The 144179-nt window shown below is 41.1% G+C and overlaps 3 protein-coding genes and 3 pseudogenes across 4 annotated transcripts; 1 reads left to right on the top strand and 5 right to left on the bottom strand.

Moving 5' to 3' along the window:
• Positions 1-9588: 9588 nt before the first annotated feature.
• TPST1 (tyrosylprotein sulfotransferase 1) lies at positions 9589-70258 on the bottom strand. The gene is made up of 6 exons (XM_087815627.1): positions 70156-70258; positions 49673-50620; positions 29789-29987; positions 12870-12920; positions 12262-12308; positions 9589-10148 (listed from the first exon to the last, which is right to left on the bottom strand). The coding sequence occupies exons 2-5, from the start codon at positions 50515-50517 to the stop codon at positions 12291-12293; spliced, it is 1113 nt and encodes a 370-aa protein (XP_087671753.1). The 5' UTR covers positions 50518-50620; positions 70156-70258; the 3' UTR covers positions 9589-10148; positions 12262-12290.
• On the top strand, positions 10753-10831 carry LOC148093533 (small nucleolar RNA U3; annotated as a pseudogene).
• Positions 59972-60950, bottom strand: LOC107543682 (PCI domain-containing protein 2 pseudogene; annotated as a pseudogene).
• Positions 70259-103537: 33279 nt separating the features above from the next.
• Positions 103538-137029, bottom strand: CRCP (CGRP receptor component). Of its 2 annotated transcripts, XM_016221265.2 has the most exons (6): positions 136968-137029; positions 127212-127248; positions 124917-125015; positions 121636-121730; positions 115078-115135; positions 103538-106768 (listed from the first exon to the last, which is right to left on the bottom strand). In XM_016221265.2, exons 1-6 carry the CDS (start codon positions 136973-136975, stop codon positions 106619-106621), a joined length of 447 nt encoding a protein of 148 aa, XP_016076751.1. In that variant the 5' UTR covers positions 136976-137029; the 3' UTR covers positions 103538-106618. The 2 variants fall into 2 exon arrangements, with proteins under 2 accessions (XP_016076751.1, XP_016076752.1); XM_016221266.2 differs by lacking the exons at positions 121636-121730; positions 136968-137029 and having other exon boundaries at positions 127212-128157.
• LOC107543683 (alpha-adducin pseudogene) lies at positions 111191-113963 on the bottom strand (annotated as a pseudogene).
• Positions 130458-136395, bottom strand: LOC107543679 (short transmembrane mitochondrial protein 1). Its single transcript, XM_087815031.1, is given in 3 exon segments — positions 130458-130944; positions 130947-131031; positions 136363-136395. Coding segments are annotated over 3 exon segments (159 nt in total). The 3' UTR covers positions 130458-130903.
• Positions 137030-144179: the final 7150 nt, after the last annotated feature.

Consider the following 144179-nt stretch of genomic DNA (forward strand, 5'->3'; position numbering starts at 1 on the left):
ACGCGGAGGTGGGGGACACTCTCAGAACACAGGCAGTTAGTTATAGCCCCAGGATTAGTTTTCCAAGAGTCAACTGAGCAAATAGTTCTACAGGCATCAAGCCCTGAGATTCATAAACTGGATTCTATTTTCAATGCCCTCTCAAAGAAAAGAAGTTTTGAATGCTGAGAGATCTCCAAAGTACTGATTCAGCTACTAAATTTTCTCTCCTGATTCTAATATATTGAATAAATAATTTAGCAACAATAAAGGAAATGAAAGCAGGAACAAAAGCATGCATCTTCTTTTCCACATTACCTTCTTTTAGTTTTAATTTTATTTAAGTATTTTAGACATAAACAATTATAGGTATAATAAATTAAAACCCATGTACTCAGAAACTGGGGAGACTTCCAGTCAAGATGGCCAAGTAGGTAAATACTGTGTTCGCTTCCTGCCACAACCACATCAAATTACAATTAAACTACAGAACAACCATCTTTAAGAACCACCTGAATACTAGCTGATCAGAAATCCTGTAACTAAGGATATACACAAGAAGCTGCGTGGATACTGGTAGGAGGGGTGGAGATGCTGAAGGAGCTGGTCCCACACCCACGTGTGGTGATTAAAATTCAGGAGGGATATCTCAGTCTTGGAGGATCCCCCTGAGAAGCGAGAAGTCCTGGCCCCACACTGGGCTCCCCAGCCCAAGGTTCCAGTGCTGGGAATAGAAGTCTCCATAACTTCTGGCTGTGAGACCCAGCAGGGATTATGGTTGAGTGAGACAGAGCTGCTGGAGTCCCAGGCCTTCCTCTTAAAGGACCCAAGCACAGACTTACTCACTGATGGACTCACTTGATCTGAGCTCCAGCACTGGGGCAGCTCCTTGAAAAGCTCCAGAAACATATTGGAAGGAACTAAATTATCTGGCTTTGGGACAAGGATTGGAGGGGCAGCATTCTCCTAGAAAGAAGTGCTGGCAACTGACATTAGTCCTCTGCTGAGCCTTCCCCTCAGCCAGCCTGCAGGCTCAGGCAGGTGCAAAATCCGAGTCTCCGCCATCCTGGCTAACACTGTTTGCCTGACCCTGATGATTCCCTGAGACCCTTCTCCACCTAACTTGTGGGCTGACCCAAGCTACTTCTAGCAGCTATTGCATGCAATGGCCAGTCTCGGCTCACATTGTAGCCTTTCCTAAACATCTCTCAAAGGTTCACAAACAGGCAGTGTCTGGCCTCAGCATGCCCTGTATCTCTTGCTAAGCAGCCCCAAGCCTGGCACTAGTGGCAGCCAGCCTCAGTTTGGATCTTACTTACTTTCTCAGGTGCCTCCAAGCCCAGCACAGGAGAAAACAATCTGCAGATCACTTTGTAGCCCATTCCAAGAGGCCCCAGAACCAACACACCTGGTGGCCAGCTTCACATCACACCAGACCACCACCCAAACACCTCCACAAGCAACATACCCAAAGGATGGACTTGACAGGCACCAGAGCCCACTAAGTGGAATCCTTCTTCATGCGGTCAGCCCCTGCACAACCGCTCCTCCACTGTAGTCATGTCCAGTCAGCCTGACGGTCAATCCCTCCCAATGACATTCCACCAGCAATTGAAGCTCATCTAAAACAAGGAGGCACACACAAGGGACACAGCTGGAACATCTGGCTCAGGTGACCAGGGATATGTGCCACTGGGCCCCACAGGACACCTACTATAGAAGGCCATCCTATCAAGACTGGGAGACGTAGCAGGTATACCTAACACACAGAAACAAACACAGGGAATAAGCCAAAATGAGAAGACAAAAACACCTGCCCCAAATGAAAGAACAGAACAAAACTCCAGAAAAACCAAACAAAATGAAGACAAGCAATCTATTAGACACAGAGTTCAAAACACTGGTTATAAGGATGCTCAATGAATTTAGGGGAAGAGTAAATGAAGTCAGTGAGAATGTTAAGAAACAGAGAGGAAACATAAAGATGGAGATAGAAAACATAAAATAGAACCAGTCAGAAATGAAGGATACAATATCTAAAATGAGAATACATTAGAGGGAATCAACAGTAGGTTACGTGAAGCAGAAGATTGAATCTGCAATTTGTTATATATTTTTTTATTGATTTTTTAAGGACAGAAAGGAATGGAGAGAGAGAAACATCAATTTGTTGTTTTAATCATTTATGCATTCATGGGTCAGTTCTGGTCTGTGCCCTGACTGGGGATCAAACCCACAACCTTGGCATATCAGGGCAGCGCTCTAAACAACTGAGCTACCCGGCCAGGGCTTAATCAGCGATTTGGAAGACAAGGTGGTGGAAACACCCAATTGAACAGCAAAAAGAAAAAAGAATTTTAAAAAATGAGGATAGTTCAAGGGGCCTCTGGAACCACATCAAGCTCTTCTTGCCTGATAGCCTCCATTTCTCTGTGCAATAAAAAAGCCAAATTGCCGTTTGCCAGAAGGAGGGGGGATTTCCTGCAGTGAGGAGGGGTCTTGAAAAGAATGGTAACACTGGAAATGGAAAAGAGCTGACGTGGGGGTTGACTAGACTTACTGTGGTAATCATTTTGGAATACAGGCGTGTATCAAATCATTACGTTGTACACCTGAAACTGATATATGTCAATTACATCTCAATTTTTTTAAAGTAAAGAGAACTGACTAAAAACCCCCACATGGACGTATGCCCCAGTGGCACTGTGAGTTAATCATGCATTTATAGGGGTACCATTTCTTACAGTGGTGACACTCCCCCGGAGTTAGAGCAGATGGGCTCTCTCTGCCCAGCCTCGGAGGCCCCCCACTCTTTAATCACTGCTATTCTTTAGCCTGTCTGCTTGGTGAATGTGGCTGATGTCCAGGCTGGCTCTCTCGCCTACTTCCCACCCCCTTTAAGTGTGCCTCGCTGAGTGCTAGAAGCTTGTAATCTAGAGCTACTTTTCCCAGAGTGCTTCGTATCCTGGGTTCCACAGGTGACCCAACTTCCACCAAGTGGATCAATGCACTTGGAGTTGAAGGGGGAAAGTGGACATTGACTTGGAGGCCATGCTTCTCTTTCAGCTGGCAAGCTTGGGCGTAGAAGTGTTAAAACTTTTCCCCTTGCTATGACTATAGCAGAGGTCCCAGTGTTGACTTTTTACTTTCCTGGATGTCAAAAAAGCAGGGTGGGGGCATCCATTTTGCTGTTTATTAATCTCTGTAACATCTCCAAGGTCCAGTAAAATGCCTAACACATGATAGGAACTCAAATAAATGAATGCATGAAAGAAAACTGTATACTATGATCGCGTTCAAATAAGTACCTCTCTCCATAAATGTTTTTCTCTCTGTTACTAATATCAAAAAGGGGGGGAATTTCAGGAAGCATGCTTGGGCTGTGGGAACGGGCTTCCCTCAAGTTGTAAGAGGTCCAAGGGGTCTTATTCAGAGCAGAGCGTTAAGGGAGGGCTCTTTGGTTGGGGTGCACACTGGGAACCATGGGAATCTTTACTGTGCAAGAAGACATGGGCCCTGAAGTGCCCTCATCCCAAGTTCTTTACATGTGGGTTTTTGATGGATACTCTTTTGTTTTTTCAAATATGTCTTTACTGATTTCAGAGAGAGAAGGGGAGAGGGAGAGAGAGAGAGAGAAACATCAATGGGAGAGAGTCATTGATCGGCTGCCTCCTGCACACCCCCCGCTGGGGGTCTAGCCCTGACTGGGAATCAAACCTCGATCTCCTGGATCATAGGTTGGTTCTCAACTGCTTAGCCATGCTGGCCGGGCTGATGGATGCTGTTTTATATTTTCATTTATTATTTAATTATAATAAAAGTAACATGAAGTATAGGTGCAAAAATAACACACCTAGAATTCCATGAAAATAGTGTCTTATGAATCTGGTTTGGAGACCTATAGTTGTCTCATCTACTATCGCCTATTACTTTCTCACCCCTGTGTCTCCGAATGAGCTCTTCTCCCAGTCACCTCGGGAAGCATTGTAGTCACATCCCACTGGCGCAGGGGTGAGTATCGTGGAGCCACATCCCCAATTCTCCCTCCCACTTCATGCGCAGTTTGTGTGGCATTTCCACGAATCTATCGGCTCAGGTTTAGGCACTTCACAACTGAAATATCTATTAGCTCAATGTGATTCCAACAAGTGGAAAAGAAATGAGCTGAAAATATAAGTCCTTGCACACTGTCTCCTAATGGTCCTTTTCTCTGGGGCCCCCTTCACCATTCCACAGCCTGTCTCCCCACAGGCACCCCCACTGCTTAGAAACTGCCTTGGATTTGAGGCTGGGAGGGGCCTTCTTCTCTGAGGCAGTAAAGGGGTATTAGGGAAAAGCAACTTGCCTTTTGGGGGCTTCCCAACTCTGACATTTGTTCTGACGTTGAGAAATGCCAGTTGAGAGCCCTGTTGGTTGGCTAGGAACATTTCGTTGTACTGAAACATTAAGCATCCTGAGGCAATAGGAGATTAAAATAACCCTCAAGAGCCAACTTTTCCGCAAGGGGCCGGGTGGTATTTTCAGCTTAGTGGGCCATGTTTGTCTCTACTCAGTTTTGCTGCTGTTGAGGGAAAGCAGTGCAGAAAGACATAAATGATAGGTGTGGCCAGATTTAGTTCACTGGTTGTAGTTTGCCAATACCTGTATAAGAAATAAACCAGTCCTACCACTGTGATCTTTACAGATGTGTTCCACTAAATGACCTCATAGCTGGTACCCTGCTTCATTTCCGATTCAAGTCCCACTGATTCATTTGTAAAGAACAATTAATAGCCAAGTCTCTGGGTTATTAACATTACTAATTTTTCATCCAAATAATTGGTTAAAATAATGAGATTTATTAGACAATAAATGAACTGAAAGTTAATGTTAAATTTAACTAGATGTGTAGCCATGGGGAAGTCACAGCACTGCTCTGGCCCCCAGTTTGTTTGTTTTTTTTAAATCTGTAAGATTAGTTGGATTCAATCTCTTGATTTCTTTCGTAAACAAAAACCCTCATTGTTTTCTACTTTTTTTTTACAGAAGTAATTCATGTTGATTGTAGCACATCTAGAAAATAAGCAGAAAGAAGAAAACAAGAATCCCCACAACTCCACCATGAAGAAATAACACTGTTAACATTGTGGCATGTCCTTTCTTTTGTCTATCAATTTAGATATTCTATTTACTTTTCTATATATCCTTTAAGTCATAAAATGGAATCATAAAAACACCTTTGTGAGCTCAGATTTTTATTTACTATAACAAATACTTTTGGTGTTAAATACTTTTTCAATTTCATTTTTTAGCTGCATAGTATTGTACTATGGGAATGAACCATAATTCATTTAACCAATGCCCCCTTTTCCTAGATTGTTTCTAATCTTTTGTTTCTATAAACTACATTGCAATAGACAGCTTCGCAGAGAAAGCTTTGCACATGTTTGTAATATATTTCCTTACTGCTTTCAACATTAAACTTTTTCATGGGGTCAACAGTCATTCCATTTAAGGCCAGTAGAGGGCATTTTAGGCTTTTCTTCTCAGGGCAAGGCCATAAAGCCATTTCTACAGTATATAGCAACGAAAATAGTGGTTTTATCGTGAAAATGATTCAATTTGGGATCTTCAGTAATAATCAATAAACCCCAGAGGGAGACTCAAAGTAATTTATTTATATGTCTAACAAGACCACACACACACACTCAATACCCAATGAACTGCTTTGTTAGGACTTAAACTCCAAAAGAATAAAAATGATCTCTTTTGCACAATTCAGAATAGCTAAGGGAATGTTATGCCTTATGCAAAGCCCTAAAGTCCCTGCAGAGGACTGTGTTGAACAGTGACAAACAAGCAGGAAAGGGAACTCAATGCAAGAACACCGACCTTGCTAGAGCAAAGCCCAGAATCCGTAGCTCCCTGGAAATGTAGATTTGGGGCAACATTGAATGAAGTCTTGCTTAAACCATTACATGTCTGTCACCTTCCAGCCAGGTTTTATAGGTTTTATTAGCACTTGAAATAATAGCTGTATGTGCATTTTTCTTGATTTTCACCAAGACCACAAATTCCCAAGGGCCGTGATCTTCCTAGGCTTCTTGGCATCCCCACTTTTAATTACACCTAGCAGATTGCTAAGTACAAGGGAGGTGCTTAAATAGCTGTCACTTGATACTCATGACAGTTTTCTTTCTTTTTTTTAAATATATCTTTATTGATTTCAGAGAAAGGAAAGGAGAGAGAGAGAGAGAAACATCAGTGATGAGAGAGTCATTGATCGGCCGCCTCCTGCACGTCCCTGACCAGGAATCGAGCCCGCAACCCGGGCATGTGCCCTGACCGGGAACCGAACCCCAATCGCCTGGATCCTAGGTCAATGCTCAACCGCTGAGCCACGCCCGGCCGGGCAACAGTTTTCTATTCTAGTGTAAAGCACATGATTGTTGGGAGATGGTGATTATAAGTGAAGGCTCTGGAACCAGGTTGCTTGTACAGTGGTGCCTCGGTTTCGGTTAACGACCATTTCAGTTTAAGAGCCCCTTAAACCCGCAAGTAAATGCTTCGGTTTTCGAACCCACCTCCGAAGTGGAACCTGCCACGCGGCTTCCACTGAGGGCAAGATCCTGAGGCCCAGCTGTGGGCTGTGGATCCCTCGGTTTTCCAGCGTTTCAGAGCTTGAATGGTCCCCCAGAGCGGAGCACATTGGAAACCCGAGGCACCGCTGCATTTGTACTCTCACTCAGCCACTTACTAGCTGTACCAGGTGCTTTACCTCCCTGAGCCAATGTTTGTAAAACGTAGCTAGTAATAGAATCTACCTCAGGTGGTAATTATGAGAATTAAGTGAGTTTACACATGGAAAGAAGTTAACACAGGGCCTGGACCATGAGCAGCTCTTGATAAATGTTATCAGCATGATTACTTAAGTGGTTACTAAGATTTTTCCCCCTCATTTTAAAATTCTGTGATTCCTCCTTTCTCCAAGCTCCTCCCATAGCCACTGAAGACCCTGACTTCTCCCGGGCTCCTCAGGTTACCTGCTGGCTGTGGCCAGGGCTATGCTGCTTCCAGGAAGCTCTCCGATAGTCACAGGCCACACGTCCACCCTGGTCCCTCACCCAGGTTACCTTTTTAAATTTTACCCCAGCCATCTTTCATTTGCTCGACGGGAGTTCCATTTGATTCCATCAAATCACATTTCACAAATACGGTCATTTTCATAGAGGGGAGCTAAGATACCATGTGGAGCAGAAATGCTTTTCTTCACAGGCCTCAAAAGAAATAAAGCTTCTTGAGACAGGGAATGTCAGTAAGGATGGAGATTCCATAGCGTGTGCTTTTTTAAAAAAATTTATCTTTATTGTTGAAAATATTACAGGTGTCCCCTTTTCCCCCTGCCCTCACTCCCCGCCCCCAGGCCTTCACCACACTGCTGTCCGCGTCCGTGGGTCATGCATATATGCATGTAACCTCCCCCCCCCCCCCCCCCCCCCCCGCCCTAGTTGTGCAGTGGTTTCCTCTTTCCTGGGTCAGCCATTCTGTGCAGAGGTTCTGTCCCCTGCCTACTCCAATATACTCCCACCCACGCAAAGTGGACAGCTGTGGGGAATAAAAAATATATGTTCCTTAGGGGCAAGTACTGGAGTCAGGCTGGGTTAGTTCCTTTTAAAAAATTATAATTTTTTATTGTTGGCAGTATTACAGATGTCCCCCATTTCCCTCCTTTTTGCCCCCCTCCACCCAAGCCCCGCCCCACCCCAGGCCTTCCCCACACTATTGTCTGTGTCCTTGGCTATGCATATATGCATATATGTCCTTCGGCTAATCTCTTCCCGTCCCCTCCACCCCCTCCCCTCTGAGATCCCTCAGTCTGTTCCATGCTTCCATGCCTCTGGACCTGTTTTGTTCGTCAGTTTGTTTTATTAGATTCCACATATAAGTGAGATCATATGGTATTTGTCTTTCTCTAATTGGGTTATTTCACTTAGCATAATAGTCTCCAGGTCCATCCATGCTGTTGCAAAGGGTAAGAGTTCTTTCTTTGTTATAGCCGCACTGTGTAAATGTCCCACAGCTTTTTTATCCACTCATCTACTGATGGGCACTTGGGCTGTTTCCAGGTCTTAGCTATTGTAAATAAGGCTGCTATGAACACAGGGATGCATATATTCTTTCTGATTAGTGTTTCAGGATTCTTAGGATCTATTCCTAGAAGTGGGATCACTGGGTCAAATGGCAGTTCCATTTTTAATTTTTTGAGGAGCCTTCATACTGTTTTCCATAGTAGCTGCCCCAGTCTGCATTCCCATCAGCAGTGCACTAGGGCTCCCCTTTCTCCACACCCTCGCATGCGGTTTGTTGATTTGTTGATGGCAGCCATTCTCAGAGGTGATATCTCATTGTGGTTTTAATTTGCGTCTCTCTGATGATTAGCGTCTATCTGATGATTAGCGACTCTCTGATGATTAGCGATATTGAGAACTTTTTATGTCCTCTTTGGAAAAATGTCTATTCAGGTCTTTTGCCCATTTTTCAATTGGATTGTTTGTCTTTTCCCTCCCATTCTGATAGGCTCTAGAGGGGTATGTGACCTCTTCCTTACAAAGTTGGTGACATAAGACTAACATAGGAAATAAGCAAATAAAAAAGTCAAGCTAAAGCTGATTTTATTGCTATTTGGAGGTTGGAGCAGTTGAGTAACAAGGAATGGGACTTAGGACAGCTGAGGCCTCCATGACCTGGGATTTCCCAGGTAGCGAGGACAGGGGTTGGGTTTACAGACATTGGGAAAAAGCAGAAAATGAAGGGTATGTGAGGAGACAGGGAGGAAAGTATACTGTACACAGGGAGTAATGCGGCTCTGCTGTGGAGGCAGGATAGTTTAGACGTAACGTGTCAGCATTAGAGAATCAGAGAAGGCTTCCGAACAAAGGAGGGACAGGACATAGTGCTGAAGGAAGATCTGGTCTGGCAGAAGTGTGCATTTTAAATTGAATCAAGGATCTTGTGCCCTGGCCAGTTTGGTTCAGGGTTAGAGCATCAGCCCGAGGACCAAAGGGTCATGGGTTCCATTCCCAGTCAAGGGCATGTACCTCGTACCTCGGTTGCAGGTTCCCCGTCCCGGGCCGGTCACATGCGGGAGGCAGCCAAGCCATGTGTCTCTCTCACATTGATGTTCCTCTCTCTCTCCCCCTCTTCCCTCCCGTCTACTCTCTCTAGAAATCAATGGAGAAAATGTCCTCAGGGAAGGATTAACAAAACCCAACCAAACCTTGTCCAGTGCCTGGCACATAGAAGACACTCAGTAAGTGGGAATTCTTATTATCGGGTATTCAGTATTCTATAACAACGGCTTCTAGAAAACAGCTGCAATCAGTAACCTCTGTCCTTTAACATGGCATATGTAAGCATAAAACAGAATAGGATTCTGAGACAATGGATGGGAGCTTCTCTCAAATAAATTACAGCAAAGCTTCACCAAGAAATTATGATGCATAGAGGGGAATACAGCTAACTGAATATACTAGAGACACCTGAAGAAGCTTTGGTTTATCAGATCATCGTCTGGTAAGATCTTACTGCTTCTCTGTAATCACAGTAATGAAAACATGCAAACTCCCGGAATGCTTCACATGTAAAGCTTTTATTTTGAAAAATAAAATACAAAAGTCATTAAGTTGTAAATGTATACAGTAATCCCTCAACTTCTCAGAAACAATACAATGAATTATTTAAATAATTAAGATATTTAGTATTATCCACACCGATACATTTAAACAGGTACAAGTGTTCTACAAAACATTAGAACATGTACAGACGACCTAGTCCAAGATGAAACTGCCCAATTTTGCTTACAGAATCCCAATTTTAAACTCTCCCCTTGAAAACAAAGTTTGGAATCTGATAAGACAAGACAAGGACCAGCGCAGTTTTAACAGCAAGCACGCACCCCTTCTGGGCTCCGTATCTGCTGGGTTGTGCATGCAATTAGAACCAAGAGCGCTGTGCTCAGGAGACAGATTACTCAGGAAGGTCCAAATGTGTTCTGACATTCCGCCCGCTCAGTGGGAGGAGTCTGGCTAACGCACGGGAGATGCAGGCCACGGTACACACACTCCATGGATCTCAGCAGGTGACAGCCAGCCCTGGAAACATCCCTTCTGTTGAAAAGGCATCAGTCTTCCCTAGGGCAGACAGGAGGAATGCGGTTACTGGTGTGGAGTCACGGTTCCTTCTTCCCCTGCACCACCCGGCCTCCTGCCCATTGCGGTCTGGCATAAGCCAGGCAGGTGGACAGGGGGATTAACAACTATGAGAACAGCTGCCTCTGGACTACTGGAGAGGCACACTCTTCCTCAGGCTGGGATGCCTGAGATGCCTGCCAGTAGCTCTAATGTGCAAAGCAAGCAGATGGCAGCCAAAACAAGGGCCGCTCCTGCCCATTTCTAAATGACTGCAACTGTCATAGCTACTGCACCAATTGAAGCTACTGCGGGGGCACTGGTAGGGACATCAAATGTCCAGGGGTCCAACATGTTGACTCTTCTTTTGAGAAAGTGGATGCTGAGGTTCTTTAGAGGAAGCTTTAAATAACACAGTGACTGTCATTCAAATGCCAAAGGACCCAAAAGACAAGAAGACAGACTAGCATCTGTCCTGAGATGCTCTGCTGTCTTCCTAGCATGTGGGCACCTACAGGCTTCGATAAGCAAACAAGAGTGAAATGCTGCTGTGGAGCCAACCTGAAGGCTGGGATCAACTTGACACCGCATCTTACCTAGTAAAACAAAGACTATACTTTCAGGGATCATTTCTATAGTTTTTTACTAGAGAGGTTTGCCTGGACGTGTCTTGTAAAACAGCTGGTCAATAAATAAAGCCCTGTGTGTGTGTTTTGGGGAGGGGATTTATACATTTTCAAAGTATTTTGGACTAACAAAATTATCCAAGGCTAATAACTGCTGTTAGATATGCATACCCACAGAGTATAAGTCTGACATTTAGCATTGGCTCCTTAGCAAAAAGGCAACCAGAAGTCCTGAAACCTATTCATGTTATTGGCTCACTGCCATCTGTGATTTTGACGTGGCATAGCAGTGCTCGTATGCTTTTTCTATCTATGATCCACTAATACACAGCAAGTCATAAAAAAATCCTGTTCAAATAATTCAGTCTCAATTTTCTCATCAGTAGAATGGAATAATACCACCTACTCGCCAGAGTGGCTTGAAACTTGAATGAACTCATTCAAATACATATATATAAAACATATATTTATCACAGATGCTGTTATACATATATTATATGTCATATAATATATCATTTATATACTATTTATAAATTGCTTGTTATTTTATGCTTAGTATGGAGTATGCACTTAATACATGGTTACTATATAAAATTAAAATAGCAAGCAAAAATCAAATTTTCAAAAAGCTTTTCAAGTTCCAAATGATCTAAGGCATCTCCACATTATTCAGAGCAAAATAGGATCTTCAGAAAGTGTGGGAGAGGGATGTGACCTCTGAACAGGACACCAGGAGGTCTGGCTTCAGAAACCAGCTTTGCCACTAAGTAGCGGGTGTCCCTGGACATGGACTTGATGTTTACTCAAATCTTTTAAAGGGGGCTTATAAGGGATGGCTGGCCTAGCCCAAACTGTAGCCTTTAGTTACCAAGAGACAACGTAGGTTACTAACAAGACTCCTAATACATTAAAATCAGCAAGAGCAGGCTTGAAAAACAAACCAACCCCCCAAAATATTAGTGCAAAATTATGTGCCTGTCCAGCACACAGAGAAAGCAGCGCAGGGTGGTGGAAAAAGCACTGGTGTTCTTCAGCCCTGGGTTCCCCCACCTGGGATGTGGCCTTGACAAATCACCTACTCTCTCTAGGATCAGTTGCCTTATCAGCAAATAGATGATTGAGGCCTTATCAGCAAATAGATGATTGAGGTTGATGTTCTCCAGGTTTCTTTCAGCTAAAATATTTTATCATTTATCACATTGAAAACAACAACTAACTGTTATTTTGCTTACTATGTACCAGGCTTTTTGCAGACATTATTATGGTTAATTCTTACTACAACTCTCTCATTAATATCTGGTAATATCATTTTACAGATGAGGAACTAAGAAACAGAGGAGTTAAGTAATTTGCTCAATACCACTCAGAGCCAAGATTCCAACCCAGGCAGACGGACTCCAGAGCTGTGCTCTCCACCCTGGCCCCGCTGCCCTCCTGTGAGAGCCTAAGCAGGGAAACCCGAAGGCCAAGCAATGTTCCCCAACCCTCACCTCATGTATGTAAGAGGTTTCCGGCTCTGCTACTCCACTTGCTCAGTCTGTCAAAGAAAGCAAAAGATGTTTTAAAGTCCTCAAAGTTGGTCAGCAAAGAAGTGAATGCTCTGAGTTTTTTTAGATTAATTTTTTAAAAAGTAAAAGTTGTAAGTTTCAAACTCTCACCATCTTTCCCAATTTGGGGGACTCTGCAGTTGAGGGACAATGGCTGTGTATATTGTATTCACAAGTCTTCTAGGCACCAACTGAGAACAGTTAAAGGCCATGGATGTGTATGTAATAAGAACAAAGGGTAGCTGTACATTTTATTTCAAGGTACAGAATCAGAAGCCTGGGGCAGATACACAAGGCAGGCTCCTTATATGTGGAATACTGTGTGGGTTTGGAAGACCTCAAGCAGCCGGATTCTAGTTACTAATAAAGTATTTCTCTAGTTTGGGAAGACAATGAGCTCCCTAAAATTAAGACAGTATTAAATTATTGTTAAAACCAACAATGACCAGAGGCCAATCTTTCTACTACCAGCACATATTATCTCTAAAAAGATTACTTCAACGCTAAGAGCCCATCTATTACACATCAAGAGGAGAAAACAGAGACAGTACCTGAGGTTTTTCTTTAAGAAATTCAGGTAGCTGAAATTCTCCTTTATAGACCTGGAAAAACAAAGCCAGTATGAGTCTAAGCACACAGGCACTGTCATCATCACTCCCGAATGCCTGCGATGCCTGACGGTGTGGGCTGGGTGCCCGTTCCTGGCCAGTTTGAGAATGGGAGGGAAGCCTGTCAGTTCATGAGCAGCCAGGGCTGCAGGACTGAGTGAAATCCCCATTCGCCCTGATCCCACCTGCCCCACAAGTGCCTGAGTGCTTCCCAAGGGGGGCGGCCGGGAGAGGGCTCAGGGCATCACATGAAGAAGAAAAAACAGCAGCCCAGCAGTCCAAGTTCCATTGTTTTAGCTGAGAGAGCGAGCCCCAGGCCATCTCTCTCAAGCGACCAACACAGAATCCCCACAATTCAGGAACAGGCTCCTCCTGATTTCCTTTTCAAATCTCAAACCTTAAAACCCTGGATTTAGCCCAACCTTTCTTAATGTACCCAAGACTCCCATAATAATTTGAATATTAGATGATTCTTAAAATGATACTTTTAAACTCATAAAATCTTATAATTATTTTTTAAACCCCACACTAGTCACACAGCATTAAGAAGTTCTGTTATCTATTAATTTATTTATTTTATAAAATTAATTTATAATTTTAACAATTTATTCTTATTGATTTTAGAGAGAAAGAGAAACATCGATGTGAGAGGGAAGCATCGATTGGTTGCCTCCCGTACTCTCCCTGACTGGGGATTGAACCCGCAACCCAGGTATGTGTCCTAACCAGGAATTGAACCTGAAACCTTTTCTGTGCATGGGATGCTGCTCCAATCAACTAAGCCACCTGGCTAGGGCAATCTTATAATTAAAAATTTACTCTTTTCTATATGTAAAATTATGTTTCTAATGCCAGCAATTAGGAATTTTAAATAATACCATTTATAAAATAATATAAAAAACCCACACCAAATACCTGAGACTAAATCTAATAAAAGATGCATAAGACAGAAAACTATAAAACATTATTGAGAGAAATTAAAGACAAAATAAATAGAGATATACTACTTTCAGGGATTATAAGATTCAACATAGTAAAGGTGTCCATTCTGCTCAGAAGATTTCCAATCAAAATCCTAGCATGCTTTTTTCAGGAGGGTAAGGGGTAATTTGAAGCTGATTGTAGAAGTTATATGGAAATGGATAAGACCAAAACTAATCAAGGTAATCTTTTTTCTTTTTTTAAAAATATATATCTTTATTGATTTCAGAGAGAAGGAGGGAGAAATGAGAGAGACAGAAACATCAATGATGAGAGAGTCGTTGATTGGCTGCCTCCTGCACACCCCCTACTGGGGATGGAGCCGGCAACCCGGGCATGTGCCCTGACCCGGAATCAAACCACGATCTCCTGGATCCTAGGCCAGCGCTCAACCCGAGCCACACCCGGCGGGGCTAATCAAGGTAATCTTCAAAAGAAGAGCAAAGTGGGAGAGGACTTATTCCACCAGATATTAAGACATTATTATAGAGTTATAATTAAGCTGTATTATACAGGTATGTATGAAGACAGTAAAGTTTTGGGACTGTCAAAAAGAACACTTTCTACTGACAAAACAATTCCTATTTAGTGCAGGAAACCAAGTCCTGCATTGCTCACAAAAACAGCAAAGTTAGGAATGGAATTTCCTTTGGCGAAACGAACAGTGCTTCTGGAGATACTATTCCCTGGCACTAAGAACTGAGGGTTTTGCCTGACATCGATGGGCTAGGTATTCAGAATCCAAACCTTCCGACAGAACTCTCCCACCTCAAGCACCAAAGAAATGACAGAAAGACAAAAGTAGGCTTTTGATTTAGAGAGTGCACTGGAAATAAAAATAAAAAGAACAGCAGCTAAATTTTACTATTTTCTCTGCACCAGGTTAGTGTTAAGTAAGGGCTTCATATGTATTATCTCGTGGAGTCCCACAATCTCTGGAGGGAGGTGTTATCTTTTTAGAGAGAAAGGCACAGAGAAGTAATTTGTCCAATGTAGTGAAATGGGAAGCTACGAAGTACCATCCTCAGACTTCATTGCTCTGTTTAGACTGAAGTATGGAGGCTCCAGCAGTAATCCAGATGAGAAAGGATGGCAAGGAGGTGGCAGTGGAGGTGGCAAGTGGTAGGTTTGTGCATTTTTTTTGCTGATTACATCTAGATTTCCTAACAGATTGGATGTAGGGTGTGGCAGAGCAGAGGAGAGTCAAGGATGACTCCCAGGTTTTTGGCCTAAGCAACTACCAATTGGAAATATGAAGTTGGCATCAACTCAGTTGGGAAAGGTTCTGTGTGTAGCAGATTTTTGGAAGATCAGTAATTCGGTTTTGGATATGTAAGCTTGAGATGTCTGTTAGACAATGAATGAAAATGTCGAGTAGCCAGTTGGATATACAATTTTGGAGTTCCTGGAAGAGGTCTGGGCTAAGATATATAGATTTGAGAATCATCAGCTTAGAAACGGTAGGTGAAGCCTCGGTACCTGATGAGATAACCCAGGGAGTCCGGGTGGATGAGAAGAGCAGAGGACTTAAGGCTGAGATAGGGTCAGTCAAACGTTAAGAAGTCAGGGAGAAGAAGAACCAGCAGAGATGACTAAGAAGCTGCCGATGACAGAAAAGAAAAAAATGTTAAGAAGTGGTGTCCTAGAAGCCAAGTGAAGGAAACATCACGGAGAGGGTAATCAAGTGTATCAAAAGAGACTGGGAGAGAAAACAAAAACTGGCCACTGGATATAGTACTGTGAAGGTCACTGTGACCTTGACAAAGTAACTTAAGTGGCATGGTAGTTGTGGAATTCTGAATAGAGTGGATGTAAGACAACAGAGGGGAAGGAACTGGAGACAGGGAGTACAGAAAACTTGAATTTTGATGTAAAGGGCAGCAAATAAATGGAGTGGCAGTGGCAGGGCAACTGGGATCAAGAAGCGTGTGTGTGTGTGTGTGTGTGTGTGTGTGTGTGTATTCAGCTAAAAACAAACTAAGGACATATTTGTCTATCGATGGGAAAGATCCTGCTGGGGAGCAAAATCTGATGATGCAGGAGACATGGGGAGATGGGCTTGTGCACACATGGGAGGAAATACCTTCAGATCGGAGCATGGACGTTCACTTCTGTTACACAGACTTTCTATGAGGACAGCTGAGGGTATCAGGTCTGAAACACTTCCCTTCCTCTAGTCTCTCCAAAATCACACAATACTCTTTGGTTGAAGCCACATTCTGTAAATTTTCACTATAATTACAATATAAATATTTATATAAAATGACAGTATAAATATCAGATATTTACTTCTACACAACTTGTGTGTGTTTTAGCTGGAGTTAATAATTGCCTCATACATTTTTATAGTAATAGACTATTTCTTAGAGCAGTTTTAGGCTTATGGAAAAATCAAGCTGCAAGTAGAGTCCCCATACACTTTCTCCCCCTCTTCTACAGTTTCCCCTATCACTAACATCTTGCATTACTGTGGTACATACGTTACAATTAATGAATGGGTATTAGTACACTGTTATTAATAAAGTCTTAAGTTTGCCCTAGGGTTCACTATTTGTGTTGTACTTTCTATGGGTTTTGACACATGTATTCACCATTACAGTAGAATACAGGTTAGTTCCACTATCATAAAAATCTCCTGTGCACCATCACCTATTTATCTCCCCTTCCTCCAACCTTTTTACTGTCTCCATAGTTTTGCCTTTTTTAGAATCTCATAGAGTTGGAATCATACAGTGTGTAGTCTTTTCAGATCGGCTTTTTTCACTTAGCAATAGGCACTTAAGTTTCCCCACTGTCTTTTCGTGCTTTGATAACTCATTTCTTTTAATCACCGAATAATGTTCCATTGTCTGAATATACAGCAGTTTATGTATCCATTCACCTACTGAAGGAAATCTTGGCTGCTTACAAGCCTTAGTAATCATGAATAAAGCTGCTATAAACATTTGTGTACAGGTTTTGTGTGAACGTAAGTTTTCAATTCATTTGGGTAAATACCAAGGGGTGTGAGTGCTGGATTGTATAAGAGTATGTTTAGTTTTATAAAAAATCCTCCAAACTCGAGAGTATAATGCTAAGTGAAATAAGCCAGTCAGAGAAAGACAAGTACCACATGATCTCACTCATATGTGGAATATAATGAACAAAATAAATTGATGAACAAAACAGATTCAGAGAAGTAGAAGCATGGAACAACTGAGGGATCTCAGAGGGAAGGCGGGGGTCGGAGGGGGTGGGGGGAGAGATTAATCAGAGAACTTATATGCATATATGCATAACCCATGGTCACAGACAATAATGTGGTGAAGGCCTGGGGGGGGGGGGGGTCGAGTGTGGGGTGGAGGAGCTCAATGAGGAAAAAAGGGGGGATATCTGTAATATTTTCAATAATAAAGATAGATTTTTTTTTAATTAAAACAAAACAAACAAAAAACTCTCCAAGCTGTCTTCCAAGTATCATTCTGCAGTGCATGACAGTTCCCCCTGCTCCACATCCTGACAATAAGGTGGTGTCTGTGTTCTAAATTTTGGCCACTATAATAGGTGTATGGTGGTATCTCTTTGTTATTTTAATTTGCATTTTCCTAATGACATATGATTGAGCACTTTTTCATATGCTTAGTTGCCACTGGTATATTTTCTTTGGCAAGATGTCTGTTCAGATCTTTAGCCCATTTTTTAATTGGGTTGTTTCTTAATTTTGAGTTTTAAGAATTCTTTGCAAATTTTGAATGCCGGTCCTTTATCAGTTACGTATTTTGCACAGATTTTTCTCCCAGTCTGTGGCCTGTCTTTTCATTCTCTTAAAGTCTTTTACTTGGTTTGAAAGCTTCTCCTTTTTCTTTCTTTTATTAGTATTATCATAGTATATCTTTATTCATTCCTTTACTTTTTTCTAGAATGCTTTCATTTATTGATTTTTATTGATCTTAGAGAGGGGGAGAGAGAAAAACATCAATTGGTTGCGTCCCATACACACCCCAACTGAGAATCAAACCCACAACCCAGGCATGTGCCTCTCTCTCATGAAGATCCTTGTGAGCACATTGGGCCCACCCAGATAATGCTGGATAATTTCATTTTAAATTCCTTAATCACATCTGCAAAGTCCCCTCTGCCATATCACGTAACAAATTCACAGATTCCGGGGATTGGAACATGGAAATCTTTGGGGGGGGTGGGGTGGGCATACTCAGTCTGCCATGTGTAAGCAATAAATAACTAATGCATTATACTTAGAACCTTTACAGTTTACAAACAGGAGCATGGGGATGCACAAAGTGCTATAGAAATGAAAGTTGTATAGCCTTTACACACAAGCAGAAAGCTGTACATGTGCCTTTAAATTTTAAAACTGGGTTTTAGGGAGATGTTCTTATTCTGAGATGTGTGCTGAAGAAGCATCATATTTACAACTTGCAAATAATTCAATAGCAGCAGCAGCAAAACATCTGTGTATATGCTCATACAGAGAGACAGATGAACAGATGAGGCAAATATGGCAAAATTCCAACAGCTAATGAATTCTGTTAAAGGGATACAGATGGTCTTCAAATTTTTCTGTAAGTATGAAAAAGTTGGGAAAAATCAAGGAGATCCAAAAAAATTTTCAATACGACAATATATTAACTTTACAATGCTCATTGGAGTATAAGAACCGTATAATTTACAAATGGGCTAAAATTTAGGATTAAACTTAGGGGTTGGCAGCCTACTCTGTGAAAGGCCAGAGAGCAAGTATTTTAGGCTTTGTGGGCCCTACAGTCACTTTTTTTTTGTTCTGTTAATCCTCACCAGAGGATATTTTTTTTATTGATTTTTAGAGAGAGTAGTAGGATGGAGGTAGGGAGAGAAAGAGAGACTGAGAGACACATCAACACATAGACTGGTTGCCTCCCACACTCGCCCGAGGGGATCAAATCTGCAACCCAGGTATGTGCCCTTGACCAGGAAGGAAATCAAACCCTTGACCTTTTTGGTGTAAGAGCCAATGCTCCAGCCACTGAGCTACACCAGCCAGGGCCCTACAGTTGCTTTTCCAACTACACAATGCTGCTGTAGTACAAAAGCAGACATTGCAAAAAGTCGATAAATAAGCAGAGTATGTTCTAATAAAACTTTATTTCCAAAACAGGTGGCAGGCCAGATTTGGCCTCCAGGCTGTAAGTGCCAATCCTTGATCTAACTCAAAGCATTCTTTCAAAATAAAAAAATTTTAAACAATTTCCAGAAACATGTACTAATGATTATACTATGTGTTAAACACACACATATATATATATATATGTATATGTATATATATTTTTATGTGTGTGTGTATATGTATGTGTATATGTATATGTGTATATATATATATATATTTCAAAGGCTAAAAGATTAGTCTCACAACCCCTGGCTGTGAACTTGAATTTCACTGTAAACTCAAATCTAACTTACACCTCCCCCTTCCTTCTGTAAACTCACTGTAAACTCTGTAATATAATCCTCCCTTCCTTCCTCTTTCCAGTTGTACTCAAGTGAACAAAAATGGATTAATCATAATCCTTAGTTAATGACAAACTTTCATAACTGATTCATCTTTGGCCTGTTATTTATTTTGCAATGTAATTTGTTGTTTTTAATAATATATTAATCATTCCCCCTTAAGAAATTATGACTTGATAGTTTCACATCCTTTCTCTAGCAGAGAAAACAAACACCAGCTAGATATGGTAATACAGAAAGGAATCCAGATTTTGAAATTTACATCTTTGATCCCACTTGGCTCTTGTGGCCCCCTAGAGACTCATTATCTCTAAAACACAAATATGAGACAGCTGATAACATGTATGTTTACATTTTCTCATTTGTCTAAAAATATGTTGGCAGCTTTGCAGATCTCCAACTGAGTTCCTGGAGAGCTCAATAGTCTTGTGCTGTCCAGAAACAAATGGATAAATGTTACATGCCCTATATTAAGAAGAAAAAATATTAATTGGCTCAGAAGCATGATGGTCTACTGAAACAATGTTTTTAAGAAAATAAATGTTTCTGTGTGTTGCCTTTTGGGTGAAGTTGGACAAGACAGACTGGAATGTGAGTTGAACTGGGAATGTGTAGTAGCTGTGAACTAGAAACAGTTAACTGCAAATCTATCTTCACCATACTTCTTAAAGGAAGGGGCAGAGGATTAATCATCTTTGCATCTTGGATGTAGGAACGAGTAGAAAGTTAGCTGAAAAAAGAAAGAAATGCATGAGATCTTTCCATAATGATCTCCATTTTTACAGATTAAGGACTGAGAAGAGTATCTAAGGCGAATTTACAGGACACATTGAGCACAGAGAGGCAGAAAAAGTGACTCTGTTGGGACTTCCCTGATTTTGGAGCTGCTGAACCTTCAGGATTACATGTGACATTCCTTAATAGAACACTGTCCCTCATTCTTTTCAGTCCTCTTCTTGAAAATAAAATAAATCAATAATTTTAAATTATTTTTTATAAAAACATTATATAGCTTTAAAAAGTATTCTCTTTTGCTTAATTCTAAGTCAGAAAAGAACTACTGATGCCTATCAGACCTCCCCTTTCATCTAGAATGCACTAACAATTTTGTGGTTACTTAAAAATAACCAGAGATTCTCAAACTGGTTCTGAAACCCCTTTAGGGATTTCATAAAGTGAACACTAATTCTGTCTTTAGTGCCACAGTAGGGTTTTACAGAGACTATCTGACATGTGATATTGCAACAGACTGAATGAAGAGCAGGCATGTGAATGCATGTATCAAACTAGACAGCAAAGAGACTTTACAAAAATGTAAAACACTCTTTGGATTCTTTCTGTTATAGAAAGTAACTTTTCATGAAAATATGCTACATTCTGTTCATATACAATGGGCTTCTTATTATTTCTAAATTTATTTAAAATATTAAAAATTTTTCCAGTTTTAACTTTGAATACAGTAAACACTGATATAAATATAATGCATGTAAACGAAAGCTCTTTGGAGTCTTTGATAATTTTTAATAATTTTGGTCCTGATGCCAAAAAATTGGAGGACGACTAGACTAGACCATGCTTTCATCAGTGAAGAGTTAACATTTCCATCTTCATTACTCTTTTCTTTCTCTATAAAACAATTATTTCCCAGAGAATGCTAGAGGCTCCATAACAGATCTCAATATATACCATCAAGTTGCTGCTCAAAAGTACCCCAAACTGAAATGCAGAATTAAAAAAATTCTGAAATCTGTATCTTTTTTAACCCAATTTGGAAAAAATTAAAAAACAAAGTAGAAAATGCTCTGGGGGAGTAGTAATGTTATGACTGTGTTAAACAGAAACTCTAAGAAATAATTTATCAATTATGAGGTCACTGGTCACTGAGTTCTAGCTAATGGGAACTATCTTTCCTTACTATATCAACAATATTGCACTTATCATTGTATATTATTTTATAATTTAAGAGTTTAATTTAGATTATCTATAATAGTTAAAGAGTTACTTACAGGTCTCAATAAATATGTAAAGGAGTCATCTCTCAATCCAAATTATGAGGAAATCCACCTCAGTCCTGGCCAAATGCCAGCCTGGTACCAGGGACAGAGAAAATGAACATGCACCACTGATGTATCATCCATTTATTTCTGTGTTTTCAAAAGGGGCCTTTTATTGAGACCTGTAAGTGTGAACATAGGGGCCTTGCACATCAATATGTCTCTTCATTGTTGAGTGAGTGATTTAATTAAATTATTTGAACAATTCATCTTCTCTGTTTGCATGTCACGGCCTTGCTATGGCTCTCTCATGCCTAAGCTCTAAGTCCAAGGCTAGCTACCCAAGGCCTTTCTGACCTTTCGCCCCACCTGCCCTGCCCCGCTTTCTCGCCTACGACTTCCTGTCAGATCTCCAAACATTCCCAACAGAGCTTCACGCTCTCCTACCTTTTCATCAACTGTTCCCTTTAATTAAAATTCCCCTTCTGAACCTTCTCTTGTCTAGCAAACCCCTATTTAACTCTCAAAACTCAGCTAAAATATTAGCACTGCTGTGAAGTCCCAAAATGAATTAAAGTTTATCTCCCAGAGAATTTGGTTAACCTTTCACAGCACCAATCACTTTGGTTTTGGAATTATTTTTTTCCACGCCTCTCCCCCCAATGATACTAATGGTACCTTAGTAGTAAACACTATATTTCATTGCTCCTCCGCTCGTCTGAGGTGGGGCCCTAGTAGGTACTCAATAAGCTTCTGATGAATTAATTACTAGACTATTACACTGTAAAGAGTTAAGAGCCAAAGCTGTGCAGCCAGAAAGGTTTGCGGTAGAAAACCAGCTTCGCCACTGATGACATGGGTGACCGTGGCCAGGTTATGTCATCAGGCTGAACCCCAGCGTCCTTCTTTATAGAACGAGGCGATACTCACAGACTGACTGTGAGAACAAATATGTAAATGCAGACAAGGCACTAACCATCGCTGTTCCTGGCACATCCAAGGTGGCCAATCAATCATAGCTACCATTATCATCTCCCCAGGATGAGGGCCCGGTAACACTGACTAATCTCTGTGTCTTCAATTATTAGTTTCGGGTGGTTTGTGATTACAAAGCAGTAAAGCAGTTTGCTTAATTTATCACTTAACTGAGAATTCTTGTCTCCCGGACCTCATACCCTCGCTGACTAAAGAAGTTGAGAAACTAATTTTCAAGTGTTTACTTAGTCCATTAAACAGTAATGTTCATTAAATCACATTTGTTTCCCCCATACATTCATATTTTACTGCAGATTCAAAAGACATATATAAAAATAACAATAGTGAAGGTCACTAAAACTTACAGAACAAACTCTACACTAATGAGTAGTTTGTATAAACTACTGAGACCTAAGAGACTGATACAGAACACCCCCCAAGAATAGCACATTCTTCTCAAGAGCACATGGAACATTTTCCAGCACAGAGCATATATTAGGCCATAAAATAATTTTCAGTACATTTTAAATAATTTAAACCACACAAAGTAGCTTCTCCAACCACAACAGGATAAAACTAGAAATTAATAACAGAAGGAAAACTGGATAATTTTCAAATATGTGAAAATTAAACAACACACTCTTAACCAAAGAAGAAACCACTAGGGAAATTAGAAAATACTTTGAGATGAATGAAAAAAACCCCACAATGTACCAAAACATATAAGATGCAGCAAAAGCCATATAAGAGGGAAATTTACCTGTATGTTTCAATATTAAAAATGAAAGATCTAAAATGTAACACCTTGCCCGGCAGGAGTGGCTCAATGTTTGAGCATCAACCTAGGATCCAGGAGATCATGGTTCAGTTCCCACTCAGGGCACATGCCCGGGCTGCGGGCTTGATTCCCAGCAGGAGGCAGCCGATCAATGACTCTCTCATCATTGATGTTCCTATCTTTCTCTCTCCCTCTCCATTCTTCTCTCTGAAATCAATAAAGACATATTTTAAATCATCATAATAATAAAAATAAATAAATAAAACATAACACCTTGGCCCTAGACGGTTTTGCTCAGTGGTTAGAGCATCGGCCTGTGGACTGAAGGGTCCCAGGTTTGATTCCAGCCAAGGGCACGAACCTCAGTTGCAGGCTCGATCCCCGGCCCTGGTCAGGCCATGTGTGGGAGGCAACCAATTGATGTCTCTCTCTCACATTGATGTTTCTCTCTCTCTCTCTCTCTCTCCCTCCCTCCCTTCCACTCTCCCTGAAAAGCAATGGAAAAAATATCCTCCGGTGAGGTTTAAAATAAATAATAAAAACAATAACAAACAATAAAACATAACACCTTGAGGAACTGGGAAAAGCACAGAAAACTATACACAAAGACAGCAGAAGAAAGGAGATAATAAAGATTAGAGCAGAAATTAATGAATAGAAAATAGAAAAAATAGAATCAACAAAACTAAAATAGGTTATCTAGGGTGATAAGGAAACTTGACACACCATTTGCTAGATTACCTTTTAAATTCCTGTGATGATGATTCCTGTTTCGTTTATATTGGTTATTTTTACATGTTGTTTGTCTTTACCAGTTTTGCCTGAGGTTTGTAAAGTTTTTTTAGATTTTGTTGTTGTTGTTGTTATTGGTCCTATATTTCCTTATTGAAGTGTTCAGATGTTTTATCTGAAGTTGAAATTATGTCAATGTTTGCTCCAAATATTTTAAGGACTCTGCTCCTCCTATCTGCTCATTGTCAGAGACCATGCAAATGCAGATGAGCACAGCCTTATCCAATCCCCACTATGCGTTCCTACCATCTAGCTTCTGCCTATCAGGGAACAAGTTTGGGCAATAAGTTCAATTTTGGACATTGTTTGAGGTCCTCATGAACAGCCAGGTGGAGATATACAGAAAGCAGTTGGAAATTATGAGCCTGGGGCTCAGGAAAGAGAACCACTGAGAGAGAAAGATTTATGATCATCAGCAAATAGGTTGTAATCAAGCTGAGAAGATCAGCTTGACTGAGGAGACTATGAATCCACTGAAATTGTGTGTAAAATTTCATGTATATATGTGTGTGTGTATTTCTGAGGTGGAGATCCACAGGTTTCATTGGACTCTCAAATAGGTCTGTAGCCTAAAAATATGAAAAACCTAAGGGGGAGGGAGAAAGCTAAAGATGCAGCCTACAGGGCACTATTTACTGAAATGTGCTACAATTCGAGACCATGGTGGGAAAGAGCATGGAATGTGTTAGCATTTCATTTCCAACTTACCATCTGAGTCACAGTAACCATGAAGCACATGATTTTACTCAGAGCTGGGCAATACGTTCCCAAAATATGCTGACTTAGACACCAATACTTCTAGACTACCCAGAACTGTACAAAAACCAGCATGTATAGGCCTGGGACTTTGGACTCTATATTCCCAGTCAAAAAATGAATTTATTCCCACTCCAGCCCATAAATAAAGGGAACAATCTCCTCAGCTACCTTCTTTCTCTGGAGCCTGTCTCATGTCACACCTGACAATTGAAGATCACTTTTTAAGCATTACTTTATGAAACTTCATGATCAACAATGCTATATAGTTTAGCATCTGAGTTTTTACACGCAAAAAAAGCTTTGAAAACACACAGGGTTTGGAATGCAAGAAGGGCTATGAAATCCAAACCCACAAAACAAGAATGTCAGCTTGTATGCATTATCACAAAGTGCTCAAAAATGCAATTATGGTTCACACTTTATCTCTTTTCCCCTCAAAATTATTTGTCACTTTATAGATAGATGGAGTTGAGAAGAGGGGAAGGTTTTTCTTTCCAGTGTGCATTTGGAAACCCTTTCAAAAGCTACAGATGTGTATGAAACAAATTCCTAGTCACATGGATTCAAGCCACAGCATTCTTCCCAAACTACCACTCAAGCAAGCCAAGAATAATCTAGCCAGCCAACTTGAATGTAGGAAAGCTATAATGTCTATTGCCTGGGAAACCTCTAAATATCACTTGTACATGCACCTTGGTTTATAAAAACCATTTCAGTATTGTATAAAGGAAAAAAGCTATGAATTACCAATTACCAAGAGATTGTCAAGCACTATGATAATGGATGCTAGACTGATGTGTAATTCATATTTAACAGAATGTAGTTCGCAAAACTTTAGCACATGTAAAATTTTTTTAAAACTTAAGATACAGTTCATAAAAGAATATATACATATAGGTAAAACTAGAAAGTGTTCAATTACATTAATCAATGATACCTATTAAAATTAGCAAAAATCTAAAATAAAATCAGCTATATTATGCAGTTAATTCAAACGATTTAAAAAATTTATCAACATATATCAAACACCTTAAAAATATTAAGTACTTTGACCTGGTTTATAAAATTCCAGGTCTAACTTTCACTGGTCTAACCTTAAAAAATAAAACCAAAACAACTAAAATGTAGTATGTGGAAAGATGTTCATTGTAGCACAATTTGTCAAAGAGAAATTGTAAATAACAAAAGAAAAATGGTAAAATGAATTATAGAACACATACCAGGGAAACATTTTATTTGCTCATTCATTCACTGTATTTCTAAAGGACTTAAGACAACTCATGCAATGATATATTACATAACCATGAAAATTTATGTTTAAAAAGCATGTGTACAATGGGAAAGTGCTCATAAATATTAAGAGGAAAGGCTTGGATACAAAATCACATGTGTGTAAAGGTAAGGTTGTAAAATATGTAATCTTATCTTTCTTTAACAACATGTAGAAAAGGGAAACCATCAAAATATTTAAAATAGTATGTGTATGGTCCTAGCCAGTTTTGCTCAGTGGTTAGAGCATCAGCCTTGGACTGAAGGGTCCTGGGTTTGATTCCAGCTAAGGGCATGTATCTTGGTTGCAGGCTCAATCCCCAGCCCCGGTCAGTGAGCGAGTGGGAGGCAAACAATTGATGTGTCTCTCTCATATCGATGTTTCTCTCCCCTCCCCCCACCCCACTCTCTCTGAAAAGCAATGGAAAAAATATCCTTGGGTGAAGATTAAAAAAGAAATGGTACATGTATGAGTGGTAATATGGTGGGAGAGTAAGAAGCCAGGAAAATTCCTGCACAAATAGAATGGAGAAACTGAGGCAAGAAAATTAAACAAGGCCAAACAGTTTGGGCAGCTTGCAGCCAGCTTGTTAATCCCAAGATTGTGTTAATGGTTAATACCTCTTTCCTTCCTAACCAGAAAATACATAGCTTAAATCACCCTGGTTTGGGAAAATAGAGAACAAAGACCTAATTAATGCCATTTTTGCCAGCTAAACCCAAGAGCAAATATCACTTAGGGGATGTTAGGGCAGGAAGAGGGGAAGAGGAAAAAAGGGAGAATTTATCTCATCATCAACTGAACAAAGAGGTCAGCAGTCTTGGGACTTGCCAAGATAAAATCACAAGATATTCTCATAAATTCTGGGAAAAGCCACAATGAAGTAAAAGGAGGACCTTGAAATCTAGCCTGTTGCCCAAGATATTCAGCAGAGGAACCTTGAAACCTGTAGACAAAAAAGTATAAAACCCCTAAACCTCCACCAGGCAGGGTGCTCGGACCAGCTGGGCTGCTCACCTATGCTTTATGCCAAGTGTATTTTAAAAATTTGCTTACCTTGCTTCCTTAATAAATTTACTTGCTCTGTTACAATGCTGCTATCGTTTGTCTGAAATCTTTCTTACCAGATTGACAAGAGCCGAGGAAGGGACAGCCCTCCCCCTCCAACTCAGGGGGCTGTCCAGTAATAGTAACATTATAGGTGAATTTTATTCTCTTATATTTCATAAGTTTTATACACTGAGCTTATATTTTTATAATAAAATGTTCATATATATAAAAATTATAAAACAAAAAAAGAGCCCTGGCTGATGTGGCTTGGTGGTAAGAGCATTGAACCGAGCACTGTAGGGTCTCAAGTTCAATTCCCAGTCAAGGGCATGTACCTGGGTTGCAGGTTCAGTCCTCAGCCCCAGTTGGAGCATGTATAGTAGGCAACAAATCGATATGTCTCTTTCACATCCCCCCTCCCCTCTCTCTCTCTCTCTCTCTCATTTGCTCTCCTCCTCCCTCCCTTCCACTCTCTCTAAAAAATATCCTCAGGTGAGGATTAATAACAACAACAACAACAAAAGACAAAGATTATTTTAAAAATAAAAAGTTTGCCTTTCTATATGATGGTTTACAAGAAGATAGCTCTTCCTACATAGCCACATTGAAAAAGGAAAGTGAAAATGATGCCTAAGAGAAAAAAATCCAAACTGGAAATTAACCTCATAAAATAGAAATTTGTTTATCAATTAAAGGTATCAAAAGAAAGACAGAATAAAGAGATGATATATTATAAGGTTGTTGGGAGGGGAGATCATTGACATAAACAAGAGAATGCCAGAGACAGGCAAGGAATTTTAATCTTGAAATCAAATAACCTATCAGTGAATTTACGGTAACATGGTTTTCTTGTTTAAATTGTAGTTTCCAATACACCTAGAGACAGAAAGTAGAACTGTGGTGAATGGGTAATGAGTATGAAGTTTCAGCTTAGAATGATGAAAAAAGTTCTGGAGATGAATGGTGGTGACAGTTGTACAACATTGCAAATGTACTTAATACCACTGAACTATATACACGTATAATGTTAAATGGTAAATTTTATGTTATGTGCAGTATTGTGATTTATAAGACATATGTGTGCATATATATATCATTCAGATGACCAAAATGTATTTCTCATATATATTTGGCCCTCGTCTACAGTTCCTGGCTTACAGCTCCCCAATTTCTTGGAATATCCTAAGTGCTGAGAGCAACAATGGTGTCTCTTGTTATGTTAATGAGGTGACTTTTGCACACAACCCCAGGGTAGGGGCTGGTTGTCAGTGGAAACCAACCATGTGTTTTGAGTTTTGGAACTTTCAATCACACCCCAATTTCCAGGGAGGGGAGAAGGGTTTGAGGTTGAATCCATCACCATTGGCCAAACACCTAGTCAATTATGACTATGTAATGAAACCTCCATTAAAAACCCAAAAGGACAGCTCTTAGACTTTTTCTGGAGAGTTTCCACCTATGGGAATCAGAATGCTACCATGTGCTGGGCTTCAACTCAATGAGGATAGAAGCTCCTTTATTCAGGACCCCACCCTATGTACCTTTTCACCTAACTATTGATTCCTACCCTTTAATGCCTTTAGTAATAAATCCATAATCTAAGTGAGTAAACAGGTTTTCTTGAGTTTTGTGAGCCATTCTAGCAAATTAATTGAACCCAAGGAGGAGGGTCATGGGAACCTCTGATTTGCAGCTGTTCAGAACAACCTGGGCTTGCAACTGGTATCTGAAGTGGAGGGTGATCTTGTGGAAATGAGCCGTTTACCTGTGGAATCTGATTCTACCTCTGGGCAGATGGTGCCAGAAGTTAACTGCATTCTCAGACACCAGCTTGGTGCTGTGGGGAAGCCTCTACGTACAAGTTGGACTTTGGTCTGAGAACCCTTTCATTATGTATATTTTACCACAATTTTTTTTTTAACAATATATCTTTATTGATTTCAGAGAGAGGAAGGGAGAGGGAGATAGAGCAATAGAAACATCAATGATGAGAGAGTCATTATTGATCAGCTGCCTCCTGCACACCCCCTGCTGGGGATCGAGCCTGAAACCCAGGCATGTGCCCTGACTGGAATTGAACCATGATCTCTTAGATCCTAGGTCAATGCTCAACCGCTGAGCCACATCTGGCCGGGCTACCACAATTTTTGAAAAAGAATACAGTTAGATCTGATTTGAAGTAGATTCAACTGGTGAGGTGTATATTCAAATTAGCGCTCCGAGTTCTCAGCTTTTCTGAAACATTTCATAAAGATGTGAGCACAACTTATTAAAAGGAAAAGCTATAATTACACTTTACTAGCAGCTTTTTCTTAGAGGGTAAATTATTGCATCTGTTTAATAATTCTTCTAATGTAGCCAATGTTTAGTTTTCAAATATTAAGAAATCATGCTTCATCTAAACAAAGGTTTAAAAGTAAAGTAGTCATTAGATTCAAAGAAACTAGAATTGAGATTGCTAGGAATTCTGGTATTTACGCAAATTTGTGGTAAATCAGCTATGAGTATAAATCTCAACAGTAAGCACCATTCCTAGAAACTATACAAAATATATTTAAAAATTGTCCCCATAGTTCTGGGAAGAGCCTCAGTTTTCCTTAATATATGCAGTGGAAGACATATGATGATAAAGCATTCTACAAACAGAACTTTTCTAATTTAAAATAATATTCTGATCATAAAAAAAATCAAGAAACAAAATAAAAAAATTAAAAAATAACTTTTCAGGATTCAAATTCCATATCCAGTTTTCTCAATTCACTTTAAAAACCTCACTCACCCTTCTAGTGTTTTCAAGGATTTTGGGATCGGGTTTTCCGTAGTTGGGTGGATTGGCATATGGGTCATATCCGAGTTTGGCAAGCATGGGTGCGATCACTGCCATGTCTTGTAAAACATCTGGAGGTATTTTCCCAACCCATTTTGATAGAGCTGCCATATTGACTGGTTTGATGACTTGGTCTGTTGATCTCTCCACTCTGAAAACAATATAATATGAATAAATACTTATTTAGAATATCAAAAAATAGTGTTAAAAGACCACTGAAAATTATTTTTTGATAACTTTAAAAATTATAAGTGTCTCCATTACAAAGCAGGCACTGATCAGGCTTAATACTATTTACTAGATATTTTTTTAATGTTCTAAATTTGACAGTAATTATTGGAAACCTCAGATTTCTAGAAATAGGAAAAAGGGTCAGCCAATACCATCTGCACAAAACGTGCTGACATTTTAATTACATCATTCAGAAAAAAATATGGCTACTTAGAAAACCAGCTAGTCAACTTATTTGAAATGCATCAAAAATAAGTAAGATGCACTGATGAATGACTAGTGGACAGATATGTGATAAAGCAAATACAATAAATCTTAATTGTATAAGATAATGAGTGTAATTCTTTCCATTCTTTGTACATTTGAAATATTTCATAATAAAATACTGGCAGGAAACCAGCAAACCATGATCCATTAAGAATGCAAAATATTCATTTGTTCTATCTTTCTGTTGACTTCCTGAAGAACTCTACTTTCTAAGGAAGAAAAAGAAGTGCTGTTTACATTTATGACTTTCAATATTACAGAATAAATATGTTCTACTTTTTAACCTAGAAATTCACTTTAAGCTTATAGTGATTATATTCACTATATTTGACTAAATAGCTCATAATCTTAGGAAAAACATAACATAAAATGACACCTAGATACAAATTGGTTCTGAATTAGCAGATTTTGGCCAAATGACTATAAAACAAAAGTGCTTAAGAGAATTTTATATCATAATACATAAGTCATTCAAACAGTCTTCTAATAATGGTAAAAACCCTTTTTCTTTAAGTATATGACCTCTCACTTCAGATCATCACTATCTGATGAGAAATCCCTCAAAGGGGATTCCCTGCCTAAAACAACAGACAAGAGAAAATGGAATTGTTCTTCCCTGGAATTCTGTGAGGCCACTAGCTCCAGGTTTCCTTCCTGCCTCAATAGGTACATTCTTTTTTCCTCTCTTAAAAATTTCCCCCGGACTCCTCTTAACCCTCTGCTTTCTTCACTCTACACATTTTCCCTGGATGACTTCATCGCTAATGACCTTTGCTTGACTTTCTTTACCTGTGAAAAAACGTCCTGGCTTGTCCAAGACAGGTCCAGTTTATACCTACTGCCCAGCTTAAATTATTAATAGCACATCTCACTCACTCTCATAACTGTTCATTTGTATGATAAATTATATAGTCATGCTACTCACATACTCTCACATGCCATGAAACTAAGGTGGTCCAAAACTGGACCCATCATCTTCTGCTCAAAATCTACTCCTTTTCATGTACATCTTATCTTGATAAATGGCACAGCACCTATCGACAAGGCAAAGCCAGGATCTGGGATGGACAGGGAGAAACTAAGACCAGTTCAACAGACTTTATCTTTGAGTAGAACAATCTCTCCTCCATTCTTACTGCTACTACCTTCATTCATGTCACCATCATTTCTTACCTGGACTACTACAAAAGCCTCCTAATTTTTCTGCATTTAAATAGTTGGCTCTCAGGCCCAACTATCTATCATTCCACCAGAGTATAAGAAGGGTCTGTGTCTTATTAATCTCACTATTACCAGCACCTAGCAGAACATAAAATAGATACTCAAAAAAATGTTGATTAAATAACTAAAAACTTTTCATGAAATAAAAACCCTACAAATTTAGTTGCACAAATATGCTCAAGAAAAGTCAAGGATCATATCTTTATAAGGAGACCAACTGTCACAAGATGAAATAACTAGGCAACATCACGGTGCACACTGCATGGCATTTACTGTGGCTGCATTAGGAATGTTAGAGAATGTGAGAGCTGTGTCTGCAGACGGGGATAAACATCTCCAGAATTTAAAAAGGTTTACAGTACACACAGAATAACATTTTCTGTTCATTCTATATCAGGTATTTTGCATATGATATCTCATTTCATCCTTAAAACAACCTCAAGAGAAAGATATTATCAGTCCCCATTTTTTTTTTTTAAAATATATCTTTATTGATTTCAGAGACAGGAAAGGAGAGGGAGAGAGAGAGAGGTAGAAACATCAATGATGAGAGAGTCATTGATCGAGCCCGCAACCCGGGCATGTGCCCTGACCAGGAAGGGAATCGAACCCCGATCGCCTGGATCCCAGGTCGACGCTCAACCGCTGAGCCACGCCCAGCCGGGCATCAGTCCCCATTTTTCAAATGAGAAGGTATCACACAGCCTGGAAATAATGAGGTTAGAATTTGAACCCATGTCTGTCTAACTCCAAAGTTCCCATTTTTCCTCCAGTTTCTCTCTACTGCCATCCTATTGATTATCTTAATTTTTACATTCTAGGCCTCCCTGAAAACCTTGGTCTTTTGCCCTGTGGAGAGTGAGCAAGTTGGTCTGCCACAATGGCAAAAACATACAGATGTTCTATCCATATAATACGTATATATAGTGCTGTGCTGGTAATGTTTAACAACCTGCTCTCCAGGGAAGAAAAGGCCAGGATTTGTTGCATCTACTGATGTCCATAGTGCAAAAACTCCCACCATGGCTGATTTCAAGCTACCAACATGAAGTCACCAACTGCAGAGTTGGGAAGAGATGTGCAAAATGAACTTTCTGCAGCTGGGGCAGGCTAGCTCCAGCAGACCACTGGATATCTACAGGGCCACAGTCTCTTATTCCAAATTTTGAAACCCATAAAACTCTAAAAACTAAACATATTCATGTAACTCATTTAGCAGCAAAACATGACCTGAACTTATCAGAATCCAAGTGTAGTCTTTGTTCTACTTGGTATAAACAGTCATACTCTTTGATGAGGAAATATTAATGTGTTTGATTACAGAGTGTTGATCCAGAACCAACAGAAGATGTTGCCTAATGTGTTATGCACATCACATGACCTTTCTAAAATCCAAAACTTTCTGAATTCTGAAACACATGTGTGTTAAGCACTGGAGTCACATATAAGGTCTTATATGTCATGATTGGGAAGTTGGATTTATCTTGACACTGCTGGGGAGTGACAGAAGGGTTTTAATTATAAGGGTGATATGATCAGAATATCATTATCAGCATTCAATGCTAATAACTATGGGAGGAGTCCACTGAAAGATGGGACAGCCAGGGTAAGAAAAAACAGTAGATGTTCAATTATATATTGGAAGTGTTGAGAAATTATTAAAGTTTCAACTAGAGCAAATAAGATGGAGATAGAAAGAAGGAAATCTCTATAGTTTGTGGGGTTTTTTAAAAAGAGACATTTATAAGGCTTAGTGGCCAATTTGATATGTGTGGAGAAGGGAAAGGAGTCTAGATGAATTCATATTTGACCTGAAGGACTGAATGGATGGCGTTATCATTCATTATAATAGAGAGCATAGAGGAAAAACATAATGTTGTTGCTTTGCTTTGTTTCAGGTGTAGGGAACAAAGAAAAAGGTAAACTGATGGTCAGAAAGTTACCAAAGGTCTAAAGAAAAATTAGAGACTGGAGTGTAGTATGTGCTCAGTAAACAATAGCTATTATTATTTTTTCATCCAGATTACAGCACTGGTTCATAAGTGAAAGCCACTATTTACCATAAGGATTGAAGAAATGACTTAAAGATAAAGTCCAACCATCTCTTGTCTGAAAGGGTTAGAACTCTAAAATGAAAGAATTTGGAAAGGCTTTTGTTATATAACCACTGAGTCACAGGATCCACTAGCAGCAAATGCAGTTACTATGGGCTCCTTAGGGGAACAACTTGGAAAAGCCTACTGCATGTCAGTCAGGTACTTCTCTTTAAGATAGGCGTAATGGCATTTTATATTTATTGAGCATAAAATTCAAATTAAACATTTTTTTAATACCCACTATGTGTCAGATATTGAAGATGCAAAGATGACTGACTAGGCCACAGCCCTCCTCTCAAGAAGCTCAGAGTCCAGTAAGATAGATAAAATATATATGTGATTAATATACAGCGTGATGAATGTAATGACAAAGGTTAGAAACCAAATTATGAGAATGCAGGTGACAGAACTAGGCTAATTCTTCTCCTGGGCAGGGACACATGAGTCAGGGCAAATTACCAAGAAGCTAAGGCAAGAGTTAGCAATCTGTGGGTCACAGGCCAGATATCGTCCCACTGCCTGTTTTTGTCTGGCCTTTGAGCTAAGAATAGCTTTTACATTTTTAGTTTTCTAAAAAAAAACCAAAAGAATAATATTTTATAACACACCAAAATCATATGACATCAAACTTCAATATCATAAAATTTTATTGGAACACAGCCACGTTCATTTGTTTACATACTGTCTATGGCTACTCTTATTGACAATGACAGAGTTGAAGAGTTGAGATAAAGACCAGATGGTTCCCCAAACCTAAAAGTTTTACTATGTAGCCTTTCACAGGGAAAAAAAAAAAAAATTGTCAACCTAGATCTAAGACTATATCTTAAGGGAATGTAGGATCTGGTGAAGAGGGGAAGGGTCTCAGCTGACCTCCTTCCTCTCAGAAGGGCCAAATCAACTTTCACACGCACGAGAGAACCTGGTACGTTTAGAGAAGGGTATGTGCAGGCAAAAAGGATGTACTGAGGCTATCTGGGTGGGGAGGGGAGGGGGGAGTGTTTGCTTTGCATGTATCAGGTTCAAGAGAGACATCTGTTGATCTATAAGGATGCATAAGTAAAATAAAAATGAAATAGAAAATAAAAAGCAATCCTCCAGGTCACTGTCTATTGGTGAGCCACACAAATTTTCCACTCTTAAACTCTTAAGAGTTGCTTCTTAGTTCCAAGTCAGCTCTTTGGGCTCCCCTTTCCCCTTTCCCATGGGTTCTAGTTATTCAGTTTGCCTTTTTCTAAGAGGTAGAAGGTGTCGTAGGGATAATGCAGACCTGGACGTTGGTAGCTTTGTGATCTAAGAAAACTGATTCTCAGAAACCGGGGATAATGACCACCAACAGGCAGAGACAAACTGGCCCAAATCTGGTCTGCTGCCTGATTTGTAAGTTAAGATTTACTGGAACACAGCCAACCCCGCTTGTTTCTGCACTGTCTACGGCTGCTTTAGTTCTGCAACGTCAGAGCTGCACAGTTACGACAGAAATCATAAAGCCAAAAATATCTGGCCCTTTACAGAAAAAGTTCCCCATTCTCTGTTCAAAAGTGATTATAGAAAAATGAGCCTGTTCCAGAAAGCCTGATTTTCTTTTTTAGAAAACAACCTGCAGGCTGGATGGGAGCTCATCAAATCTCTCTTACTCCTTTGGTCTTTCCAGAAATTAACCAACACTTAGGTCTGAAGTGTGCTAGGGTATAAACTAGTTACCATTCTAGTATCTTCAAGTCTCCCTGGGACCTTAAAATATGACAGATTGGTATATTTCAGAACCTACAACCCAGGCACAGCACTGCAGGCAAGATACCTGTGAATCTGTAGGTTCTCCCCCAGTTGCAAGTGTCCAGGTTTCCTTCCCACTGTAGATTCCTAGTAGAAGGTTCTCCTCCTCAGAGAATGGGGACAATGCCACGGCCCTGAAAGACTGAGGTGAACACAATCCTCCCAGACACTCATTTTAAAAGCATGGATCTTCCATGAGTCTTAGTCAAACACTACACCAGGCCAGCTGCCAAACACAGGTGTGAATTACAATACACAGCAGCTACAGGAAACCAAATCCTCAGGACTAAAGCACCAGAACTGGGACGGACATGCAAAAAGGAATGTGTACAAGAGGACATATATGGTTAAGTTTTTTACAGTAAAACTAAAGATGAAATACCACTAAAAGTCATGTTTTCAAAGATTACTTCACTTCTAGAAAATGCGCAGTTGTGTCTTGTGAAAAAGGATCTAAGAATGTGCACAAGACAGAAATCTAATTTTGTAAAAATGTGTCATATATGCATGCTATATATATGCATAGAACCATACCAACATGCTAACAATGAGAGTGATATGACTAAGTGTGGTTTTTATTTTCTAAGAGTCACTCAGAAGTCTCATAACTTATCTGAAGCTCAACATAGTCCAAACTGAACTCCTGATCTTACCCCCCAAATCTACTATTTCCGTAGCCCTTCCTATCTCGGTTGAAAGCAACTTCATTCTTCTGGCTGTGCAGAAAAAAAAAAAATAAAGTCGGAACTGTCTTTTGACTACTCTCTTTCTGTCATACCTCACATAAAATCCATAAAAAATCTTATCAACTATACCTCAAAATATATCCAAATATTATCACTTCTCATTAACTCCACCGCCATTCCCCAGTCCAAGCCAACATGATCTCTTGCCTGAATTTCTACAATATTCTTATAATAGTCTCCCTCCTTCTTCCTTGACATCCTGTGGTCTACTCTCAGTATATAAGCCAGATAAGAGCCTTTAAAACCACAAGTCAGATCATGTCACTCCTCTGCTCAAAATCCTACAAAGCCTCCCAGGTATTTCAAGTCTAAGTCCTGAAAATGAGAGGGAACCTGAGAAACCACAGAATAGTTTTTTAATCTCACCAAATCATCCCTTGAAAACAAAGAAACCAGGCAGCAAAACTAAAAACCCATGAACAACATTTAAAACAAAACTTTGTGACAAAGTAGCCCCTCAAACCCTAAAATTCAAGCGGGTAGAGACAAGCAACACAACCATGACACCTGCATAGAATGGCTGTGTGGGAAGAGGAGAAGCAGCAGGGCTTTGGAAAGACAGCTGTGCCCTGAAAGTCACAGCAGACCTGTCCTGAGAACTGGGAGTGGTTTCACCCAAACCAAAAGATGAGTGTGAGGGGCCCTTGGTAAAGTCTGAAAGGGGTCAGGGAAGGCTGGGAAACATGAACTCCTGAAACCAACCAGTCAAAGCTACTTTCTGAGACAGGGCACCACACTTTGTAGAAACTTCTTGGTGTAAAATCAGAATAGGGACAGAGACAAAGGAGTGAGAAAGTTCAGATACAATTGAGGAAGGGATATATAGAGCAAGGAAATTTCAGAAAGCAAGCCACCATATTATTTAATACTTTACAAAAAAAACAGAAAAGGGAGAGCTGCGAAATTAATAAAAATATCCTGAACCATTCTTCCTTCTAAATGTTCAAGAAAACTATTTTCATCCACAAATAAGCAACAAAAAGTAAAGGTCAAATCTCATATACAAAGTTATTATAAGAAAAAAAGAGTCCCCGGAACCATTAGTCATCAGCTGTCCACTGTGACCTGCCTAAAATAAAACAGGAACCAAGTCACTCCTGCCTTCAGGGGAAAATCCAAATTCCAAGCAGGACATGGAGACCCCTGAGGACCTGGCCCCTGCTTAACACTTCGGCCTCACTCTAACACCAGTCAGCAGTGTTCCCACAGGAGCATGCCCTCTGAAATTTGTATCCTAAAATTTTGAAAAAAGAAAAACGGAGGGAGGGAGGGAGGGAGGGAGGGAGGGAGGGAGGGAGGGAGGGAGGGAGGGAGGGAGGGAGGGAAAGAGAGAGAGAAAGAGAGAAAGGGAGAAGGAGAGGGAAGGAGGGAGGGAGGGAGAGAGAGGGGGAGAGAAAGAAAAGAAAAGAGAAGAGAAGAGAAGAGAAGAGAAGAGAAGAGAAGAGAAGAGAAGAGAAGAGAAGAGAAGAGAAGAGAAGAGAAGAGAAGAGAAGAGAAGAGAGAGAAGAGAAAAAAGAAAAAAAGAAAAGAAAAGAAAAGAAAAGGAAAGGAAAAGAAAAAAGAAAAGGGGGAAGGAAGGAAGGAAGGAAGGAAGGAAGGAAGGAAGGAAGGAAGGAAGGAAGGAAGGAAGGAAGGAAGGGAGGGAGGGAGGGAGGGAGGGAGGGAGGGAGGGAGGGAGGGAGGGAGGGGGGGGAGGGAGGGAGGGTCGGTCCTGGCCGGGTAGCTCAGTTGGTTAGGGTGTTGTCCCCAGACGTCAAGGTTTTGAGTTTGATCCCCAGTCAGGGCGCATACAAGAATCAACCAATGAATGCATCAGTAAGTGGAACAACAAATAGATGTCCCTCCCTCCCTCCCTCCCTTTCTCTCTCTCTCTCTCCCCCCTCACCCCCTTCCTCTGTCTCTATAAATCAATTACAACAAACTTATATAAAAAATGAATAAAACAAAACAAAAGAGGGAACAAGAAGAATAACACTCCTATGGGTAAGGAAAGCAGCCAAAAACCCATGCCCACAAAAAATATTAAAATTGTAACTTACTACTTTAAAACAAGCTAAAAGATATTAAGAAAATGATACAAGACATGAAAGAAGAACATAAGGCATAATTATAAAAACTCAGAAATGAAGTAATAGAACTCAAGAAAAAATTAGAAATAAAAGAAAAAAATAAATCATTTCAGAAATGAAGAATAAATTTGAAGAAAAGAGTTAATAAATATAACATACTCTTAAAAGAAATTAAAAATGGAATAATGTCTCCCAAGATTTAAATCTTTTCTAATGTAAAATAAGTGGAAATAGAAGAAACATTTTAAAAATAAAAAGTAAATAAAGAGATAAAATGGATTCAAGTCAAAGTGACCAAATATTAAAGAAAGGCCAGGAAACAAAAAACAAAACAAAACAAACTCAAAAAAAAAAAAAAAAAAAAAGCATATGAACAATAGGGGTGTTTCAAGACGGATAAAAATCAAAGTTAGGGAACAGAGGAGGGCCCAGAAACCAAATTCAAAGAAAACAGTCTTCTAAAAAACTGTTTAGGTATATACTGACAGAGTACATGATCTACCTGGGACTGTCTGCTTTATAATGACCAACATCAAGACATATTCCAGTAAAATGATGGGACCTTAAAGAGGAAAAAGTCCTTTGAGCATCTAGGCAAAACGAGCAGGCGACTTATAGGAGAAAATAAACAAGCAAATGAAAAATAAAAATCAGAACTAGATTATCAGACTTTTCAACATCAACACATTTTGCCAAAAGAAAATGGAACAATCTATTTAATATACATATAGAAGAAAACTGAGCCAAAAAATGTATGTCTAGTAACACTGACTTTAAGGTGTAAAGGGCACAGAGCAAAATTTAGAAAGCAGGGGATACTGTTTCCACAGACACTTTCTGAAGAATCTCCTAGCGTGCAAGTCAGCAAACGTTCTGTAAAAGACTAGACAGCAAATATCTTAGGCTTTCAGGCCACAGTCTCCTTCATTTTCACAAGTTTAAAAATTTGTAAAAACCATTCCCGGCTCGCAGGCCATACAAAAACAGATGGCAAGCCATAGTTTGCTAATCCCTGTACTAGAAAGTGAGCTACAGACATCCAGAAGAATGAGGGGGCACTGGAAAAGGACTGGGGCATCCTGGCCAGATAGCGGTCTTGAAATACCGTATTTCACTAAGGGAAACTAAGGCACGTTGAAGAGATGACTGGTCCCTGAGCTGAGCTGAGCCTATAACATCTTGTTACAGCAGGTAGTAAGGAAATTATCAGACCCTACTATGGTCATGGCAAAAGTATGCAGCAGCCAATTTGAAGAATCTTCCAGTGGCCAGAAATGGGGAAATTTGAATTTCAATAAAAATAACAACAGACTGAAATCATCAGATTGGTCTCTTGGAAGATATGATAAGGAACCAGCTCATTATTTTGAAAACTACCAAATAAAGAATCAGAATCAAGTATTTATCATCCCTTTTTCCTGTGTGAATTGCAAATCTGGGTGACCGAATAGTAGATGCAGGGATGTACCGCTTTATAAAAGTTTTCCAACTAAAATATATATAAAGGAAACCAGAATAGAATATCTAAATTCTGTAAGAGGCAACTAACTGATGAAGCCAGGCACTGAGGGTGCCTACTAAAATCACAAAAGGAAAGAAAAGTACACATAACGGGCAGCCTTGCCAAGTCAGATCTTGGGTCTGATTAATCCTCCAGATTCTGCTGCCAATTTGCATGAAGTGCAGAATTCAGAAGAATATGTTGGACAGTCAGCAGTTCAGTTGTAAATAACTTTATAGGCTAAATGACCTAGACTCTTCTAACACTAAAGAATATGGTAAAGAAAGAAACAGATGAAAAGAAACTTAAAAGACATCAAATTATTATCATTATTTTTTAAATATATCTTGTTGAATTTAGAGAGAGGAAGGGAGAGAGAGATAGAAACATCAATGATGAGTCACTGATCAGCTGCCTCCTGCACGCCCCCGATGGGGGGATCGAGCCCGCAACCCAGGCATGTGCCCTGACTGGGAATCGAACCATGATCTCCTGGATCCTAGGTTGACGCTCAACCACTGAGCCACGCCTGGCTGGGCAAAAGACATCAAATTACTTTTAATGGGTAAAAATATAGTATATAGGGATGCACAATTGGGTGATAAAACTATAAAGAAATATAAGGAAGTGATTTCTGACAGTACCAGAATAGTGGACAGATTCGGGGAAAAGGAGATTTAGTTTGAGAGAGCACACATGGAAGGGCTTCTGGATTGACCGGCAGAGTTCAATTTCTTGACACGGGTGAGAGTTATAAGGGTGTTTGACTTATTAAAAATCATTAAAATTTTTTTAAAAATTTTTCAATTCATTTTTAGAGAGAGAGGAAGGGAAAGGGAGAGACAGAAACATCGATGCGCTGCCTCCTGCAAGCCCCCTACTGGGGATGGAGCCTGAAACCGGGGCACGTGCCCTGGACCAGGAACGTAAAAATGGGCAACCCTTTGGTGCAAGGGACGGTGCCCAACCAACTGAGCCACACCAACTGAGCCACACCGGCCAGGGATAAACTATTTTAAAACTGTCCTTACAATGGTCTTCAAGACCCTATACAACATAATCTGACTCCACAAACTCCTATGCCCACGTGGCTAATACTCTCACCTGCGTAGCTGAAGGCTAAACTATGGCTAAACGAGAAAAGTAGCTACTTAATGTAAACTCACTGCAACATATATAATGTGTGTGTACATTCTGCCCCATTCCCATCTTTAATATTTGTTCCACAAAGGCAGGAATTCTTGTCTCTTTTGTTCACTGCTCTATCACGAGTGCCTACAATGGTGCCAAGCATGTAACAGAAGCTCAATAAATATTTGTTGAATAAGTAAATATACGGGAGAAATCTGTTTCCAATTCTTCAGATGAAACCAGCATTTCTAGCTTTAAATTAATAGTACAAGGTCAAGGAAAAACATTTCTCTCCTCCCGACGAACCTTCGCGTCCTCTGTGCCCTGGTCATCTGGCCTTATCCTTCAGGCCCTTGAACACTCTGGAAGGAAAGCAGCTCTGCTGTGGTGGTGTCTCCGCTAGTTTTATTCTCTCTGGGTAGCGACACTTTGGTGTTTGGCCAGCCTTGCATTCTTTGCAAGGAACAGATTTCATTTGTTTTTTATGGCCTGCAAGTAGTTGTAAAAGCACTGGCACTTCAGTTTCACAAAAGTTCCCTCACTTGCTCATTCTGCCCGGATCCTCCAGCGGGAAATAACAGAGCCAAGCTGCCGAAAGGTTGCTAATAATTGCCCTTACCCCATTCTGGACTTCAGAAATAAACATTTGTGACCAAAAATTCAACTACTACCTAAAATCAAGTAGTGTAATCAGCAGATTCATCATTAGACCTAGGTTTATGTTTTTTCTCAAAGATACTTTTAACATGTTACATCTTAATTAAGGCTTTTAGCAGTTACAAATAATGAAACTGGTTGAATTTCCTTCTACAATGTTTTAATTGCACAGTATTATTTCTCTCTGATTCAAACAACATTAGCAGAGCAATAAAGACATATACTTCTAGATCTTAACCTAACTTTCATAATATGGAGTACAAACAGAACTTCAAGAACAGCAACTTTTCTTAAGTGTTTAATTCAAATTTTTATGTCTACACCCATGTAACCACCACCCAGAAGACAGAACACTCTTAGCCTCCCAAGTGACTCCTTTGTGTTGCATCCCAGTCAGTACCCCAAATATAACCACTATTCTAACTACTATATAGATCAGTTTTACCTATTTTTGAACTTTGTATAAATGAAAACTTACACTATATACTTGTTTGTGTCTTGCTTTTTATGCAAAGGATACTGTTGGTGAGATTCAACCATGTTGTGTGTATCAGCAGTTTGTTCCTTTTTTATTGCTGAGTAGTATGTCACTGTATGAATTTACCACATTTTCCTTTCCCATGTTGATGGGCATCTGGATTTGTTTCCAGCTTTTTGCTATTATTATAGTGCTGCTATAAATATTTTTGTATAAGTCTTTTGGTATAATTTCCTTATGTGTATAACTTCTTTCTGTTGCACATATACCCAGGAGTATACTGGATTGGTCATAAGGTAGGCATATGTTTTGCCAAGTAGCTATAACAAGTAGTTTTCCCAAGTAGCTATACTAGTTTAACACTCCCACCAACATTAAGAGTTCCCCTTGTTTATATCCCTGCTTACATTAAACCATCCATTTAATATTAACCATTCTGGTGGAAATGTAGGGGTATCTCACTATGGTTTTAATACGGATTATCTGTTGACTAATAATATTAAGCCTACTCTTTTATTTACTCAGAATTAGAATGGTGAAAAGATCTCACCTCATTAATCTATTCAAAAATTATACACTGAATGAAGGAAAGGGGAAGGACTCCTGCAAAGTAGACAGAAGTGTGAGTCTTCCTTACCTTCTTAAAGCAAGTGACCTTTGGAAGCCCTCCTTTTTCTAGGGACCAATTAGGCCAACCCTGAGTCAATCTATATAACTGAGTTTATCCATTAAGAAATTTTATATGGATTAGAGTCTACTGTTCTTTCGTTTCAGCCTTAAGGATTTCCTTTAGCATCTGTTGGAAGCTGCTGGTGAATTCTCTTAACTTTTGCTTACAGGGATCATCTCATTTCTCCTTCACTTTTGAAGGACAGTTTTGGCAGACACAGAAGTCTGAGTTTTCTTCCTTTTAGCACTGTGAATATGTCATCGTGCTGCCTTTGGAATCCATGGTTTCCAATGAAAAGGCAGCTGTTACTCTTACTGAGGGTCCCTTGAATGCCATATATACTTTTCTCTTACTGCTTTAAAGATTTCTCTCTTGGGCCCAATGAGTGATTTTTCTCATTTCAGTTATACTTTTCAACTCCAGAATTTCTATCTAGCTGGTTATTACAGTTATATCTTTGTATTGATATTCTCTATTGGTGGGACATTATTCTCATACTTTGCTCTTTTTAAAATGTATATATTTAAGGTATACAATGTGTTTAAATATACAGAACACTGTGAAATGATAACTACAGTAAGGCTAACAAACATATACATCACCTTTTTTGTATATGGTGAGAACACTGAAGATCTACTCTCTTAGTAAATTTGAAGTATGCAACCTAGTATTATTAACTACAGTCTCCATGTTGTACATTAGATCTCAAGAACTGATTCATTCTACATAACTGAAGCTCTCTGCCCTTTGATCAACATCTAATGGGGAGATGTTGGTCAAAGGGTAGAAAGTTTCATTTATTATTCAATCTGAGGAATGGGAGGGGAAGCATACATAACCTAGAGACCACTGAGATATCATATCCCCCAACACCTTGCCCCTGGTAAGCAGTATTCCACTATTCTGCTTCTAGGTATCTGCTTCCTAAGATTCCACATACATGTGAGATCATGCAGCATCTGTCTTTCTCTGTCTGGCTTTCTTCATTTACCAATGTATTCCAGGTTCATACATGTTTTCACTAATGACAGGATTTCCTTCTTTGCTAAGGCTGGGTAATATCCTATGTGCATGTATGCCCCACTGTCCTTATCCATTCACCTGTCAACAACACTTAGGTTGTTTCCCCATGTGTGAATAAAGCTTCAGTGAATATAGGAGAACAGGTTTCTCTACGAAATACTGACTTCATTTCCTTTAAATATAAACCCAGAATGGGATTGCTGAATTATATGGTAACTCTATGCTTAATTTTTTGAGGAAAAACTCCATACTATTTTAGATAATGGCTGTACCAATTTACATTCCCACCAGCAGTGTACAAAGGTTCCCTTTTCTCCACATTCCCAATACTTTTTATCTTTGGTCTTTTTTATAACAGCCATGAGATTATATCTCATTGTATTTTGATTTGCATTTCCCTGATTATTAGTGATGTTGAGCACCTTTTCATATACCTGTTGGTATATGAAGACATTTATATGTCTTCTTTGGGAATATGTCTATTCAAATCCATTGCCATTATTTTAACTGAGTTACTTGGGGTTTTTGCTCTATAGTTGTATGAGTTCCTTATATAGTCTAGATATTAACCACTTATCGCACACATGGTTTACAAATATTTTTTCCCATTTTGTAGGTTGCCTTCTCATTTTGTTGATTATTTCCTATGCTCTGCACAAGCTTTTAGTTTGATGTAGTCCAACATGTTTATTTTTGCTTTCACTGCCTGTGATTTTGGTGTCATATATAAAAATCATTGCCAAGACCAATGTCAAGTAGTTTTCCCCTAGCCCAGCCAGCATGGCTCAGCAGTTGAGCATGGACCTATGCCCGGGTTGGGGCTCAAACCCCAGCAGGCGGCATGCAGGAGGCAGCTGATCAGTGACTCTCTCTCATCATTGATGTTTCTCTCTCTCCTTTTCCATTCCCCTCTCTGAAATCAATAAAAATATATTTTAAGAAGACATTTTCTCCTATGTGTTCTTCTATGAGTTTTATGGTTCAGGTCTTATGGTTAAGTTTAATCAACTTCAGGTTGATTTTTGTGCATAGTGTAAGATTAGGGTTCAAGTTCATTCTTTTGCATATGGATATCCAGGTTTCCAGCACCATTTATTGAAGAGACTATCCTGTCCCCCATTGTATATTCTTACTGTCAAATATTAGTTGACTAATAGTATGACTAAAATATTAGAGATATTTCTGGGCTTTCTATTCTGTCCCATTGGTCTATGTGTCTGTTTTATGCAAGTACCACACTGTTATTACTATAGTTTTGTGGACCCTGAGATCTCTCTGTTAATGTATCTTACTATATTAGTAGCTTAAGGGAGAAAAAACATCATATGACTATTCAATTAGATAAAATTTAATCTCTGTGGTAGCCTGCTTCTAAAATGGCTCCCAATAATTCAGTCATACAAAAAGCTCTTTAAAGAAATTAAGGGTGTGCCCCCCAGTTCTTCTCAATTGCACCACAGGCCTCTAGGAGGCTTAAGCACATTGCCCTTTAGCATCTCAGCAGAAGTCCAAAGCAAAGAATAGTTTATTTCAAAGAGATTTGTGGGTATAACTATTATCCAATCCAATGAACCCCAATGAGATTTACTAAAACCACACAGTTTTTGAGAAAAGTTTATCAGCAGCAACACTGTCATCTTGGATAAAAGAGATAGAAATAGTATAAAATGAAGATACACGGGATTCCCAAAATTCTTCTGGCAGAAAGTAAACTGATAAGACCACATAATTACAAAACCTGTGCACTTGTCACCAGGTTGTGCCACCACATCATTAATTCATCTTTAAACTTCTACTGACTTTCTTGTATTCTCTCCAAGACATCCCAGGACAAAAGCAGGCTCATCTTGTCCAAAAAAAGATGAAAATTCCAGGGATAGCTAAACCTGCAGGAAGGAATCAAGGGCCTTAACTAAGACACTGGTTTGTGCCACAAAGACCCGAAATGGCATCTGAAAACCCCCTCTCATGTGACCTTTTGAAAAACTTTTCTTCATGCCCAAGAGTAAAGATTTAACTTAAAATAAGACATGCGATGTATGGCCAGGCATGTTCCAAGCCTGTTTGGGAACAGCGCATGCTCCCTTGGAAACCCGAGAACTCTCCACCCCTAAATGCTCCTGCCCACCAACACTCTAAGACTTCCAGTTCCTTGGAACTGGGGAGAAGGGATTTTTAGAGCATGAGCTTATTTACCCTTCTCCATCCCTTGGCCAAAGAATAAAATTTCTGACTTGTTTTACAGAACACAGTCTTGTTCTATTGGTGTGAGCAACACCAGGCAGAAAGACGAGGATTTGGGGTCTTTGACCCACAGGGGTTAGTGACACCATCTTTCCTGGAAAAAGAAGGCTCACTCAAGAGCCCAGGGGGTAGAGCGGAGACTCACGGAGAACAATCCCTAGAATTACCCCTAACTGATAGCACCAAAGGCAGTTTCCTTCTTCTATTTATGTAATTATTTCCCTTCCTTTTCTCATAAAAACTCCTTGCCTTAACCCTGAAATTGGGACACAAATTTGGGTTTCTGCCTCAATCTGTGCCCCTGGATCACAGTCTTTGTTACCTTTCACTTTGGCTTTTTAGGTTAACATTTTATACCCTAAAAGGTCAAACGTATCCCTGTTAAAACAGTGGTTTTTTTAAAAAAAAACACAACCACACATTATAATCCCAACCTCTTAAAAGTTTTATCATTTCTATAAATTTTAGAGGATGTTATAGTCATTTTTTTTTCTTTAGAAAACAAAACAGAAGTTTTGCAATTCTGTTTCACTTCAGTTTTGTTAAATCTAAGCAAAATTAAGTGTTGCCACAACCAGAGTCACCTCACTTCTAAGTATTTTTGACACCAAGGTTTCTTATGAGATTTCATTTGAAAAGAGTGTCCCACTAGTAATAAAAGTTTGAAGCAACTGGTCTACAGGATAAAATTCAAGGTCTTTAGCATAAAATACAAGGCCTTTCAAAGCCTGGCCCCCATCAACTCTCTCAGGTCTTGTTTCTCACTACTTCCTTTCTGGAAACGACCTCTCTAGCAACACCAAACTGCCTATATTCCTCATGAACACCACGATGTTTCTCATCTTTGTAAATTTGTCCATATTGTAACTTCCAAATAATTACTGCCTGGCTTTGTTTTATTTAATGTTTAACAAATATATTAAACTATGAGAAACAAATTCCACATTATGGGCCCTGGAGAGGCTAAGCTTGGGTGACTTCCAATACACATAGTGGGAGGGCAGAGTCCCCAGGTCAGGTATAACAGGGCAGTTGCTCCCTGGGTCTTTTTGTGGCCCCACGTTGGGCCAGGAGTCACACAACAAGAAGTTCTCCATCCCATCTCTTCTCTTAGGACAGTTGTAGAACTAGAGTTAGACACAGGCTGCTCTCAGGAGTAGTATCTCTTGATGGTTCATTTGGCTGAAGAAGGGAAAGACATTCTGGCCATTCAAGGAAGAACTACAGCACTCCAACCATGGGTCACCCAAAGAGCACAACATCCTGTAAGTCAAAACTGAATGATTTTCTCTTTATCTGTTAAACTACTCTTCCTTTAGGTCAATGGTTCTCAACAGCAGTGGGGAGAGGGATCATTTTCCCCCCAGGGGGCATTTGGCAATGTCTAGAAACATTTTTGGTTGTCATAACTTGGAGTGGCGGTTGTTAGTAGCATCTACTGAGTTAGGTCAGTGATGTGCTAGCCATCCCACAAAGCACACGGCAGCCCCCACAACAAAGAATTACTGGCCCCAAATGTCAACAATGCCAAGGCTGTTGGCACTACTGATAAACGCTGCTATATTTCTCAGTTTGATACCATATCTTCCAGGAAAGCCTTCCTGAACAACCCAGACTGAGTTAGGTACCTCTTCTTGATTCCCATAGTACTTAGCATTGTATTGTATAGTCATGTGTCACTTAACGATGGGGATAAGTTTTTAGGTGATTTTGTCATAAAGTGTACTTCCACAAACCTAGATGGTATAGACTGCTAGGATTATGGTATAGCATGTTGCTCCTAGGCTACAAACCTGTACAGCATGTTACTGTAGTGAATACTTAAGGCAATTTTAACACAATGGTAAGTATTTGTGTATCTAAACATGTCTAAACATAGAAAAGGTATAGTAAAAATATAGTATAAAAGATTTTTTTAAAATGGTACAACTGTACAGGGCTCTTACCCAGAATGGAGCTTGCAGGACTAGAAGGTGCTGTGGGTGATCAGTGAGCGGGCGATGAGTGAATGTGAAGGCCTAGGACATTACAGTGCACTACAGTAGACTTTATAAACACTGCACACTTGGGTTATACTAAATTTATTTTTTAAATATTTTTATTTCTTCGGTAATAAATTAAAGTTAGCAGTAACATTTTTACTTTGTAAACTTTTTAATTTTTTTTAAACTTTCAACTTCTTTGTAATAATACTTAAAACACAAATACACTGTAACAGCATTATGACAGCTACAGCATCATGACGTGATAGGAATTTTTCAGCTCCATTATAATCTTATGGGACCACTGTCATAGAAGTGGTCCATCATTGACCAAAATGTCATTATGTGGCACATGACCAAAAATGAATCTGCATCATCCATCAGATCACGCGTGTCTTTCGGGCAGACACCTTAACATTCCTGGCACATAGTAGATACTCAGTAGAGTAGCAGAGACTGCTACCTGCCTATCCTAATATCCAACCTCTTCCTCTTAGATAAAAGAACACCAACTCTCATATGGGTGCAGGGTCACTTGGAATAAAGACTCCATTTCCCCGCTTTTATATGTGGCCATAAGACTAAGTTATGGCCAGTGGAATGCAAGAAGAAGGGGGCTACCTGCAAGCTTCTAGGAAATGTCCTAAAAAGTACTAAATGTCCATTCTTATTTGCCCACCCATCCCCCAACCTGCTGCTTAGGACATAGATGATATGACTAGAGCTCCAACTTGGACCATTAAGGTGATGGAGCCAAAAGCGGAAGCAGCCTAAATGCTAGATGATTCTTCCAAACCAGCCTTGGTATGCCTTCTTCTATATAATAGTTGCTTAAAACGATTGTTACTTTGGATATCTATTTTTTTGCGAGGATACCTACTCTAAATTAATAGATGATCTAATACCCAACTTGTACTTTTTGCCATCAAGTGCCATACTCTTCAAGAAAAGTGCGAACTGTGCTTCACTAACTTACGCTCTCGTTCTGCTCCTCACTCCTCACCAGCATGTTTTGAAATACTTTTTCCCTCTGCTGTTTTCCTCTTGCAACCTGCTTCACTGTCAGTTATATTCCTTGTTTATTCTGTTACCTTTCTCCAGCTAAGAGTTCTCAGCTACTTATCTCTTCAATTTGACTTCTAGAAGATGCACAGTGATTTCCATAACTCCCAATGCATTCCTCTTAGGTGTTATTTGATTAACAACTGGTTTTATAAAGTTAGATTTACTGCCTTCACAAAGGACAAGTAATCCAAAGTAAGCAGGCTTGTTCTCTGATAATTTTATAGGAAAAAAAGTAATATGTACCTTCATCTACACAAAAGCCAACTATCCTTTTTAACAAAAACATCTTGAGGTTGGAAATGAGAAGCCACTAAAATGGAATGATAGGCCTTAAAGCCTAAGGTCCATGAAAAAGGCCTTTCACTGCTATAAATTGAGTTTGCCTCCATCCAATGGATAAAAAGAACCACAATCCATAAATGAATGAATGAGTGAAGTAAATGAAAGATTCTATGATGAACTGGCTCTAGAATTTTTAAAAAATTCACTGATGAAGCTATATCTGTTCAAGAAAAGGCCTGTACTTTATACACACATTTATATATATATATATAGATATAGATATAGATATACACACACACACATACACACACATATACATATATGTACATACACATACACATACATATCTTTATTAGCTGCATATAGGGTCAAAATAAAAAATATAACATCTACTCACTTGGACAGAGATACTCCCCCAGCTTTCCCAATCATCTCTTCATGGTGTAACACCGAGTGGTTCCAGGGAATATGGAGGAACTTTAAGAGTGTTCTCATCCACCGCTCAGGGTGTAAGACAAGCTGTTCATAGTGAACTAACATGCATTTTTTATAGCCAACCTCCATACACTGGTTATACATGGTTTCTATGGCACGATTCCACTTGGTCAAACAGTCCCTGTAGCTGTTCAGGTCAAATCCAGCTATAGTAACTTTTCGAGAAATCATTGAATGTACCGATGCCCGGCCATCTCGGACCATCAGGAGAAATTTGGCATTGGGAAATAACCTAGCAAGGTAAGTTAAGGACTTCAGGGCAAAAGGGTCTTTATTACATAAATAAGGAGCTGGCTCCCCGTGCTTAACAATGATTTCTAGTAAGAAGGCTTGCATGGCAGAATCCAGCACTTCGTCGGTGACTCCAGCCTCATCCAAGCGTATTTTCTCTTTACTCGACCGTGACCACATCTGCTTCAGGGCCAGGATTCGAGGGATGACCCTGGTTTCCTCTCCACAGCGAATATCAGGATGTGCATCTAACATGGCCCTCATGAGTGTGGTTCCACTCCGAGGCACACCTCCAATGAAAATTAAAGGCATATCTTTGTGATAGGCAAAGGTTTTGTTGGCTTTGACATCCAGGCTGGTTCGCACAGTCGTCTTTGTGCTCTCCAATTTGAGGGGCTGACTACGTTCCTCTATTCGGTGGTGGCATTCCATGGCGTGTTGGCCCAAGTAAAACACAGTCACAGAACTAATCACCAGACATGCCAATAGTAAGTTCTGCTTCAGTTTTCCAACCATCTTGATGTGGTTATCTTTTTTTATTAAACAGATATTTTGCTCCAAATGAGTTCCAGAAAATGTTCAGGCCATGGAGATTCTACTTCAGAAAGATGACCAACATCTAATAGGAAAAGGAAAAAGTTATTTTATCATCATTAAGACTGTTTACAAATTAGTCATCAGTTATCACTATAACATTTTAGCTAGAAAGAAGCTGAAGTTGTCTTAGATGCTTTGCTATTCCTAAAACACAAATATACAAAAATGCAAGCAAAAATAAATCAACATTTCCAATCAGAAATAGCTTCTTAATATAACAATTCTGAAGCTAGGCACAAAATGGAAAATTCAATAAAACTATTTCTATCAGTGAGCCAAGAGAATATTTAGTATGCCCAAGTATATCTGGAGTCTAACCCAAGGCTCATCTCTGGTATTTAAATTTGACTCATCCCCAAGAAGTCATTATCCCCACAATCTACTATAAAGAGAAATTACAGAAGTATACAACTTCTAAATCGCTAACATATATTCAGCTTATTCATCCGAAAATTATGTATTTCGGTACTACAGACCAGATACTTGGGCTTGCCTGAGGATAAACTTTGAAAAGGACAGCAGTGCAGTGACCCCTGCTCTCAGGAAACAAAACCTTGTGGACAGACAGATATGCAAACAATGACAATAAAATGTGATCAGGGGCTTAGTAGAAATAAGCACAGGGGACAATGGAAGTATAATACAAAAGAACAAATAAGTCTACCTGAGGAAGCTATAAAGGCCTTATAGAAAATAAGAGGGAGAGCTACTCTAGCCAATAGGAACTTGAGTGCAAAAGCACAATGGCATGACAGAATATGGCATAATTAGGTAACAAGTAGCAGGAGAGCTGGTGTGTAGGATGCAAAGAAGTGTGTGTGTGTGTGCGTGTGTGTCTGTTATCTAGCCTTCATAAGGACAGATAAGATTCAGACACACAGAGCATTCTAAGCTGAAATGACCAAAGATGTGGACATACAGAAGCAGAGCATATGTTTGTAAAACACATATACGACATAAAATATACATATTATGGAACTGCTAGTTTAACTGGAACAAGAAGACCTACTACAAAGCAGACAGCAATCAGACTACACAGAGACTAAAAAAATTTACCCTGAATCCTCAGAGAGCCAGTGGGATGGTAATTTTATGTGTCAACTTAGCTAGGCTATGGCACACAGTGTTTGGTCCAACACCAGTCGAGATGTTGCTGTGGAGGTATTTTTTGGATATAATTAACAATTAAATCAACAGACTTTGAATAAAGCAGATTACTCTCTATAATACAAGTGGGCCTCATCCAACAGTGGAAATCCTTAAGAGTAAAGACAGGTCCTGCAGAAAAAGGAATTCTCCTCAAGACTGCAACATAGAAAGTCCGCATGAGTTTCCAACCCGCTGCCCTGAGGAATTCGGACTCAAGGCTAACATCAACTCTTACCTGCCTCGCTGTTCTGTGGATTTTAGAAATGCCAGCACCACAACCACACAAACCAATTCCTTAAAAACTTCTCTCTCTCATAACACACACACACACACACCCCTGACTCACAGGAAGTATACCTGGGGGAAATGGCCAAAAGAATACATTCTGAGAGGCAAGACATCTAGCTATGGACTAGTGAGAAGATAAGCAATTCCTCCCAAAAATCCATTATAAAGTAGAGTGAAATTGACAGAGCAACCCTTTTACAGTCCTCTGGAAATCTACTAGAGGAATACAATAATCCAAGAAGCATTGACATTTTAAAAACTGCTTAAATGTTGGGTAAGAACAGTGAGAGTCTCTGGCATTCTTGCCTGAGACTATTCCATCTCACCACCCACCCATCCAGCAGGTACAGAGGTTCTGCAGGTCAGGGCAAGGCAGGGCAAACTATGAGGACTGGCAGCTTTGGTCAAAGGGAGATCACTCAATCTGGAGTGCTGTGCTGTGAGTGTAAGTGATGTTCCAGGTGGCAGGTGAGCAAAGAGGGTGAATAGCTCTAGAAGGCTAAGGTGGGAATCATGACTGACAAGCTTGTAGCCAACCCTGAGGCTGCACACAGGCAAAAAGGAGACATGAAGGGACTGAGTGGGAAGTAAATGTCAGGGCAGATTTGAAAATGGCCTAAACTTTGAATGTGCTCATCCACCCACATGCAAATGCATTGGCAGAGGACAAGTCTTACTGGTTCAAGATGTTTGAGCATAACCACTGATGTCTAAACTACACAGACAAGGAGGAAACCCTCAGAAAGCCATGTTTAAGAAAATAAACATAAAAACACGTGTGTGTGTTTGTGTCTGAGCAGCTACATTAGTATACATTTTTATGATACGTCCACACAAGGCAGATTTACAGAGACAAAAAGTAGGGGGTAGGAGCAGGAATTTAATGGCAAACAGGCATGAGGGGACTTTTTGCAGGGATGGAAATGTTCTAAACCTGGACTGTTGTGATAGTTGCAAAACTCTCTAAAATCTACTAGAAATCATTGAATTGTACCCTAATGGTGGTAAGTTTTATGACATATAAGTTACACCTCAATACAGCTGGTGGGGTTTTTTAAAGAATACATTCCTAGAAAAATATTTTGATAGTCTCAGTAGCATATACCAACCAAGATCTGGTTTTTGTTTACTGATGTATTCATTCCTTTAGTCACATATTTGAACACACATTATTGTGGCAGGCACTGTATATCATTTTAAAGCTACAACAAAGAACCACAAAGTGAGAATAGGTTGAGATTAAAAAATCAGCTTAATAAGAAAAGACTGCAGAGAAAAAAGCATTATGCTAGTTGGTAGCAATATAGCACTGAAATATCTATGCAGAAAACTGTATCCATGATATGGAAGACATACTTAAGATATTATACCAGATACAAAATATTCACCAGTCAAAAATTAACCTCTAAGTTACTATAGCAGCAAACAATAATATCTGATAACAATTTCCCATTAAAATACTCCAAATTCCCAGTAAAATACATAAAACACAAAAACTAGAAATATATGATCAATGTATTCCTTGTCCAGAAACATCCTTATAAATCACTTTAATGGCTGCATAATACTTTGCTGATAGGATCTACCAATGTTTATTTGGCCAATTCTCTATTATTATTTATTTGTTTTGAAATTTTCATGACTATAAACAACACTATGAGAAATATTCTTGTATATATAAACATCTTTGCACACATGATTATTTTCTTAACTAAATTTTTAGAAGTGGAACTGCTAGGTCAACGGGTATGGGGTGTGCTTGATTTTAAAGCACATATTTGATTCATCTCTTTCTCATAACCCACATTCATATCTGACCAAAAAAATTCTTTTGGCTCTACTTTCAAAACACAGTCCAGAACCTGACCACTTCTCAGCACTTCCATTAGCAATGCCAGCATCTCTCACAAGGATTACTGAAAGGAATCCTTACTTCTGTTCCCACCCTCCTAGAATCTACTCTCAAATTCAACAGCCAGAGGGATCTTTTTAAAATATCAGAACATATCATTGTTTTGCTCAAAGCCTGGTATTGTTTTTCAAATTGGTCTTGAAAAAGCTTCTTTTAAGACATCCAACACTAAATTTGTATTAAATTTCTGTCTCTTTTTCTTGATTTTCTCGATCTGTCAAGAAATCTCTATAGGCATCAAAGGTAGCACTGACTGAGGTCAGGCTAATGTATCATCATCCCAAAACAGTGTTTGTTGTTCAAAGTAAAGTAATTGAGAAGGCACCTCTTAACACTAGAGGTTTCATAAGAACTCTGATGAAGGCAACCCTCTCTTACTAAGGGATAAGCTCGGGGGAAAAGAACACCTTACCACATTTCTAAGCACACTTTATAGCTTTGTCAACACAATTTGGGGTTTTTTTTTCAAGTTTTCATATCTGTTGTATTTTAAATTAAATATTGTCTCCCACAACACACTTGGAGGGAAGGGGGGAGTATGTTCTACAGCCCTTCAAGATGTTTGAAAGCAAGTATGACAGTGGTCAAAGGCCTTGTAAGGGACACTAAAAAAGAGGAGGAAATTTGGGTTTCCCCAGAAACATGCATATTCCTTTTCACTAAGCTTAGGAAGCCTAATGTTCTCTCTTTGGATGTTTTCTTAACTCGGAGAATCACAGAATCCTAGATCATCAGTGCTAAGGGGACTTCCAAATCATTTTATAGACATATAAACTGAGGTTCTCCTCACCACCACCCTAAATCTTACCTGTTCTTCAAAGGTCACACTTTTTTTATTGTGTATATATTACTTACTCCAAAAGATTTTAAGTTTCTGAAGCTCACAGATCTTGTCCATGTCCCCTACCACAGCATGTTTAACAGAACACCAGGTCACCAGTCCACTGAGCCTTCAAAGAGCATCAGCAAACTAACCAAACTGGGGAGTACATTCCTCTAGAAGACAGACACTGTGGAGCTTGTGGACTCTACCCACACCTTGATACTAATTCTCGGAATCTTGAAAAAATTAGCCCTGTAGCTTATGAAGTACTGTACAGGAAAAGCTGATCTGACCATTACCATTAAATATTCAACTACTATGCACATGCACGTGCGCACACACCACACACACACGCCTCTTTCCATTACCTTAAACTCCATTTCACTGTATTTTCAGACAAGCAGTATCAATATTTTCTCAACTGGGACATTTACAGAGCTAAATGAGCTAGAAGGGAATACTATAAAGTTTAGTCTAGTTTTTATCTCCATGGGAAAGAAAAGGCATTGAAACACTGCAACAAACATATCTGAAAAATCACTATTAATAGTACTGCCCTTTCCCAGCAAGCCAAATGAAAGACTCCCAAAAATAATGCTCTACAGAAGAAGAGAGTGCTGACGTTATACTTCCATACTTACATCTTTGCAAATTTTACAAAGATTTCTAATAAAAAACAGCAGCACTCAATAAAAGTAGGGGCACATAGTCTGGTAGTCAGCGAGACTATGCCCAGCACTGAGTACACACACGCAGGCCCAGGCACATACACTCATGAGCTCATGCATCATGCTGTGCTTGTATAATCATGAAAGTAGCCATGTGCTAGGTCCAAGGAGATGCTGGGTAAATCATAGGAATGCAACAATCCCCTAAAAACTTTCTTTCTTTTGTTAATCATTAGCTCCTTGCTTCCCAGGCCTATTCATGATGCCAACCAATGTGGCAAATAGCAACAGCCAATGCCACCTCTCCTGTCTAAAGTCCAACCTACAGGGTGGGACAAAAGTAGGTTTACAGTTGTTCATATGGAAAATAATACAATAATTAACAAATAATAATACAAGCATAAATTCTGTGTTTCGCTTTCTCACAACTGTAAACCGACTTCTGCCATACCCTGTACAGTTGGTTCTTCTATTCACTTCTAGTTTTTTAGAAAAAGGAAGAATAACTGTATCACATGCTTAAACTTGCCAAGTAATGTGTCCAGGGTTAATGTGAATGATAGCTCTGCCAATCAGCAAGAACTTCAAATAAACCCACTGTTGCAAGATCAATCCTTACGTCAGCTCAGGGTCAGAACACAAATACAGAAACACCTCTTTCTAGCTACACATCGGAGGCTGGCACTAGAACCACTGGCAAGAAATGGCAAATGCCTAGAAGACTATGTTATACACAGCTGACAGTCTTTGGGAATCTGCCGGGACATATCTTCTTAAGTTTACTGGAGTTTTGTTTTCACTGAACCCCATGGTCAGGAGAGAAAAGAGCTGGTCAAATACTAAGAACTGGACCTAATGCCTAGGACACAAATAGAGATAAGAGTACAAGTTAAACTCAAGCATAACTTTTTTAACAGTTCAAGTTAAATGAAATTGTCTCAAAAATATCTGAGGGCAGATGTGTGTATAGGGAGAGGGTTATATATGAAATCAGATGGCTATGAGTTAACTGTTGAAGCTGAGTGATGGGTATACTTAAGGGTTCAATGTAACTTTCTCTCTATTTTTGAATATGTTTGAAAAATTTCATAATAAAGAGTTATAATGAAATAAAACAAAATAAACAGTTTAAGTTACCAAGTTCTAACCCTCTCAGACCTGCAAATCAGAGGGTCACTGTAGGCTAACCATTCCTCTTCTAGATTTTTCACTAATGTTTATTGTCTGTCTAAACCACCCATGAGAAAACACAAAGAAAAGAAAGCAAATTTGCTCAAATTACATACTATCATTCAGTAATTCAATTATGCAATTTTCCACCAACCTCCTAACTTTCAGGATTAAAACTAGAATAGGAAATGGAGAAAAGAAGATGGCATTGAATTAATGCACAAAAAGCCTAGTATATCAGTCAGAAGACCTGGGCTCTAGCCTAAAGTTGGTTTTTTCTTAGCCATATGAATCTAGATCAGCTGCTTTCAGCCAGTGTACCGCAAGAGGCACACTGGTGGGCTGCAAGAATTTTTACAACACGCAACACCTGACTATTTAGTCAGGGGCACTGACCTCTTTTCCCCTAGACTGTCAAATAAAAAAATAACAATAGTGAACACAACAATAGCCAGCTGGTGTGCATGATTCAAAATTATACCTTTTTATTTTTTTCACTTTTGTCAGATTGGCAAAAAATACATTTTTTAGTATGCTGCAGAATTTTAGTAATTAGCATATGTGTGCCACTAGATGAAAAAGGTTGAAAATTGCTGATCTATATATATCATTGAGGCATTAGTTCCCTCGTCCATAAAATAAGAATGATAAACTCTTTCTCACATGTAATTAGAGTAGAAATTATTAAAAGGTGGATAGAAAATACAAAAGGTACAGGAACACCTGCAAGTTCTCTTTCTTTTCACAGAGCAGCTGTGACAACCAAGTGGGTAACATGCAGAAGGACTTAAAAGAACAGGGGCCTATGGCACCCTTCACCCACGGGCTCCCGCTCATCCTCCAGCTTCGCCTCTCAGCACTCCTCCCAGGCAGCCCGCCCCCTTCAGGGCCACTGCCCATCCACACCAGGCACCTCCACCCCTGGCCTCCGCTCCTGCCGCGCCCTCCTGTGTCTTGACCCTTCCTCCCCGTCATACCCGCCTCCTCAGTGCTCTTTTCCTATCTCCCTCCGCCCGGAAATCAATTGTTCTCTCTTCTGTAACCTCAGCACTTGGTAAAAACACACCAGTTTGCACACTTGTGGTTAGTTTACCCCACTAGACTAAGAACTTCTTTAAAGCACAGATTAACCCATTCATCATCCCTGCAGTCACTGCATGAATATCAGATAAAAGGTAAAGCAAGAAATTTACAGATGAGTAAGCACCTAGTGAGATCTTCTGATTTAAATTGCCTTAAAACACCTATAGTCTTCTGAAACAAGGTAAATGTATAACAGGTAAATGTCAGATAAAACAGGGAACTACAAATAAAAACAAAGTAATCTGGAGGCCATGAAAAGAATTTTCAATCCCAATCATTATCCCAACAGTTTTTAAATTGGCTCTACAAAATTTATAGCAGGTGGGAAAAATAGTTTTGCCAAGACTTTGGAAAAAAAGTCATACAGATATTAAGGTATTAACGAAAATATTTTAACTGTTATAATACTAATAGTAGAAAGCCCAGAGGGGGGAAAACCAGCTTTAACTACGTGTACACATTTAATATGTTTCAAAAGCAAACATCATGAGTGACTAAAGAATGTTGAATTTAAGGCACTGGGTTCCCTCATCCACACTCCTACACTCACCCTGCTTCATCACAGTCACCTCTTAGTTATATCCTGATGCCTCTCAAATCCATCTGCAACCAAGACTTCTGTCCCAAATCTCAGACCTGACCATTCAAAGACCAAGGAAGAACTCTATCTGGATGTTCCACTGGCATGTCAAATTCAAAGAACACAAAATGGGAAAACCTTTCCTCCTCTTCTGTCTCCTCTACTGGTAAATGACCCGCTTCCTCCCAGACGTCCAACGTAAAAATCTGAGAGCCTTTATGTACTTCCCCCTCAACCTCTCCGTGGGTAACTGGTGAGATCCTGTCAGTGCTTCTTCCTTCCACTGGGCTGAATCTCTCCTCCCTTTTCTCCCCCTGCTGGCATGGCTTTAGTCATCACCCTCAGCCTTGTCTCCTAAGAATAGCTTCACAGCCTCCTAACTGCTGCTCTCTGATTCCTTCAATTCACCATCCTATTTCAGCAGTGATCTTTCTAAAATGTAAATATACTTAAGACACTCCCTGGCTTAAAGCCCTGTAATGACTTTCTTTCAGAAAAAAATCCTTCCTGTAACATATACGGTCCTTCATGACCCAGCCCTTGCCTGCCTGAGCTTCTCCTTTCATCAATCCCCATCACCAACACCCTCGTACACACACTCATTCACCCAATGCTGCCTTCGTCTTGAACAACCTGTGGCGTCTTTTACTCATAACTCCCACTCAGCCTTCAATATTCAGCTTCAACACAATCTCTTCTAGGAAGCTTTCCTGACAGCTCTCTGCCTTGTATGACATAGGTATCCTTCCTAGTGCCCTTGTACTTACCCAAATCATAGTACTTCTTACATTATATGGTTAATTTACTTTTTCAATAGATTGCAAATTCCCTGAAAGTAGGGGCTCTTGAATGAGTTAATGGATTGATTGCCAATAAGTTAATGTAACTAGATTCTATGAGTGTAATTAGTTGTGAGTTTTTGGAAGGTGTTGACTACTTCTTACCCATTTCGGTCTTCACCACAGCATATAACATAAAATGCTACATACATTGTGAGCACGCAATAAATATGCATTGAATGACCCCACTAAAACTTTCTCACCAAACCCCCAGACAGCTAACACTTTCCTGTGATTAGAATAATGGTCTTTCCTCCTGCTTCCAGTGTTAAAATATGGGTGGACTATATTGAGGAAGATGATAGTACAAAGTTCACCTGTTTTTCTCCTTCTGACCTTGCTCCTCTACTCTGTGTACTGATCAGTCTATTTCTTCTGCCTCTATCATTTCACACTCTCATTGATGAATGGCTCAGATTTTTTTTTTTTGGTCATCCCTTGCTCTCACCGCAACAAATCAGAAGTTAAAGGAACATTTCTGTCCTCTAATTTTTTTACATACAAGAAAACTGAAGTTCAGAAAGGATATGAGGCTCACTTAAGGTATCAAAACTTGGCAAATTGTTGACCAAGTTGGAACTCAGGTCTGACTCTAAAACTGTGATGGCTTTTCCATGGGGTTAGACATGGGGCCTGGCATGAACCAAAAGCCATGCATGCAACAAGTGTGGTGCAAATTAAGTGAGTTTAAGACTATTTGATAATGTTATAAGGCCTTCATTAGCATATGGTTTAAAACATACACCTAGCTTTTGTTTTTTTAAAATTCAAGATGACTTTTTTATAAAAAGAGTTATATAAAAAGTTACAAAGATGCATTTGTAAACAACACTTATGAGAAGTAAACTGTAGCTGACTTGGAGACAGCCTCCTTCACAGAAGTTTCACCAACACTCCAAAGCCAAAGGAGGGGTCTGCAATGTCTGAAAAAGGAATTCCAGGTGTCCGTGAGGTTGACATTTATGAGTGATGACAGAGATTTCAAGGTATCCGCGTGTGCTGGCAAACTCAGTTTCAACATTCCTGGGAAAGGAGTTCCAAAGAGATTCCAGCTGCAGAGAATACTGTCACAGGACTGATTTCATCAGCAGATAGAAACTACAGGAGCACACTCCTTCTCAGGACTGTTTATACATTCAACACACTGCAGACAGTGGAAGAAATGGTTTTGCTGGCTAAGAGCTAGCTTCTGATGCTGATGTGATACACACCCTTTAACGTGACCCACGTTATCAGGTTGGCCAGAATACACTTTCCACTTGCATGAATTTCAAAGCAACTAGCAAAGCATCAAGAGATAACTGGTGTGTTTAAAAGTACACTTTCTTAAAAAGGTTCCTGTCAGTGATGATCTTCAGCTTTTCAAGGTAAAGGGAGATACCACAGCAAATAAGTAAGATCTTGTGCTCGGTCAGAGCCTCGTTCAAGAGGAGATTGCCTTCATTTGCTGCTTTGATTACTTCAACAAACTCCACAAGATGATATTTTTCAAAAGCTCAATGGTTGGCATATGACCCATTAGCATTTTTACTGGAAGTAAATATATCAGAGCCTTCCTTTTGTTCTTCTGACTTAAATGGTGACAGTATTCCTTGGCTTGCTTCAAGTCACCACTGCACACGGCCTTCTGTCCAACATAGTACCTGTATGTCACCCTCTGTGCTGTGCTATAATCATCTTTCAGGTTTGAGCTGCCGATGGCTCTGATGAGGGGTTTACACAAATGGAGTTTGTTGATCTTTAAGTAAATCCTGAATAACCGATTCACCAGAAATAGCATCCCCCACCTCTCAGAATCCTCTGTACCAGCACAAGTGTCACTGGCAAAGACATTAAAACAGCTCATCAACAATTCAGCTGCTTTTTCCACCATGTCCCTGACTTTCCTTTTGCCTTTCTTTCCAATTGCTGATCTACATTACTGGCAAATACTTGAAGGTCAAGTGCTACTGCATACATGACAGGCAGAGCCCAGTTTTCTTCTCTTCTGGTGAGGCCAACTGAAGCCATGGGTTGGCAACATAAGGATGCTTGAAACACACCACACAGGATGCCCAGTCTCTGGTGTCAATTGCTTCATAAACCTACTGCAGGTACTGGTTGATAGTGATTGACAGTGATGACAGTGCCCATCCCTAGGACCAGGTGGAGCCAAAAATATATCAGATCTAATTAGACAGGAAAAAATTCTAATTCCATGTGTGCATTGTGCTTTGTTTGCATAAATGAGCAGCATTCATATTTGCACACTTTCTGCAAGTCCCTGAAGATCTCATCTAGATGGGATTAAGGATGGAGAACTAGGGATCTCCCCATAATTCTGGTCCTGAGATAACAGACATATATGGAGGCTAGAAATTAGCTTGGACAGTTCTACCTTTTCTGTGTTCTTTATCAATTTAGTTTTACTTTAGCACAGTCACTGTCACATATAAGTAAGTTCCCACTTTATGAGAAATTATGCCTCTCACACAGTTTCTCAGAGCTGGAATTCTGTGATCTCTAGCAAAACTAGACATCAAGTCTTTGATCAGAAACCATTATTATAACAATTCCTATTGGAGATTTTTTTTATCTTCCTGTACATTTCCAAGGGTTATATAATGTAGTGTGTGTGCAACCATGTATTGTTATTTAATTTTTTCAGGGTATACATTTCCTCCAGTTCAACATGAAAGAATAAAACGCAAACCCAGTCACAATACCTAAAATGTTAAATGTTCTCTCTGTGAAACCTCACTCCTACACTTCAATTAACAAATGTTTATTGTGCACGTAAAGGGTATGATTTATCATGTGCCTTCAAAGAACTAGCAACTTAGCAGGGGAAGAGAACAAGAAACTACATAATGGAATAAGATGGTAATACAAAAGTTATGAAAAATGACATCCATGGGCTACATAAAGAAAATCATATCAGAATGAATCTTAGAAGATCAGCAGGACTCCCATTGTGGGAATGAGGGAGAAAAGAGTGTTTTGAGCAGAGAAAATAAGATAACAAGAAGCCTCGAAGTGGAATGGGATAGCATGGATTCAGGAACTATGAAGCCATACACACGGCCAGAGTGTAGGGGAATAACAGCGCATAAAACTGGAAAAACACAACTGTATAACCTCAGAGATCTCTGTGACCTAAACAATCTGCTAAAATTTAATGCATAAACCCCTTCTACTACATAAATAAGAAAAGGCTGGAGGAAGCATATCCAGCATGAGAGAGTAAGGAACTCCAAAAGTCAGATCCTCCATAAAGTAATGAGAAGACTGGCAAAATGCAAATTCACCTTTTTCAGAAATCTGAAAATTAACCAAAGGCTTGCAACAATCCAAGAAATATCTATCCAAGAAAAAACAGCTGGTTTCCAATCAGCAGAACAAGATATATGGCATTTTAATTCTTTCTATTCCCTCTACCCAGCTCTGTGAAACTTGGAAACCAACAACCTGCAAACATAGTACCTATGAACAGCAGCAGCTCAGTAACCATTTAAGAAGAAAGAATAGGTTAGGAGCTCCCCCAAACCCACATCTCCAAAGAACTGTCACTACTTAACCTATCTAACTGCTCACTGGAAAAGCTGCATTCTCAGGGCTTGTCTTTATTGGACCTGATTGTGACATTCCTATGCCCAGAATATTTGTTAAAAATGTCGAGATAACTTATTTTCATTATTTTATTGCATTTTATTATAAGTTGTGTTTATTTGTATTTATACCCACAATTTATGTATATTTTATTTATTTATTATTGAATTTGTTGGGGTGACACTGGTTAATAAAATTATATAGGTTTCAGGGGTACGATGTATAATTCATCATCTACATATGGTATTATGTGTTCACCACGTAAAGTCAAATTTCCTTCCATCACCATTTATCCCCCCAGGCCCTCTTCTACCTCCCTCTACTCCCACCTTCCTCTCTGGTAATCACCATACTGTTGTTTGAGATAATTTTTTTTTAGATTGAACTTTTTTTATTTTTAAATTTTTAAAATTTCAATTGACATTGACATTTAATATTAGTATCAGGTGAACAACATATTGGTTACTCATTTATGTAACTTACAAAGTGATCCCCCAATAAGTCTAGTACCCCCCTGACATTAATAGTTATTGCAATGCTATTGACTATATTCCCTATGCTGTACTTTACATCCCCATGGCCATTTGGTAGCTGCCAGTTTGTACTTAATCCCTTCACCTTTTTCACTCATCTCCCCAAGCCCCTCCCACCTGGCAACCACCAGTTTGTTCTTTGTATCTATGAATTTGTTTCTCTTTTGCTTGTTCATTTTGGATTTTTAGATTCCATAAAATAAGTGAAATCATATGGTATTTGTCTTTCTCTGTTTGACTTATTTCAATACCCTCTAGGTCGATCCATGTTGTCACAAATGGTAAGATTTCATTCTTTTTGTAGCCAAGTAATATTCCATTGTATATATGTATCATATCTTCTTTATCCATTCATCTATTGATGAACACTTAGGTTGCTTTCATATCATGCCTATTGTAAATAATGCTGCAGTGAACACAGGGATGCATATACCCTTTTTAGTAAGTGTTTTGGATTTCTTCAAATAAATACCTTGAGGTGGAATTGCAGGGTCATAAGGTAATTCTATTTTTAACTTTTTGAGGAAACTCAATACTGTTTTCCATAGTGGCTGCACTGATTTTCAATCCCAACAGTGTACGAGGGTTCCCTTTTCTCCTCAATCAACACTTGTTGTTTGTTGATTAATTGATAATAGCCATTCTGAAAGGTATGAGGTGATATCTCACTGTGGTTTTAATTTCCATTTCTCTGATGATGAGTGACATGGGCCCTTTAAGAGAAACATCTGGAACTCCAGCAACCCTCCATCTCACCCAGATTTTCATAGCCAAATGCTGTGGGGACTCCTGTTCCTAGCACTGGTGCTCTGGACTAGGGAGCCGAGCCAGGTGTAGGAATGGGACCCCTACCTCCTCAGTGGGAACCTCCATAACTAAGAGATCCCTTCCAGTTCTTAACTCCCACATGTGGGTGTGGGACCAGCCCATTTCACATCTCTGCCCCTCCTACCTGTCTTGACTTAGCTTCTTTATATCCTTAGTAATAAGAGTTCTGTTGAGCTAGTCTTCAGGTGGTTCTCAACGGTGGTAGTTCTATAATTTAGTTGTAATTTTGACGTGGTTATGGGAGGAGGCAAGCACAGTGTTTACCTACTCTGCCATCTTGACCCGAAGCTGAGACAATTATTTAATTAGCTGTCTGCAGTGACAATATTAGTTGCTGCAAATAAGACATTGATCAAAAACTTAAAATAAAAAACTGAGGAATGAGTTGTATATATAGGGCTTAAAAAAGCTCCAATATATTCTTGGGAATCTAGAAGGCATGCACATGCTGAGGAAAGACCTGAGAAGGCCCTCACCTCTCACCTCTGGCTAACCTTGATGTTCTGTACAAGCAGGAAGTCAAGGCTAAGGCACAGTGTAAACTGCTGGTAAATGAAGGGAGCCCAAATACACACACACACACACACACACAGCCCCTAAGCAAAGGCTGGGAAACTTATGGTTTCAAGACATTTATGGAAATCTGTCCAATCATTAAATGACCACTAGGCTAACCAAGCAGAGACTTTGATGATTATACAGGACAAAGAATACAGACTTTACAGTTAGACTAAAAAAGTAACAAAACAAACAGCAACGACAACAAATTTGGGGGGAGAAGGATTTGAATTCCAGAGTAGCCACATTATATTATTTAAAGTGTCAATTTTCAACAAAAAAACTATGAGACATATAAAGAAACAAGAAAGTACTGCCCATACACAGGTGGAAAGGTGCGGTCAATAGAAACTATCCCTGAGAAAGCCCAGATATTGGAGTTACTGGACAAAATTTTAAATCAGCTATTGTAAATATGTTTAAAAAAAAAAAAACTGAACTAAAGAAGACCATATCTAAATAATTTAAGGAAATTATGGGAATTACTTCTCACCAACAGGGAATATCAACAGAAATTATAAAAAAAAAAATTTTAAAGAAAGAACCAAAGAGAAATTCTAGAGTTGAAAAGTACAATAATTGAAACAAAAAATTTACTAGAGGGGCTCAACAGCAGACTTAAGATAGCAGAAAAATCAGCAAACTTAATAGATCAGTCTTCCAGTCTGAAAAACAGAAAAAAAATGAAGAAAAATAAACTGAGCCTCAGACCTGTGAGATATCATTAAGCATACCAAAATATGCATAAAGAAGTCCCAGAGAAGACAGAAAGGGGAGAAAATCAAATTTATGTAAATAAATGGCTTGAAAACATCCTAAATTCAATAAAATACATTAAAAATCCAAGGAACTAGATAAACACCAGGTAGGATAAACTCAAAGAGATGTGCCTCTAGACACGTTATAATCAAACTGTCAAAAGCCAAAGGATCTTGAAGGCACCAAGAGAAAAGTGGCTCATCACATATCAAGTCCTCAATAAGATAAACAACTGGCTGCTCATGGAAAACCACAGAGGCCAGAGGCAATGTGATGACATATTCACAGTGCTAAAAGGACTAGATCAATCAAGACTTCTATATCCAGCAAAACTATCTTTTAGAAAATGAAGGATAAATTAGGATATCCCCAGTAAACAAAACTAAGAAGAGCTAGTGAAGGCTAAAATGAAAAGACACCGGTCAGTAATGCAAATCCACATGAAAAAAATAGCACCAATAAAGATAAATACACAGATAAATACAAAAGACAGCATAAACTCATGTTTGTAACTCTTTTCTGTTCCTATCTGAATTAAAAGACAACTGCATATACCAATAATTTTAATTTCTTTTGTTAATCCTTACCCAAGCATATTTTTTCCATTGCTTTTCAGAGAGAGTGGAAGGAACAGAGAGAGAAACACTGATGTAATAAAGACACACCAACCAGTTGCCTCCTGCATGTGTGCCAACTGGGGCTAGGGATCGAGCCTGCAACCTAGGTATGCGCCCTTGACCGGAATTGAACCTGAGACCCTTCAGTCTGTGGGCCAACGCTCTCACCATTGAACCAAACCAGCTAGGGTGGCAATAATTGTAAAATTCCCAATGGGCTTTTAATGTACACTATGTAATTTGAATGACTTAATAAGAGTACAAAGAAAGGAGAAGTGAACAGAACTGTATTAAAGCAAAGGTTTTGCCAACTATTGAAAATAAGTTGGTATTAATCCAGAGTAAATTGTTTTAAAATACTAATTGTAATCACCAGGAAAATAAGGAAGAATTATAAAAGAAATAATAAGCTAATTGAATTATACACTGGAAAACATTTAATACAGAAGAAGGTAGTTAATGAAGGACTAGAGAAACTAAAAAGACTTAAGACATATAGAAAACAGAGAGCAAAACGGCAAATGTAAATCTGAATGGACTGGTAATTACATTAACTGTAAATGGATTAAATACTCAAGAGGCAAGAATGACTGAGCAAGTATGAATGACCTGTCAGCGGCCAAAACAAAGCTGATCAGCTTGCAAAACTGTGAATTCATGATCTGTTTTACATTATTTACCAAACTGATTCATTCAACCTATTTTTATCAAGTTTCTAAAATATTCCAAGTACTGTGTAAGGCAGTGACAAAAAGATAAATAAGGCATTGTGATACTGTGATATAATAATTATTACAGAACAGGATATACAGGGGTGGACAAAAGTAGCTTTACAGTTGTGAGTACATGAAACAGTTTATTCTTATATTATTATTATTTATTATTTATTTATTTGTATTACAACTATAAACCCACTTTTGCCCACCCCTGTGTATTAGGTCTTCATCCCTGGTTCCTAGCATAGTAGTTTATCTTTAGGCATAGTCCCAGACCTCAAGAAATTCCTAGTCTTGTGAAAAAATGGACCCATGAGAAATAATTCAGGTAAAATGTTGTAAGTAATAGGTACATGTACTTTAATAAGGTACATGTACTTTTAATAAAGTACGTGCACTAAGTACCAGGAAAGTAAGCAAATAACCATGCCAAGTAACCATTAATCCTGATTTTTAAAGGATGAGTTAGATATTATAATTCCTTAGGGTTCTATCACTCATTCTCTGAGCTCTCAGCCCAGTTCTCAGCACTAGCTGCATACTACCATCACATGGGAAGAATTTTTTAAATGACAACGTATGGCCTCACACCAGACTAACTGAACCAGAATCTCTAGGGATACCTTGATTCCCTCATCCTTACTCTTTAAAAGCTCAGGAGGGGTGCCCAGTGGTTGAGCGTCAACCCAGGAACCAAGAGGTCACCAGCTGGATTCCTGTTCAGGGCACACGCCTGTGTTGCAGGCTCCATCCCCAGTAGGGGGTATGCAGAAGGCAGCCTATCAGCGATATTTCTCTCTCATTGATGTTTTTCTCTCTCTATCCCTCTCCCTTCCTCTCTCTCTAAAAATGAATTAAAAAAATATTTTTAAAAAGCTCCTGAGGTAGTTTTAAAGTAGTTGGGTTGGAAATAATTGACACTGACTCTTTAGGAGAAACATAGCACAGGCCTCAACCAGTCTTATGGCAATGAGGAGAGAAAGAAAAAGATTTCAGGTAGGAACAACAGGATCTACAATAGACTTAATGTTGAGAGAAGATGAGGATTCTAAGCTTTCTAGGGTAATAGGAGTGTCTGGGTATGTGCTTGAGGGGACTATGAGTAAAGGGAATGGAAAGGAAAAGATAACCAAGTTTAAAGTACCAAGCATCCAGTATATTTTTATCCAACAGACAGATGAAAATAAGGAACACCTGAAGTTAAAAAAAAAAAAAAATGGGGTCTGGATGTACGCCTTTGAAAACCATAAATATACAGGTGCTATTTAAAGCCATGAAAGGAAGTGTAACCACACCAGGAAATTAGAACAGAGCTAAGAACAAATATGAAACTCTAAAGAATACCACATTAATCTGAGGAAAAACTGGGGAAGTTTCAAGGGAAGGTTTTTGTTTTTGTTTTGGATGGTAGAAACCTGCGTATGTATGGGGGCTGAGGGAAAAAATGAGAATATAGAAGGAGATCAGAGATATTGGTCTTAGGAGAACTTCCTGTGATAAAAGGAAAAATCAGAAATCAGCTACAAGCACACAGAAAAATGACAGATCCTTGAGTTCAGGGCTCATGCCTACCAATTTCTTCTGTGAAGTGGGAGACAAAAATAAGCAATGAAAAGAAATCAAGAGTAGGACAAATAGTTAAAGTAGAATGGTAACAATCTATAAACAGCCATTTAAGCTTTTAGTACACAAGAGGAACCTAGGGGTAAGTCAAAGCATGTCCAGGCAGTGAGAATAAAGTTGGAATCCAGTTTAGAACAGCACCAGCAGCTAAGTTTCAAGATTTTCTCCAGCCTGCTCTGGAGATCCCAGGAGTAGGAAAAAAGCCAACTGTTTGATTCATCCAGGCTTGGAGACCATCACAGCAAATGTGGCAAGAATGGCTTGAGGCCAGTAACATTGCTTTTATAGTTTTAAAAGCTCAAATTTATATTACTCTTTGAAAAATGGACTGCAGCTATTTCCTCTGATTGCCAGAAAGAGTGGGCATTGGGGCTGAGCACCGGGTGGGGTGGAGTGGGGGGTGTGTTAATTACTCTTTCGCTCTTAGAGAACTTGTCAGAACATTAGTCTTAAGCATTTTTTAAAAACTGATTTTGGAGAGAGGGAGGGAGGGAGAGAGAGAGAGAAACATCGCTGTGAGATCTGTTGCCTCCCATATGTGCCCGCACCGGGGATAGAAAGAGCAACCTGGTATGTGCCCCGAGGGAGAATCAAACCCACCATCCTTTGGTGTACAGGACACGCTCCAACCAACTGAGCCACACTGGCCAGGGCACTCCTAAGCATTTTTGATCCCTTCAGAAGCTGAGTCCAAAAAATCTAGACCTGATTCCTCCAAACTCTTAAAGTCTGAAAATTCCCTTCAGGACTGGTCTATCCAACTGAGAGATAATAAACACATCATACACTTCTTACATACAGTGCTATTTCAGCTCTGAGGTAGGGGCTCTTTCCTAAAAAAGATGGGGATTTGGAGTAGGGGACTAAGGGGGTAATCACTGCAAAGCTCACTAAGAATCGCTGACAACGCCGATTAATATAAAAGAATATAAAACAATAAATATAAAATATGATCAAAAGTAAAAACAATATACACCACAAAGAGCACACTCAGAGTTCACTAATTCACGCTGCCATCGCCCATACCGCTCTTCAGGAGTGGGTGAGTCCTGGGAGAGGAAGCACAAAGGCCGGGAAGGAGTCTAAAGGACGAACATCCACCACGTGCCACACCTACTGTGTGCCAGACCCCCAGCAAGGCACTTCACATGCTATGGCTGCAACTCAGAGGCGAATTAAGCTGTGAAAACTATAGACCTAACCCACAGGGAGAAGAGTTCGCTACGGTACCTGGTGAGAAGTGAGGGGAGAAGAGGCGAGTTTGGAAAAGAAGACATCTGGGAGCAAATGGGCGAGACGCAGGACACCCGTGGGGTGCGGAGGGTGAAATGGAGGGAGAGTCCGCGGTGTCAGGGGCAGGGATAGGGGTGCGCCTGCAAGAACGAGGCCCAGGTGGAGGGAAGGACACAAGTGCGATCCCGGCGGGATGGGGGTGAGGGTGGGGGTGAGGGGGTCTCACCCTAGGAATGCGCCCGAAGGGAAGCGGGGGCCGGGAAGCGGTGTCAGCGCCGCGAGAAGGAAGGGGAGAGGCGGGAGGGGGCAGGCGGCCCACGCGGGCGGGGGTCGAGCCGGGCGACCGAGGAGCCGGAGACCCGGAAACGCTGGCTTTGGGGGAAGGGGGTGCGTGGAGCGGCCGCGCCACGGCGTGGGGCGCAGCGCTCGGGGGGCGGGACTGGACAGCGGCCCCGGGGCAACCCGGGAGATGTGCGGGCAGAGGCGACGCAGGCTCCAGGGATGCCAGGGCGGAGCGGGCCGGGATTCGGAGCCAGGTGGGCGGCGGCCGGCGGGCAGCGGGGCCGCAGCGAGCGCGGCGTCCCCCTTACCTGGGATGAGTGAGGAGCCGCCGCGCCGCCTCCCCAGCATCCTGGGCTCGGCCGCTTCTCCCACCGCCCTAGGTGGGGGCCATTCCGCCCGTCCCGGGAACCCGCCCTCACGGCCAGGCGCCAGCAGCCGCCAGCCCAGCCGGCCCCGCGGAGCAGCGCCGACGCGACCCGCGCCCGCGGCCGCCTCAACAGCGACTCCCGCTGCCGCTGCCTCGGTGCCAGCCGCTAGCCTCCGGGGCGGGCGGGGAATCACACGCCCGCGGGGATTGGCTGCCTGGGGCCCGGCCCGGCCGATGTGTCGGTCTCTCTGATTCGTGGGTTCCGCAGGCTCCCCACCGAGGGGGGCGGAGCTTCGAATTGCGCCCAGTCCCGCAGGCTCTGAGGGGCCGGGGTGGGTCTGACGTTGCGGTCGGACGGGCGCCCCTCAGCCCTGCGAGCGCGCGCGCTTCTCGGGGACTCCCGGGGGCGCCACCTGCCTGGGGCCGTTGTTGCCGGAGCAACGGTGTGCGTGGCCTGGAAGCAGGGGAGCCCCGCGGACGTGGCTGTGGGTGGCCTTCCTCCGCGAAACCCGGGGATAGGGCAAGAAAACGAGCTTTTTCGGGACGCCACCCTCTCTGTCCACTGCTTCCAGGACCGGCCCCGTGCCCGCTGCTAGCAGAGGCGCTCCCGTCTCACTGGAGATAACTCACAAATGCAAACAGAGCCCGGCTACCTGCCTGCCACACAAAAGTGCAAATGAGTGAGCAAGTGCTGCCGCTCTGGCAGGGGAGGGGGGGCTGACCCCTGCAAGAACAAGAACTGAAAGCTAGGAAAGGAGAAAAGGGCAGAAAGGGAAGGGAGGCGGAGGGCAGAGGGCTGAAATTTCACCACTGAAAACTGTTCACCTTTATAATCCCTTCTGTGAAAACGAATCAAGGAGCCCTGGCCAGAGCTCAGTTGGTTAGAGCAGCATCACCATATGCCAAGGGTATGGGCTTAATCCCCACTCAGGGCACACACAAGAATCAACCAATAAATGCATAAATAAATGGAACAACTCTCTCTCTGTCTCAATCTCCCTCCCTCCCTCCCTCCCTCTCTTTCCTGGGATGAGCAAGGAACCCAACCCCCCCCCCACCCCCTTTTTTATGAAGTCTGGAGACCATGAAGGGGGAGCGCTCGGGCACTCACCGCTGGCTGCACCCTGCAGACCCCCAGAGGAAGGAGCTAACGGTTCTCCCAAGGAAGAAGCCTACTTTGCTACTCCAACTAGCAGGAGGAAGACAGTCTTCTTGCCCAACAACCACCCAGCCAATGCATAGCCATCACCATCCTGAACGCTGGCTCTCTTCCAAAGGGCTTTCCTTCACATGGTCCCCTCCCAACTTCCTTTTATTCATAAGGCCCTTCTCCTTTGTTCTCTTGCTTGTGGTTTGCCATAGCTTGCATGTCCTGAGTTGCAGTTTAGAATATTATGCTAAGTGAAATAAGCTAGTTACAAAAGACCACATATTGAATGAGTCCATTTATGTGAAATGTCCAGAATAGGCAAATCCATACAGACAGAAAGTAGATTAGTGGATGCCTTAGTCTGAGGGGGGCTGGGGGGAAATGGGAAGTGACTGCTAATGGGTGTGGGGTTTCTTTTGGGGTCATTGATGAAAGTGTTCTAAAACTGTGGCGATGGTTGCACAATTGGGCGATGGTTGCACAATTGTATGAATATACTAAAAACCACTGAATTGTGTACTTTAAGTAGGTGAATTGTATGGTATGTGAATTAAATCTCAATAAAGCTGTATTTTAAAAAGATCAGATGAGATTACAAACCCCTGAAGGTCCTGCCTATGGTGCCTCTCTAAGAACAAGGGTTCAGTATATCTAGCTTTGTCTTTTTCTTTATTCAATTGGAAAAATCTTGTAAGCAATTTGATCTGAGGAAATTTAAAGAAATATCCAGCATGATATTTTTCTTTGGAACACCTAAATCAAGTGAAGATGGTTTCACACAAGCTGTTTTGGGGATTACAAGCTCATCAAAAGAAAATGATCAGGGTCAGCAGGCAGAAAACAAGGGAAAGAAAGGGAAGGAAGGTAATTATGGATGGACCCAAAATCGTTCAACCAGCTTTTAACATTAAGGGCTATGTCCCATTCCACCCCCTGTATTCCAGACCCCATCAAGAAAAGGGCTCACCACGGCCTGAGTAAGCTGAAGCCATTGCCAGCACCACTGGGCATTAATCCCATAAACACAGCCCCTGCCAGCCTCTTTCCACAAACCAGAAATGCAGCTCTCTGAGATCACCTCTGCACTGCTCAGAAAATACTTCACCCACCTACAAGACCTCAAAAAAGAACTGAGTAGCCAGGTGGGGGATGGAGGAGTAGCACTTGTATCTCAGGTATTAAACTCTGAGAACAAATTCCAGACAAGGGCAAGAATGGGACACAAATCCCTGCAGTGAAATCTGGCAGAGAGGTTGGCTCCCTGTCTGTCACATGGCAGGATGTCTCCTTGAGCAAGACAGCTTCAGGTGACTCCAGGGCCACACTGTCCGTGGCAAGCAGCCAGAAGCTTGATCTGAAGCAAAGACCAGGATCACTTGGGAGCAAGCTTTCTAAATCTACTTGCAACCAATGTAGTATATGTACTGAGGGGAGCAGAGTTTTGCCACCACAAAATATACCTTTTGGGGAATATTGATTATTTTAAACTGGTTATTTTTTAAGAACCAAAGACTCAGGAAAAACCTTTGACCTTCCTCTTAACTGCCTTAAAGAATTTAGCTAGCGCCAGAAAAGGAGCCATCATCATAGATAACTATAGTTTAATATGAACTAGTGTGTAATAGACAGGACTTTGATTGAAGTCCTTTCTGTGAAGGTCCCCTCTGTGTGCCATTGTTAAAGGTGAGCCAGTGAACATGTGTTTACCAAACGTTTGAACTGCCTTCATCCCCTTTGAAGACCCAAACCACACATACACACACCCTACCTCCACCAGCAGCTTAACTTAAGAGGGCAAATAAGCTTCAACTGCTCAATTGTCCTCAGGCCCCAAGTTTTTGTGGAACCTTAGTATATACATATGTAATTAAATTTTATTATTTTTCTCCTGTTAATCTGTCTCCTGTCAATTTGATGATTAGAACAGCTAAAAGAACTAAGAGGGAAAATTTCCCCTCCTTCACAGAACTAATAAGAAAAAAGACTCCAAAATACACTCTTAAGTGAAAAGAACAAAATTAAAGACAGTGTATATAATATGCCCACTGTGTTTTTAAGTACACACATGCACTTGTGATTTTCGAAGACAATCTCCAGAAGGATGCACTGTAAACTGGCAGCAGTACTTGTGTCTGGGAGGAAAACTGAGGGACTTGGGGCGCAAGAGTGGGGAAGAGACTTATTTTTCACTGTATACTCTGATATTTTGTGCCACATGCTTGGATTACCTACTCAAAATGAATAAATTCGTAACGTTTTAGGAAAAGAAGTCTCTCCTAGAAAACTCACTGGTTACGCCAATATGAACGTGCGGTTCACATGACATTGGTATTTCTCTGCGTGAATTAATGAGCCTCATAGTGAGTACACATATTCTGAACACTCTGTGTCTGTTTTCCCTCCCACACTTACTCCTCCTGGTGATAGAGCTCAGATTTCAGATAGCCTCACGAGGGCACAGATAGCCTTGCCCCCTGACCAAATAGGCAGTGTTAAGGTCTCAGAGCTTGTTTCTTCCAAACAGCCCAGGCAGCCCCAGCAGACCCAAGAAAAGAGAGGAAATGGACACATGCTGGCATCAGCTTCCTCCCACAGCCAGGCCTGTGCTCTCTGAGAGATCACTGCTCCTGCACTTGCATTTCAAAGGTAGCCTGTCCTCTCCTTTTTATTTGTCCAAACCCCTTACTTTTACCCCTCATTTCTAGCTCCTTTGGGCTGGGACAGAGAATAAAAAAGTAGGACCTGGCATGGTTCTCTTCCTCAATTTTCTATTCCTGTCCCTTCCACCTCCCTCCTTCATACCATCCTCTCTCCATGCCAGACCTGGGAATGGAGATGCCAGGAAGGGAGATCTGCTGCACTTTTCTCCTTCCAAGAACCAAGGCAAGGCCAACAACCCTTCAAAATAGAAGTGCTGTAGGGATGTGCTGCCTCTTCAGATCTCAGCAAAGCCTGAACATTCCTACGTGTGTTGCGTAGAGACTTTCCTTCCAGGAGGTGAGGCTACTGTAGCAAGGGGTCCTCATTTACCCTTGGCGGGGGGCCTTCTTCGTGGGAGATGAATCCCCGAGGCAGAAGCTGTGCAAAGGCTGGCCTAGAGGGCAGTGGCTTCCCCGCCTTGGTCCTGTCGCCTGCACAGGGCCTTGCACTAATTGAATGAATGGATGGGTGAACGAATGGATAGATGATTAGCAAAAGCTGGGAATATCAATGAAGGCCACCAGAGCAAAAGAGAGAGGGACACAGGGAAGAAAATAAGGGTCCTTCCTGGAAGGGAAAGGAGACAGACTCCAGGTGAGGGCTCCGGGGCCAAAGATCCTTAATGGAGAATTGAGGGTAAACTTTCGCTTGACTTAAAGTGACCCAAAAGCCCTGGGTGACTTGGGACAAGTTAAACACTTACCTGCAAACAGCATCAAAGAGCCAATGAGCTGCAGGAGACACCTCACAATTCTCTTGAAGCTTGTGGGACAGAGGAATTTGAGACAAAAAGAAAATGGTGATACAATTTAAAGAAAAGGGGGGGGGGGGAGAAGCATGCCTCCTCACTTTCCCCACCCCTAGATCCAGGAAAACCGGCTAGGTCAGGCCCCTCAGCCACATCATCATTTTAAAACGAGAATCCAGCCGAGCCTATGAGCAGGCATTTTCCAAATGGCTATGGAACTCCTGCACCTTCCAAAAATACCTCTTCATGCAACTCCTGCCAGGGAGGGAGGGCCACATGCCCAGGCTGTAACCAGCCAATTGGGCTTCCTGAGCCCAGGAGCTGCACTCACATGCTCTGCAGACCCCAGACACAGGAAATGCCCAGTGCTCAGTGGGTAAACACAGCCAGGCAGCTACTGGTGCTAAGCCAAAGACTGGGAGCAAAGCATCCTCTAGTTCCACTTATGACAAAAGAGATGATGTGGCTGCCAGGAGTGGTTTTCAAGCCTAGCTATGCATATAAACCACCTGTGCAGCTTTGTAAACTAGACACAAGGCCTCCTGTAAGTTTATGAAGCAGAAGATCTAGGGGACAGGGATGGAGGGTGGTGACTGGAAGGTGGCACGAGAAGGACTTCAGAAAGGCTAGTTGGTGATATTCTGTTTCCTGACCCGGGAATTACCCAGTTTGTTCACTTTGTGAAAATTCATCACACTATTCACCCATGCGAGCTTTTCTTTGTTTGTTATACTTTCTTTTTTTTTTTTTTTTTTTAAAGATCCCAGATAAATTCTGCTTCCCTGCAGTATTTGAGCACCACTGATTAAAGGTCCAGGATGAGAGCCTTGGGTGCTTTTGAGTATGGGCTGCAGTCACTAGAGGTGTCTGCCTCCCTTCTCTGGCAAGTGTCTGACCTATATGAGGGGAAAGCTCCAGGGAGGGCAAGGATTGGGAAGGAAGGTACCCCAGGGAGCCCTTCTCTGCCCGCAGATGCTGACTAGTGATTCCAGTGCAAGCCAGGAACAGCTGCCAAGCCCAGTGACTTGTCCTGTACCCCACCTTTTAGACAGAGCTTACTCAGCCCCCTGTTACCTGATTCAGAAGAGCAATTTTCTCCAGTGACTTGGTTTCCCTCCCTAGTTAAAGAGACTGCAGAGGCTTCCAGATTCTAGCCACCCTTCCAGGTCCCTGTCCCAGGGCAAGCAGCTTCTATGAAGGATAGGCTACTCCCAGCAGGATCTGGGTGACTCCAGCACGTGAGATTTACCAACGTCCTGAACCAGGTACTATTCTAGGCACTAAGGACACAGCAGTGAACAAGTCAGTCCCTGCTGCACTGATGAGTTTATATTTTAACGTAGAGCCTTGCATTTAATTACATCTGAAGGGGATCTGAATTCCCCACCTCAAAATATGCCACTGTGGTATAAGCATTCTTTTGAGCTGAAAGCAATTAAGAAATAGAAAACAGCATATATGCATGACCTATGGACACAGACAATAGTGTGGAGAAGGCCTGGGGAGGGGGGGAAGGGGGGATGCTGGATAGAGGGGATCAGTGGGGGGGGGCACATCTGTAATACTTTCAACAGTAAATAGAAATAAATAGAAATAGAAAACACAGGGGTTCTTTGTCCCTTTTTCTGCCTGAAGCAAGGAATAAATTTCTCTTTTGTAGAAGACATTTCCATTTGAAAATTGGTGAAAGAAATATCAATAATTTAGATATCCATTCAAGCTGAGACTGCAGCCAAGAAATCAAGGGAAGGCTGAGACATGGAGGAATTAAAAAAGATTACCGAGAGCAAAAATGTGTCATTAGATACCAAAGCCGAAATCATCCACACCCTCGTATTCCCAATTATTATGTACAGATGCAAGAGTTGGACAGTGAAGAGAGCTGATAAGAAGAAAAAAAGATTCATTTGAAATACGGAGTTGAAAGAGAGCTCTACAGATACTCTGGACCAACAGAAAGACAAGTAAGTCCTAGAGCAAATTACGCCTGAAACCTCGCTGTAGGCAAAAATGACAAAACTGATGTGATTTTACTTGAGGCCCATCATAACAAGGCAGGGTTCTTTGGCAAAAACAATAATGCTGGGGAAAATAGGAAGCAGCAGGAAAAGAGGAATACCAAATATGAGATGGGTTGACTCCATAAAAGAAGCCATAGGCTTGAGTCTGCAGAAGCTGAACAGACTGTTGAGGACAGGACACTGTGAACGTCGCTCAGACTCACCAGCAGTCACCTCATTGGCAGGCAGCACAGAGGTGCCCCCTCCCCACCAGGAAGAGGAGAACAACTTGGAGATACCTTTACCAGCTTAATATGACTTAAATCTGCTTAACAAACTGTGGACAAAAAAAGGAGCCACATACTAAACCTGACAAGCTCAGGGGAGGCCTGCGTGGTGGCCTTACAAACTCAGAGACCTAAAGTAACCACATAGGATGGTCTGAAATTAAAACTTCCTAACTGAAAGCTAGTCATGCCCCAGGCCAGAATCTTCCCTGACAAAAATCAATCTTTACCTTAGTGAGACTGTCTATTGTCTTTTTGCATCTCAATAGCATACCTTTGGAGTGTCAGAATAATCCCCCTTTCAGGCCCCTCACGGCACAACCTCCCACCAGAACTTGAGACCATGAACCCCTCACTGTTACCTTGTTCCCCTGAATACCACCTCTATGTGGTGGAAGTGTTAACTGTTAACTATCCTGTGCCCACCAATGTAAAAGTAGTGTGTATCTATCCATTTTACTTTTTCTCTAATCTCAGAGATTCGCCCAGTTTCGCTTTCTCCCACCTCCCAAATCTATCACCAAGTGGATTTCATGTAACTGGCTTACGTCTTCCCCTTTGATTCTGATATATAAAATAAGTGGTAAAACCCATTTTTCCAGAGCATTTTCTGAATCTGTTGAGATTTTGCTTCCTGGCAGTTGTCATTATGAAACCAGACACAAGGGGTCCGAGGCCGCCTGTCACTACTTGAGCCAAATTAAGCAGAGGCAGGGTTGAATCATATGTGAGCATTTAGTGCACTACGGCCAGCAAAAATGGAAGAGCAGTCGGTTACCCTAGAAGTTCTGCTCTGACTCCCCTCGCCAGTTGGCTGATTATATATATCAGTGAGGGAGAAGATAACTACATGCAGCTGCCAGCTGCAAGTGCAACAGGAAGGGGAGGGGAGGGTCTGCAGTCTGGCCTTCAAGAGCCCAAAGTCCGATAACCAGGTGGCTAACCTTCTATGATGTTACAAACAGCTCAGCCCATCCCTGGGACCAGAGAACGGTCAGTGTTCCTGAGGCAAACTCCTGGAGGGTGTCAGGGTCCAGGCACAGCAACCAAATCAAAGCGTATCCTGTCCTTGGTCTGTTCTCAAAATTTCTTTTCTGAGTAATGGATCCACTGAGGCATCTTATCCTTTTACAGCCTTGTCTCATCCACCAGTTTCCAGGGGTCTGTAAGAAAACTCCTTATCTATAGTTAGTAATGTGAATAATTATTAAACATCTGTGGCTCTATTCTTACTACATGCCCTTCCCCACTATCAATTAGTTTGGCTCAAATAAACTCATAAACATTCTCTACAGATTTGGGACATTTCTTACATCGACAAAACCTTACTAAATAACACTTATCTTCCATCAGTTTCCCACATATATTCAATTTATATGAGAGCAAAAATGTCTCATTAGATACCAAAGCCGAAATCATCCACACCCTCGTATTCCCAATTATTATGTACAGATGCAAGAGTTGGACAGTGAAGAGAGCCGATAAGAAGAAAAAAAGATTCATTTGAAATACGGAGTTGAAAGAGAGCTCTACAGATACTCTGGACCAACAGAAAGACAAGTAAGTCCTAGAGCAAATTACGCCTGAAACCTCCCTGTAGGCAAAAATGACAAAACTGATGTGATTTTACTTGAGGCCCATCATAACAAGGCAGGAAGCCCAAAACCTTCCCCTCCCTTTCTCCTATTAAGTTAGGGATATAAACCTTTAACTCTAACCACTTATGGAGCCAGCTACTTCCTTTGTTGGTTCCTTTCTGTGTGCCTGGGCAATAAATCTTTTCTCTGTAAATCTGCTGTTTTTCAGTTTCTCAGGCCCGGACTGCTGAACCTAAGGGTAGAAGACAAGTGTTGCCTTCCCTACATGTACTAAACAAAAGCACTTGAGGCAACGAAGACTTGCTCACTGCTCAGTGAGCCCAGCTTTCCACTTCTGTTCCTTGGGGCTTTCCACCTGCCAACTTTCACCTCACACTGCAAATGCCAGCTCCACCCAGAAGGATCTCATCTCTGTGACTGTTATGGCCTGTGCCCTGTTCACACCTTTCTTAAGGCACTTCTCCCAATCTACTTCCATTCCCATTCTTTGTGATCCACCTGTTTTTCGTTCCTCACCCCCAGCAGACAGGAGGCTGCTTAGGTGGGAAGGGCATTTTACTTCCTTCACATTCTTCGAGCACCCAACAGTGTTCTGGGCCCATAAGAGGCTTTGGAATGTTCGTTCAGATGGATTCATTTGAATGGTGGGGAAAAAATCATCAGTTCACTTTGTTCTACATCTCTGTATTCCAAAGAAAGAAAAAGCCCTATGGGTTTGATTTTTTTTTAACTTTATTTTGAAAATTTTTAAATAATAGGAAAAAATGGTGAGAATAGTACAATTAACCTCAATATATGTACCTTTCACCAAGTGTCCAACCATTGATTCAACAATTGTTAACATTTGCTTAATCAATAGATAGATAGATGATAGATGATAGATAGATGATAGATAGATAGATAGATAGATAGATAGATAGATAGATAGATAGATAGATAGATAGATGATAGATAGATAGAATTATCATTATTGTTATCAAACCATTTGAGAATAAATTACAGATGTTGTGTCTTTTGTGTCTTTCGTCCCTTTGCCCCTAAATATTTCATTGGTATCTCTTAAAAACAAGGACACTCTTTTATACAATGATCCGATGAAGGCAATTTAACACCGATATGATACTATTGTCTAATGTACCATCCGTATTCAAATATCCCAAATTGTCCCAAATGTTCTTTCCAGCTATTTTTTTCCTTTGAAACTGTATGTTGCATTTAGTTGTCATATCCTGTCATTTTAGTCTCTTTCAATCTGGACTACTTCCTCAATCTTTCTTTCGCTCTTGCGGCATACTTGTCATTGTAAACCAGCCTTCAGCTTGCGTTTGTCTGCTGCCTCAGGGTCTGCGCCTGGGAGGCAGTCGTGCCCCAGGAGTGATGCTGTGCCTTTCTCAGTGCATCACAGCCGGAGGCACACAGGTCACTTCGACCCATCACCAACAGGCGGTCATTTTGATCATCTGGTTAGGGTTGTGTCCGTCAGTTTCTCCACGAAGTTACCATTTTCCCCCTTGTAACTTGTAAGTAATCCGTTGAAAGCACTTAGTATTTTCAGCAGATTACTTATAGGACTGTGGAAACATCCTGTTCCCTATCTGATGATGATTCCTGCCTGGCCCTGCTGCACTTGCCAGTCAAGGAAAGTGGAGCTGGCCTGCGTCTAGGGGCTGAGGCATGGAGATCCCAGAGCCAGGTTGGACAAAGAAGGAAAAGCAACTGGCACAGAAAACTGCAGAGAGCAGAGAAGTCAGTCTGAATGCCACGCTGGAAGCTGACCTGCAGCTTACTGAGCTGTGGGCGGCAGGCACCCCACACCCCTTCAATGCCACCAGGCACCTCAGGGCTGCCCCAGGAGGGCTGGGCCTTCACCAGGATCATGCTCTGAGGAAGGACCAGTTTGCAGGAAACAGGACTTTCCTTTTCTTCTAATTCCCTGGTTGCCTCTGATGATAGGCGTGGGGTGGAAATTGGGGGATGCCTCAGAGGCACTATTTCCAGAATATTTTTAGGGGTCCCGGAAATCTGAAGGGTTCCAGACCTCAGGGCCTGACTTGGCCCTTCTAGCCAGGCTCCCCCACATTCCTCCTGCCTGTTTGCTCTGCTCCCTGCAAGTATCTTCTGTGCTGTTGGACACACCACCCTGGGCAGGCAATCAAGGTGAAATGTTGAAGGCTCACGCCCACAGGACACGCGCAGCCCTGGGCAAATTGGCCATGAGTTCTTGAATGCCTGACAGAAGGTATATTAGTTTCCTGTGGCTGTCATAACAAATGACCACAAACTGGGTGGCTTAAAATAACATTAATTTCTTCTCTTACATTTCTGGAGGTCAGAGTCTGAAATTGAAGCATCAGCAGGGCCGTGCTCCTTCGGCAGGCTCTAGGGAGAATCCTTTCTCACCTCTCCCAGCTTCTGGTGGCTGCGGCATTTCTTGCCTTCATTGGCAGCATTCTCTAATTTCTGTCACTGTGGTCACACTGCCTCCTCCTCCCTCTTATAAGGAAACGTGTAAGGATCCTGGTGACACCCAGATTATCCAGGATGACCTCATAGTGAGCTCCTTAACTTAATCATATCTGCAAAGGCCCTTTTTCCAAATAAGGTTATATTCGCAGGTTCTGGGGGTTAGTACGTATCCTTTGGGGGACCACCATTCAACCCACTACAGAAAGTCTTCCATTCTGCACAAATGTTCATTGTTCACATATTTCTCTGAATAAATTCTAATTGGATATTTAGAAGTCACTCAAGTAGTCCCTGACGGCTGTTTGGCCCTACCCAAGTATTCTTGTTTTCCCCTGCCACACACACACAAAATATAGCACATCTACACACCACAGAAATGTGCGTGTATGAAATACTCATTCATTCGACACACATTTATTGAGTGCCCACCACATGATAGCATGGCATTATCTACCAAAACTGGCATGCACACTAGTGTGCTGGGTGTGTGGTGTGGTAGCTTGGCCAGGCTACAGACCCCAGAGTTTCCTTCACAGCATGATTCTGTTGGGTTGGCTGCAACGGCACCGGGTGTTAGGCTAGTAGGGTGAGACCAGGCCTGGCTTCAGCAACCTCGATACTTGAGTTCCGGCAAAGAAAGAATTCAGAGCTAAGACTCCAACAATAAGAGAACATTTATTTAGAAAACCACCGAGGTAGAAGAAGTAATTTATAGAAGAAATGGGCTTAGGAAACAAGTTGTAGAGGCAAAGGAAGGGCCCTAGGAGCTTAGAAGTGAGGCAGTAAAGGTGACGCACCTGGGGGGCTGAGAAGGGAAAGGTGCAGACGTGCTTCCAGGAGGGACAGCAGCTGGGTCCCCCATCCTAAGAGTTTTAAGGGTGAAGATTATAGGGAGGTCTAAGGAAAAGACCTCAATAGAATATTCAGCAGCTCTCCAGGTGTGTCCTTTCAGGGTCTAGGTCTCCCCTGATTGATTGGATGGCCTCAGGGCAGGGGGGGGTCCTTATCCAACGCAGCTGGTCCTGAGGTCAACCTGGGTTCTCTTGCCTGGTTTTGCTGCTTTTTTGGGCCTGGAGCTAAAATACAACTTAGGCCTAGATGTTACCTCTAGGGAGGAAAGGTCAGGGGGTCCAAACCTCGTGACCATCAACATGCTAGGGGAGGAAAGGCCGCCCTGGGGACGAGGTCCCCCCCTACAATTGTCCATTGATAGGCACCCAGGGCTTTCCACCCTGGCGGCCTGGCCCATCCTCCCTGCTCTGCTCATGTCTGCCTAACTGGCCACCACAATTCCAGCCAGGGTGGGCTGCAAGAGGTACCCTCTCGTGGGAGTGAGAGCATGGAAGGGTGGCAGCAGCGTTTGGTAGCATAGCACGGCTCCCGCCAGTGAGCCGTGTAACTGTCCTCTCATCGCCGGGCCCTTCCTTCCCGAGCGCCTCTGAACAAGCTCCCGCCTGTGCCTGTGGGGCCCCAGTCAGCTTGTGACCTTCCCTCCCTGACTCCCTGCCCCTCTGTGGACTGTTCAGCCAGCCCCCACAATTACACAAAACAATTCCTTATAAATACGTTATTTTTAAACATATGTATATTTTTAGAGAGCGAGAGATAGGCTGAACTATGACAAATACAACTAGTATTTTACAAGCTGTTAGGAAATCAAATGGCTTTTAAAAATCCAACTACATAAATACATTTCAAATACAGAAGTTTGTAATCATATTACAAAACATCAAATAAAATATCAACAGTAATTATACATTATATTTATTCTGTAAGTTATTAGCAAATTAATGTAATGAAAATTAAGTGTTATCTTAAAAGATCAACTTGGTACAAGAGAGAAGATAGAAGTTTAATCATGAAACACTGATCATGAAATAACGCAATTTGTCTTTTAATAGTTTTTATTGATTTTTAGAGAGAAACTTTGATGTGAGAGGAAAACATTGATTAGCTGCCTCCTGCACCACCCCCTACTGGGGACTGAGCCCCAAACCCGGGCATGTGCCCTGGCTGGGAATCTAACCGGCAACCTTTCAGGGCACAGGTTGACGTCCAACCAACTGAACCACACTGGCCAGAGCTCTTTCTAACTTTTAAAAAGTGACACCTTGAGTGAGTAAGGAGTGGGTCACTTCATAGACCAGAGTTTCCAGTAGAGGCCAGTATCTTAGCGATTCTTGGCCCTTTGCACTTTCATGTAAATTTAGAATCGGCTTGTCAAGATCTTTTAAGAAACATGTTGAGCCCTGGCCGGTGTGGCTCAGTAGTTAGAGCATTGGCCCACTTGCCAAAGGGTATCAGGTTCAGTTCCTGTTCAGGGGCAGGTACTTGGGTTGCAGGTTTGATCCCTGGCCCAGGTCGGGGCAAGTGATGGAAGCAACCAATCGGTGTGTCTCTCTCACATGGATGTTTCTCTCTTTCTCTCTCCATCTCTCCCTCCCTTCCACTCTCTAAAAATCAATGGAAAAATATCCTCAGGTAAGGATTAAAAAAAAAAAAAAAGAAAAAGAAACATTGAGATTTAATAAGAAGTATATATAATCTATAAATAAATTTGGGGACAATTAATCTTTATAATATTGATTTTTCCAATCCATGAACAAAGTATATTTCTCCAGACTCACACATAGATTAATGAATGAAAAAGAAGGCATGGGAATGACTGGCTGGCACTACTCACCTTCTAGCCGCTGCCCTGTGCCTTGCTTCCCGCTTCCAAACTGCCAGGTTATCCTGTGACTTTGGCCCCTGCCCACAGCTGAGTGATTCAAGGGAAGACCCCAAGCTGTTCCAATGAGAACCTTCTCATGGGTTTTTGGACCAGAGGTTGAAAAAGAGTTGAAATAGTCTCTCTTTGGTATCCAAAGTTGTTAAAATATAAAATATAGGAGCTCTCTACAACCATGTTTCAGTTCATATGGACCAGAGGATTGGAAGCAGATGCATTGCTGAGAAAAAGGGGTGAAGCTCAGAGAAGAACCAAGACAAGACAGAGAGGCTGGTGGTGCTTGAGTCTCTGACTCCATATAATTTCTGAGGCTCATGGGTTCCAAGAGACACACAATCCAAGAGACACATGGGTTCCAGGAATTCGTCATTTCTAATAATAAATCCATCTTTAGGCTTAAACTAGTTTGAGTTGGGTTTCTTTTTTATTTTTTCCCCCAACATATGTTTTTATTGATTTTAGAGAGAGAGGAAAGGAGAAAGATAGAGAGATAGAAACATCAACTGACTGCATGGGTCGATGCTCAACCAAGGAGCCACTCAGGCTGGGCTGGAGTTGGATTTCTATCACTCACAACCAAGAGGCCTAACTAATGCAGTTGAGTAGACTTAACACCAGTATTCTCCAATAGATTTTGAGCTTTAGCAGGCTCACAGTTTGGATTACACTCCACTCCCTTTGGTGCCCCTAGACAGAGCCTTCCCTAACACGGGCCAGCAGTTGGCAGATCTTTGTTCCCTTTCTCTGCGGGAATTTTATCTGCTTGGGATACATAATGTGAAGTGGTCTCCCTTGTCCTTTTTTTAAATACAGGATTTATCTAATGTAAATACTTGTCTTATTTTTATGTTTGGATTCCAAACTTTGGTTAGAATTTAATTACCATATGTGTCATTAAAATTACCCAAATGATCACTCTAAGGCTGTTAGAGGACTAATTGGCAAGTACTACATATGTCAAGAGCTCCTCAGAATAAGGCGCAAGCACAAGATACTGAAAATCTTCACCACTTCTGCCTCTCTTTAAAAATACCATGAAGCAGGGGATGTTATCGTGATGGGGGGAATGCTCTGAGTTTTTAGGAGAATAGAAGATTTTTGAAAATACTGTGACACAGACAGTCCTCAGCTTTGCAAACTTCAAGTCTTGAACAGTCTGCACTTTCATACATTTCATAAACTGTACAACACCAGACCCAGGGCACTTTCCTTGCATTTGTGTGTCGTTTGTGTGTTTTTTAGTTTTCTTCTAATAGTTGATTTCTAGTTTCATACCATTGTGACCAGAGAAGATGCTCGATATGATTTCAATCTTCTTAAATTTATTGAGACTTGTTTTGGGTCCTAACATGTGGTATATCCTGAAGAATGTTCCATACACACTGGAAAAGAATGTATATTCTGTTGCTTTGAAGTGAAATGTTCTAAAAATATCAACTAACTCCATCTGGTCGAATGTGTCATTTAAGGTCACTGTTTCCTTGTTGATTTTCCGTCTGGATGATCTATTCATTGATGTCAATGGGATGCTAAAGTCTCCCATTATAACTGTATTACTATATCTCCCTTTATGTTAGTCAACATTTGCTTTGTATTTTTAGATGCAAATATTTACAAAGATCACATCCTCCTGTTGAATTAATCCCTTTATCATTAGGTAATGTCTTCTTTGTCTCTTAGTGTAGCCTTTGTTTTAAAGTCTATTTTGTTACTTTCAACAATAAAGATAAATTAAAAAATAAAGTCCCTGAGAAAATTGCTCCCACTCTGAGCATCTGCTGGGCATGTTACGCTTATGGTCATTAGGGACAGGCATGTGACAAAGCTTCTGCTGACTGCTTATAAACACAAACAGTACATTTCTGTTCTGTACAAGAGGTTTGGATGGTGGGCCCTCCTCTGAGCCGCCTCCCAGGCCTCCCTTAATCATCTGTGCGCGTCTCCTGGTTCCAGGAGCCTGGGCTTCACTCAGCCGCCTGCTCACCAAGCTGCAAAACCCAGACGCAAACAGGAAAGTTAAACTCTGCTGCGTGTTACGCCTTCACTCTATTGATCTAGTCACATAAATTATTTTTGCTATTCACCTGAAATAACCTTTTAAAGGAATGAAAAATAAATAAAGTCTGTTTGGTCTGGCCCCGGCCGGTGTGGCTCAGTTTGTCGGAGCACCGTCCCGGACACCAAAAGGTGGTGGGCCCTGTTCCCTCTGAGGGCACATACCCAGGTTGTGGGTTTGATCCCTGCTCAGGGTGTGTGCTGGAGGCAACCGATCAATGTTTCTCTCTCACATCGAAGTCCCCCCCTCTCTTTTTTTCTTTCTCCCTTCCTCTCTCTAAAATCAGTTTTTTTTAAAAAGTCTATTTTGTCTGATATAAGTATTGCTACCCCAGCTTTTTTGTTTCCATTTGCATGAAATGTCTTTTTCCATCCCTTTACTTTCCCAACGCACTTTTCAAAGACCAAATTTGAACTTTTAACTCTCAGCCAACTCAGGGTGATTTCAGGCTAACTCATGGGAGTGCTGTGTAGCTGCCAACGGTCCCACTTGAGTAATCATCAATTGTCATCATTATCAGTATAGCGATTGATGTCATTATTTAAATATTTAATTGAATAGAATATATGCAAATGAAAGTGCTGATCAGTGATAAGAAACAAAGGTCTCATAAACTTAACAAAGTTGAGACAAAAATGGGAATGATTAGCTGGGCACGAAGTGGTGAATCTTTAGCTTTAAGTTAGATATTCATCACACTGAAACTAGTTAATTTTATAGTTCTTTGTGAAGGAAAAAGCAACTTATGTAGGACAATGGAGGCCCCTGTAGATTCTAGGAAAGTGTGTTCCTTTGGACGAGGCCTGAAATGTCTATGGCCTGCCTCCGTGGCCCTGAGAGCATAAGAGAGCCAGTCAAGTTTCCTAAGATTCTACAAGGCAGCCTGTTCTTGGCCTTTTCTATGTTACCCTGACAACTTAAGAATGTCCTCACCACTAAACTTTAACAGGATTGTAAAAGCTTTATTATGTTCCAAACTTTCTAAATCAAGGTTATATTTCTTTGTAATATAAATATCTCTACAACATCTATCTATATCTAGATGATGATAGAGAGGTGATGATGATAAATGATAGATATTAGATGATGATAGATGATAGATAGATGATAGATAGATGATAGATAGATAGATAGATAGATAGATAGATAGATAGATAGATAGATAGATAGATAGATAGATGATAGATAGATAGAGAGATATTCTATAGGTCTTATAGAACCCTCTAGTCAGTGGTGCCTGGGTCTGATTCTTCAGGGAAAAAAGGATTTAAACCTCAAGAACTGAGGGAGGAACTATAGAATTTCTGAACATTGAGTTAGAATAGCTTAGGAATGTGCCCTGTTGGGAAACAGCCACACAAGGACACATTTTAATCATTAATGCTGATGCAGGCCAGATTGCTTTCCAAGAAACCCTGCCCTGTCACTTTTTCCAGCCATTCTTGTTTGAGGATACAGAGGCAAATAAGCAAGCGTGGGTATTCTTAAAAGGAAAGCCATGACTGAGCCTGGTGATCAGAGCCCCAGCAGGGATGAGTGCAATGCAGGGTGTGAAGCGAGAAAGAGCAGCTCCAGGCGAGAGAGGGGGAGTCAGCAACTGGCCGCTCCCAGAGACCACACTCCTCCAGGTTTGGAGGCCACAGAATAGAATCCACCTCCAGAATGCAAATATGACTCCATTTCCCCTGGGCTTCTGAAACAGGGCCAGGCTCACTTCTTACCCAATTACTCTATCAGGAGATTTTACAATTTGAATAATTGATCTGGTATGAGGCAGCTAAGTACCCAGTACTGTTAGATCAAACGTCCTTAACTGGGAGCACATCACCTTGAGAGACAAGTCAAAATTCATAGGCCCTAGACCCCCATTCTGGACCCACAGAATCAGAAAGACTGAGGCCTATACCCATGTAGGTTAAGAAAGTTCATGGAGATTCTAGTGCAAGCCCTGAGTTAAGGGCCAGTGCAAAAGAACATGGTGTCAATAAGGCCAGACCATGGCCTTGCTATTTTTTCTTTTTATGTTAAAATTCCAGTTTTACCTGAATCACCAAAGTACATTTGAGGCCACCTTTTACAGGGGGTGCTAGACCCGGCCGCTCATTTTAATGAGCATACAACTCACATCTTGTGAAAATGCAGATTCTGATTCAGCAGGTCTGGGGTGGAGGCTGACTATTTACAGTTCTAACAATTTCCCAGGTGATCCTACGCTGCTGGCCCATTATTCATACTTTGAGTAGCAAGGAGGCTAGGTCACTGATACTAACCTGGAGTGATTCTGCCACCACCACCCGGAGGAAACATTTGGCACGGGGAAAAGTCCGGGAACACATTTGGTTGTCAAGTGGGGAAGGGGAAGGTGTAACCATACAATCAGTAGAGGCCAGCCATCCTACAATGCACAGGAGAGCTGCCCCCACAACAAATAATTATCCAGCCCAAAATGTCTGTGGCCCTGAGGTTGAGAAACCCTGAATTTAGACCAAATGCAGAATTTATAAGTTTTCTGAAAAGTAGTTACTTGCGTCTCAAGTCCTTGCCCCCAACAAAGGTATAAAAAGGCTGGCAACTGGATTTAAGGAGATAGGTTTTGGGAGAGAATTTTATAGAAGGATATGTGCATTTGCAACACCCAGCTCCATACTGAAGCATTCTTTTATCAGCATAGTTCTCCAGCCTCAGAGCTTGGATTGGACTAGCCCACTCAAGGCTCTGGGGGAAGCCAAAGGCCCAACACATAGGAGCAATTGAGCAGAAGTCTCTTCAAGTGGATGCTGAAGACAAGAGATGGACTGGATGCTATTTGTGGCCCTCTGCATATCTAACAACCCAGGAGGGTGCGAGGAAGACGAGAGAAAGAGGCCACTTAGATTTTATTGCATTTCTCAGCTTCACTCTTCTGGAAAATTCAATCCCTGGAAAGCAACCAGCCTTCCAGCTGTAGATCAGTTTTAGTTCTTCCTTTCTTCCCTCCCTCCCTTCTTTCTCTCCCCTCTCTCTCTCTTCCTTCCTTCTTAATTTTTTCCAATGATAAAACTATATATATTTACCATGAACAGTTTAGAACACACAGCAAAGTATTAAAATAAAAAATACCTCAAAGAGAATTGCTACTATTAACATTTTTATTTCACTTATATGTGGAATCTAAAGAACAAAATAAATGAACAAACAACATTGAAACAGACTCATGGTTGCCGGAGGGGAGGAGGGTTGGGTGAAAGAGGCGAAGGGATTAAGAAGTACAAATTGGTAGTGACAGAATAGTCCCAGAGATGCAAAGTATAACATAAAGCATATAGTCAATAATATTGTAATAATTTTGTGTGGTGCCAGGTGGGTACAGGAAATATCACGGGGAATACCTTGTAAAGTATGTAATTGTCTAACCACTATGCTGTACACCTGAAACTAATACAAAATAATATTGAAAGTAAACTGTCATTGAAAATAAATAAATATTAATAAAAGAACATTTTGATAGTTCCTTTTGGCCTTATTAATGTAGTTTTTAAAAATCATAAGAATAAACATATTGGAGGTAGATTCCTGCAGCAAAGGCCTCTGGTTTGCTGACCTCTCCTCCATCCCAGCAATTTGCAACCCGTGTGCCACAAGAATTTTTAAAATATGCAATACCTGGCTGTTTAGTCAGGGGCACTGACCTCTTTTCCCTTCGAATATAAAATTTAAAAATGACAACAGCCAACACAATAGCCAGCCGTCTGGTGTGAATGAATAAAAATTATACCTATATTTTGGTCAGATCAGCAAAAAATATATTTTTTTAGCGTGCCGCAGGATTTTAGTAATTAGTTTATGTGTGCCATGCGATGGAAAAGGTGGCGAGTTGCTGCTCTCTCCACGCTTCTGTCTAATGCCCTCCGGGCTTGGTCATCCTCACTCGCTTTGGCCAATGCGACATTAGCAAACGTGAGATAAGCACAGGCTTGAAAAACAAGCACCTTAATGCTTGTTTTTGCTGCTCTTTGGAACCATGAAGCTGCTATGAGAAGCCTGGGCTGGCCTTTTGGAGGATGAGAGATCACAGGAAACAGAGATAAACTGTCCCAGATGAGGCCCCTTTAACCAATTAGCCTGGCAATCCCCAGACATGTCAGTGAGGACATCCAGGGCCAGCCAGGCCCAGCAGCAAAACATCCAGACACACAGAACGAGGGAAATAATCAGTGCTTATTGCCTAACCGACTAACTTGGGAGTGGTTAGTTACACGGCAAAGCCCACATATGCTAATTTATATAAAACCCTGTGACCTATTTTTTTGCACTCGATATTTTAACATAAGTACTTTGTCATAGATTACAACTCCTTATAAACATCTGTTTTTAACAGCCACGTTAAATCCCATGAGGAATATATCTAGTTTAGAAAATGTTTCCCCTATTAGGTTGTTCTTAATTTTGGCACTCATAATATTGTTGAGACTGATATCTTTATGCTTAAATATTTTCCTGTATTTCAGATTATTTTCTAAGAATGCACTGTTGGGTATAGAATGACAGAGTCAAAATGGAAGTCTTTCTATTTTATTTAGCTTCTTGCTACAAAAATTTAAACAAACAAAACATTGAAGAGTATAATGCATCTTATGTACCAGCACCCACTCTCAGCAAGTATCATATTTTGCCATTTTTATTTCATGTATCTATTCTCCACCCTCACTTTCTTCCTGAAGCATTTTAATCTATTATTTAACCTACACATTTTTAGTATGTATTTCTGATATGGATTAAAAAACAGCATAAGCACAATTTCATTTTTCACCTAACAGCATTTATAATAATACATCCATTCTTCCACCATTTAGTCCATATCCGTTTTCCCTGATTGTCTGAAATTATATTGATTTATTTAAATTGGGATGCAAAGTAGGTCTTGGTTGATATATGTCTTAACTTATTGCTCCCATAAATGCCTCATAACCTGGGTTTGGTTGATTACATCCTTATGATGACATTTTACACATTCCTCTAGCCTCCGTATTTCCTGATATTCCAGATAGATGCTTGATTAAATTAACACTTGATTTTTTTTTTTTTTTTGGAAGGGGGGGACATGTCGGGGCAAGAATATTTCATTGGGGATGGATGCTTCTCATTACATCACATCAAAAGGCTCAGAACATCTGTCTGCCCCTTGGACAGTTGACCAGCGGGTTCAGAAGCTGTCAGCTTGGTTTATCCATGATAAAGCTCCCGTCAACATCTCACCTAACGCTTTCAGCAGCCACTGATGACCACTGACTAAATCTATTATTTCATCGGGGATTGCAAATAGAGATTTTTCTAATCCTATAATTCCTTTGCTGTAATTCTTTTAAAAGGAGAACTTTTCTTGAAAGCATTTGAGAGCTTGCTCCCCGGCATATGTGGTCAGTTTGGCTCAAATAAACTCTTACAAAAATTCAAAAGATAAAAAAAGAAAAGCTTTATTTCATCAAAACTTTGAGTATCCTAAAATATAGTTAATAAGAAAAGGCAGAATAAATGCCAATATTTTCCTTCCTTTACCAGTTTTCAGAATGCTATGGTATCCAGAAAATTCAAAAGATGACCTTTTACTTTTGTTTCTTAGTATTATTAATGCTTAGACTACTATAGTCTTGATACGTTTCAATCCACTGCAGTCATTCTTTCAAAAGCCCGAACTGTGCCCTCTTTTGCCCCTAGGGCTATTTCATACAAGCAGTGTGTGAAAATATCCATTTCTTTCTTCTCTCATCAACACTGGATATTCTTGTTAAAAATTTATATCAATCTATTACTAGATTTGTTTTGAATCTTTTAAAAAATTTAGTTTTAATTATAGTTGACATACAAGAATATATTAGTTTCAGGTGTGCAACATAGTGATTCAACATTTATATACCTTACAGAGTGACCACCACAGTAAGTGTAGTAAGCATCTGCCACCGGGCACAGTTATTACGGTATTGACTCTATTCCCTGTGCTGTGCATTACGTCCCCGTGACTTGGTTTACATGTGGAAGTTTGTGCTTCTTAATCCCCTCCCCTCCGGCGACCATCAGTTTGTTTCTGTATCTATGGGTTTGTTTCTGTTTCTATCAATAAATTTTTTTAAAAGTGATATCCGTGCGATTCGCTTTGTTCCCTCATTCCTAATGAGGTGTCCTACATGTCTTTAGTGATTTGTACTTGCCTAGTGATATCTACCCTTTACCTTGTTTATCTGTTGGTTCTTAGCAGTTTTTCAAATCCATTTATGTGAATTTTTATATATTAAAATATTACCTCTGTCTCTGTTGTATTTATTTCACATTTCCCCATTTGACCATCTTTGATTTTACTTAAGTATGTAAATTCTATGTGTTATGAAAGTAAAGCTGTTTTTTTATTCGTGAATTATTCCAATGTTGTTAAATTTAGAATGTTCCCTTCCGCCATGACATTTGATAAATATTTTTCTCTATTTTATTATAGTGTTTTAATGGATTAAAAAATCAATGTAACTCTGTAATCTATTGGTTATTAATTTTTATGTAAAGTGTGAGTACTGGATCCTTCCCCCCCCCCCAAAAAAACATGTATGTATATTTTCCATATAAGCAGGAAAGTCTCTATTATTATTATTATTTATAGATTTCTAAGCAGTTATTGTTTATTCTCTCATTGAACGGTGTACTGGTCATGTTTTGGAGGTGTCTTTTTGGAGCATTTTCTGCCTTATGATTCCTGTTCCTCCCTCATCCCCCAAGAGAGAAGCCAGAAAAATGCAATTTACCAGCCTCCCTTGCAGCTAAAGAATAGGCATGTGACCTGGGCTCCAGCAATCCAGCATACTTCTGTGAAACTTTAGTTTAGAAAGAAACGTGAGAAAGTGGGCTCCGAAAGGCATTTGTTTGCCGGGAGGGTGACAAGAGACAACAGCTTTGGGGGCTGGTAACAGCGGCGAGGTTGAGCTCCGGGCACACGCGGAGCATTGGTGTTGGTGGCAGTAGCGGGCACCGCTGGTTTGCACGCCTGGCATCAGCGCGGATGGGCTCAGTGCCTAGCAGCTGGAATACTGGCTCCCTCATTAGGTCAACTTTACAATGTGGTCTGGTCACTGTTCCTGGGAGCTCAGCTCCAAGAGTCCCTGAGTGTCCCCCAATGCACATTAAGAAACACCTTTTCTGTGCAGAATCGCTAGAGTGTGTTCTGATGTTTGTAACTGAGGATCCTGACTGATACTCCAGGCAAAACTAAATTAGGGAAGACAGGTATTGTATCTAGAATGAATTGTAGGTGTTGCCTGGAGTCTAGACTGACCCTTGGGGCAGTGTGGTCCGTGCAGACCAGCAGCCCCAGCAGCGACTGGGAACTTGTTAGAAACGCTTAATCGCAGCTTCACCGGAGTCCTGCTGAATCCAAACTGCATTTTAACAAGATCCCCAGGAGATTTGTAAACAAACTGAGAAGCACTGGTCTAGTGATTCCCAACCCTGGCTGTGCTTTAAAATCACTTGGGGACCATTTTTAAAAATACTGATGTTCATTTACATCCTCTATGACAACAATTGATTTAGGAAAGAATCACCAAGAGAGCCTAAAACATGAGGGCAAAGGTTGTTGGAAAACAGGTTATTCATACAGCTCAAAGAATTTCCCCACAGATCACTTATTAATGGCAAAGGGGAAAATGACCTTTACAGCAGAGAAGTTTGGCAGATACCACATAAACGAGTGACAAAACATCACAAATAATTGGGCAAAATGACATCATGAGCCTCCTGATAATCAGAGCACAACATCACCTTTGTAGAATGTTTGCCAGAAATGATTAACCCGAATCTAACACTGAGGGGCAAAACACAGACCAGGCCAAGCTGAGCGGCTGCCCTGGGCTCTTCAAAAATGTTTGTTTCATGAGAGTCTAAAAAGATGAGGAACTGTTCTAAAGTAAAGGCAACTGAAGAGACATGAGAACTAAATGCTTTTAAAAGCTTTAATTACATACTGAATTGAAAGGGAAATGGCTATGAAGGACATTTGCAGGGCAATTTGGGGGAAGTCTGATTCTCAGTTAATAGAATTGTATTAATGTTCAGTGCTTTGGGTGTGATCATTATAATGTGATTTATGGAGAAGGGTACACGTTCTTAGGAGATAGACACGTGCTAAAATATAGAGAGAAAAAAGTGTCATGATATCTATATTTTAAATTTTAAATCGTTTAGAAAAAATCCATACATAAAAGAGAGAGAAATAAAACGAAAGTGACAAAATGCCAAATGTTAACATTTAGTAGACCTGTATCAAGGGTCAGCAAACTCTGCGGAGCCGGAGAGTAAACACGTTAGCTATTAGTCTCTGTTGCGATACTCGACTCTGCTGTTAGTGCGACCGCAGCTGTAAACAACAAATAACAAGCCTGGCTGTGTTTCGATACAGCTTTATTTATGGAAAATTATGTACTAGTTTTATCACATTAAGTTAAGAAAACAGGCATTTCACAAATTCCCTTCTCTGGAAGGATCTGCACCAAAATGTGATCAATGAGGGCTCCTGAAGGAGCAGCCAGTTGGTCCAGGGGAACGTTATGTTTTGCTTTATATACTTCTGTACTACTTACATGTTCAAGAGTGCCTCTTTGGGTTTTTGTCTGCTTTTCATTAAGTTGCTTCTTAAGTTAGCTTTTGTTGCGGTAACAAACAGGCCTAAATCTATCTCAGTGGCTTATAACACAAATATTTGTTTCCCGCGTTACTCGAGGGCTGAGGGCAGGCTGCCCTTTGGCTCCGCGTGTTTTCTCACTCTGAGAAGCAGGCCAAAGGAACAGACCTAGCTGGACATACTGTCCCCGTAGCGGAGGGCAGAGCTACTAGAGATCAAGCCAAACCACGCAGTTGCATTTAAAGCGTCTGCTCCGACAGGACTGAGCCACACCTGCTCACATGCCGAAGGCGGAGAAGTCCCACAGCCAAGCCTCACAGGGGAAGGCTCAGTGCTGCTGGGACGTATACCCACCTTATAGGGAAGGAAATGAGTAATCGTAGAACAATGATATACTTTACTACAGTTTTGTTGAAGTAAGTAAATTTACTTTGAGGAAATACACTTTTTGTTCTTATATAATTTTTCTTATTGACTCACTATTTTCCTTTCAGTTTTTAATTCCCTATTTAAGTGTAGAGATACAAGTCTTTAACAGTACTTTTCAAATGTGGGTGGTAACTCATTAGTGAGTCATAAAATTAATTCCGTGGAGACACAATCAGCATTTTTGTTTAAAAGAAATAGAATACAGCCCTGGTCAGTTTGGTTCAGTGGTTAGAGCATCAGCCTGCAGACTAAAGGCTCCTGGGTTCGATTCCTGCCAAGGGCACATACCTCAGTTGCAGGCTCCATCCCCTGCCTTGGTTGGGGTGTGTGGGGGAGGCAACCAATCAATGTCTCTCTCTCTCCGAAAAGCAATGGAAAAAATATCCTCAGGCAAAGATTAAAACAACAAACAAACAAAAACACACAGAGAAAGAAATAGAGTACAATGAATTAGAATATAATAAAAGATTGTAAGAGAACATTGCACATGGTAAAGATAATGATGTTATGAAACTTTTGTTTCAATTACATATAAATGTTCATATACTGATAGAAGTTGTACTTTTTGCTATGAGTTTCAGTAAAAAAAAAAAAAAATTAAACCTTGATCTAGAGGACAGGCTAGATTGAGGGAATGACTGCTCTCAGTTCCCATTTGGACTCCAGGGTGCTGATGTGACGGGTGAAGGGACGCTGGTTATAGAATCTGATCATTAGCGTATGACTGAATGCTGAGAGCCTATGGTGCATACGGCATGTACACTGCCTCTCCCTCCTTCCAGTGCCCCACCTCCTATTGCTGCAGAAACTAGAAATCCTAAAACTGCATTTCCCGGGCCTCACTGCAGTGGGGTTCCAGGTGGGTTTAGCTTGCATTCATCAGATGCTGGGGTTGATTAAAGACTGCACACATCTTTGCTACTCCCCTCACTGAAAGTTGGAATCGAATTCCCTCTCCTAGAAACTGATCTAGCTTTGTAGACCTGTTTGTCCAAAAGAATGCAGCAGAAGTTATGCTTTTGAACTTTGAGCGTCGTCCACAAGAGTCTTGCCGCTTCTGCCTGAGCGTCTTGGAATGCTCACTCTGGAGAAGCCAGTTGCCAAATGAAGCCTGACAGCCCTTGGGTGAGAAGCCCAAGCATCCTGAAGGCCCCGGAGGGTGAGACCGCGTACAAAGGTGCTGTGCATGGAGCGGAGAAGCTATCGTACAGGTGGGCCCTCCAGCCCCAGCTTCCCCAGCGTGGACTGGGGATGGACCACCCAACCAAGCCCTCTCCTGCCTCACAAAAGCATGATCAAAATAAAATAGCGATTTTAAGCCACCAAGTTTGAAGTACTTTGTTACATAATAAAAGAAGACATGCCTTTTCTTGAGACTTGCATTTGGAACTGAGTGAAGCAGAAAGACAGTGTCACGCAAGGATCCCCAGAGGTGGAAGGCTGCTTCTTTTGGGTATCTTGAAGCAGAGGTTTGATATGCAGGGTACTTTCTTTTTAGGATTCCACCCTTAGCAGGTGTAAGAGTAGGGCAAGCTCTAGGACAGAACACTTGGGAACCAAGAGCCATTGTGCCAAGAATCCAGAGACTAACACGAAGGACCACAGAAAAGACAAGAAGAACTGGGGGTACAGAATCAGAAATGAGCAAGACAGAGTGATAAATTCAGACCGTTAACATTTGTTGGGCACTTACTGTGTACCAGGAATGCATGAGCACTCTATGAACATGATTTCATTTGATCTCCCAGCTATTCCAGGGGGTAGCTACTATTATAATTCACATTTTGTAGATTTTAGAAATAACTCAAGACACAAAGAAGGTAAGTCATTTCAAGGTCCCACAGCTAGTGAATGGCAGAATCTGGACTCATCTGACCTAGGGCTTGTGTTCCTACCAGCCACTCACACTGGTGTGGCTTCCAAAAGCAAGGGCCAAGTCACTCAAATGAGGCTGAAACCACAGCAAACATTAAAGGGCATGTGAGGTGGTTGTATGTTCTTGCACAAAAGCAGACAGGATTTGGCCACACAGAACAGCCCTACTCAGTTGTCCTTTACCCAAGATAACTCATGGGGGTGCTGCTATCCTTCATTCTCTAAGACATATGTAGCCTCCATCACTGTTCTCGCACTAGTGCCCAGAAAGTTCCTGTGGGACCCTAAGGCTCTTTCCATTCATGGTAACCAGAGACTGAGTTAGCCTTGGCATTGCTCAGAGCCCCAAACAGTTCAGAATTCTCATCCTGGGCTGGCCAGGACAACTGCTAGGAGGGCTGGGAATTTTAAGATGGCCCCTATAATCTTACTCCCCTGGTGTTACTCCCATGATTATATTATGTTATATGGCAAAAGGGACATTATCCAGGAGGGCCTACCCATGCTCTTTGAGCCTCTTCTCAAGAGGGCATTAACCTTGGACTATAAAGACTTGAACAAACACTAACAGTTTCTAACAGCTCAAGGCCACATCCATAGGTTTACCCTGGCCCCCCTTAAAGTGCCTGCCCAAGAAAGCTCAAGGCTGCCAAAAGAATTAACTATTTGTTCCAGCCAATATCTCAGAGTAGAGCCCCTCTCTCCTAGTCTTTCTGGAAGAATAGAATCTTAACTTCAATAATTGCTGCCTGGCCTAACTGCATTTACACTAACCCATCCTTTGCAATTTTTCACTTCCCTGACTCTACCTGAACCCCACTTATCCCTTCACTTCACCATTATTCCAGCTCATTCTTTCTTTAAAAACCAGTCACCTCACCTGGCTGGCGTGGCTCAGTGGGTGAGCATTGACCTAGGATCCAGGAGATCGAGGTTTGATTCCCAGTCAGGGCACATGCCCAGGTTGCAGGCTCCATCCCCAGTCGGGGGCCTACAGGAGGCAGTCAATCAATGACTCTCTCATCATTGATGTTTCTATCTCTCTCTCCCTCTCCCTTCTTCTCTCTCTGAAACAAAAATATATTTAAAAAAAAAAAAAAGTCATCTCTGCACAAATTGAAGTTGAGTTCAGTTCAGGTTAGAAGAGTCCAACCTATTGCAATAGTTGTTACTGATTAAAATTTGCCCTTAACATAGTTTAACTAGTGTCCACCTTTGTTTATCTTTTTTTTAACTTTTTTTTTTTAACATGTCTTTATTGATTTCAGAGAGAGGAAGGAAGGAGAGAGATATAAACATCAATGATGAGTCATTGATTGGGTGCCTCCTACATGCCCCTATTGAGGATCAAGCCCACAACCCAGGCATGTGCCCTGACCAGGAAATGAACCGATACCTCCTGGATCACAGGTTGATACTCAACCGCTGAGCCACACCAGCCAGGCGCCTCCTTTGCTCATCTTCGGCAGAAGTTGGAGAGATTTGAAGAGAGGATGATCTGACACACTGTGGCTGGTTTGAAGATGGAGGGGACCATGTGGCAAGGAAAGTGGGGCAGCCACTAGAAGCTGAGAGCCCACACAAAATGGAGACCTCAGTCCTAGGAATTGAATTCTGGCACTGAATTTTCTTGGAAGTGAATTCTTTCCAGAGCCTTGAGGTAAGAGCCCAGCCAACATCTTGATTTTGTCCCTATGATATTTTGAGCAGAGAACTGGGAAAAGCCCACCTAGACTCCTGACTTACTAGACTGTGAACTAGTGGCTATAAATTGGAGGTTCCCATGACCCCCTCCTCAGGTTTGATTAATCTGCTAGAGTAGCTCACAGAACTCAGAGAAACATGCGTTTACCAGTTCATTACAAAGGATATTATAAAGGATACAGACGAAGAGTCAGGTGAGAGGTATATAGAGTGAGGTCCAGAAGGGTTCCAAGCACAGGCACTTAAGTTCCATGGTGTGCAGTGCACCACCCTCCTGGCATGTGGATACATTCACGAACTGCAAGCTCAACAAATCTCAATATTCAAGAGGTCTAATCACTTGGTCTTTCTGGGGACCCATCCTGAGTCTATCTAAGTCACCTCATTAGCATAAACTCGGGTGTGCTAAAGAAGGGGCTCCTATTTTCTGATTTATCCTTTTTATGTTTTATTTTGTAATGTTTAGCAGTTATAATGTGTATTTTTATTTTCCATTCTTTCTCATGCAAAAGATAGCATACTATTATATGCATGGTATAATAAGAAATCTATTTGGTCTTTGTCCCCAGTTCCTGGCCTAGAGCCCCTTGAAACTTTGGAATTTCCTGAGGGATGGGAATGTTTGAGCATCGACCTATGACCCAGGAGACTGAGGTTTAATTTCCAGTCAGGGGCGCATGCCTGGGTTGTAGGCTCGACCCCCAGTAGGGGCGTGCAGGAGGCAGCCAATTAATGACTCTCATCATTGATGTTCCTCTCTCTCTCTCCCCCTCTCTCTTCCTCTCTGAAATCAATAAAGACATATTTACTTAAAAAAAAAACAAAAAACAAAAAAAACATGGCTATCTGTCTTCCACATATGCAAATATAAAATTAAATCAATAAGGATGGAAAGAAGGCCATAGCCAGTTTGGTTCAGTGGTCAGAGCATCGACCCGTGGACTGAAGGGTCCCAGGTTCAATTCCAGCCAAGGGCATGTACCTCGGTCGCAGGCTCGCCCCTGGCCCTGGTCAGGGTGCGTGCAAGAGGCAACCAATCGACGTGTCTCTTTCACATCGGTGTTTTTCTCTCTCTTCCACTCCCTCCGAAAAGCAATGGAAAAATATACTCGGGTGAGAATTTAAAAAAAAAAGAATGGAAAGGAGGTATATTCAAACGGAAAGCAAACTGAAACAATGAAACCAATTATATTTCAAAGGAAAAAAGAAAGAACTAATCCGAATAAATTTAACACAGTAGTTGATGACACCCTCAGTGGGGGCAGAGCTGTGGTGAGAAGGGGAAGAGTGACAAACAAATCCTGAACTCTTTTTAGTAGGTCTGCTGCTTGTAACGGTGTGGGCAGAACAACTCGGAAACCATTTTAGATATAACCAACTACTTCAATGTACTATGGGACTGAGCAAATATACCAGCATGGTTGGGAGCCGGGATTCTCACTGAGGGAGAAGAGGCATAAAACTGTGGAATGGGGAAGGCAAGAGCTAACACTGTGAGGAGGAATCAGTGTAAATTCAGGGTTTCTAAAAGATGCATATGCCTGTGTATACGCGTTTATGGCACGTCTATTTATGAATATGCAAATACACGTACATATGCATATGTGTGTATTGATGCATATTTCCTAGCTCTGTCCATTGGAAGAGCCAAGAAGCATAGACACTTCAGTAGCAGTAAGGACACCTAGTGCTGTGAACTCGATCTCTAATACCTTCACCACTGAAAGGAATCGGGCTCCTTAGAGGAATGACTGGGTCTGGGGTTGGTACAAGATATGCTTGGAATGCCTTATTATACCAGAAAGTAAGAAAGTGCTAAAAAGGGAAGGAAGGAGGGAAGGAGGGAAGGAGGGAAGGAGGGAAGGAGGGAAGGAAGGAAGGAAGGAAGGAAGGAAGGAAGGAAGGAAGGAAGGAAGGGAGGGAGGGAGGGAGGGAGGGAGGGAGGGAGGGAGGGAGGGAGGGAGGGAGGGAGGGAGGGAGGGAGGGGAGGGGAGGGGAGGGGAGGGGAGGGAAGGAAGGAAAGGAGAAGGGGAACAGGAAGGGGAAGGAAAAGGGAAAGGGGAAGGGAAGAGAAAGAGAAAGGTCGCCTGGCTGGTGTGGCTCAGTGGCTGAGTGTCAACCTATGAACCAGGAGGTCACAGTTTGATTCCCAGTCAGGGCACATGCCTGGGTTTCAAGCTCAACCCCCAGTAGGGGCCATGGAGGAGATAGCTGATCAATGACTCTCTCTCTCCCCCTCTCTCTCTGAAATAAAAAAGAAAGAATTTTTTTTAAAAGGAGAAAGGTCAAAGGAGTTCCAACTAGCAAATCTGAGACAATGTGAACACCAAAATAATTATTAAATTGTAAATAGGAATTCATGAGTCCATAAATACATAAATGGGAGATGCTCTCTCGTTCACAGGAGAATGCCGAGGGCAGAATGGAAGGAGTGCTGGAGTTAGCAAATCACTATTTTGCAACCATCACGGTAAAGACTGGCATAGGCAAGAATCATCAGTGGATGCTAAATCTAGGGGGCAATTTTGATGAACATATATTTGCATTGTCTCCCCACATTGCTCATTAGTTGCAAGGGAGAAAAAAATAGCAATAATTAGACAGTGAAGTATTTAGGGGTAAAGAAAGGGCCATGATGTACTTAACCTACTTTTAAGATGGTTCAGGGAAAAATGTGTATTTTTATACTGTGTTGCTTTTATTTTTGCAACTTTTTGTAAGTTTGAAATTATTTCCAGATAGTTTAAAGAGAAAAGAGCCATTATATGGGAAGTCTCTGAGAGTAGAGCTCTTGAAGAATGCAGTTTTCATCCAAAGAGGGGGGTGGGGCCTGACTAATAATCACAGCGATGAGGCACTGAGCTGGGTGAGTCCAGCTGTTAGGACGCAGAGCTGAACCCCTAGGTAGCTGAGGCGGGTACAGACCTGAGGGGCGTTAGAGATGTCCTATTGTAACTGAAGAGGTGGTGTCCACCACAAAGCCTGAGCCAGGAGGGCATCTGCAACTAGTGCACACTCCTGGCTTTGTACATTCCCAGCCTGGGCCAGTCTCTCAGGCATAGGCCACTGTCAGCCCTGGAGAATAAGCCTCCAGCACTGGAGCTCTCTAGGCACAGGGTCAGAGCCCCCTATAGCAGCCCTCAGTGATCCTGACCTGCTGGAGCTTGTTCCGGACTCCAGTCCTGAGGAGTCCCCTCCTGTGACCTTGCCTGCATCTGGTGACTTCTCCCTCCTCCCAGCATTCAGACCATGGCTTTCATCCAGGTTTTCTGGCTCAGTGTGTCTTGCCCTGGCCCTGACTCTTTGGTCTCCCTATGACTCAGGGCCCTGGCTCCCAGCCCTGGGACCCCACCCTGCCTATGTTCTGGTCCTCTCAGCTAAGGCCCCACAAGAGGGAAGAATGGGGATGTTTAACCCAGAACCTGCCGGGTTACCAAGACCTTCCATCCTCTGCTCTGTGAAAGAACAGCTTGGAGCTTCCAGTTCTGCAAACCCAGCTACTGACCCAGCCATACCTGCAGGGTACTGTCGATACATAGTGACACATGAAGCTGCAAATGGGATCAGTCTGAGTAGCTGGTACTCTACTTGGGGAATTGCCTCCTGACTGCAGAACACACCCAGCATGTCACAGCCCTGAAGTGCGCCTGCCCTACTCCCTCTAAGTCAGGGGATGTTTGGAAAGCGCAAGGGAGGAACATCAGAAACAGACTTGCTCAATAGTCCTGCTGCTTGGAATCCTGAGTTTCCAGCTAACACTTGGTTCCCAACCTGCAGCATGTGAGCTTGAGACGATCCTGGAGTACACTCCCGTTTCCACAGCTTGCTAGCTGTGAGTCCTTGTGCCAGTTTCACCCCTTAGGCTTGTTTCCTAATCTGTGACACAGAAATGATAACATGCTAAGCACCTACAGCAGCAGCTGGAACATTGGTTGGTGCTAAAAAATAGTAGCCGTTGATTTGAGAAAAAATCATCAATAAATGCTTGAACTAGTAAGTGAAAGTTTGATGAGGAAGAGGGTATTTTATAATCAATCAATTCCACTCTGAGATATATACTCAAAAGAAATGAAAGCAGGGACTCAGATATGTGTATACCAATGTTCATAGCAGCATGATTACAGTAGCCAAAACATGGAAGCAACCAAGTGTCCCATGAACAGATGAATGGATTAGCAAAATGTGGTATATACATACAGTGGAATATTATTCAGCCATAACAAGGAATGCAATTCTGATAATGCTACAACACGGATGATCTTGAAAACATGTTTGTCTGGCAGGCGTGGCTCAGTGGTTGAGCATCAACCTATGATCCAGGAGACTGAGGTTCGATTCCCCGTCAGGGCACATGCCCAGGTTGTGGGCTCGATTAATGACTCTCTCATCATTGATGTTTCCTTCTCTCTCTCTCCTTCTCCTTTCCTCTCTCTGAAATCAATAAAGATGTATATATTTAAAAAAACAAAACAAAACATAAGTTTTAGGTTATATATACTTTACTACAATTTTTAAAATGTGAGCAAGGAGTGCTAAGGTCTGAAACAATATAATTCCTTGTGAACTCTCCAAATTGACTGGTGGGGGCTCACTTCTACAACAGTGCCCCCCACTGAGAAGACACTGCTAGGAGTAAAATCAAAATTGAGCAGGACAGAAAACAGAGACAAAGACAAGAACGGAGACAAAGGGGGAAAAAAGTCTAAATCAGGGGTCATAAAGGGCTAGACAGTAAATATGTTTTGGCTTGTAGACTACATAGTACATGTTGCAACTCTGCTGATTTCGCCTGAGAGAAGCTATAAACAATGTGTAAATGAATAGGCAATGCTGTGTCCCAATAAAACATTGTTTACAAAAACAGGCAGCCTTTAGTCTAATTCTTGGTTTAAATAAAAGTATGGGAAGGGAACAGTCATTAAGCCACCATATTTTTTAACATTATATGAAAACAACAAAAGAGGGAGCTCTGTAAAGTTAGAAAAACCATCCTTAACCATACAATTCCTTTTAAAAATTCCAGAATACTAATTTCATATAAAAATAAATACTAGAAAATTATCGAGGTCAAATTCCATATAAAATTATTAGGAAAAAAAGAACAGAATATTTCTATAAGATAACAATAGCACGCCAGAAATACACAGCCACAAACAGCTCAAATTATAATTCTTAAAATCAGCTAAAAATCATTCAAAACATGAAAGACACAGTCAATGAAATTAGAAAAACTCAGAAATGAGTAAAGAATTAGAAATAAAAGGGAAAAAACAAAGACTACATTAGAAGACACACGATAAAATGTCTTCAGGGAAATAGGAGGAAGAAAATTAATGGCACAGAAATCATAGAAGTAATTTAAATGAAAATGACAATGTAATTTACCATTTTAACCATTTTTAAGTGTAGAGGTCAGTGTACATTCACACTGTTGTGTAACCATCACCACCATCATCTCCAGAACCTTTTCATCTTCCCAAACTGAAATTCTGTACCCATGAAGCAGTACAGTAACTCCCCATTTCTCTCTCTGCCTAGTCCCTGGCACCCACCATTTTACCCTCTGCCTTTGTGATTTTGACTACTCTTGGTATTTCCTTTAAGTGGAATCACACGTGTCCTTTTGTATCTGCTCATTTCACTTAGCATAATTCAAGGTTCAATAATGTACCATCTGTTAGAACTTCATTTTTAAGGCTCAATAATATTCTGTGTGTACACAAATATCTGTTTGAGTTTTTAATTTCAATTATTTGGGGGTATATACCCAGAAGTAGAATTGCTGGATCATATAATACTCTATGTAACCTTTTGAGGAACTATTGTTATTTTCCAGAGTGAATGCACCATTTTATGCTCCCACAAGCAATGCACAAGGATTCCGATTTCTCCACATTCTAAGCAACACTTGTTTACTTTCTGTTTTATTTTATAACAGCCATCCTAATGGGTGTGGATCTCATAGTTGTTTTGATTTGCATTTCCCTAATGACTAGTGATATTCAGCATGTTTTCACAAGCACATGGAACACTTGTATATCTTCTTTGAAAAAATGTTTATTCAAAGTCCTATGCCCATTTCTGAATTAGGTATAGTTTGCATTTTTTTCTTGTTGAGTTGTAGGCATTCTTAATATATAAAGAACTCCTAGAGTTTATTCCACCCTCATTTCCATTGTCTTGGTTCATAAACTAATCATTTCACTCCTGGGTTAGTCTCCCAGACTCCCCAGTTCCCCTCCTAGATGTGATGCTGGTTGAGTTTCTTGCGTACTTATGACTTTTCTTTCTAAAATGTTTATTATTTATGTAACAGGAATAATACACAGAATATGGTTCTGGTGAAAGATAAGTACTCCAGAGTCTGTGTGGTTTAATCAGAAACTGAGGCTATGTTCAGATCCTAAATATAGAAACTAAAAATCTTCCTGAAATCTAACACAGAATTTAGATCTAAGTAGATTCAATTTTTAAAAATCATATTTTAAACTTTAAGTCAGATTTCACTTGATTTCTTCCTATCCATGGCAAGACAAACCCTTCAAAGATCTATAAAATAACACAAGTTGGCAGTCACCTGGAAACAATTTATTATTAAATGAATTAAGCTCTAATCCATCAAGCAAAAGAATCTAACACACTCAGGGTTGAGATGAAACAATACATAGGCACACAATGATTTGACTAATAAATCAACAGCCCCTGGTAAAATTCCCAATACTCAAGAAAGATTTAAAAATAAATGTCCTGTTCAACAGCTGCCTATAAGCAGGTGTCCCTTGATCCTTAGATAAGGTTAAGACTGACAAAATCACAACTGGGAGAGGAGAGGAGGTAGAAAAGGAAAGCCTGGAAATCACAAGGGAGTGGGAAGTAATCCAATTAACAGTCAGCACTGAAAATATACAATCTTACAACAAAATAAGTGCGAATTTGGAAAATTAATGTCTATGGGCATTTTATTCCCCAAATAGGGAGCAGAGTAAATGTGGGAAATTAGATATTTTTCAATATTCCTAGGACCAAAGGCAACCACAGATTGGGAGCTACTAAACTCTCTAATGCTTAAATATTAACAAGCTCTTCACCTGGTAATTACCTTAATACTTAAATTTTTAAAAACTGAAACAACCCCGCAACAGCCAGTAAGTTCAAATTCTTATTAATCAACCTCTAGTTCTTACATATTCTGACTATGAAAAGAGGTACATAATTGTGCCCTTTTTAAAGATGCAAATAATTTGCCCATTGTGTAAATGAAGCTCACCTGGTCTCAACAGGAGGCACCTGCCCAGGGTAAGAAATTGAGGGCAGTCAGAAAGGCCACCAACACTGCATTTCTGTTGCCAGTCATTCAGTCTGCAGTGCCTCTTTACAACGGGAATAAGCTGTGCCCAAACACAAAGCCCAGGCCATAGAGGAAAAGGGCCTTTAGACCGGATGAAGAGTTAGCAGACCTGTTCTTGTCTTATCTCTGTTCTCGAGGAAAAGATTCCTCTAAGGTGAGCCAAGTTCAGTGGCTCATTTTAACCTAGAGCTGCTCTGGGAGTTTCTAGCTATCTAACTGGATTCTACTAACTCGGTTCTCATCCCAACAGCACTCTACGCCCCGGCTTGGAAAGTTCCTAGGGAAGGAGATGAAACTAATTAGTAGGACACAGCCCTACTAATCAAAGGCAACCCAAGTATTTTACTAGCTGTGTATAAAAGACTTTCCCACAACTGTGGCAAAGGCCACAGCAGAAATATCTGTACCGCAGGCGGCTCCGCAGTCACTGTTCTCTTTGACTCTGCCCTCCTCTCTTTAGCTCTCTGCCCTGGCAACCTCAGCCTGTCTTCACCATGTTTCTTCTCCCGGAGGCAAAGTATTTCTTTTCAGCTGATTTTTGAGAAAGGCTTATTTTTGTGATTTACCCAACTAACCATGAAATCAGGTCTGGTGGGGTAGAGAGTAAAACTAAACAAACAATCCTCTATGTCTGAAAAACAGCTTCATGAGCTGCTTGGCCGAGCTGTGCTCGTCTATGCTGGGTCTTCTTCCTCCATTACCACGTCATAGTCGGTAGTTTTCTTCTGCTCAGCCTCTGGTCCTGCAGGCAGAATGCTTGTGACAGTGTGGAGAAGCGCTTCGATCTGCTCCTCTGTGAGCCGTTCTTCACTCTCTTCCACCATCTGCATAAGAAAGAAAACCCTCAGGGTTACAAATGAGCCTCATAGGCCTGGCCACCCCATGATGTTCTCAGTCCCAGCCCAGCCTCTTAGCACAGAGCTCAGGGCCTGGCTTCGAAGCCACCCCAGGTCTCTAGGTCCTCCCCACATTGGCTCCACAGGTGGGAGAAGCTAGCTCAAATTTCAGGGTAAGCCAGTGGGACTATTCAAAATAGGTCAGTGGAAAAAAACAGGGTTGCAGGCTAGCATTTTTCTTTAAAGAAAAAGAAAACCCTAATAGTTCTATCCCTAAATATGTGTGTGAATATGTTGTATATGCAAAGAAAACTCACCTCTGGAGAGTGAAATGGTGCTTTATATACTTTTGTATTTCACAACAAGCTCATCTGTAACTTATAAACTGTAGCAACAACTCATCTGGTCATTGCCCACTGTGTGCCAAATGGTTTATATATTTTTTCTAATCCTCATTAAACCTACCACTAACAACAGCTCTTTTGGGAGCTTATGTGCCTGGTGCTGCACCTTACACTTTAGATCTATTATCTCTTTTAACCCTCACAACAATCCTGACAAGGGGCAAAACTAGAATTCTAAGCCAGGCCTACCTAACTGAAACACATGCCACTTGGCCTTAGTCACTTCCTGAGAAAGCAGAACAGGAGTCTGATGAGTGATGGCTGGAAAACAATCCCATACTGCCTCAAAGGTCTACTTAAAGCCTGGTTTCCGACACAGTCCAGGAAATCCGAACACACAGATGATACCTACAATCATGAGCCAGTTTCCTAAGCCTCACCTCTAATTCTCAATATGCTAATGAGTACAGATATAATATACAGTCAGCGCCCTTTAAAAGTACGCAGGCAGCCAAGGTGTTTAACCACTTTCAGTTGGTGGACAGCTTCTTCAGGAAAGGTATCCAGGGTCCTATCCTATGGCATTTCCCACAGCACTCTCTGACATCTGGCAACTAAGACCAAAGGGAAATCTAGAAAGAAATCCAGCAGACTTAAGTAAAGAAAGATGACAAGCTAGGCTTACAATCCTGAAATCAGTCTACTGCCTCACTTTACAAATAACATTACAGAAACAAAAGACGTCAGGTGACACATCCAAGGTCATACTGCAAACTCCTGACAATATATTGGTCTCTTCATTTATCTTAGTCCAAAAATGCTCCACACTAAAGAATAACCCTGGGTGTTCTAGGGTGAACCAATGAAGCTACTTCCCATCACACTGTGAAATAAAATGTTTGTTTTCTAAAGATTCAAAGGTTCAATAAAATGTAGCTTCTCTACTGAACAAGAAACAATCCCCGAAAGCCCATTTTTAAAACCAGATATACAAAACTAGGGTCTGTGAAAGGCAGTAATCTAACCTAGACTGTCTCCAAAGAATGAAGGAAGAGGAAGGAGGGATACATCCACTCTGACCTAATCCTGAGAAAAGATGATCTCCATGTGAGAGAAGCATGTCTCCAAGTGTATGAGTTAACTGGCATATGCAGTTGATGTTGAACTGTTTCCTGCCTCAGGAAAGAGAGTGAAGGAGATCTGAACCATTGTTAGAACAGTGACAGCCTCCCACCAGTATCTGTACTAGCTCCAGTTTCTGTGGGGCTTTCCCAGAATCACTGCCACCAGAGCTTTCTCAAGAACGCTGCACATAAAGTCAGGACAATTTACAGGTGAGTAGGGGCTCAGCATTATAAGGAAACTTGATCTGGGTCTCACACCAAGTAGGGGCAAAGTCTTTTGACTTTGCATCCCAGTTTTTTCTAGAGGACCATGTCCTCCACTAGGAGATTTCTATTATTTCTTCTCTCAGAGATGCTGCACAGCAGACTCGAGTCCACCAGTTTAAGAGTTACGTTATATGCCCTCTAAGAGGCCTTACTTTTCAGAAAACCAAACAGAGAACTTCAACAGGCCACCTTCTTGCATCCCAATCTCTGGGTTTGGCAGATGCAACACTAAGATTAGGTGTCAGGAAGTGTGCTCTTGGAAAAAGTGTCAATGAGCTATTTTGCCAAATTGGCCAAGAGCAGCTTTGGTTAGCACACAACCCTCAGGGATAATTATAGTCAGGAGCTTTTCTTTTCAATCCAAGATTCCAGGTCACAGAAAGTAAACCTAAGCCGCATTAAGTTTAATGAAATACACACAGAAAGAAACTTACTAGCCCATCTTAGATCACTAGGGTAAATGACAGTAACTATGTTTATTCTTCACCTTGTCTTCCCATCACATAAGAAAGAGCCCAAATAAAGATGAGCAAAATACATCTCAACATTCTGATACCAGAGGTTTCAAGTTGTTCAGAATATAAAAGCAAATGAAATTTTAAAACCAAAGTATTTGCAGATGGGTCAACATAAATGAAAAATGTTTTAAATCATATACAAAGATTGTATCAATACCCAGGGGCTGTCAATTTGAGCTGCTGAACTATTAAAATGGTTGTTTCTCATTTTAAGCTGCCAGGCTTAACCTCCTACTTTCCTCAAACATCTCAAAATCTAATAGTCACTGACACTTTTAGCTATTTGACCCAGAACAGTTCACTTAACGTCTGTAAATATATATATTTTTAGACTAATCATCTTTAACCTTTGTAAATTTCAATTTTCTCTAATATAAAATGAAAGTAATGCGTACAGTAAGGACCAAATGAGAACATACATTATAGTGTTTTATAAGCCATAAAACTATGTAATTCAAGACATTTTATAATCACTACATTATAACAGGCATAGACGGCAGTGCTGTTCAAGACAGTGGCCTGTGAGGTCATGGGTTCACTGTCCTATCTTCAGACCAGAGGACTCAAAGGGGGATGGCTTCCTCTTCTTCACAGACAGCAGGCAGTAGTCGCCTGTGGGTGTGAGGATTGCAACAAATCACGGCTGAGGTGTAAGTGAAAAAGAGAAGCTTCAGCCTCAAAAACTTAATACTACAAAATGTTAGGTGCTGGGATTATTTCTGGACCCAGAGAGCATAAACAGCTGTAAGGTTAACATGGGGAAATTCTCAAGTCCCTTGTAGTTTTCACTCCACATGCAAACCTAATTTCTTATTCCACTCTGTTGAGAAGAGATACTGCTGCAAGCCTTGGTAAATGATGTGCTATCTTTTACAGCCAAATCCCAGGATGGGAAAAATCTGGCTATAAAATGGTCCAACTACTGGGAAACCACACAAGCAATTTTGACCAAGGAAAGGAGAAGAAAACGAACAGTCTGAAGAGATGCAAAAGCACATGACTTGGAGGAACATAGTAAGACTTCTGAATCAGACAGACCCAAATCAGCCACTCACTAGCCAAGACTATCATGAGGGCATTACTGACATATACAAAGCCCCTGGCACCATGTCTGACATATAGCAGGCACTCCTAATAGCAGCTAATCTTACCAAGTACTGATAGAGCTTTCTACAGGCTCTAGGATGAGGTCACACTAATCCTCCTCATCTCTTCTCCATCTGTCATTAAACCATGAATAACATATGTTGCTGATTAAAGTTGGAGGAGACATGGCATGTGATCTTTAACCCAGAGGGAAAGGGATTAGTTTCCTGCTGTTGTTTTTTTTCTCTTTCCTAAGTTGAATCTCCAACACACACAGTCAAATGCATATGAATGAGGGTTTAAAAAGGAATCTTTATGTATCCTAAAGGCCAGTTACCAAGAAAGGCACCCTTTGTGGAAGGAATTTTTCTAACTTAATTTTGAATACATTTTGAAGGGCAGAAACACCACCACAAAGAAATGTTTCTGTCAAAAATTAAATACTCCATGACCCTTTAATGAAAGGTGTTTGTTTTTAAAACAACTCTAAAGATCATAGGTATTATTGGCCATTTTTTCCACACTTTTCTGACAAAGTGTCGAAATTTGACAAAGACCTAAATACTTCTAACACTGACTTTGGAAACAGTTTGTGTGTTTTTTAATGTCAGGATATTGCTTAAAGAACTTCTGTAAGTAAAACGTATTACAGTGGAGAAAGGACACAGGGCCTGCCCTCCCAAGACTGCATCCGTGTATGTGGCTAAACTTTGTGTTGCGATACAATGAGTTAAAATAAACTACAAAGCAAAACTGTAGTCATTGCATATGTGAGATAAAGGAAGGGCCAAAGGAAGAGGCCATGGTTAATTCAAGGGCAGGGTAATAGGGGGAAGTGAACACACCTTGGCAACAAATGAACACACAGAAAAGCAGCCTGCTTGCCAGTTAGCTCGAAGCAGAGGTCAGTGAAATGCAAGCGGCCTAGGTCCTGCTTGGGTGTAGAATTTCTGGGGCCCCGAGCCCATGTCTGGCACCAGGTCCACCTCGGGCCACCTCCCAGCTCCCCAGGGGGCCTGTCTGGGGTGGGGCAGCTGGCACTGAGCTGCTCCTGGAACAGGTCTCCCTCGAGTCCATATGGCCATCTGCTAGCTCCCACCAGGCAGCTGTAACTGCTTCCCAGGGGTGGTATGAAGTGCAGGTTCACCAAGTGAACAAGAGCAAGTTAGGGATCCATGAGTGACAGCCACGGTGACCGGCGGGGACTACCAGGGCCGACGTGTGCCTTGAGCCATTGGTCAGAACCAGGGATCTCTCAGGCTGAGTTAAGGTAAAGTAGGCCCTCTGTTCTGAAACCTGCCCCAACACAGGTTAATTGGTGCTCCATTGCAGGCTAAAGGGAAACTAAAGTAAAAAGTCACTGTTCACGTTCAGTCAGCAATGAAGGATGAATTGCAAATCTGCTGAAAGAGAATTTTAGAAAAGACTCACCCCTCTACTGATGTACCCTCCCTATGACAGGACTCGAGAGGCCCAGTGAATAAGACACGGGGCCCTGACCCGGGTTCTGGCTGTGGGGTGATCAGTGAGACCATGCATAGGTTGCATCGGGTGTCCACAGGGCTGTCTGCTGCTGCGTCTCCAGCTCAGCCCCATGAGGGTGCCCTGGGCTGCTGGCTGCACAGGGGTATTTTCATAGGACCAAGGCCTTGTATACAGGAACAAGTGAGATCACTGAGCAGATAACGCCCAGCAGGAAGCTATGCTCAGGGCTGGCCACTGTGGAAGACCTGGCAGGGCTTGGAGGGCCACAGGTTTCGCCAAGCCCCTCTTCCTCCTCCTTGTCCAATGTTGGAAGGCCAAGCACTTCTGAAGGCTCATCAGGGGACAGGTTGGGGAGAGTGGGCTTAGAGGTGGCAGCATCACTGTTGTCTCCGAAAACAGAATCTTCAGCAGATCTTCCTCCAGCTTGATGGGGGTGCTGGGGGCAGCAGGGTGCTCTGGAGGACTGCCATCTTTCTGCTCTCTGCTCTCATCCAGACTCTCTGCAGGGCCCTTGTGCTTGTACTCCACCTCCCTGCAGTATTCCTCCAGCTCCCGGCAGGGAGCGTGTTGAAGGGGTTGGGGTCCGTGGCGCTCACAATGACATGGGGCTGGTACTCTTTCTCAATAATGGCTTTGGAGGCTGTCACCAGCTCCCCCTGGATGAGGCTCCTGTCCATCATTACACTACACAAAACCTGGAACTGGGGGCCAGCCGTCTTAATGTCCTTTAAGTTCTGCTCTTGGATCCTGTTCATCTCCTGGACCTCTTTCGGGTTTGTGTTCAACCGAACAAACAGGTTAGGGACAACAGAGGTGAAGGCTCTATGTCCATCCTCTTTAGTCCACTTAGTCTTTGACTCGGGGCTGCTTCTATTTTGCCCTTCCTGAGGCATCATCACCCTGGCCAGAGTTCAGCCATCTTGTCTTGTCTAGTTGCTGCTTCTGAAAACTGTGAGAGGAGAGCAAGTGCCTGAATCACAGACACCAGCAAAGGAGTAACCTGTGACACTAGCAGGAACCTCCACATTGCTACATTTTTAAGACTTCTCTCTCAGAGCCGGGTATTGGTAAGGGTAGCCAGTCCTGAAACGCAGGTTACCGAGCATCCGCATGAGGGCTTCAAACTCCTGCTCACAGGTGGATCAGCCACTTGGGAGGCGACGAAGTGCCCTCCCCTGCTGGAGGCCCCGGGGAACAAGATTTGGCTTTGTACTTCCCAGGATCCAGGAGGACTAAGTTGTCTGGCCCTCCTGCACTGGCCAGAGTTTGAACCTGGATCTCACAGGCAACCACGGGGTTGTGGACGTAATAGAAGGCCTCTTCAACGCTCTCTCCAACGGACACAAGCCCATGATTCTGGAGAATGAGAACCTTGCTTTTAGGCCCCCAATTTTTCTGAATTAAAACCTTTTCCTCTTCATCAACCAAAACCCCATGTAATCACAGTAAGCCACTTCTCCAAGGGAACGTGCCTCCAGGGAGATGGGCAAGAGGCCACATTTCATCACAGAGACCATGGCCCCTGCTGGCATGTGACTATGGACCACACACTTCAAATCCGGCTGTGCAGCATAATCTCAGAGCATAGCATGAAGCCAGCTTGATTTACTCCTAGATTAGTGCTTCCACAGTCCACAACATCTCCTTGCAGATTGATTTTCACCAGAAGTCACTTCACTATAGAGAAGCCTGAAAGGTACAATAAGGAAGTGTTCCGGCTTGGAGCTCACTCTGGTTGTGGTATAATTGTAGATAAGCTCAGACCACCCAAAGAGATCTGCCGGTCTGTAAAATGCTGCCAATTTACACCGCAATAACTTTCCCCCTTTGTCATAGGCAATTGCATCAGATCCTCTAAGGTCGTTCACAGGCGTTGCCATACCAACGAAGACTCATGTTCAAGGCAGCCATCCCTTCTTGTGGGGCTGACCGGTAGACATTCGGAACATTCGTGGTCATAAACTCTGCAATCTGCTGCAACACCAGCAGGCCAGTGGGATTCTTCCCCTTCTTAAATTGTTCCTGTATCATTGATTCCAACTCTTCATAGAAGGTGGGACTCCGCAGAATCATGGACGCCCTCTTTTTCTGCTCCATCATGTTGAAGTCCTGGCGAAGGTCAGGTGCCATGTTCCTCTCTTGCAGGTATTCCAAACTGTTTTCATCCACCCTAAGTACCTCTCTTTGTGAGGGGCTGTGGTCAGGGGTGGTGAGGTCACCACTGAGGCCTGATTATCACCACTCATGGCACAATCTTTCTAGGTTCCTCAGGGGAGGCACACGGGATCCCAAGTCCAAGTGTGGCTGCCATCTGTCCTGCTCAGAGCCAGACTCGGGCCTGGGCTCTGCCTCCTGCCCACAGCCCGCACCTGGCCCACAGCTCCCTCCTGCCACAGGGCCTCTCCACCCCCTCAGACTCTGGCGCTGCCCTGGCCACTCTGGAAACAGTTTTATTCCCAGTTTATTAATTCTCCAGCCGAAGTTTACTGGCAATTAAATGGCCTGCCTAATGTTTTAGCTTAATGATGCTCTTTGCTTTGTACAACTGAAGGAAATGGCCAGTGTGCCAATACAGCAATCACTCAGCTGTATCACTGGACCTCATTTTCACATGCTCCTTATGCCATTGCAGCTTCCTACTCCAGCTGCCTCCCACAATTCTGAAGGTTTATGCTGTGACTGCAATTTAGTCTTTCTAAGTGATGAGGCTCCTGTGAATGGTTTTATACAGGAAAATAAGATAATTAAACTTGTGGTTTTAGAAAGTAAACTATATAGTAATGTAGAAGATAGACTGGAGGGGGGGGACTGGAGGCAGAGAGAATGGTGAGAGGACAACTGCAAGAGCAGAGCTGAGAAATGATGACAAAAAGTAATGCAGTGCAGTAGGGGAAGGAAGAGTCAGAGGAGACAGAAGCAAGAGAGCCTGGGGACTAACTGAATGTGAGATCAAAGGAAGAGAATGACTTCCAGGTTTCTCGCTTAGGAAATTGGGCCAGGAGGGGTGAGAGTGAGAGAGCATGTGGGAAAGTACACATATGCTCCATTAACCAAGAAAAGAAATTCAGGAAGAGCAACTCAAAGGGTAGGAGTAGGGGGAGATGAATTCCAGCAGAGGCATGTCAAGTGTGATGCTTGTATGCAACATCTGGGTTGGGAATAACCCTACAGGGAAGCAATGGCCAGAATCCCGTAGGACATCAGGTGTAACAAAGACACACCAACTCATAGGCCTAAATCCTGTAGACGGAAGTAAATTTCCTCCAATCTTCTACTTTACCTTAGTCCATACTAACTAGGATCAAATTAGTGAGGTTTCCTTTCACTTATAACATGGAGTGGTATGACAGTCTTTCCAAGATATGTCAGTTCCTAGCTTGTCTGTTGTCAACCTTTATATCACCCTTTCTACATCTCATACCTAGAAAACAAACTCCCCCACCCCCACCCCAGTTCAGGCCTCCTTCACTCACCAGCTGGATCTCAACGGCAGTCATAGGCCTATGATTCAGCAGCTGAAGTTTTTCAGCTCTGTCAAAAAAAAAAGTACAAAGCACTTAAAACTCTCATATCCCTAAGGATCTTGATTCTTTACCAAGCTGCTGAGAGAACAGTTTGCAAGATAATAAATGGGAGAACCACTTGGAACATGGCCCTCAGCTTCTTCAACTGTAAAATGAAATTCAAGAGTACAAATGTGTATTAGAATCCTACAAGGTATAGAGGCCTGGATTGTAAGAAATATAGCAAATAGAAGAGATGTAGTTTTAATAACTTTTATTTGGAAAATGTAAAAAAAAATTAATGTTTTCTTAATTCAAATTGTAGAAAGTAAAGATTAACAAAATCATCTTGGTTGGTCATTACTTGAGAACTCCTTTTTGAGATTAAGATTAAATGTTAACTCAGGTTTGACCTATTATCTTAGTAAACAAAAGCAACTCTAAGGGAGGAGTTAATACACAGTAGTACAAGGTAGTTTTCTGTCCTCAAAAAGCTTACAGTTCAGTTGGGGAAAGAAGACAAACACAAGCAAATTTTATAAAAGATTTGAGTAACAGTTGAAGATAATAACTGCTGTCTGTCAGAAGGCAATATATAGCTCACTGCTGAACTCCCAAAGACAAAAGGACTTAAAAGAGAACAGCTTCAATTACCACCCCTGTGCAGGTAACAATTCATAAATTTCCCAATCTGGAGCTCCAGATTCATCTTTAAATTCAATTCTATAAATACTAACACAGTTTAAAGATATTATACAATAAAAAGATAAGTAAGCCACAATTCCCACAGTCATGTGTTTGGGGAAGCAGTACAAGTTACCCAGACTCCCTAAGCCTCGATTTCATCATTTGTAAAACATGCATGATGATATACTTACTATCGCACAAGGGGTGAGGAGGGATGAAAACTTTACCATTTATAGTGGCAGCAACTACCATTTATTGCTTACTTTCCATTAGACAAGCACATATAACTGTCGGACTTAACTGATGCTGAGATGGTAAATAACCTGTCCAAGGTTACGCAACTAGTAAATGGCAGAGCTGGGACTCTACCATCAAAGCTCATGTTCTTAACCATCTGCTTCTAGTGTTCATAGTGCTCATAATAGTGACTGTCAAACAGTAATTTCTCCATAAATGGTAGGCATTACTAAAGAAGTTGTAGTCAAGTTCTACTCCTCATAATCCCCCAAACATTTCCTCTAGACTTTAAGAGGAAGACTTCACAGAGAAGACCCTTGCACTGGGCTCTGCAGGATTTTATAGGCAGAAAGTATAAACAGAATGGACAGTCAAGGCAGGAACAGCACAAGTAAATGCCCAGAAGTACAAAAATTCATGGAGCTTTAGGAAATGGCTCCTAGAGAGAATGTGGGACATAAGGATGAAAGAGTCATCTGGAATAAGACTGCAAAGGGCCGTGACTACCAAGAGGCTGAATGTTACTTTGTACTCTCTGGAAAGCAACCAAGGAAAGGACTAACATGCTCAGGCAGATCCTCAAAGCAATTCTGGAAGACCTGAGAAAATGGAGGCAAAGACACCGTAATACTCCCAGCTGAGAGAACACAAAGTCATGAACCTAGACAGCAACAGCAGTAGCAGCAGCAGCAGCAGCAGGGATGGCAATGAGAGTCTGGACATGTGAAATGCTCTTGATCACCCTCAGGTATAATTAGTCAAGAGACCTAACAACTGCCTAGGTTTGGTGGGGATGGGGTAAAGGAAAGGAAAGAGTCAAAGTTTACTGTTAGGTTTTTAGCCTGTTTGGAAAAAATATATTACTTGAAATTTGAATTTGAGTTTGTGGTACTTTTATTAATCGACTTATTAAAGCTGATGGTGTATGGGTCCTGAGCCAGGGACTTAATAGTCATCTGCTTGTTGAAACGTCATGGTGGCCCATGAGGAAATGAGTCACAGAGAGCTGACTGACTGATTTAGAGAGAAAGAGAAAGAGCAAGAGAGAAGAGAGAGAGAAACACTGATTTGCTGTTCCACTTATTTATGCATTCATTGGTTGATTCTTGTATGTGCCCTGACTGGGGATCAAACCCACAACCTTGGTGTATCAGGATGACACTAACCAACCAAGCTACCTAAGTTTGTGGCACTTTGAGAACACAATAAGAAGGATTCTATCAAGCAAAGTGTCTAGTTTTAGTTCTAGTGTGGTCTAAAACAAAAGATCAGAGCTGAATTTATTAGCAAGGAGTTATGTGAGAGCATGACAGTGGATAGCATAGCCCAGAGACCAACTGCAGAGTAAATAAAGACCCAGGACACCATAAAGCACCTCCATTTGAAGGGGCCAGGAGAGAATGCGGCAAAGGAGAATGAGAAGGAGGAAAAAACATAGTACATACAGAGTTCGGTACCCCAGTCATCCACTGGGGTCTTGGAATGTATGCTCCAAGGATAAAACAGGACTACTGTAAACAAAACTGCAAACACTACACAGGAAAGCATCGGGCTACTTCCTGATTCCAGGACTCAGCACCTCATGATCCTTCTACTTAGACAGCATTAACTCACCTGTATCTGGCAACTCTTCCTTTACATTAAACACAGTGCAACCTCCTACAGACAAAATGTTATATTCAAATTCTGACACTTTACACATGATCTTACTCATATGTGCAACCTAATGAACAAAACAGATTCAGAGACATAGAAGCACAGAAGCAGGGAAGGCGGGGGTGGGTGGGAGGAGATTAATATAAGAATTTATACGCCTAACCTATGGACAAAGACAATAGTGCAGTAAAGGCCTAGCAGGAGGGGTACAGGGTGGAGGGGATCAATGGGGGAAAAAGAGGGACAATTGTAATATTTTCAACAATAAAGATAAAATCAAAATGAAAAAATATTTTTTTAGAAAAAAAAGAAAAAAAAATTCTGACACTTCAGTATGTATGTCCCTACTACCATAGCAGTTACACTGCATTCACATCTTTGTATTCCCAACAACTGAGACAAAGCAGGCATGAGATAAATGTTAAGGATAAATTAAAGAAAAGGCTAGGGTAGCACTGACTTCCAGAAGTAGTTCAAGGGAGAGACAACTGCTGAACACTGGGGAGACATGAGGCAGGATTCCATGGCTGAATGCAGACAGGGTAACCACACTTCAGATACTTGGGAAACCTGACCACCTTTCCACTCCGAGCTTTGCTGGCCCCAGAGGTACATGTCCCAAATATGATGTCAAATCCCAAGAGTAATCTGTGCACAAAAGAGTCCCTTTTAGGGACCCAAAATTATTTACAGACTGGCCTACACTGGGTCCTGAAAGCAAGTCCTTCCTCTATTCCTGGTAGTCACAGCTGTACATCTTTGGGAGGAGACCTGGGGCTGCAAGCCAGGCTACAGTTCTTAAGAATTAAATGCCTTAAGCAAAAAATTAAAATGATTAAAGAAACAAATGCTTTGGGGAATTAACATGCTAAAGAAAAAATGACATGGCATTTAGTGTCAACGTGAATTCAAGTTGAGTCAGTACTACCATTTTGCTGAATAAAGTTGTAAAGTCAGATAAAACATGGTTCCTACAATACTTTCTAGAACTCTAGTAATGGAGGTATTTAACCAAATTAATGAAACTCCAGTTTGCACTACTCAAACTGGACCAGTTAAGGGCTGGGATCTTTAATTTCTTTTCCCTGATAGAATAGTAGAGAAAAACTATTGAGATATTCAGATACTATATAAGGATTAAAGAGCACTTCAGTAGTTTCTATTATAAATGCGATTCCTGCCTTGAACTGCACTAGCTAGCAAAAGATGGTCCAAGTCTTGACAGTATATGGCAAGCAGCCTCCTGGATCACCAGGAACTGAGGCCAAATGAATTCCAATGGGCTGCAAGGGTTGACCACCTCCTAGAGGAGCCAAGCCCCAGCCACAGTGAAAGAAGCCTGTCTGCTCCCTCTAGTGGTTAATTTTAGAAAAACACTGTCTGTAGCTTTTGCTTCCGACAGTCATGAATAGCCTATGTATATGTTAATCTGCTCCAGAAATCAACCATTTAATTAAAAGTAGACATGAAATTGTTAAAAGATTTTGCTTACTTTGGTTGAATCGCCAATTCAAATGGAGATTACAGCCAAGAAATCAGAAGGCTGAAACTAAGGAGGACAGCAATGGAAGAATTAGGAAAGGCTTTGGGTCAAGAAGGCAGAGTAAATGCTGTACTTGCCTCCTCCCATGACCACCTCATAATTACAATTAAACTACAGAACAACCATCATTGAAAATGGCCTGAAGTCTAGCTAACAGGAAGTCCTATAATTAAGGATATAAAGCAGCAGCCATGTAAAGGCTGGTAGGAGGTGCAGAGACATGGAACAAACTGGTCCCACACCCACCTGTGGCAGTTAAAAATTGGGAGAGGTATCTCAGCTGTGGAGGTCCCCCAAAGAGTGAGGAGTCCCAGACCCACACCATGCCCCCTAGCCCAGGGTTCCAGTGCCTGGAAGAGAAGTCCCCATAACTTCTGGCTGTGAAAACAAGCTGGGGTTATGGCTAAGTGAGATAAAGGGCTGCTGGAGTCCCAGGCATTCCTCTTAAAGGGCCCACAGGGACATACTGGCTCTGAGCTGCAGTGCTGGGGAAACCAGCTCGAAAGGCACCAGGAACATACTGGGAGGAACTGAATCGTCTGGTTTTGGGGCAAGGGCTGGCATAAAGTTTTAGAATCATTCAGCAAAGGATTTGTAAAGACCACTTAAATTCTGTATATGGCTGTGAGATGAAGTCAATCCAAGAGTTATTATAAAATGGCTTTGTCCAACATGCCAGCAACTGACCATATATGGCTATTAATACTTAAATTTAATTAAAATTAAATAAAACTAAAAATGCAGTTCCTTTGTAACATTTAAATGATCAACACTACATGTGGCTAGAAGCTACTGTGTAGGACAGAGCAGAGAAACATTGCCATTGCCACAGAAAGTTCTACTGGACAGAACTGCTCCATTGAGTCTACAGAAGAACGGCAGATTGAAAGAGAATACTGTCACATGAGAAGATGCAGACCAGCTGAAACTGCATGCAACCTCTGTAGTCTGAGATCTGTATCTTTGTGACAGTCAAAACAGATCTAGAGGAAAGGTGATGATTTTCTTCCTCTGCTCCCTTCCCCAAGTCCTGATCCTCTACTTGTGTTTCTATTATCCAAAGCTTTTTGTATCAATGTGATCACACATGCTCCAATTAAGGACTGAGAGTAATAGGCATATAGGTTTGGGAAATGTTAATAAAAAGTTTCCTTGTTTACAAACAAAAAGAGAGAACAGAGCCCTGGGGACCTATAGAACAATTATCAAAGTTCTAACAGTTGTGCTTTTGGAGCTTGGAAAGAAAGGAGAATGAGATTGGAGCAGAACTAATATTTCAAAAAATAACGGCCCCAAACTTCACAGATTTGGTAAGAAATAAAAATTTACATACTTAAGAAGTTCAGCAAAAATAAAATTTTAAAAAATCAAAATTTCAGAGACCAAAGACAAGAAAAAATATTGAAAGCAGCCAGAGGAAAACAACACATTACATATCTGCCTGACCACAGATTACTCATCAGAAAGCATGGCAGTCAGGAGCCACTGAAATAACATCTTTAAAGGGCTGAAAGAAAAGATCCTTCAGTAATTAAAGAAAATAACATTCTCTGTTGAAAGAACACTAAGAAAATTTGCAGCCAGCTGACCTGTTCTAAAAGAAGTGCTAAAGGAAGTTCTTCAGGCTGAAGTAAACAGTAAAAAGTAAACACGGAACTTCAGGAATAAATGAAGAGCAAAAGAAATGGTAAAATTCTAGGGAAACATAAAAGACTATTTTTGTACTCTTAAGTTCTCTAAAATATATAAAATTAGCCCGGCCAGGCATGGCTCAGGGGTTGAGCGTCGACCTAGAATCCAGGCGATCGGGGTTCGATTCCCGGTCAGGGCACATGCCCGGGTTTCGGGCTTGATCCCCAGTCAGGGGCGTGCAGGAGGCAGCCAATCAATGACTCTCTCATCATTGATGTTTCTATCTCTCTCTCTCCTCTCCTTTCCTCCCTCTGAAATCAATAAAGATATATTTTAAAATAAATAAAATAAAATATTTAAAATTATAGAACATAAATGTTAAAACACTGCTAAATACTATTTCAATGTATGAGCTACCCAACCATGGCTAAGATGATAAATTTAATGTTCTGTGTATTTTACAATTAAAAAATAAGACAGCCCCACCAGGCATGGCTCAGTGGTTGAGCACTGACCTAGGATCCAGGAGATCACGGTTCGATTCCCGGTCAGGGCACATACAAGAATCAACCAATGAATGCCTAAATAAGTGGAACAACAAATCAATGTTTCTCTTTCTCTCTCTCTCTCTCTCAAATCAATTTTTTAAAAACGAACACACTGAGTGTTAATTAGAATTAACAACTAAATATAAATACAAAGTTGCTGAGGGTGGCTTTTGTAAGTTATTTGATTGTGTGTCACTCTTCCTACTTAAGATAATTTTTACTTACTTGGTCAACTTGTGGCTTTTCATTGCTGTGAGAAATTCCCTGACAATCTCAGGACTCTGGTGACTGCATGGTGTTTTTGATATGTATTTTAATGTCTACAAAAAAAAAAAGGAAAAAGCAAATCTGAATGAGAAAAAGGGAAGGCAGTGACTGTAATTTAGTATGCTATAATTTTGTCTCCAAAATCTTTATAAAACAAATGCCTTCAGGAGAGTCAATCTTCAATAATAAGAATTCCTCAAAAAGAAAACCAGGAGCTAGTATAGGAAGAATAACTACTGAAATTTTAGAAGAAAACTTTTCTGATCTTAAAAAGAAAAAATTCAATCTGAATTGCATTATCATGTTTCAGATAATTTCTTTAAATACAGGAAACCCAAAGAATAAAACAAATAGCCATGAATCCATATGGACACAAATGACTGAATAAATAGATGAGAATTAACAACCATTTCTTACAGAATTCTAACTAGTAAGCATAAAAGAAATGAGGGAAATAAATCACCATTAGGCAGCTCTACCACAGTAATAATTACTGCAGGAAAGACCGACCAATAAATGCTAACATTAGTGGGCAGAAGATTAAGGAAAAATGGGATATATGCATAGCTTCAAAGCATCTTCCCCAAAATATTTATTAATTACTGTGATGGTTTTAACATATGTCCTCAAATTCATTGGTATCCCTCCCTTCAAGAAGTGAAGCGTACTCCTCTTCCCCTTGAATGAGCTGGACTTGGCAACTCCTTTCTAATAGAATATGGAAATGGAAAAACAGTAACTTTCCAGTGGAGAAACCAGGCAGAAAGCACCTTAACCAAATGATCAAAGTTAACAGGATCAGTAATAAGACACTGATATCATGTACTCTGTATCACCTACATGGTATTCTTTCCCCAAAGCCATTACCTTCAGTCTAGTCATGAGCAGATATCATACATAACAGAATCGAGGGACATTCTACAAAATATCTGACCAGCACTCTTCATAAGTGTTAAGGTCATGGATGACTAGGAAAGACTAAGGAGCACAGATCAGAAGATATTGAGGAGACATGTTAACTAAATACAAAATGATGTCCTGGACTAGATCCTTGAACAGAAAAGGAAAAAAAAAAAAAAAGCCATCTGTGGGAAAACTGGGAAATAGCAAATAAAATATATAGTTTAGCTTAACAATATGTACCAAAGTTAATGTCTTAGTTTTAATAATTATACCATGGTTATGTAAGATTTACATAGGGAAAACTAGGGGAAGGGTACATGGGAACTCTCGCTACTATCTTTATAACTCTTCTGTAAAATTATTTCAAAATAAAAGGGTTTTATTTGTTTTTTAAAGGGAACCCGACCTAGACATAATTTGGAAAGAAATTCAAACCTGAAAAATAAACAGTACCATCAGCACCTAAGTAAAGTCTCTCTCAAAAGTGCAAACATCAGGTTGGTCTCACACTCCTCCATAATAACAAATACTAATAGATGAAGTAATATGTATAGAGCCCTGCAGAATAAAAGTTGAAGCCAAAAACTCCATATTCAGATGAGTTGTCATTCACATTAAGAACTCCCTCCCAGGAGCGCACCCATGCCTTCCTGACCTCTCAGCCATGCATCTCCTAAACTCTAAGGGTCCCCGCGAGAACTGCAACCAGGGGAGCAATAGGCGGCAGCAGCTGTCTAGGGCTAAACCCCTGAACCTGTCTCAAAGGCTCCCTTTTCTATGACTTTTCAGTGAGCCAATAGCAACCCCATCTTGGCTCACTTCTGTCACTGGAACTTTTCTCAGAAAGCCAAGGCAGCCCCACCTAGGCTCTCTCCTGTTGCTTCTTCTACCCTAAGCCCTTCCTTGTTTCACTGCCCCCAGCTTTAATAAACACATTCTCAAAATAAAACTAAAAAAAAAAAACACTTGAAATATATTCAGGTATAAAAAGTCTCAAAATATTTAGTACCACAATAGCTATCCTTAAGGTACCACAAATTAATAGCAAAAACTTGAGTGGCAATGAGCTTAAACTGATTAAATGTGTAGTTAAAAGTACTTAAGTTTTAAAATTTGTTTATAAAACTAATTACCAAATGTTTTTTTCTTCTTTAAAGAGATGAACTATATAATGTTAAAGAACATGAATGAATGACAGGGTTTTAAATATATGATTAAATGAGCCAAATTGAGGAGGAATGGTGACAAAAATAAACCCTTTATTTTCCTTAAAGGGATTATGATAACTTAATTCAAGTTTAATAATATCTTTGAAAAGATAAGTTAAAGAAGTGAAAAGCAAATCCTCTAGAGATGAAATTAGAACTGGAATAGCAAAAAAAAAAAAACCCACATTAAAATGACAGATACAAAACTGAACATCACCTATAACAAATACAATGGCTTAAACTTTCTTTTTTAAGGACAAAGCATAAGGCTGGGACAGAATGCAGCAAAATGTCCACTAGATATCAAGATTATGAATTACTTTTGCTGTCTTCTTTACACTTTTTGGGGCGTTCTAAATTTTCTAGAATATCAAGTATCACTATTTATGTAATAAAAAATTTGGCACTGCCCGAAGAAAAGGTCTGGCCTTTGACTTCAGCTTCTGGGAGGTAATCTCCAGACTCTTGGAATATTATAGCTAATAAGAGTTCTTTGTCTTGGGCCTTAGATCATACTGGATAGCCTCAACAATGTGACTTAGTATAGGGGCTTGGGGTCATACAATATCACTCAGCCTGGAAGCTGAGATGAGCTACATGGGCAATTAATCCTTCAATCATGCCTGTGTAATAGAGCCCCAATAAAATCTCCAGACACTGAAGTTCAGCTGAGCTTCCCTGGTTGACAACATTCTGTGCATACTGTCACATACGGCCACATTAAGACAACAATGGAAGTTCTGTATCTGATATTTCTCCTGAAATCTGCCCCATCTGCTTCTTCCCTTAGCCAATTTTACTCTGTACCCTTTTCCTGTAATTAACAGTAACTGTGAATATGACAGCTTTCGGTAAGTTCTGTGAGTACTTCTAGAAAATAACTGAATCTGAGGGTGATCTTGGGACCCCTGACTTGAAATTAGTGTTAGGAGTGAGTGCAGTCTTATAGGCTATTCCCTCTAATTTTGTAGTTGGATAATCCTTGCAATTAGCCAAACTCTTTCCACCTTTATAAAGAGAATAAAAACGGGGTTATAGCACAGTTATTCAAATCAAATAATAGGCAATCTTGGTGGCTAGTCATCAGAAGAATAAACCAACGCCTCTCAACCAGAAGTCTAGGCTTACTTCATAGGTGATGGTATTCAAGTTCTGTTGCCCAGAACTGTGTTTATTCTTTCCGCTCTCTTTACGCTGTTCTTTCAGATCAGTTAGTAACTGGAACACCTAGGAAAAGATATATAAAAGATTCTTATAGAGAAGTTTGAGAAATATATCTATTACAAGGTCAGTGATTTTGAAGATAAATAAAATAGTACCCCCCAACTCTTTCATTAGAGCAAATAGAAATCCAAGTAGTATGTGACATTTTAAAAATGCTCTTTTATCTAAGTCAAATAATTCAAATTCATTAGTTTACTTAAAATATTTCAAATGTTTCCTACCAATATATACCATATCTCTGATCATCTCTGATCTCAAAAATATTCTAAGTATTTAAAAGTATATTTTTCTAGCCCAGCCGGGTGTGACTCAGCGGTTGAGCATCGACCTAGGATCCAGGAGATTGGAGTTCGATTCCGGGTCAGGGGCACATGCCCAGGTTGCGGGCTGCAGCCAATCAATGACTTTCTCATCATTGATGTTTCTACCTCTCTCTCTTCCTCTCCCTTCCTCTCTCTGAAATCAATAAAGATATCTTAAAAAAAAAAAAAAAGTATATTTTTCTAAAATAAGTAATTTTTTAATCCTCACCTGAGGATATTTTTTCCATTGCTTTTCAGAGAATGAAAGGGAAAGAGAGAGAGAGAGAGAGGGAAGAGAGGGGAACATCGATGTGAGAGAGATACATCAACTGGTTGTCTCCCGCACATGCCCTGACTGGGGCCAGGGGTTGACCCTGCAATGAAGGTATGTGCGCCCTTGGCTGGAATCAAACCCAGGACCCTTCAATCCGCAAGCCAACACAATCACTACTGAGCCAAACCGGCTAGGACTAAAATAAATAATTTTTATTAAAAAATAGATTCTACTGCTCCAATATGAAAATCTAGTAAAATTTATTTTGGGAAAGAGAAATTATGAGGCAAGTGCTAAAATACAGTTTACCAAAAAGGAGAAACATGTATTAATGTTATGGAGGATGTGGGGAGTATATCTCTTTGCTGTTTTAAAGATTATACCAGAAAATTGAGGGAAATATAGATTCACAGATCATTACTAGATATAAGGCAACTCCTCGCCTGCCTGTTATTTTCAGAAGTAGTGGCATGAGACTCAATTAATGCAATCAATGTTTTTCCAGTGGATAAAACACCCAAACATTTAGCAAACTCCAAACTGGACAAGGAGGTTCCTAAAATCCAATGGCTTGACCAGCAACCATTTCTTCTGCAGAGACAGATATGGCCAACTGTATTAATTCTACTACCTTCTATATATATTACATATTGGAGACCCAAATCTCTTACAGGTCTTTATGAGTTTAGACTCTAGCATATGAAAAACTGACAATGAATATATGAGTAGTTCTTTCTACACCTGAAATTAACCTATCAGATAGCTTTGCTAGTACCAAAGAAGATCCAGGCAAAATGGAAGGTAGGCAAAAATAATGCTGTATCTCCCCTCTCACCAACCTCTTTTCCTTCTTTCCTCCCTTTCCCCAAAGACCCAACCCTCAGGCCCCCAAATCCCCAATCTGTTAGTTTTTACTAAATTATTCATAATGGTGAGTTAACTAAGCTCTCACTTTCAAAATGAAGATTTTAATATTTATGAGACTATTATGAGGATATCAAAATAATGACATAAAAGTATCTTATAGGTAAAGAATGATAATTAAGAAAAGGCATATATATTTTAATAAAAACTTCTGCTGATAGAAACAGTTCCAAAATAGACACTTCCATCCCTCATGAAGGCATCCCAAATGAAGATCTAAAATTTTCAGATTTGCCCGGCCAGGCATGGCTCAGCGGTTGAGCATCGACCTATGATCCAGGAGATGGGGGTTCAATTCCTGGTTGGGGCATATATCCGGGTTGTGGGCTTGATTCCCAGCGGGGGTCATGCAGGAGGCAGCTGATCAATGACTCTCATCATTGATGTTTCTATCTCTCTCTCCCTCTCCTTTCCTCTCTCTGAAATTAACAGAGACATATTTTTAAAAAAAAATAAGTAAAATAAAATTTTCAGATTTGGGAAAGGTTGCCTACTGTACACTAAAGTCTTTCCAGCTTTCCTGAATTACTGTAATTTACCAAGCTTAGGCTATCTCAAGGTCCACCAGATGGTGCCATCTGTTCTATTTTAAAATGGAAAATTCAAATCAATTCAGTCATTTCTAACCACAACTAATTCAATAATCTTCAAAAGCAAAGAACAAACTATCAGAGAGGAAAATACTTCAAAGCTATTTACCTCATAGTTACTGAGAAGTGCAGAATTGGCATCCTTCCTGCAAAAGAAAAGTAAATTATCATAGTCTGGGTTTGTATCCTTTTGTATGAATTAAATATCTGTGCAATAATTCCTCTGTCAAAATTCAGTAAGTCCAGTTCAGGAATTTAGGGACTACAATCTTTAGGAGATATGTCCTAAGTCCTACTGGTTTATCTGGTAATGGACAATTTCAGAACATATCTTCCTTTTTACAGCCATAGTATATCACCCATCCATCACCAAATAGGTGAGTAAAATACTCTACTTATCCCTAATCTATGTAGGTAGAAGTTAAGAGAAGTCAGACATCAGAGGAAAGTTACAGGAAGAACACCGGGGTGGGGGATCAATAAACAGTATGAGAGTGCCAGAATTATCCGAGAAACAGTGCTGTCTCATCCCACAGCCATGACCTCTTCCCAGTACTATCTGCCTTCCATCAGCTATTGACATCTTGGGCAGCCAAGTCCTCCTGCTGAATCACCAGAAATGGGATCCTTAACACTAGCTTCACCACTGGGAATTCCAGCAATGTCAGAAATCTTGCCAGATACCCACAAAACTATGACAATGATGTTCACCTTCTATATCAGTTCAACAGGTACAGTTCATGTACCGAGCTGTGGAGAAAAGACTGACACCCCTGTGTAACAGTCAATCAACACAAAATGTCATCTTTTATTTATGAATGAGCACAGCAATGTGACTTGCATTAAATTGTAATTGATCCATTCTATAATATCAGAAAGTATTTATTGTTTTCAATAGTCTGAAGGAAGTCTAGTATAATAATTATAAGCACAGTTTTGAAATCAGACAAATATCTGGGTTCACATTATGACCCAGCTACTTATAACGTATATGAGTTTTAATGAGTTAATTAACCCCTTTAAGCTTCCTTATCTAAAACAAACAAACAAACAAAAAATGGGGATAAACTGGTACCTAGAAGTGTAGCCTGGATTCTAAACCCAGTTCCACTGTACATTAGCTATGCAATTTAGGCAAGTTATTGAGCCTCTCTGTGCTTAAATTTCCTCATTTATAAAATAGCAATTATAGCCCTAGCTGTTTTGGCTCAGTGGTTAGAGCGTCAGCCTGCGGACTGAAGGGTCCTGGATTTGATTCCGGCCAACGATATGTACCTCAGTTGTAGGCTCCAACCCACATGTGGGAGGCAACCAACTGATGTGTCTCCCTCACATCAATATTTCTCCCCCATCCCCAACCCCTCTCTGAAAAGCAATGAAAAAAATATACTCGGGTGAGGATTAAAAAAAAAAAAAGGCAATTATAGTACCAATATCATATCCTGTTTATAGGATTAAATTGAAATACGTAAAGCACCTGGAACACAGGCACTTTATGCCATCTATTATCACTGCTACCTGTGCTACTATCACTACCACAACTTCTTCCTACCCCATAAAGCTGTCATAAGGATGAAAAGAGACAACAAATTTTTAAAGTATAGCATAGCTCTGGAACTTATTAAGACCTCCCTAAATGGAGGCTACTATTTTTAAAAGATATCATCTCACTTAATTCTCACTAAAAATCTTGTAATGTAGGAGCTATTATTTCTTCTTTATAGATTAAACTGAGGCTCGAAGATTTTAAAACTTGCTTAAGGTCACACAGTAATAAGCCTAACTGAAGTGGACAATAACTATGGAACTGTGAAAAGTAAGGCTGGACTGGACAAATGGAAATTGGTAATGGAGAATCCTAACTCAGGAAGGAGTTTGGACTTGACATAATGTGCAACAAAGACTATTGCATGTTCTTAAACCAGGAGTGAAGCTATATGATGAAAAAGATACAAAATTTCAAATTCATGGGTCAAACAGATGGGTGATTTCCCCAGTCAATAAATAAAGCAAAACTAGTAGGTGGTTAACAAAAGGATACAACCTAGGCCTTCGTCATCAGCACAGTGATGTCAGCACTGTAATCAAATGAGCATGTGAAGCTTACCAAATGCTACCAGTCATTCAACAAATATTCACGATTTCACAAAAGTGCTGCTTTGCCCAAATAACCACAACTGCACTCGAGTCATATAGAACATCATATTTAAAAGGAACTGACCATAGGAAGGACAATACATAATTAGTGTATGTGATATGGCTCATTTAAAATTGAAAATGACAAATCAAATCATGTCATCTTTGCCTAATTAATCAGGAAGCCAACCCACATAGCTTCCTCCTATCTTTGCTTGAAATTGAGTTACTACTCCCTGTGTGCAATAAAATACACAGCAACTAAGACACTGCCTGGAACAAACCAGGCTGAGGAAAAATACAAATGTTATTTTTCCTCAAGGCTAATGGAGCCATCGCAGGTACCACTGTTACAACTTCATTTCCAAATCATGGCCCCTCCCAGAAGAGTCCATGCCCTGGGAAATCTGTCCCTGGCTCTTCCAAGTTATTGCCTCATTGCCCAAGTCAATATTGTTAATGCAAGAACCCAAAGAACATCATCGGCCTGTTCTAAAGCCAATATCCAAAGGAGGGAAACTCTCTCTCATGTTTATTTTAATGAACCTCTGTTTTGGTACCAGTAGCACAATGGATGCTTAAACAGGTATTGTATCCTGCAAACTAGTTGGAAGAAGCTGATTTACTCACTGATTCCTTCATTAGTAAGATTTTTTAAAGGCATAAAATTTCCTTTATAAACAACTTGCCATTCATCCATCACGTAAAGTCAAATGCACCCATACTTAAATTAAGTATGATTCTTTTGAGGAAAAAGAGCCAGATCAAAAACATCTTTAAGGAAAAGCATGCATACTAGACTATGAAGGCTACTGAGGACAAAGGCCATTATTTTACATATTTTTTAATTCCCCAGTTCCTGGTGGGGTTCTCAGAATATAGTTTCCAGCTGAGGAGTAGCAAATTGATTTATTGGTTAAATTAGCAACTATGGAGTTATATATGTCAGTTATACTGAGAACAGTATAAAATAAGTGGATAATTCACCAGAAACTGGCTTCTAGATTTAATTTTAATGACCCTGAAACAACATTATTTAGTACCAAATACTTAAACACCCATTATAATTAACCTATGAAATCTGTATTATTTATATCTGATCAGCTATACAAAACTCATCAATTTTTTTTTTAAAAAGGCAGTAGAGCCCGGCCGGGCGTCGCTCAGCGGTTGAGCATCGACCTAGGATCCAGGTGATCGGGGTTCGATTCCTGGTCAGGGCACGTGCTGGGGTTGTGGGCTTCATCCCTAGTCGGGGGCGTGAAGGGGGCGGCCGATCAATGACTCTCTCATCATTGATGTTTCTATCTCTGTCTCTCCCTCTCCTTTCCTCAATCTGAAATCAATAATTAAAAAAAAAAAAAGGCAGTAGAAATCACAAAGAATAAGGGAGAGACCACTAATTAAAGATCACATTTACTAATCCAGCACCATAATTCCGGTTTTAGGCCCTCCCAAGCAGCTGGAAGGAGGAAGGGAGGAGGTGAGGATGTTGGAAAAGTAAGGACAGTTCTTAACTTGTGGCCCCATTTGGGCTCTAAGCAATGCAGGGTCTGGCAAAGGCTGAGGCAGAGGAGACAAGACAGAAGTTTTTGGTTCAGATGTAATGGAGGCCCTGGAGAAGAGTAGAGTCAGGATTTCCTGGAGGCAGTGCTGGAACTGGCCTCATGAACTAGGTGGTTTCTTCTTGGCATTCAAGTCCTTTTAATTTCTTCAAGTTTTTAAGCCAAGTTTGGTATGTCATAATTCTGAGCCAGAAACATTCCAACCAAGTTGCCAAAAGTAAATCCAAGCTAATTTCTAATTTCATAAATTCGAACTGGCATCTGATTTTTTTTCATCATTTTATTTCATCAGTGTTATTCCTATTCAACACACAACCGAGGTTAACCAGGAACTGGAGCGTGATGTCGGCAAAGCAGTAAGATAATTTTTTTAAATTCAGCTAATAGAGTAAATAAATATCAATATACGTTAGGCCTTCCTTATTCAATAAATTTTCAATGAGTGTATAATATCTACCTTTTATAAAGTCCTAAATGAACTATGTACTGGGAAAATTTTTTAAGGCAGTTTTATCCTGAAAAAGTTATTGTAACCACCAAGTGACAGGTTGTTGGGAAGAGGGTATAGTGAGATTTGACAAACATCAACTTTATCAAGTTATCCTATTTAACAGCACCAATAATGATGATGTGATGCACTGAGAAAGACACATCCCTTATAGCAATCCTGTCAAAAAATGTTTAAGTTGAATATAGCCATGAAGATATAATTAGAAAAATCCAATTTGAGGAATAGACTTCAAAACAACTGGCCTAAATCCTTCAAATATCAATGTCATTTGTCACAATGCCAATGTCACACACACAGAAAGGCTAGGAAATTATTTTTTGAGTAAAGGAGATTAAAGAAACATGACAACTAAACGCAGTGTGCGATTCTTGACTGGATCATGAATTGGTAAAAACAAACAAACATTATTGGGACAACTGGAAAAATGTGAACATAGATTGTATTTTAATAATTGTAAGACTGGGTAAAATGACCAAGACATCAATAACTCTCAAATGGTTAAGAATTTAAGTGTGTGACTGGGGGGGGGGGGGGGGGGGCCTGCACATACAAGAGAGATAAGGTAAACGTTAACAAATGCTGACTCTATGTAAAGAATACAAAGGTAATTGTGGTGCTCTTTTTGCAACTATTCCATAGGTTTTAAAATTTTCAAAACACGTTTTTAAAATTTTCAAAAATTAACATGTTGAGCAAAGTGAAAATGTAAAACTAAAGAATTCCATAAGGTTAAAAAAGACATTAGTATGACTTATAATTGAAGACATAAAATGCATTTCCCCCCAATTTTTTTAGGGCTAGAACCCATCAATTGGCATACCTGTCAATTATATTTACAAGCTGTTGATCCCTACTGAGCAGGAACTGTCTGCTCTATAGCTCAGCCCTTCAGTATTACATAATACATTCACAAGCATTCAGACTTCTAGAAACTGCCCATCTACACAAAACTTTATATTCTCCTATAGGACTAAGAATATTACTGATTTTATTTACAGGCGTTTAAAGCAAATATTCCTAGTGAATTTTAAAGACTGTCTAAAGCTATACTTACAGGCAGGCAGTCACTTAATTTCCTTAAGTAATGAATTAATTGACTGAAGTTGACTTGCTGTTTGAAATTTAACCTGTAAATAAATTTTGCTTAACTTGCTGAGTCAATTTAATAGATGTAAACAACTACTTTGGAAAACCAAGTTCTGACAAACAGAACAAAATGATCTACTGGCAGACTACCCTTAGAAACACACACAAAAAGCCCATGCAAACAGTGCCTATTAATTGCCACATAGTTAACTCTTACGAAAGCAGTGACGAATGGAATTGCTCAAATTCTCTTATGTTCAACCTATGTTACTGATTCAAGTCATGTTCTGGAAAACTGAAGTCTGGTACAAGAAAACTGGGTAGCCATCCAGGTCTATGAACAATTTAACCTGTAGCATTCTCTTGGAAGCTAACAAACAACTATCCTCTTTCCAGTCCTGTTACTGAATTGTTATAGGGCCTATTAGCTAACTTCTTTAAACCTCAGTATTTCCAGCTATAAAATGAAGGAAATTCTAACACTATCTCAAAAAGGTGGTACAGAGATAAATACAGTCCATTTTCCTAACTATGTAGAGTAAGTTCAAGAATAAAAGAGTGAACACAAAGCTTTCCAAGTATATAAATACCTTATATACAGTATATACTTAATTTTGCTATGAAATTTTTGTATCCTTTTACCTAAGTTTCCAAATGATGCTCAAGAAGATTTTATTTTTTAAATCTGTCATTCAAAAGTGGTGATGGAAGGAGACTTCACTTGGGGTGGTGAACACAGTATACGATATACAGATAATGTATATAGAATTATACACCTGAAATCTACATAATTTTATTAACCAATAAATTCAGTAAAAAAAGAAAAGAAGTAGTTAGCAATTTTATGGATATTTTGTTACTGATGTCTTATTTAATTCTTTTGTGGTCAGAGAACATGGGGTATATTATTTCAGTTCTTTGAAATTTATTGGGAATTATTTGGTAGCCCTGAAAATTGTAAAATACAATGCTCCATGTGCACTAAAAAGAATGTGTACTGTGCAGTAATTGGATATAGTATCCCATAAACCTCAACCAGGTCAAATGATTTACATTGTGATACAAATCTATATTTTTGCTTATTTTTGTCCATTAATCCTATCAATCATAAGAGAAGGGTATTAAATTCTCTAACAATGAAAAAAATTGTCATTCAACCAAATAAAAGCATAAATATTCCTCACCTTTAAAGAATTTCTAGTGTATGTCTATTATGTTTTATTCACTCAGTAGGTATTTACTCAGTGATTGAAGAAAAAATAGTAGTAGTAACTCAGGGAAGTTTACCATTCGTGTCTTCTTGCTTCAGGTACTAGAAGTGCCTGACAGAGGTACAGTATGTTTGCCCTCTCAGAGACTCAGGGTTCCACTGAAGATCCCAAGAAACATTCTGCCAGAAGTCATACCTCATACTGGAGGCCAGGGAGGAACTAGAAGCTAGGCCTCCAGACCTTCCCATTTCAGGGGCCCTTCTACTCCCAAATTACATGCCTGCCTCAGAAAACTCAGTTTTCCCATAAACTGCTAGCTTCAAAATTCTTGATTAGCTTCAATAAGTCAAGGACACCTTGAGAGAAATAAGAGAAGATGCTACAAGAGCAGAAACTCTTGATTCAAACCATTTCACTTAGGAAAATCGGAAAATCAATATGCCTAGCAAGTGGGAAGCTAGCCAATTAATTTATATTTATTACACTAATGAAGTATTATATTATTTCATTCAACAAGTATCTGCTGAATGCCTACTCTGTGCCAAATGTCATGCTAAGCACTAGGTGAACAGACACTGGCTCCTGCCTTCATAGCACTTACACTCTCATGAGGAAGACATGGCACTAAACAAGTAAACATACATCTATTATTATAATTGATAACTATTTAAGGGAAAAGTAAACCAAGGTGTCATAAGAGACAAAAAGGAGGATTATTTTGGTTTGAACGAAGAAGAAACACAACATTGAAAAGGGACACTGAACTTGAGCTATCAAAAGAATAAGAGAGCAGGACAAGGGGGAAAGTATACCAGGCAAAGAAAACAGCAAAGCAAAGGCCCTGAGGCAGCAAAGGGCTTGGAAGGTTACAGAAACTACCTGACTGCCAATGGAAAGTGTGTGTGTTTTGCCAGGCTGGGCGTGGCTCTGCGGTTGAGCATCGACCTGTGATCCAGGAGATTGAGGCTGGATTCCTGCTCCGGGCACATGCCTGGGTTGCGGGCTTGATCCCCAGCAGGAGCTTGTGGGAGGCAGCCAATAAATGACTCTCTCATCATTGATGTTCCTCTCTCCCCCTCTCCCTTCCTCTCTCTGAAATCAATAAAGATATATTTTAAAAAGTGTGTGTGTTTAGGGGCTGAGGACAATGGCAAAAGACACAGTTGGTGAGTATGTGAGGTTATACAGGGTCTTACAGGTCCTAGTAAGGAAACTGAATTTCCTCTAAGTACAGCAGAAAGCCAATAAAGGGTTTTATGGGGTGGGGGAGGGAGAGGAGTTGATTCAACTAACATTTAAAGACCACTCTGGCTGCTGTGTGGAGAACAGAACAGTGGGGAATCTTCACAGACCCCTTTCTGTAGATAAGTGAGGATGAAGGCCCAACAGAATGACTAAGAGAATGAGGGGATAAACAACACTTCTAAAAAGTTCTGCTGTGACAGGAAGCAAAAATAGAGCAGTAGGTGGCATGAATGTGGGGGCGAAGAAGTTTTGTTGTTTTTTTAAACATATCTTTATTGATTTCAGAGAGAGGGAAAGAGAGCTAGAAACATCAATGATAAGAGAGAGCCAATGGTCAGCTGCCTCCTGCATGCCCCCCAATGAGACTGAGCCCGCAACCAGGGCATGTGCTCTGACCGAGAATCAAACCTCGATCTCCTGGATCATAGGCCAATGTTCAACAGCTAAGCCACCGCAGGGCAGGAAGTTTTTAATACGGATAAATTAAAGCAGGTTTGTATGCTGACTGGAAATGCTTTAGTGAAGAGGGGGAAATTGATCGTGATGGCTTGGGCTAGAGTAATAGGAATATTTTTCAAGTGGCAGATTAAACTCCATTAGTGGATTGCAAAATAAATTTAGTGGGTCAACGTTCAGGCAAAGTTTAAATGAGAAGAGACTGAAGAAAGAGTGAAGATAGGGAAAATATAAAATGAAGTAATTTAACCCAAATTACTAAATTATTAACATTATGAAGCTTAAGGCATGAGGAAACAACTCTTTTTCTTGTCTTAACTAGCCTGATAACTTAAACTCTGGAACTCTCCAGTCCTTCATCAATACCTAGACAGACACCAGTGTTTGAGCATCAGAACTGGGACACATATCAAACAGGCAGATAACCCTGACTACCCCCTAAAGGACCTCCTGGTGCCCATCCTCTAGACCACCTGATATCCATCATCCAGAGGGCCTGACATCTGAGAACTGCTCCAGACCAATCCCAGGGCCAAGAATGTACGACTGACTATTCTCAAGGATATGACTTTTACTGCAAGAACTCAACTTTCCCTTCTTCCTGGGAACAATTCTAGGTTTTTGCCTGTGTTTCCAGTTAGCAACCTCTAAGACCCTTGAATAAATCTCTGTCACTTATTTCTAGCCAAAGTCTCCTCTTTTTTAGTAGGTTTGACAAGACAATATCATAGAGTACTGCATACAGCAAGTACTGTTTTGTGAAGCTTTCATTTCAGGCACATAAACATATGATTTGTGTATTTTTAAGTCTGAAAAACAGTGGTACATATAACCATTAAACATGAGGCAAAAGAACATAAAGAAAAATGTATTATTATTATCCGCACCTGAGGTTATTTTTTCCACTGATTTTTTTTTTTTTAGAGAGTGGAAGGGAGGGGGGTGGAGAGAGAGAGAGAGGGAAACATCTATGTATTAAATAATCAGTGCCAAAGACGAACACAATTACAGGTATGCCTACGAATTAATGTCAGCCATGTAAAAACCCACATGCAGAGTAGCTGCAAAAACTCCCATGTGCATGTAGTACAAAGAGCAAACACGGATAAGACTGGAGTTAAACTTAGAATGGCTGTTACCACACACACCCCCGTGCAGTTTCTGCAGTCACAATCCAGGCTCAAGCACTTCCCTCTTCCCAGAACACCTCCCTCGTCCCTTAAAGGGCTCACTGCTCCTCCTCAAACTTGGAGAGCCTCGTGAGAGTCAGGGCTCCTGGGAGCCCACGGCCCAGGCACAGTGTATCCCTGTCTCCTCCAGGTACCTCCAGGGCGGACTCAGGTTTTATTCCTTCTCAGTCCGGGCTCAGCTACCGGCCCGGGCTCCCCGCTGCGACCTCCGGAAACGCTAGCAAATGAACAAGGGACGAAGCAGGCACACGGAAAGGCGCGCGGCCCCGGGCCTAGGCACGGGGGGAGCGCGGGCCGAGGTTCAGAGGAGCAGGCGAGTCCTCCTTCCCCGCCTCCCCGCCCGTCGCCCTCCCCACGCGGCCTGACCGGGGGTCGCCCAGTGCCCACGCCTCTCAGCTCCCTACACCTAGTCGTCCCCCTCTGTGAGCCTCGGCCCACAGCCCGGACGCGCCCTGGGTGGCTTACACTTCCATGTCGAGCCTGACTCGTCGCCTCTGGCCGTGGGTGCCCAAAGATCCCACTCCCGCCGTCCGCCGCCGACGCGGAGTCGCCGACGCCGCGCGCCGCGGTGCACGCCGGGATCGCCGCGCTGAACGCCGGGAGTCCGGCGGACCCCGCGGGATCCCCGTGCCGCCCGCCGAGGTCAGGGTCTGTACCCCGCGCTCTTTGCTCATGTTTTCGTGACCAAAATTTTAATAAGCTCAGGTTCCAAGGACGTGGTCGCGTTAGTAGTCCTTTGCGACGTTAAAAATCCCACCCCGCTGAGAGTAGTGATGCCCAGCAGGTGAGGCGGCTCCGGGCTGCTGCAAATGCTCCTTTTCATGATCTGCGTGCTGGACACGCGGTGAGTTTATCCGCGAAAGTTCAGCGAGCTATACACTAGTGTCCACTTTTATGTATGTATGTTTTAACAGACTCTTTTTGTTTTTTGGTTTTTTTAAAAATATATCTTTATTGATTTCAGAGAGAGGAAAGGAGAGGGAGAGAGAGAAACATCAGTGATGAGAGAGTCAGGACCGGCGGCCTCCTGCCCGCCCCTGGCTGGGGACTGAGCCCGCCACCCGGGCCTGTGCCCTGACTGGGAATCGAACCCCGATCGCCTGGATCCTAGGTCGACCCTCAACTACTGAGCCACGCCCCACCGGGCATAACAGAGGTCTAAAAAACAGCCCCGGCCTACTTTCTCCCTGTTCCCATTCTTCCTTGAGAGCTATTTGGCAAAAAAAAGAAGTACTCATGAAGAGCCCTAAGGTGAGGCAGCCTCTGACCTTCCGGCCTGTCTAGGAATTTACCCAAAGGGAATCGTCAGGAGCTTTGAAAGATGATGTGTCGTGATGTTTTTTACTGGGAGATAGCCTAAATGCCCAACAATGGGGAATTAATAAAATCTTTCAATCATACAGTATAATACAAAGCCATGAAAAGTCATGTAGCACATTTGGTATATTGGGGAAATGCTCAGGATAGGGTTTTTTAAAGATAGAAAATGATGTGGGGTAACTCTGATAGTCAAAGGAAAAATAATATATAGGGAATAAATTACCTAAGGGTTTGGGAAGTAGAGCCACCTGATCTACTACATTTTATGTATTTTTAAAAACAGGGATGGAGGTTTGATGTCTGCTATCCTCTGGGGGTTTTTGGTGTGTTTGAAATATCCCCTAAAGACTGGAAGGAAATGTGCCTAAATGTTAAGTGGTGTGTTTCTTTAGATGGTGAGTCAATTGCTAATTTTTTTCTGCTTTTTTATGGTTCTATCAGTTATTATTTACTAAATTGATTCTCTTTACAAGGTCCTGGCTAAGCACTTCATTATTCCACGGTACTGGGAGATCTATGCATTTGGTCTGCCTCTGATTCTGTTTACCTCCATCATTTTCTTAGGCGCTGTTTGACCTTCACCTCTCCAAACCTCAGTTCCCTAATCTGAAAATCATAGAGTTGTTAGGTAATCCTTATAACATGCCTGGCATATAGTTAAGTGCTCAACAAATATTAATTACTGTGATAATACAACCATGACACTCTGTGAGGTAAATTCCATTGTTTAAAATTTACTGTCGAGGAAACAGAGGCAGGCTTAGAAAGATTATGATTTACCTAAGGTCACTCACTTAGGAACTTGTTCAGCAGGGATTCAAACTCAAACAATCTGAAAATATACAGGAGTTGTATTAAACTGTTAATAGTGAATGGTGATTGGGTTAAAAAATTGTGCTATATTGATAAAATGGAATGCTATTTAGCAATAAAAAGGAATGGAGGACTGATACATGCTACAACATAGATGACCCTCAAAAACATGCTAAGTGAGAGAAGCCAGACACAAAAGACCACATAGTGTATGGGTCATTTATATGAATGTCCAACAATAGGCAAATCTGTAGAGACAGGAAGATAATCAGTGGTTGCTCAGGGCTAAGGAGAAGGGTGGAGGTGGGAAGTGACAGTTAATAGAGTTTCTTTGGGGGGAAACAAAAATGTCCTAAAATTAAGTTGTATTAATGGTTGCACATCTGTAGGAATATATTAAAAAACACTAAACTGTACACTTTAAATGGGCGAATTGTATGGTATCTGAATTATATATCAATAAAGCTGTTAAAAAAATTTGATTGGTGTTTACCAGTGTATACTGGATTGGAAAAGAAGAGAAGGGGATTTTTAACATTTAACTTCACATATTCAGATTTTTTAAAATGTTTTTCAATGCACATATTATTTTTTAATTGTAAAAATATTATTTTAGCCTGGCAGGCATGGCTCAGCAGTTGAGCATTGACCTATGGTCCAAGAAGTTTCGATTCCCGGTCAGGGCACATGCCCGGGTTTCTGGCTCAGTCCCCAGTGAGGGGTGTGCAGGAGGCAGCTCATCAATGACTCCCTCATCATTGATGTTTCTATCTCTCTCTCTCTCTCCCTCTCCCTTCCTCTCTCTGAAATCAGTAAAGATATATTTTAAAATATATTATTTTTAAAACAACTAATTTACTTTAAAAACATTTTTTAATAAAATGCCACCCCAGGCCCTGCTGGCATGATTCATGTGGAGAGTTCCCTGTACCCCCCTTGAGGTGAGTGACCACCACAAAGAAGTGCTGAAAATGCTGGTGTGTCATTCACTCAGCAAACGTAGTGATGGCCCATTTGGTGTTGATACAAATGTAAATAATACACACTCCCTGCCTGGCTAGCTGACAGCCTAGTTGGAGAACCAGCTTTGGACATCAATAACTACAATATGTTGTGATGGAGCAGGAGGGAAATGACTAATGAGGTGGAGAGGCGTCACAAAGCCAAGGGTGTTTGAGCTGGGTGCAGGGAGGAGCACACAAAGCCAAAGCTTCGGAATGAGCTTCCATGGAAGAGAGGCCAGTGCCTCTGAGGGCCCCACAATAAAATGGCTGAGGTCAGGTTCTCCAAGGAAAGCCACCCTAAGACTTTGGGGGCCATATGCAGTCACCCAACTTATCTCCTAAGGGGCAGCTGCGTAGTCAGGAATGAGGTTTGCCTAGGAGGGAAGGCTGCCCAGTAGGAGCCTGAAGGACAAGATAACCCAGCCAACAAAGCTGGACTAGTCAAGGGCTGAAACTCCAGTGTGGCCTGACCCCATTCAGGGCCTCCCTGCAGCTTTTCTAACTTGAGGCTGCCTAATGAGTCTCTATTTTTTGCCACCCAAAATACACAAACCAAGCAAATGGCTTTTTTTCCCCTTAACAGCTGGCTTTTTAGGCAGAGCTATCAAATATACACAGAGGTCCAGAGCATGAACAACCCTTGGAAGACTTCCAAGTGGAAAGTCCTATTGCACATTGAAGTGATTAGGTCTATAGCTCAGAAGAAAATCAGCAGATAGAAATTAAGCCCTTAAAGTTAAATTACCCAGGAAGAGTCTAGAAGAGTAAGACTTGGTGCTTCCAGGTGCCAGGAGTTGATCTAAGTTCTTCACGAGTGTGTACTTACTGAATCCTCACAAAGTTCCCGTAAGGATGTTCTCCAGGCACTGCACTAGCATAGTCCCGTTTACTTCTCTCGGGACTTCTTGAAGTTAAGTACTATGATCAGCCCATTTCACAGAGAGGGATTAGGAAGTGGCAGAACCAGGGTTCTTACTCTTCTCTGGCCAACTCCAACATCCATGTGCACCCCAATTTTACCTCTCTCAGTTTTAGGGATTCCCAACAGGGGTACCTCCCTATTCTGCACTAGACCCTTCCTCAGTTATTTTGATGCACCAAGGTGGAAATTTCAGGGGAGAGAGGCCAGGCAAGGTTTTCACACTTTTGAGGTAGATAAATCCTGTGTAGCACTCAGCCCTCAGCTGAAAATAGGCATCATCCATTGTTGAACAGTCCTAGACCCCCAAGCAGGAAATGAGAATAGGCACTGAAAGTTTGCCTGTGATCATGGCCTGGAAGGAAGCATCAGCAGAGTAGAATGGGGTTGTGGTTCCTTTTTTATCATCCCAGGAGCAGAAATTGTAAACCCTTGGTGACATCTCCTCATGGGTCAAAGGACACACAAGAATGAGGCAGTCAGTGTGGTGGTTATAGATGTGGGCTCTGTAGCCAGACACCTGAATTAAATGCAGGCTCTATCACTCACTAGCTGTGTGGCCTTAGGCAAGTTTCTTAACCTTTCTGTGTCTTGGTTAATTCATCTATAAAACATAATAGCAGTACCTCCCTTACAGAGCTGTTGTGCTTAGAATAGCACTTGGCATGGGGGAAGTATGGGGGGGGGAGGTGTTAACTATTATTTTCCTATATATCCAAAGCAAGGAAATAAGATTTTGAATAAAGAAAGCTCTAAGTGTAAGGTGATATGTGCATATCATAGTTCTCACTGCAGATATACTGCCCATCTTCTTGGGGAAATCACGGAGACCTTCATTACCCACCTTACCTCAGAACAGTTGACATGAGCTGAGTTAGAGGTTTTCAGTGAGTAAGAAAATGTGGTACCTGGCAGCGAAGGGCTGGGGGGTGGGGGTGGGGGTGGGAACAAGTGGTCAGCCCCATTCAGGGGCATTTTCCTGGAGTCTCTCCATATGGTAGGCAGAATAATGGTTCCTCAAAGATACCCACACCCTAATCCAAAGGAACTCTGCAGATGTGATTAAGGTTATGAACCTTGAGATGGGGAGATTATCCTGGATCATTTGGACAGGCCCAATCTAATCACATGGGTCCTTTAAAGAGGAGAATCTTTCCCTGCTGATGTCAGTCAGGGTGACTGTGGAGGAAGGGTCAGAGAGATACAATGTTGGAGGCTCTAAAGATGGAGGAAGGGGGCATGAGCCAAGGGATGTAGGTGGCCTCTAGAAACCAGAAAAGACAAGGAAATAAATTCTCCCTTAGAGCCTCCAGAAAGGACTGCAGCCCAGCCAACACCTTAATTTTAGCCCAGTAAAAGCCATGTAGGACCGCTAACCTATAGAATTGTAAGATAATAAATTTGTGGGGTTTTGTGTGCTAATTTGTTACAGCATCAATAGAAAACAGATACACTCCCATGCAAATCCTTTGTTTCATACAGACTGTACTCCTGCTCAGACGTTTGACAAAGGAAACCTTTGAAATGACCCCAGCCCTAGCCAGTGTGTGACTGCAACTGCATGAGAAACCCTAAGCCAGAACCTCCTAGCTGAACCCATTCAAACTCCAGAATGAGCAAAGGTAACAGTAATTATGACAGTTGTTTTACGGTTTGGGATGTTTTGTTCCATCCCCCCAAAAAAGCACTGAATAAATACTAGTCCTAATTATTATTTCAAACCAGCATATCCTGGTCCACTAGGGTTTCATTTATTAATAATAGCAACTACCATTTATTATTTAGTATAAATCAGACATGGTGCATATACAATTTCTCCTTCACTCAATGCCCAGTACACAGGTATCATTATCCCTCTTTTTAATTAACCTCCAAAGGGTTAATCACTTACCTGAGATCACACCCACAGAGTGATGTGGCTGAGATTAAACCCCTGGCTCCTCTGACTCTCAGAGCCCATCATGAGGTGTACTCTAGTATGGTAACTGCCGCTTGAGTCCTTCCAAAGTGCTGCCAGTGGTGAGGCCTCTGCCCAGGCTGGTCACCAACAACTGTCTCCATTAATAACTCAGAGAACTGGGGGTCTTGCCATCCTCCACAGCATTCTCTCGGGCTGGGTTCTGCACTCTCAACACTATGTCCTGTCGATCATAATTCAGCATTTGAAGAGCACAGCAGCCCACAGGCCTCTAGACTCCTTGTCCAACTGTGTTTTCACCACAAGGGCTGTAAGGACAGTTGATTGCCATGTGAGATTCAGTAAGGATCCTATTAGCCAGTTGTTCTTAACTTGATCCCTCAGGTAATTAATTTCTGATAAATCAACCTCTTGGCATGCTCCTGAGGTAGACGTTATTGCTGCCCTGCACAGAATGACAGTTTTGTGGCCAGACTGCTGGGATTCAATTCCCAACTCTGTCATTTCCTAGCTGAGTGTTGTTGGGCAAGTCACTTAATCTCTCCCAGACTCAGCATTCTCATCAGTAGAATGGGAGTAATTAATACCATTGGCCACAAGGGGTACTTGTGAGGATTTAAGGACGTAACCAATACCTTATGTATAAGATGTTTGGCATAGTGCCTGGCTCACAGTTAGAACTCAAGAAATTGTTGATAGCTAGCTATCATTGCTATTTTACTTCCCTATTGATATAGAGAAAACACCTCAGCCTACCTCTAAATGTCTTCCTTAACTTTTCCTCCTTTTCTCAGGCAGGAGCCAGAGCTTGGGATTTCCTAGGATGATGCTCAGGACATGTAGCCAGGTAGGAGCCTCTTCCTTTCCTCCCTGTCTCCCCCTTCTCCTGAGAGCACACTTGTTATTATCAATAACAGCAATGACAGCACACTTAATGGGTGCTGATTATGTAGCTGCCAGACCATGTTGAGGTTTTATATATGTCTCGTTAACTCAAATTCTCACAACAAATCATACAAGTTAGGTATTTTTACTCACTGATTCATTTTTTTTTCATTTAACAAATACTTATTGTATTCTTTCAGTGTTCTAGCTACTTGGAAGACATTAAATAAAACAGACAGCCCTAGCCAGCTAGCTCAGTGGTTAGAGAGTTGGCCTGCGCACCAGAGGGTCGCGGGTTTGATTCTGGTCAAGGGCACGTACCTGGGTTGCAGTTCATTCCCTGGCCCCAGTCTGGGCGCGTGCAGCAGGCAACCAATTGATGTGTCTCTCACATCCATGTTTCTCTCTCTCTCTCCCCCCCCTTCCACTGTCTCTGAAAAGCAATGGAAAAAATGTCCTTGAATGAGGATTTTTAAAAAATTAATGGAAAAATCATCCTCAGGCAAGGATTAACCAAAAAAAAATTTTTTTTTAATAAAATAAAATAGAAACCCCTGCTCACATTCTGGAGTGCAGGGACAATTGCAATTAAACAAATAGCTGACAAATATAGTATGTCAGAGAGTGGTAAGTGCAGTGTAGAAAAAGGTGAGAGGTGGGGAGAGGAATAGAAACAAATTGCTCCTCTAAACAAGGTAGTCAAGGAAAGTCCTGAGATGGTGAGGGAGTGAGATGTGGGGAGACCTGGGACCACAGTTCATACAAGGGGAACAGCAAGAAGTATAAAGGCCCCAAGGCAGGAACATGCAGGGATGTTT

Source organism: Miniopterus natalensis, chromosome 3 (genome assembly GCF_054644295.1).
Source record: "Miniopterus natalensis isolate mMinNat1 chromosome 3, mMinNat1.hap1, whole genome shotgun sequence".
Classification (NCBI taxonomy): Eukaryota; Metazoa; Chordata; class Mammalia; order Chiroptera; family Miniopteridae; genus Miniopterus; species Miniopterus natalensis.

Excerpts from the sequence above, each read along its gene's own strand:
- TPST1 (XM_087815627.1), bottom strand. The coding sequence starts at position 50,517 with ATGGTTGGAAAACTGAAGCAGAACTTACTATTGGCATGTCTGGTGATT. Across the intron at positions 29,988-49,672 it reads GGGGGAGTATCTCTGTCCAA|AGTGGAGAGATCAACAGACC; the intron begins GTGAGTAGATGT and ends TATTGTTTTCAG. Across the intron at positions 12,921-29,788 it reads TCCTTGAAAACACTAGAAGG|GTCTATAAAGGAGAATTTCA; the intron begins GTGAGTGAGGTT and ends TTGTTTTTCCAG.
- CRCP (XM_016221265.2), bottom strand. Across the intron at positions 121,731-124,916 it reads TGAATACCATCACCTATGAA|ACATTAAAATACATATCAAA; the intron begins GTAAGCCTAGAC and ends TTTTTTTTGTAG. Across the intron at positions 106,769-115,077 it reads CTGCCGTTGAGATCCAGCTG|ATGGTGGAAGAGAGTGAAGA; the intron begins GTGAGTGAAGGA and ends TTTCTTATGCAG.